At 34.8% G+C, this 141,643-nt stretch overlaps 16 protein-coding genes and 1 pseudogene across 23 annotated transcripts in view; 9 read left to right on the top strand and 8 right to left on the bottom strand.

Annotated features, from left to right (window-relative positions):
* The window catches only part of LOC130723319 (ABC transporter C family member 2-like), a 14,483-nt gene extending 3,232 nt beyond the window's left edge, over positions 1-11,251 (bottom strand). Inside the window, exons 1-24 of one of the 2 annotated variants that reach the window (XM_057574317.1) lie at positions 10,988-11,251; positions 10,362-10,774; positions 10,012-10,190; positions 9,706-9,745; positions 8,340-8,496; positions 7,848-7,962; positions 7,682-7,762; positions 7,377-7,401; positions 6,763-6,819; positions 6,516-6,581; positions 6,335-6,409; positions 5,759-5,866; positions 5,311-5,445; positions 4,812-4,918; positions 4,607-4,700; positions 4,259-4,426; positions 3,836-3,976; positions 3,287-3,487; positions 2,649-2,747; positions 2,385-2,537; positions 1,257-1,636; positions 746-926; positions 272-595; positions 1-169 (exon numbers count right to left, since the gene is read on the bottom strand). The exon at positions 1-169 is cut by the window's left edge and continues 588 nt beyond it. In XM_057574317.1, the coding sequence (XP_057430300.1) occupies positions 1-169; positions 272-595; positions 746-926; positions 1,257-1,636; positions 2,385-2,537; positions 2,649-2,747; positions 3,287-3,487; positions 3,836-3,976; positions 4,259-4,426; positions 4,607-4,700; positions 4,812-4,918; positions 5,311-5,445; positions 5,759-5,866; positions 6,335-6,409; positions 6,516-6,581; positions 6,763-6,819; positions 7,377-7,401; positions 7,682-7,762; positions 7,848-7,962; positions 8,340-8,496; positions 9,706-9,745; positions 10,012-10,190; positions 10,362-10,694 (3,388 nt within the window). In that variant the 5' untranslated portion in view covers positions 10,695-10,774; positions 10,988-11,251. The remainder of the gene's footprint in view (positions 170-271; positions 596-745; positions 927-1,256; positions 1,637-2,384; positions 2,538-2,648; positions 2,748-3,286; positions 3,488-3,835; positions 3,977-4,258; positions 4,427-4,606; positions 4,701-4,811; positions 4,919-5,310; positions 5,446-5,758; positions 5,867-6,334; positions 6,410-6,515; positions 6,582-6,762; positions 6,820-7,376; positions 7,402-7,681; positions 7,763-7,847; positions 7,963-8,339; positions 8,497-9,705; positions 9,746-10,011; positions 10,191-10,361; positions 10,775-10,987) is intronic. The other variant, XM_057574316.1, reaches the window with a different exon arrangement.
* A 6,643-nt stretch (positions 11,252-17,894) lies between these two features.
* Positions 17,895-25,235, top strand: LOC130722327 (transcription factor TCP2). 3 transcript variants are annotated; one of them, XR_009013896.1, is made up of 6 exons: positions 17,895-18,037; positions 18,393-18,461; positions 18,580-18,691; positions 18,927-20,545; positions 23,165-23,197; positions 24,988-25,235. XR_009013896.1 is itself a non-coding variant. In XM_057573020.1 (5 exons), exon 4 carries the CDS (start codon positions 19,254-19,256, stop codon positions 20,499-20,501), a length of 1,248 nt encoding a protein of 415 aa, XP_057429003.1. In that variant the 5' UTR covers positions 17,896-18,037; positions 18,393-18,461; positions 18,580-18,691; positions 18,927-19,253; the 3' UTR covers positions 20,502-20,545; positions 24,988-25,235. The 3 variants fall into 3 exon arrangements, 2 of the variants coding, with proteins under 2 accessions (XP_057429003.1, XP_057429004.1); XM_057573020.1 differs by lacking the exon at positions 23,165-23,197 and having other exon boundaries at positions 17,896-18,037; XM_057573021.1 differs by lacking the exons at positions 17,895-18,037; positions 23,165-23,197 and adding an exon at positions 18,051-18,304.
* Positions 25,236-30,755: 5,520 nt separating this feature from the next.
* Positions 30,756-33,338, bottom strand: LOC130723034 (F-box protein At5g46170-like). The gene is made up of 2 exons (XM_057573954.1): positions 31,907-33,338; positions 30,756-31,237 (listed from the first exon to the last, which is right to left on the bottom strand). Exon 1 carries the CDS (start codon positions 33,089-33,091, stop codon positions 31,937-31,939), a length of 1,155 nt encoding a protein of 384 aa, XP_057429937.1. The 5' UTR covers positions 33,092-33,338; the 3' UTR covers positions 30,756-31,237; positions 31,907-31,936.
* A 7,883-nt stretch (positions 33,339-41,221) lies between these two features.
* LOC130723032 (KH domain-containing protein At4g18375-like) lies at positions 41,222-46,627 on the bottom strand. 3 transcript variants are annotated; one of them, XM_057573953.1, is made up of 8 exons: positions 46,484-46,627; positions 45,580-46,190; positions 44,494-44,937; positions 43,398-43,637; positions 43,044-43,313; positions 42,873-42,928; positions 42,645-42,741; positions 41,222-41,718 (listed from the first exon to the last, which is right to left on the bottom strand). In XM_057573953.1, exons 2-8 carry the CDS (start codon positions 46,165-46,167, stop codon positions 41,587-41,589), a joined length of 1,827 nt encoding a protein of 608 aa, XP_057429936.1. In that variant the 5' UTR covers positions 46,168-46,190; positions 46,484-46,627; the 3' UTR covers positions 41,222-41,586. The 3 variants fall into 3 exon arrangements, with proteins under 3 accessions (XP_057429936.1, XP_057429934.1, XP_057429935.1); XM_057573951.1 differs by lacking the exon at positions 41,222-41,718 and having other exon boundaries at positions 42,152-42,741; XM_057573952.1 differs by lacking the exon at positions 41,222-41,718 and having other exon boundaries at positions 42,152-42,741; positions 45,580-46,184; positions 46,484-46,604.
* Positions 46,628-49,418: 2,791 nt separating this feature from the next.
* LOC130726067 (uncharacterized) lies at positions 49,419-51,010 on the top strand. Of its 2 annotated transcripts, none has more exons than XM_057577288.1 (2): positions 49,419-49,588; positions 50,445-51,010. In XM_057577288.1, exon 2 carries the CDS (start codon positions 50,464-50,466, stop codon positions 50,797-50,799), a length of 336 nt encoding a protein of 111 aa, XP_057433271.1. In that variant the 5' UTR covers positions 49,419-49,588; positions 50,445-50,463; the 3' UTR covers positions 50,800-51,010. The 2 variants fall into 2 exon arrangements, with proteins under 2 accessions (XP_057433271.1, XP_057433270.1); XM_057577287.1 differs by having other exon boundaries at positions 49,421-49,650.
* Positions 51,011-51,835: 825 nt separating this feature from the next.
* Positions 51,836-55,580, bottom strand: LOC130726392 (protease Do-like 5, chloroplastic). Its single transcript, XM_057577652.1, has 8 exons — positions 55,289-55,580; positions 54,696-54,845; positions 54,421-54,483; positions 54,208-54,297; positions 52,858-52,980; positions 52,595-52,682; positions 52,329-52,403; positions 51,836-52,092 (listed from the first exon to the last, which is right to left on the bottom strand). Exons 1-8 carry the CDS (start codon positions 55,538-55,540, stop codon positions 51,986-51,988), a joined length of 948 nt encoding a protein of 315 aa, XP_057433635.1. The 5' UTR covers positions 55,541-55,580; the 3' UTR covers positions 51,836-51,985.
* A 477-nt stretch (positions 55,581-56,057) lies between these two features.
* On the bottom strand, positions 56,058-57,051 carry LOC130725963 (uncharacterized). The gene has a single exon (XM_057577160.1). The coding sequence runs from the start codon at positions 56,950-56,952 to the stop codon at positions 56,170-56,172; it is 783 nt and encodes a 260-aa protein (XP_057433143.1). The 5' UTR covers positions 56,953-57,051; the 3' UTR covers positions 56,058-56,169.
* A 4,366-nt stretch (positions 57,052-61,417) lies between these two features.
* LOC130725962 (receptor like protein 29-like) lies at positions 61,418-63,459 on the top strand. Its single transcript, XM_057577159.1, has one exon. It carries the CDS (start codon positions 61,547-61,549, stop codon positions 63,242-63,244), a length of 1,698 nt encoding a protein of 565 aa, XP_057433142.1. The 5' UTR covers positions 61,418-61,546; the 3' UTR covers positions 63,245-63,459.
* Positions 63,460-72,976: 9,517 nt separating this feature from the next.
* On the bottom strand, positions 72,977-75,273 carry LOC130725964 (protein TIFY 5A). The gene is made up of 3 exons (XM_057577161.1): positions 75,115-75,273; positions 74,881-74,998; positions 72,977-73,383 (listed from the first exon to the last, which is right to left on the bottom strand). Exons 1-3 carry the CDS (start codon positions 75,192-75,194, stop codon positions 73,171-73,173), a joined length of 411 nt encoding a protein of 136 aa, XP_057433144.1. The 5' UTR covers positions 75,195-75,273; the 3' UTR covers positions 72,977-73,170.
* A 5,197-nt stretch (positions 75,274-80,470) lies between these two features.
* On the bottom strand, positions 80,471-83,686 carry LOC130725847 (uncharacterized). The gene is made up of 5 exons (XM_057577037.1): positions 83,256-83,686; positions 83,005-83,116; positions 82,503-82,595; positions 81,315-81,515; positions 80,471-80,833 (listed from the first exon to the last, which is right to left on the bottom strand). Exons 1-5 carry the CDS (start codon positions 83,570-83,572, stop codon positions 80,606-80,608), a joined length of 951 nt encoding a protein of 316 aa, XP_057433020.1. The 5' UTR covers positions 83,573-83,686; the 3' UTR covers positions 80,471-80,605.
* Positions 83,687-85,055: 1,369 nt separating this feature from the next.
* Positions 85,056-88,658, top strand: LOC130724396 (pyruvate dehydrogenase E1 component subunit beta-3, chloroplastic-like). The gene is made up of 4 exons (XM_057575610.1): positions 85,056-85,364; positions 85,907-86,010; positions 86,093-86,127; positions 87,454-88,658. The coding sequence occupies exons 1-4, from the start codon at positions 85,277-85,279 to the stop codon at positions 88,424-88,426; spliced, it is 1,200 nt and encodes a 399-aa protein (XP_057431593.1). The 5' UTR covers positions 85,056-85,276; the 3' UTR covers positions 88,427-88,658.
* A 10,199-nt stretch (positions 88,659-98,857) lies between these two features.
* On the top strand, positions 98,858-101,272 carry LOC130723181 (F-box/kelch-repeat protein At1g30090). Of its 2 annotated transcripts, none has more exons than XM_057574138.1 (2): positions 98,858-99,143; positions 99,826-101,272. In XM_057574138.1, exon 2 carries the CDS (start codon positions 99,851-99,853, stop codon positions 101,066-101,068), a length of 1,218 nt encoding a protein of 405 aa, XP_057430121.1. In that variant the 5' UTR covers positions 98,858-99,143; positions 99,826-99,850; the 3' UTR covers positions 101,069-101,272. The 2 variants fall into 2 exon arrangements, with proteins under 2 accessions (XP_057430121.1, XP_057430120.1); XM_057574137.1 differs by having other exon boundaries at positions 99,277-101,272.
* Positions 101,273-104,675: 3,403 nt separating this feature from the next.
* LOC130726805 (outer envelope membrane protein 7) lies at positions 104,676-105,207 on the top strand. Its single transcript, XM_057578109.1, has one exon. It carries the CDS (start codon positions 104,764-104,766, stop codon positions 104,995-104,997), a length of 234 nt encoding a protein of 77 aa, XP_057434092.1. The 5' UTR covers positions 104,676-104,763; the 3' UTR covers positions 104,998-105,207.
* A 2,726-nt stretch (positions 105,208-107,933) lies between these two features.
* On the bottom strand, positions 107,934-115,513 carry LOC130722494 (cullin-4). The gene is made up of 17 exons (XM_057573239.1): positions 115,108-115,513; positions 114,640-114,755; positions 114,156-114,502; positions 111,985-112,165; positions 111,656-111,778; positions 111,278-111,565; positions 111,008-111,133; positions 110,757-110,858; positions 110,617-110,670; positions 110,240-110,346; positions 110,080-110,140; positions 109,854-109,985; positions 109,600-109,737; positions 109,423-109,503; positions 109,165-109,245; positions 108,540-108,620; positions 107,934-108,314 (listed from the first exon to the last, which is right to left on the bottom strand). The coding sequence occupies exons 1-17, from the start codon at positions 115,352-115,354 to the stop codon at positions 108,201-108,203; spliced, it is 2,379 nt and encodes a 792-aa protein (XP_057429222.1). The 5' UTR covers positions 115,355-115,513; the 3' UTR covers positions 107,934-108,200.
* Positions 115,514-119,866: 4,353 nt separating this feature from the next.
* LOC130726875 (uncharacterized) lies at positions 119,867-120,433 on the top strand. The gene has a single exon (XM_057578196.1). It carries the CDS (start codon positions 119,904-119,906, stop codon positions 120,282-120,284), a length of 381 nt encoding a protein of 126 aa, XP_057434179.1. The 5' UTR covers positions 119,867-119,903; the 3' UTR covers positions 120,285-120,433.
* Positions 120,434-127,533: 7,100 nt separating this feature from the next.
* On the top strand, positions 127,534-129,951 carry LOC130726491 (glucan endo-1,3-beta-glucosidase 14-like). The gene is made up of 3 exons (XM_057577768.1): positions 127,534-127,829; positions 128,055-129,121; positions 129,433-129,951. Exons 1-3 carry the CDS (start codon positions 127,766-127,768, stop codon positions 129,505-129,507), a joined length of 1,206 nt encoding a protein of 401 aa, XP_057433751.1. The 5' UTR covers positions 127,534-127,765; the 3' UTR covers positions 129,508-129,951.
* A 3,428-nt stretch (positions 129,952-133,379) lies between these two features.
* LOC130723766 (pentatricopeptide repeat-containing protein At1g26900, mitochondrial-like) lies at positions 133,380-137,218 on the top strand (annotated as a pseudogene).
* The last annotated feature ends 4,425 nt before the right edge of the window (positions 137,219-141,643 follow it).

Genomic DNA, 141,643 nt, shown 5'->3' with positions numbered 1-141,643 from the left:
CCAACGTGAATCGGATGTTGTTGTCCATGGATCTCCCATTTATCTCCGCCATTCGATCGTATGCTTTGTAAGCGCGAATTGTTGACAAACCGTTCAGAGCTTCTCCAAATTGTGCATAAACAGGAGATCTGCTAATTGAATCTAATCGCTTCACTTCACGAGCTGTGCTCTACATTGACAACAGCAAAATAATTGGATACAAAACGTTTAATTTCACTGTATATAGGGTTTCAAGAAAATGAATGCAAGAACATGATGTTGTTTATTGTACCTGATAGTATAGATATGCTCCATAAAACAGTACCAGCAATGGCATTATCGCCCACAAGGACATTGTGCTGACAATACCTATGAGGATGAATGTTGAGAGAAGCATGAAAACTTGACCTAGAAACATGTTCATGAACGGGGCAACATTACGATCGATATCGCCTAGATCCTTGGCAAACCTGTTGATGATCCTTCCGAGTGGATTTGTATGGAAGAAGACCATCGGAGCTCGTAATATAGAGTTAAGCATGGCTTCATGCAACCTTCTGGCAGCATAAAGACTTGATAGGATTAGCCAGAAAGAATTTGTTAGAGTCACCAAAACCTGAAAGGGAATGCAATAAAGGGCACTTCCAAGTAAGTTAATAGCCTCCATGCACAGAATTCAACAAAATGCAGGGAAAATGATTTATTATTTTATTACATTACAACACAAGAAGACTCTATTCAGTATTTTATGAAGGAATTATTATACCTGACAAAATGATAGAGACGCATATATCAGATTGTAAAAGGCAGGATTATAACCCTCAGTAGTACTCTGATCAGTCCAATGGCTTAACCACGTGCTACTTGATACTCGTAGCCCCTCTGTTAAGACATAGCATCCAAAGAGTATAAGAACCACCCAAGAGCCTCCTAATGCATTTTTGTACCTAAAAGGAACCCAAGACAATAGGATTGATTGGAGACTCTGAACAGAAAGTGGAAAAAGTGGAAAAAAAGAAAGGCCAAGAGAAATAAGATCCCCACAAAATTCACACCATATTCCATATTTTATTGTTGTTCTTCATCAGGATTTTAAATAAGAATAGCATTCCGCAAGGAGAATGAGACATTCCACAATATGAATGCGTGTGGAGGTGCTTATGTAAGCACATTTTTTTATCGAGTTTGGAGTCATCATTTTGTATGAGATTCACAGCAAATGGTCACAAACCATATATTCCAAATGATCTATCCTCATCCATTTAATACTTACTTACCTCATTAGAACGTTCCAATTGACAACACCTGTTTCCCGTTCTTCCTGTTTGATAAGGACAGATTTTCCTCCTTTTTGTTTACTCCCACCCTTTGTAGAATCATTAACTTCGCCATTGACCACTGGTTTTGAAGGGGACTTCTGATCAGTGGTTTCAATATCTCCCTTTTCTTCTTCATACTCCTCCATCTTACCCGCATTTTCCATAAGTTTTTGGAACAATGGTCCCTGGTTTGAGAGTTCCTCAAAAGTTCCCTCCTCCTTCACCATACCATCATGGACCAAAACGATTCTGTCAACCTGAGAAAGGAAATGTAGCTGGTTTGTAACAAGAACTCGGGTCTTCCCTCTCAATTCTCCCTTGATGCACTTATCAAAAACCTGAGATGATATGTAATACATGTTAGACAAGTTTAAGATAATGTTAAGATTGGAAATCAAATTTCCACATCTAACAACATACAACAAGATATTTCAACATTCACCAGTCACCAAAACCTAGGGGACTAATTACATGCTGTATTCAGTGTCTCTCAGAACGTCATTATGAAAATTCTACCAGTAGAACAGACCCCATTGCATATTTTCCATCTTTTGCATTAAACTGATACATGCCAGCTATTGGCAGGTACCATGTAACACACACATACATGTACGTGTAAGAAAAAAAGTAACAAACTGCAGGAATCATTTATTAAGTAATTCAAATAATTAAAAAAGAGAATCATCTTGTATAGAACAAAAGAAATGAAAATAGAAGGGAAGCCGCACATTAGAGCCAAAGAAAGAGAATGTGGTTTTCAGGAATGGATTAATAAAAAAGGAACCATCATCACTATAAACTCCTTGAGACAAATTACTATGAATCACAAATTTAATCATGCATTACTATGAATGTACTATGTACATGAACACATTTAAATTAAGTGTCAGATGCTGTGTAGACATATACAGCACTCAAGCATCTGAATCAATTTGATCTGATAAGTAGTGGAATATTTAATGGTCCCTGAGTTACATACATAAGATTACCAAAACAATACCATAGACAGCATAAATTTACTTCTCAGTCAGAAAACTGAACCAATAGACATCAGGTAAAAGTGGAATTGCTTAGCATGAAAGTAACCTGTCTAGCCACATGGGCATCGAGAGCACTCAAGGGGTCATCAAATATGAACACATCAGAATTGGAGTAGACAGCTCTAGCCATGGATACTCTTTGCTTCTGGCCACCACTGATGTTTACCCCTCTTTCGCCAATTTCAGTAAGATCACCACCCTAGTTATTAAACATGTGAGTCAGACGGAGCAAAAGCCACCCAATTATAAATGTAAGAATTCAATTGAACACCGCATTTTCCCACTTAATTGCTATATATAATATACTCACAGGCAGTAACTCAAGGTCATGAAGCAGTTCAGTCACATCTATTGCCTTTTCATATCTTCTTGGGTCAAAGCCAGAACCAAATAAAACATTATCCCGTACCTATAGAAATAAAGCCACCTCCTCATATTAAACAAGCATTATAGAGATCAAATGGAAAATATGATAAACTCACAAGTCACAATTTTATGCTTCGTAGAACTGTATTATTTAATTTTATAATGTTAAAAATATGATAGTGATCAAGTAACAAACAGGATAAAACTCACATTTTTATGGATTAACAGCACCCTGTTATTAATATAACGTAACTAATATTTATGGTGGAGACTTTCAAAGACACAATTATACAAGCTTAAGCTATTAGTTAAAGCAAGAGACCTATTTTATATCTCTAGTATGCACCCTCACATCACATGCTTACTTGAAATGCATCCAAGAAAGAGGTTATTTGAGTAATTTGCTGGTTGAATATTAATACAAATAGAGATATATAGTCAGCATTTGGTATTCATCGCTTTTAGAGCCTGTTTAGTGAGTTCCTGTAAAATGTCAACTTATTTTCTCTTTCAACATCTTCCAATGTTTTCTGATGTAAAAAAGTTATTAACTATTCTAAGTAGAATATATTATTAGCTTACAGTTGCATTAAAAATCCACGAAATTTGGGGTACATAAGCAACTGTTCCTCTCATTACAACAGTTGAGTCTGCAATTGGAGGAAGTTCTCCAAGCATCGCAGATATGAGTGATGTCTTCCCTTCTCCAGTGCTACCAACAACTGCAACTAGGCTACCAACAGGTATATCCAAATTTATGTTTGACAATGTAGGTCGCACTTCCTGAAGAAAGAAAGTAAAGTTATTAGAGATTCTTTTTCCAGAGATTTCAAAAGAAAGAACCTTCATAATTCCTAATCAAATGCAATATAGTTCCATATCACCCTACAGTACAATGCTTCTCAGAAGATATACCTTTAATACAAAGTACATGCAATTAATTTCAATTCTGCCTCAATAAGCGGAAAAAGGACAGAAAGCAAACAGGTAAAATAGGGCACAAAGGGGGAAAAATAGTTTTTCTGCATGAGGGTTCTAATGAACACGTGTCTTTTATACAAGTACATCTAAATATGTATCTGTGCATAATGCTGAAATATGCAACCATAGAATGACAAAAGGACCATGGACCTTTGCATCCCAAGAAAAGTATCCATTCTTGATCGAGATAGCTGGTAAGCTTGGCTCAAGAGGTGGATTTGGTAGAAGTATTCTCTCTTCTGCTAAAAGCAAATCCTCCAGACGCTTCAAGGACACATTCGCATTAACCACCTTTAAAACAAAAGAAGAATTAGGCCATCATCATCATCTAAGTTGGAGCAGCATTAATTCCTCATTTGCTCAACTAAGAAGGCAATAAAAGTAAATTTTACTTTTCTATCTTTTCGGCCATTATAAAGTATAAACTAAAAAAGTAACAGTGGTTCTGTTATTTACAAAAGAAGAAGTTTTATTTAAAAAAAAAAATAGAGGGTAAAAGAGAGAGACAATAATATAGGATAAGACATCCTGCTCTAAATCAAAGAAACAAAAAAAAAAGAGCAAAGCAAACACCTGAGTTATGGTATTAGGAAGCATGAAGAGAGGGAATCGAAGCACGGCAAACAGAGAAAGTGATGTGAAAGCTCTTGCAGGTGTCAAATCCCCTCCAAGCAACGTGAAAACTCCAAATGAAACCACAGTTACAAGAACTGGAATGCTATTTAGTATAAATCCATTTAACTGCCAAAAGGAATTCAATAAATAGTTAAGTACAGGGACGAAAAAGAATTCTAAGCACATGCATGCAATACAGAAATTGGTTTCTTTAGGCAAACCAAATCCGATATATTCAAGACAGCCCAGATAAACAAATTGTAAAAAAATAATGATTGGCACAAATATGTTAAATTGGTTTCATACCGCTCCAAGTAGTGATGCTTTTCGAAACCATGATAATTCATCACTTCGGACATTCAGTACTTTAGATTGGAAACTACTCTCCCATGCATAACATCTAAACCATGTCCAGATAATCAACAACAAAAACGGTTAGAACTTCACATTTTATACAAGTAAAAATATATTACTAGATAATGCACAAATTTGTTCTTGGCAAAAAGCATACTTTACGGTGTCCATGGCAGCCAAAATTTCATTCATGAGACCAATTCTCTTGTCTGTACGTTGTAATCCTTCCTTAGACAACTTCTGCATTCTGCTGATAACAAAAGTCTGCTTCCACAAAACACATAATTTAAGTCACAAAATCACATTAATTCATGTTTTCAGTAAGCTTACATGATTAGGGAAAAAAAAAGTCAGACTAAGGATATAATGCCACAAATATGGTTACTCATCTAGATCATTAGCTCGAGACAGATACTTACTGTTGCGTTGAAAAGTAAATTTATATCAGATCACCTCACTATCTTGATGGGATGGGACTGAGGAACGGAATCAAATGAATGGTGGGGAGAAAGAAAGAAAAGTATACTATCATAGTATAATACGATAAACTAGCTTAATCTAGTTAAGCTTCTGCAAGAGTATCTAACCATCTATATTAATAATTCTGGTAAAATGCAAGGGTGGTACAAACGAAGTAAGCAGTAGAATTATTGTACCTGTAGTGGAAACATAAGAACTAGCATCAAAGCACCAATAAGGGAAGCAGGACCTAGTTCTTGGTAAAGAAGAAACATAGCAACAACGATTCGAACTGGAGCTGACCATAAAGTGTGAAGTGATTGGCATATTTGCTGTTGAAGAGAAAAAAGGTAACCCAGAAGTTAATTGCAAGAAGGCAGTATAACAACATCAAACATATCATTCAGAAAATTTATAACACGAGAATTTCAGGAAGTCGTTTACAAGACAAAGCATATTTATATCTGTAAGATTTTGGGCCACACGACTATTATCTCATTCCCACGTATACACAAACTTTACAGAGTAATGACATATCCATCTCTATTGTCACTAAATTCATACCAAAATAACTAAAAGCGGTTAATATACACCAGTTAGCAGCTACAGTTAGAATAGACATCACACAATAGAGTAGAAGCATACCTGAAGTGCCTCAGAATCTGTAGTCATTAAGTTGGTTATTTTTCCAGATGCAAATTGCTTTCGTGATTCATGAGTAAGCCTTAGAGACTTGCGAAATACAGCAGCTACCTGGAAAGAAGGAAAAGAACGAAGAAACGAATTAAACAGAACACCATATCAAGCTTTTAGGATATTGGTTAGCAACATGTAACACCAAAATAAATGGTATAGCTATATTTTCAATCAAAACATTGAACAAATGCTCAACAATCTGTTTCAAGAAGTAACTCTTGGACCCATTTTGAGAAATAAATGGCATAGCTATATTTTCAATCAAAACATTGACTCTTTTATTTTAGAAAAAAGGGAAGTTTATTCAGAGAAGAGGAAAAGTACAACAGGAGCATGAAAAAGATGGGAAAAAGACAGAAAGTTTCAAATGCAAAAATTGTTCGAAGTCTCTGGGAATTTCAGCACAAAAGGATTTCTATTACAAACCTAATCGCCCTTCATTTACAAAACCATTGTTGGCCATTTCATGACTTAAATTCAAGATGTGAATAAATGTATTTCAAAAGAAGAAGAAAAGAGAATCACCAGCGTTGATCTTAGCCTGTAACCAACACGCATGACATTCTGAAAATATTGAGCTTCACATAAAACCCCAAAGACCTAACAAACAGCAATTCAAAGAGGATCTCAATTAGTCAAAATCTCCAAAAGGTATAGGTTACTTGTCGGTAATTACAACAAGTCACAATGGAGATTGGTATCATACCACTCCAAGAAATATTGAGAAGGCATATATATAACCAATCCCAGCCGGACCACCTTCTTGCATAGACTGCAGATATTTCATAGGATAAGCGACATTAAGAAAATTAATAAAACAAGTTAGTAACAATAAGGTTTTTAGAAAATAATAGTCTGTCTGTGTAGTACGTTTTGGTATAGCTTTCTATCAGTGTACTAAACTTGTATTGTGGTGCTTTAACCAGTGACAACTCAGTGAAGGAGCAACGCACCTGTAGCAGCTGATTCAATATAAGTGGGCCCGAAAATTGGGAAACATCATTGCCAATCTACATGTTGTGAACAGAACAAATAAATCATATGTGAAGTATTCAATTTAACAGTTTAATCATGCAAAAGTATAGTTTCAAAATCTTCAGAGGCACAGCTCTTCCCAGATTTCACACTGGAAGTATAACATAAGACTGCCTGTGTAACTGTGAGCAATTACACAGCTTAGCAACCAGCAAGTCACTAGAAGTCACTGAGTTCTAATGTAAACTTAAGATGGCCAGACCATCAGGACGTCATATAGTTTGATATGCAGCAAACTCCAATAGGTCAAAATATTGTAGAGTCCGAGTCAAACATCCGGTGGTAGTGGCCATTATGCAAACTTTTAACAAAGATGCAGACCACAAATCTAGTCTTAACTCTTAACATATATGACAATTCTAAAAAACAAGTTATTTGAATTTATCGATAAACCATATCAGATGTTGAATACCAAAAATACAGAATCATGGAATTCCCGCAAAATAACCAGTATATCCTATCAACTTCAATGTTAAATATGTTGTTCATCCATGATATGATGATATCTTATAAACAGAAAGAAGTGCATTACCTTCCAAAGGCCTCCAAACCAAAACCTGAAGATTCAAAATGAAATATAAATAAAACTCGATGCATATAAAATTATAAACACAAACTATTCATAAACACAAGGTAATATTTCTCTAGAATCTTGTATAAGTTCAGGTGTGGATAAGGGGAAATTAACACAGTGTGCTTCAACCTATAGTTTTGGTAAATTATCTCCATCTACCTCTCACTTCCCCAAACTCTTATTTCTCAGTATAGTTTTTCAGTAGGGAGAAAAATGTAAGAGTAAAAAGGACCTTGAGATCTGAAAATCATAATTTACTATACCTTCTTCCAAGGCTTGCATTTAATGCTCTTAAGAGCCAAGGTTTCGACTTCTGAGACTCCTCAGCCCAACATTTCTGGAACCTACAGATTCAAGAGGTATAAAGCAAAACTGAAACACAACAGCTTATGTAGAAAGAACATTTGGAGGAAAAACAAAAATGAATACCCATTGTTCAGTGTCTCCGTCGTATCCCACGTATCTAATTTCCATATATCTCTTTCAGTAAGCGGTCTTTTGTATCCAAGTTGCATGAGGGGATTCATCCAAGAAAAAAGTGTTTCTGCCAAAGGAAGAAGGAATAGAAATGAGTTACCAATGCATACAGGAATACTGATCCAAATAAGTGCATGCTAGATATACAGTATGAATGGACTTTGCACTACACTACTTACAAGAATTCTAGACTAGAGAAAAAAAAAGGCCAGAATCAGTCTAACCACATACAAAATATCTTCACAAATTTCGCTGAAGATAGTGTGACATTTAATGGAAGCAGCAAAATTAAAATAATAATAATAATAATAACAGTTCATTCAGATCAGAGTTTGATTATTCTAAACCTTTTCACAACAACTCTTGATGCATTTTTCAAAAGTATACCATCCACAACATTCTTAATTACTGGAGTAAATGTTTTACTAATGTGCAAATACATACTTGAAAATATGTTGGCCTGCCTCTCAGGAAATATCAGCTCTCCTTCAGGGAGTTCATCATACTCAGCATCAGTATCCACTTCACTCTCAATGGATGTGTAACCTGGATAAGGATCCAAAGTAGGAACATACACAAGCAAAAGTATTCCAAACAAAACCTGGACCCAAAAAGAGATAATTTATTACTTTCTTTTATATTGACAAAGTTTGAATAGAGCTCTAATTGAGGGAGAAAATACAAATGGGGGGAGGATACACCCTCCAAAGGAGAGGGGGAAAACCTTCAAGGAGGAAGAACTCACTAATTCAGCAAAACTGCCCAATAAAAACTGTATGCGAAATAACAACTCCCTTGAAACAAACTCAAGCATAAAAGTATAGAGAAGCCATATAAACAACCTTATACCCTAAGAGCTTTAGGCAAGACACCCTTAATAATGCTAGTGTTTCACCAAACAAAATGCAAAGAAGAATTTAAAAAATTGTAGCACTGCCACCAAATGTCTGTCTCCAAGTTGATACCTATTAAAATTTGGGCTAGGCCTACGCCAAAAGCTAGCTTAGAGAATAGAGATGAGGATAGTCCTACTCCTACCATTTATCAGGACTTATTTATTCATATCTCTAGTAAATGTGAGCTCTAAACAATACCAAAACCTCTATTATAGCTGCGAAGTAGAAAGACAAGATTCCAAATAATTTGGAGTCAAATTGTCATCAAGTCTATGGAGATTTCAGGAAGGACCATATCTACTAGTCAAGTGCAAACAGCGAAGCAAGAAGCAGATATTTTTATTCAGGCAATTTGTCAAAACAGGGTAGATTAAATACGTAACAAGCTAGGCATGGTTATTAACTAGCATCTATGATACAGCTTGAAGAGAGCCATGAAGAGTAAAGGAAGGATAATAATGTGTAGTACTGTAGTATGAGTTTTAGGATGGGCTTGCACAAATTGTACCACACTCAGTTACTACTATTACTATACATATATCACATATGGAGCCTAACTCTATCAAGTTGGTACTTCCCATACAGATATTTACAGTCTCTCTATTCTTGCTATATACATTCCTTTCTATAGCATGTCACAAGTTTATGTAGCAAAACAATTCAAAAAAAAGCCCAAGGTTCCAAGATGGTCTTCTCTGAACCAATTAAGAAAGTCATTGCCACCTTTAAACACACAACATTCCTTTTAAAAAACTTTGTAAGGGCCTCATGGGTCATCAGTATCCAGCTAGCCTCAAAGTGTATTTCAGTTTCAGATAAGCAAAGCCAATGTTAAGTAACAAGCACCCAGTTAGTTTTAAGCGAAAACACAATCATTGATCATAACGCATGCTAAATTGAGCTGTGCAGAATACCTGGCAGACCACCTCGCTGATGTACAAATACAGCACAGATCTGTAAAGGAAACCAAAATGTTCAGTTCAGAAAAAAAATTACGGGCAAAACATAAGAAAAATGTGGAAACTTTTACTGCATTGATCAACTTGCTTGTTTTCATATTTCAGCATTTCTAAAAGATATACTTTCTTCCTCCATTTTTGTATGCAAGATTTTATCTCTCTAATGAAGTTTAACCTTTACTGGAAAAAAAACAGATTTTTGAAAGTCTCAAACAATGCATGGATAGTATCATTAACATAACAAAGATGATATGGTCAAACCTGCTATAGAACTCTTGCACCAAAATGACGAGATTGACCATAACAGCATCCCCTACAATAGCATAAATCAATCCAAATCTGACGAACCATCGGAATTTACTGATGTAGACTTTAGTTTCAATCCAAAGCATAATCAACATAGAGCACCAAGTAAGGGCCTCAACAATCAGAGCAACTATCTGCCAGTAGAAGACACTACAGCTTTAATAATCATAGTAAAGAATCAACCAGAAAAAATGGAAGGTATTGTATGCAAAATTGATATCGCGAACAAGTTGAACAAATAAAAAACCTCCTATTCAATTATATACAAACTAAATATACAGTAATCAGAGCTATAGATAGCTGACCTCAAATGGAGCAAGACTAGTCTGGCCATCAATATTCAGAACTGATATCCCCATGATCAATCTGTATAATGGCTCAGCCACACAGTATGCAGCCAATAATCCCAGAAAATAATTGTAGAGGTTTGACCTCAAACATAACCTCTTAGCTTTGAAATCCGTCTTAATCAACCATATACGGTAGACGCATAGGCCAAGAAGAATCAAATGAGAAACAGAGATCACCAGAGAGTCAACTGCACAAGGAGTGTAAGCACCAAAGGCATTCTGAACTGTCCTTGTCCACAGTCCATTCGCAACAGGGCGACAATACCAATCCAATGGCCCGAAAGCCATGTTTACGCTCAGTGAACAAGCCTAAGCAGAACAACACATGAGCATAAAACACTCCCCTCTCTCGCCTTCAACTGATGAACCTATAAAAGAACCATAATCATCATCAGATCGGATATTGGGAACCGAAAACCAAGTGTTTGAATCAACAAAGTAGGTATATATGAATCTAGTGTGTTTTGTTTGAACTTTGAAGTGAGTAGAAGATTAAGATAAACAAATAAACATAGTGAAAAATTATTTAAAAAAATGATAAAAACAATGATATTAAACACGGAAGTAGTAGTAGCACGAACCGATGAGAAGGAAGACGAGGAAGAGATAGAAAGAAAGTGGTTGAAAACAAATTGAGGGAAAGGAGACAAGAAGATAAGAAATGGAGAAAGGGGAATCTAAGTCTTACCTTGTTGAGGCTTGTGTTGTGCGGTGAGAGAGAGAAAAAGGAGAGAGTGGAAAATGGAATAATCTTGTAAGATTCACACACAGACAGACAGTCACGGTTGTTGTTGGTTTGTGTTTTGTGACGTAAACGATGAAACGAACAAAAACAAAAACAAAAACAAAAACAAAATGAGAAAAGTGAGTGCGGAAGGAAAAATGGAATTCAAAGGCGTGCGTTGCGTGATGAATATAAAAACACACCCTCGTCCTCGTCGACGGAATGGATGGTTGCCGCTGCGGACTACCTGCTAACCTGTCTCTTTCTTTGTAAGTACTTTCAAACCACTATCTATAGTATAGGCTGCCTGTACTATAACTGTATACATGTATTTTTTCGGTTCAACTCAATATGGATTTACATTAAAACAAATGTGTTAAAATTGTGTTTCTCTAATAGATGTTAAACTTAATATAGTAAATTTATATTTGTTCATTTATATTTTGAGATACGAGAAATCACATTTTTATCGAATTTGCTATTACCAAATCAGACATGGAGTCATGGAGATACATGTTCATGTTGCTACTTGCTAGCTATCATACGTCAGAGCTTACGGCTTCTTTTGCTTTTTAGGTTTAGAATGCAGATTTGATTTTGACTTCTTATTCATAATTAATTAATTATGCATTTTTTAAGAAAATTACTAACGATTATAAATTAGAGTTTATGTGGATGGAAGATTTAGTCCGTTATAATGTGAATGTCCTCAACTTCAATATGAATATAGGATTGCTCTCGATATAGGATATAATGTAAGGACAAAAAAAATTGTTATTCGTCTGTTAAAAGTTATTTTTATAATTTGTATATATTCATACTCATTTTTTTCATTTATTATTTTTATCTCTTCTATTCTTTTCTCTAGCAGGACAAATGTTTTGATCTTGAGTATCATATGATTAAAATCAGCTACAGTGTCATATTTATTTAATATCTTAAAAATAATTCTACAATCTTAAAAAAATAATATTATTTAGTGTTCAAGAATCAACTTTGAGGATCGAGCCGATTAAGAACATAGAAGAAGGTGAGTCCCCAAAATCCTAGTTATGGATACATTAAGCCTGAACAACTTACTAAGTTGACTAAGTTATATGAATGATGAAGGAAATCAAGGGGAACAATAATTAATTCATTTTACTAGTCATGGGAATGAATTTGGACACCACTTCGTCTTCATTCTGAGCCGACTTACTTATTCTTGGATTGCTCATCCAAATTGGAGAGACGTTCGACCCAATCCAAATTCATGACAGTACAATTAGCATTATAAATTTAATATATTAAAAGAGTTATGCTGCTTCTAGTATATTGAAAGAGTTTGTTGTTATGGACTATTTTTATTTTTAGAAAGGTCACGGACCACTTTAATTTGGTGTTCGGGATCTAATAAATTGTTTGACGAAGCTCCATTTAACTACTACGAGTCAGAAAAGCTAGCTCAAATATAAAAGAGTCCAATATTGGTTATTTAAGACCAACCATTTTGGCTAAAAAAAAAAGAGTTTAATGGATATGCACTGACAGTGTAAAATAGTTTTACACAGACATCTAATTGAATTCCGCCAAATCAGAAAATATCTTATTCTTTTAATTAAAATTAAAGTCAAATATAATTATCTCTCCTATGTGGCATGCTTTGATTGGATGACTGTGTAAAACTATTTTACACTGTCAGTGCATATCCATTAAACTAAAAAAAAAGGGCCAACCAAAAATAAATAACATCAAAAGACAAACATAATAATACTCCTGCATTAGCTTGACCATTATTTATGCAAACAGTGGTTACATTTTCTCATTGACAAAGTTAATGACAATGATGATGTGTTGAAAAATTGACCTCAATATCAATTCAATTTCAATTTTCTATCTCACACATGAGCGATATCTCTCTCACATTTTTTTTAATGTTTTCTCCAAAATTGACTGCAATAGTGCAATATAAATTTAAATTCATTTTTCTATGACACGATAGGTGATATTAATTCTCTCTATTGTTTTAAAAAACTCTACGACATATTACCGTTCTTTTTTTTGATTAGAAAGGAGTTATATTAATCATCTTTCAAAATCTCTCAAAATCTCAGCAAAAATAATGCTCTTTCAAAATCTCTTAATTTAGTCGCATTAATATCATCATCAAATTATCAGCTCCATCTCTCATCAACGTAGTCGCATTCAATGAAAGAGACATTCCTGGAGCTGGTAATTTGATAATAATATCACCGCCACAAACTTGAATGTCCATTGTATGTTCCACATTTTGGGGTCCAAAGGTAGGGCGTTCATAACCGATAAAAACTGATATAAAAAATTGAAATCCAATCAAACAAAAAATCGAACGAATTCAAAATAAAAGACCGAAAATTTTTATTGGATTGGATCAAGTTTTAGATTTGATTATTAAAACCGAACCAATCCAATCCAAACTGAATGTTTGAAAATATATATAATTTTATTTATGTATACATAATATCATTCAACTCACGTGTTTGTGTACTTATATGTTTGTATAACTATTATATGACATGTATTTATTTGTGAATATATATTTTGGTAAATATAGTTTCAAGTTGTAATTTGAAAAATATGAAATAATGTGAACATATATTTGACAAAAATGTTATATACTATGTAGGATTAAACATTTTTTTCTTCTTATTTTAGAGATATTGAGCCAAAAATAGTTAATGTGGTAATTTGTTGGAGACATTGGTGATTGTCTTTACCTTTTTATTTCATACTCTCATTGTCAATGTTTAGGCTTACAATATGATATTATATAATTCAAATGAATTTTTATTTCTTCATTGATTCAATTTTCATACCAGACCACGAACACCCCTATCCAAAGGGAACAATTTCAGACTCACTAGTGTTTCTTTTTTTTCCTTAAACTTTTTTCTTATTTGGATCTACCTATATATCTTCCACACAAAAAGTATTGTTATCTCTCTCTATTTTTTTTTTCTTTTTTGTTGTTATTATTTTTGTCTAACCCCTTTATCTTTTTTTTTTTGTGTGGTCAGGGCTAACCCCTTTCAGCTAATCTTTTGGGACAGTCAATTATTGTTAGGGCTGAACGATCGACAGTCCCTATATTGGAAATTAAGCCCAAGTTAATTGGTTTTCAAGCTATATATGCATATATGTTGGACTCATAAGATGCGATGCTTTTGAAGATCCAATACTTTTGGGCCGAAAAAAGGCCATCTATTTAAGAGGAATATTAACTTGATTTTTCATGTGAATAGCATGCTTATACTATGATTTTGTTTAAATAGTATGAAATTTTTAGTGGCTTTAAGAGGAATACAAGCTTAACACTGTTCACAAAAAGAAGCTTAATATTCCATTTGAATGGTATGAACCTTTAATATATATATTTGAGCTAAAAAAACCTTTATTATGTATTTTAAGATTATGTTTTGAAATTTCTATATATTTTTACATATAACAAACCTTTTATATGTCAAATTGATAGTCAATGATTTATGAAATTTATCAAATAAGCTGATTTTAATAACACGAAAGCTTTTGTTTTTAAAGCAACCTAACTGAACAATATTTAAAAAAAAATTATTCTTGATTAAAAAAAAAGCCCATAAGTCATTACATCATTTTGAATAAAAACATTCAAACCCATAAAACTTCTTCAACTTAAGCCTTGTGATTCAAGTTAAGAGTGTTCACGGACTAGATTGGTTCGGTTTTGAGGGGAAAATTCATCTAATCAAATCACTTCATCATCCAATCGGTTTTTTTTTTAAATCCGAACCAATTCGATCAAAATTTGTATCGATATTGAATTTTGGTTTTTCAAAGACATTGTAACTATCAAAATCAATAAAGAAATAAAAATTAATTTGAATCATATAAAGCACATTACAAACCTAAACAATGAGAGTTTAAAGTAAAAAAAAGTAAAAACAATCCCCAAAAGTCTCCAATACATTACCATATTCACTATTATTGGCTCAACCTTTAAAATAAGAAGAAGAAAAAAGTTTAATTCTACACAGTAGATTACATATTTTTCAAATATATGTTCACTTTGATGCATATTTTTCAAATTATTACTTGAAACTTTATTTATCCAAATATATCTTCATAAATAAGTACATGTCATGTAATAATTATATAAACATACAAAGACATAAACACGTAAGTATGAATGATATTATACATGTACAAATAAAGTTATATATATTGACAAATATTTGGTTTGAATTGGATTGGTTCGTTTTGATAATCAAATCCAAAATTTTATCCAATCCAGTAAAAAAAATTGGTTTTTCTAATTTTGAATCCGTTCGATTTTCGGGTTATTAAATTTCAGTTTTTTTAGATTGGTTTTTCAATTTTTATTGGATTAGATCGATTGCGAACACCCTTAATTCAAGTAAAAACAGCTCTTAGTAAGAAACTCAATCAATTTATTATTACAACGGTGACACACAAAAAACAACTGCATAAACGGGAAAGAAGAGATAATCATTTTTTTTGAAATTAGAAGTCATTAAAATCACTAAATCAGTACTAACCTCACTGAAAAAAAAAAAAAAACCTTACTGAGCAACATGAAACTTTTGGCAAGTTAACTAGGCTCACAATCTTCAAGTGTCATGCATTTTCTTACAAGTCTAATCAGAGTAAAAATATATATGTTATAATGTGTGGGTGGGGCTAATAAAATAGATCCATGATCAAACCCACATGCATTTGTTGTTTCATAAATATTCAAATACACACTTTTTGGCTGCTTGCTAGCAGCACATCATGTAAATGTAATGTGCCTAAACCTCAAGGACTCATCCACTCTTATTTAGACATTTGAAGTAAGATAAAAGTGAAAGATCATATCGACGGTTGTGATCATGGCCACGTTTGTCCACCAAATTGTGCCTTAATTAACTATTTAATTGTAATTTGTTTGGCTTGTGATGTGGCCGTGTAAGTGTACCTAAAATATCCTTGTGTACATAACTTGTTTAATTTGAATAAAGGAACAAATTGGAAGTTTTGGGGGAACGCATTATATGAATATAGGAAATTTCAAAATAAAATAATAATTGGATTGTTTGATCTTAGAAAGATTAAGGGCAAGCGAAGAGTACATTTTTTGATAAGATAAACATGAAGTATTCTTTAGCATGGAGTTCTTCTCTTCACTATCGCAAATATCATTTACTCTAATGAAAGATAACTCAATATCATGCTATATTGTCTTACTCAAGTAATAATAAATATATAATTTAATTAAAAACTAAAAAATATAGAATTTCATTAATACCTTCTCAAATAATTTTTATACTATTTTAAAATGGTAATAATTATTTTAAGTATTTAAAGTTTAAATTTCAAGTAATTTATATCATAGAAATAAAAAATTGTGAAACCCTTATATACTATAAACTAGAATAAGTATTTCAAATTAACTTCATAGAAAAATATTCAATTTAACTTTTAAAAAATGACAATTGTGAATTAATATTTATATATAGTCTTATTTTATTTTTTATAATATTTCTTTAAGTTATTTTAAATAATTAAATTAGTGGATCAAATTTTTTTAGTGTATTAAATTGTTCTCACAATTCCTACCCGAAAATGGTAAAAGATAAATATCTCATCAAAAGTAAGTAATGATAGTTAAAACGGTCATTAAATAATTATTATGTCAAGTTATTTCAATATTAGCATTATCATAAGAGAAAAAGTTTGATGCACCGACGGTGTAAAGTTTTTTTACACCGTCAACTAATCAGATTTTAAGGATGTGCCACGTCAATTAATGAAATTAAATAAAATGAGAGTTTTTCTCACATTCTTGAAATCTGATTGGTTGACGGTGTAAAAAAACTTTACACCGTCGGTGCATAGAAATTAAACTCTTATCATAATATAACCTAATTTCCAGTGTCCTATAATTTATATTATAAAATTATAAAATAAATTCAACATTATTAATTCCGATCAGGATTAACTTTGACGTTAACATTTCCTGAAGTCAGTTTTATTATTATATATATACATATAATTATTTAAAGGAGGACTCAAATTTAATATTTAGGAGTTAATTAATATATAGATCCTACAAAATCTTGTCGGAAAGTTTAGTCAAATTAGTTGTATAGTAAGTTCTATTATACGCCCAACCTTAATTAGGAGTGAACATTTTCGTGCAAATTCTTCTTGTTGACAAGTTTATTGAAATTAATTCTATAACGAGTTATTTCATACACCCAACCTTAGAGTTATTGTCTTTGCCGTAGTTGATCATTTGATTTTGAAATAAAGTGACCTTGTAATGAAGATTGAAGACCAATGATGTTGTAGTTGTACAAAACGTAAACGGAACAGTTCATTACACTACTAGTAATTCAAATTAAAATATAATCTCATTCTATGTTTTGCTAATATGATTTTGATGAATAATTAATACGGAAGCTTTTGACAAGGAACAGAACATCCATTTTAAATGTGTACACAAACAACACGCTTTATATATTAAATTCATATCTCTCAGAACAAAGAAAGGCCACCCACTTTTAAAAGAAGGCCAGTGTCACATGCCATGAGGTCGTACAATAATGTGTGAAAATATCCTATATCAACCAAACCAAATTCTGGTGAAGAGAAAAGTTGGACTAGAAAGTCCTATCATAACAACAAAAAGCATTATAAAATTAATCAAACTTTAAGATTGAGTTAATAACAACAAAAGCATATGTTAAAATAATTAATGAGGGGTAAGGCAAATGAGTAAATTGGAGAGAAAGCAAGGGACAAAGATGTAATGAAATGAAGATCACATAAAATGTGGGCCGATAAGCTCGGTGTTTGATTGTTGGAACGAGGAACTACAATCTCTTCTTCCTTAGTTCATGTTGCACCTGAGGTAGCCACTTTCACTTGACCCTTGTACTTGCTTTGAATCTCAAAATTCATCAAACAATCACACACCTGAATTTTTACTAACTTTTTCTCTTAGCCTCAAACAATCCTTAAGTACATTTTTCTGTCTCTCTTTTGTCTCTTCTCACTCACTCTATGACCATAGCTTCATGATTACTCACATGTGTATATAGAGAGAGTGAGAGGTGTGTGAATCAAACACCAAATTCAGCTCAGTAACATGCTTTTATGGTTTAGTGGTGGATTTGAGGTCTTTTGCTTTGAACAACAAGATTGTTTGCTTTAGATAGATAGAGGGAGAGTAGAAAAATCTGAACTTTTTTCTTTTGCATTTCAAGGTGCACTTGAGAAGCAAGCAAAGAATGTCCATTTGGGGAATTCAACAGCTCCTGAAATAACAAAGCAAAGTAGGCATATCCATGCTATGGAGGAAGCTACTTTTATCTCTACTTGGTTTAGTTTTTTTGATTAAGCTGAATTTTGAAGGTTCTGAATTTTGGTTTTGCTTCATGAATGGAACTCCAGGTACACAGATCTATGAGAAACAATTCTCTTTTCCCTCTCCAGCCTTGAGAGCTTGACACAGTCTAGTCTCCAACAATGTTCAAAGCAACAAACTCAGGCTCAGATCGAAGAGGTACATACATATAGTCTTCAAGCATTTCTATGAAGTTCTCAATAAAACAATTAGATGTTTACTTTTTTTAAGGTTTAGCTTCAGATCTTATCTTCTGTGTTGTAATAAGTGAGCCTGAGAATGTTTTGGTAGCTTTATTTTATGTTTTATTTTTTAATCTATCTGATTATATTGATGATAATAAATAAAAAATAAAATAATTTTTTTGGGGTGTTCTTTGTCCCTGTGGTTGCAGGAAGCTGAGGCTCTGAGACCTACTCATCAGTGTTTTGCTTTTGAAAGCTTTCTGCAAACTGAGAAAAAGCTTTAACAAGAGGCTCCTCCTGACTTGGACTGTGATATATCACTGCTTTAAAAAAAATAAAATTAGACCTTTCAATCACTACACAGAGCCAAGTTACTGAGTTATCATCATCAATGCATAGCACATAGCAGCCCCACTTTTTACACTCTCTCATCACTCACTCACTTCCTTCTTTCTTCTCTCTCTATATACTTTATGTGAGGATAAGAGAGGGAGAAGGCAAAGATTTGAGTTGAAAAAAGGCATGATAATTGTGATATGGAGGAGGATGAGATTCAAGAACAGGTTTCTAAGTTCCCAAGAATTGAAAATGGCACCACTTTCCAAAGTAGCAGCTGGCACAACAACTCTTCAAGAATAGTGAGGGTGTCTAGAGCCTCTGGTGGCAAAGACAGGCACAGCAAGGTGATGACTTCTAAGGGGTTAAGGGATAGAAGAGTTAGGCTCTCAGTGTCCACAGCTATTCAGTTCTATGACCTTCAAGATCGCTTGGGTGTTGACCAGCCAAGCAAAGCTGTGGACTGGTTAATCAAAGCTGCTGAAGATGCTATCTCAGAGCTCCCTTCTCTCAACAACCTTTTCCCTGAAACCCCACAGCAACAAAGTGATCATGAGAATCAGAACCTGAACCAGAATCTTAACTCCTTGTCCAAATCTGCTTGCAGCAGCAATTCTGAGACAAGCAAAGGCTCTGGTGGCTTGTCCCTCTCGCGGTGTGAGAATCGCGTCAAGGCGAGGGAGAGGGCAAGGGAAAGAGCAGCAAAGGAGAAAGAGAATGAGTCAAGCATTGCACACAATGTAAACAACAACCACCACCACATGTCTCAAACTGCTTCTTTCACTGAGCTACTCACTGGTGGAATTGGAAGCACAGTGACAGTTCCCACCACCACAGCTAGTCCCACTGGGTCAGTTCATCAAACACATGGTGGCCATCATCAATGGTCTTCAACTGTAACTCCAATGGACTACTTCAGCTCTGGCCTTCTGATGGGACATTCATCTTCAAGAACTCATCAATCTTCTTCCTCTTCTTCTTCATCTCCTGGATTCTCAGGGCAAATCCAATTAGGACATTCACTTCCGGTTTCACCGTTCAGCGGCGAAAACCACTCAGATCAGATGCAGCGTTTCTCCTTCATGCCTGAACATCTGATGGTTACTTCATCTTCTTGTTCTACTCAGCCTAGCGGGATCAGTGACTACAATCTCAACTTCACCATATCTCCTGGCCTTGCTGCTGGTTACAATAGGGGGACCCTTCAGTCCAATTCACCGTCTCTTTTGCCTCATCATCACCATCTGCAGAGGTTTTCTTCTTCACAAGTAGACGGTTCATCATCCAATAACAATCTACCTTTCTTCATGGGAGGAGCTGCTGCTGCTCCTTCAACCATGGAAAACCATCACCACCTTCAATTCTCACCTCTCTTCGATGGCCGCTTGCAACTTTGCTACGGCGACGGAAGCAGAAACTCAGACCAGAAGGGGAAAGGCAAGAACTGATGTTCCTGGATGATCACATTTCTCTTCTTCCTATCTTCTTCCTGGTAAGAAAAAAACAAATATTTTTCATGTTTTCCATGTTTTTCCTTATTGTTTAAGCTTCATAGATGTGAATGGTTAAGTGTGTTTGGATACAAGTTAAACCTAAATTGAAAATGCTTTTTTTCAATCCATAGAGTTCTCACTATATCTCGAGGTCAGTACTAACGCAACATACATCTGTTTGCACCAGTGCCAAAGAGAGTATCCAAAAATTTGCAGAAATGTTTTATGTAATGAATGATATATCATGAAAGATAATAGTAATAAATTTTAAATTAACATTTTAGTGATTTATAAAGATAGATTAGCACAAGCCTGAGAGAGCTAGCATGTGAGAGCTAAGCTAATTTGCTATTTGTTTCCCTTTTACCCCTTTTCCATTACATGCTTTGCCCTTGGTAAACCTAGGAGGACGCAAGATAAACAACTTTTATAGTAATTTGGTTGAGTGTGTGAGACAGTGAGAGAGAGTGTGTGTGGTTTATTCATTTATTTAGGTTTTTGAAAGATGGTGGTCTTGGATTTATGTGATGTGTGCAATACCATGAGCCGTTGGGTTTCTTGGGAAGCATAAAGCAAAATGGCCACTGAGCATTGTTTTAGGGGATGCTATGTATGATCTGTTTATTTAATTTTTGTCTTTTTGTTTAGTCATGCATTGCATGGATTGGCGTGAATAGGGTTTTCCATTGGTTGTGTCCATTTTTGTTCTATCCTTGTCCCTGGTTCCCCTTCTCTGTGGCACAGGCCAGGTGTAAGATATTTTGTGGTAATTACATTGTGTGATTCAGGTAAATAAATGTCTTAATGACTCTGCCAAAACGAAACTCTAGAATAGCTTTTATACAATCTCTGTTCATTTCACTCCCCCGAGCTGCAACAAACACATAATGACATGATTCTAAGCGGCGTATTGTCAGTTTTTTCGAGGGAAAATATAAGCATATAGTAGTATAGAGTAAATGTAAAGTTTTGTTGGGTAGGTTGACCACACTTGGCATCAAGGCTATTTCATATGCTGAAAGGTCCATGCACATAGCCAGAACGACTCTTCAAGCACACAAAAAGCAGTTTTAATTGAAGAAAAAAATCATACTTTTAGGATTTACTAGCTTATGTGTGTGTGTATATATATATATATATTATTTGTTTATGAATCTAATACTGATGTTGCCGCTCACATGTGAATAGAAACAACATATCATGTACATTAGTTCAACTTTGTGTGTATGTATATATCTTAATTTATGGTTCAACTTTAAAAAAAAGAAAAAGAATGAAATGTTTCACTTAAAAATTGTACATAAGTTCTTTCTAAAAGAATATACATTAGTTTATTCTTAACTAGTTTTTGGACCTACTTAAAAAATCTTGATTTAGGTGTGAGAGACAAATAAGTAGTGGAAAATTATGCTAGCTAGTGACTATAGTTTATCTTTTCGGTGGTATGAAAGTGGGTAATGCCCCACGCCTTGTAACCTCAAGCATGCTCTAGTCTAAACTCTAAACCTTTCTTTCATAATCCTTTCCCTAAATTTCAAAGATACTCCTATCATATCTATCCTTAGCCCCTAGGAAAGCCACACTGTAGAAATAAAGTAAGGATACCTTGTGAGATCATCAGTATATATATATATACTGAAGTAAGTAATCTTTGATCAATAATACTTTGTACACATACCATTTTCATCTCACCCTCATGAAATATGAACAAATGAGAGAGAAAAAAATGTGATATGTTAGGTGATGAGATAGGAAATGCAGAGAGAGATAGAAAGAAAAGAGTGAAAATGAAATAAAAGAAAAAGTAATGTGTAAATGAATCATTACTCAATCTTTGATGCTAGTTTCATAGCCAAGAAAGAGGCATTTGTGAGCTCTCGGGTATAATTTGGTTCTATGTTGAGCAGCCATTAGCCAAGTATGTCTTGTGAAACCATAAGCAGTTGCTCTGAAGTATTTTTTGAAAGGCCAAACAATTCATTAAAAAAAAGGTGCTAAACACAGATACAATATAGTTCAGAACAAGTCCAATGGCCCAATGTACATAACCTACCAAGCTACAATGGCCAAATACTACTTATATACCTTGCTTTTGCCTCACCTAAACAAGACATTCACCTATGACAATTTTACTAAATTTATAGCAGCAATTAGAAAAGATTATATTAAAACCTCAACCACTAGTATAATGATCACTAGCATAATGGTCACAGGAGAACTCACTATGCACCTAGCTACTTCCACCCCACCCCAGTTTCTTCTTTTAATAATCATTAATTGCAGTTCATCCACTATAAATGCAACTTTCAAAATCACGACAACTCTTTAAGAATCTATCAAGTTCAGGTTCTGAAACTAGTTGAGATGCAAGCTGCTTAATCAGTTCTAGGACGTGAACCTGATTGTTTTGAAAGAGCTGTTGCGGTTTTGGAGGTGACATGTGGTGATTTGACTGCAATCATTGTTTAAAGACGAGACCGAGGTGATTCCTACTTAGTGGTGTGGAAGTAGTTGGTTGCAACATGGGTTTGATGCTTGTGATTATTATGCTAGTGATCATTATAATAGTCTAAGATTTTTAATATGGTATTTTCTAATTGCTACAGTATATGTCATAGGTGAATGGCCCTGTGCAGATGGAGCAAAAACAGGTACATAAGTAGTATTTGCCCATTGTATGATGATAGCCTCATGTTGGGTTTTTAGTGGCTAGGAAGTAATGATGACCATAAATTGAGGATATGGATACAGCCATATAGGAGATGAAGGGGGCGGGCGAGATGTAGAAGAAACGCAAGATTGATGGTGTGGGAGAGAGGAAAAAGTCTGGAGTAGGCGGGGTATTAGGGTGGATGAGGGTTTGTGATATGTGTATATTAGTGAATGAGTGTGGTGTATATTATATTTGCTCGTGGCTGTATTTTTCAACTAAATGTGGAGGACATGATACGAGTTGATCTTGTTAGGCTGCAACATGAGAAGAGATGGGCGTTCTATTTCCTTAGCTGATACTTGCTGGTTTTTCATCTTAGGTGGTTTGGTATCTACTCTTTTGGTGGTTTTGTTGCTGAATATTTTATGGGTTTGTGGTGGTGGACTATATATTCAGTTGCAGATCATTATTGCTGAACAACATATCTTGGTGTGGTTTATGTTTTCTCTGGTTAGATTTGTTATTCCTTTTTGGAATTTGGTTACTTACCCTATATGAGAAAGGGTTGTTCTCATGTATCCATAAAATTAGTACAGTAAAGTTTGCTTCGCCATTAATTTCCACTTACACTTTTACTTAAAAAGAGAAAAAAGAGAATTGAAAGATATGATAGATGATGTGATAAAAAAGAAAAGAGAGATAAAATGTGAAAGTAAGTGAAAATGAGATAAAAAAAAATGAAGTATGAATAAATGTAAACTTTATTAATATTACTTATCATGATGTTTCTTTGTTTTTAAATGGAGGATATGACTTTCAAAAAAAATGGAGGATATGGATACAGGCCCTTAAGTGTGTTGAGTTAAATCACTTTTAAGATGTGTATGTGAGTAAGTTTTGGAGGGAAAAGAAGGAAAAAAGGGTGACTTATGCCTTTGTTTTTGAAGTTTTTAAGAAGGGAGAAAGTGTTTGGGGTATTTCCAAAAACACTCAAAGACCCTCCAAAGTTTTGGGGTATTTGGATCTGCCAAACAAGAGAATGACTTACGGAGGACCCCATCTCCCTCCCTCTCTTTTGAGAAGTAAGGGTTTGAGGAATTTTTTAAAATCCTCCTAGACCCTAATTTAGTTGTTTAATGAAGTTCCCCCAAATTGGAGGGTTTATAATTTGAAGATAAGGGAAGGGCTTACCCCATGCCCTCTCCTCCCATTCCCTCAAAGCATTCCCCTTCTCTCCCCTAAGTACTCACAAACACACACCATTTATTTTTTGAAATGCACAAGCACACACCATAAATGAACTAACTAATTAATCTAACCAAGCCATAGATTAGTTGATTTTATGTTGATAGATAGATGAGAGGTAAAACCAGAAATTAGACTTTATGTTGGTTGGTTTGAGGTCCTTAGGATGTCTGTGTTGAGAGAATAAGATGCTGCCATGTTTCTACATATTTTTCAAATGTGTATTTATTTGTTGCCTGGGTGCATATATACCATTTTTCCTGCTAGGTTAAGATATGGTGCAATGATGTTTTATTTGGTGGTTGTGAACTGTTAAAACACTTGAACAATATCCTTCATGATCTTTAGGTGCCTTGATCCAATATGAGAAAGGATGTTGTTTGTCATGATTTTCATTACTTACAATAAAGTTTTTTATAAAGATAAGATAGAAAAGGGGTAGAAACTAGATAATGATCACATTTTTTGTTTCAGTCTTTGTTTATACTACTTCTCTCCTTGCTATAAGCATCTACTAATGTTTGTCTTTTTTTCTTTAAATAGGAATTGTCTTCTGCCTCTATAATGTTGGAGCAGCAAGCTGTGTCCCAAGCTTGCCTTCTGCAAAATGGAGGGTATGTTGTTGTCAATCATCAAGTGTAATATCTTGGATCATTTTGAGGCAGCATTAAATTTCTTTGAGTATTTGGATATTTTTTTCTTATGCATGGAGATTGATTACTGTATTTTGGAGAAATGTAGAGAATCTTGAATGAATTTATTCTTTTGATTTCTACCATTATTTTGAAGTATTCTGTACTGTTGGTTGAGAAAAGAGGTGTAATTTCAACTTCTTTAGTGCCATTTCTAGCCCAAAAAGAACCAAAATTTATAATGAATCAGGTGGCCCAAAAAGAAAGTGAGCCAGTCACTACTTGAAACTTTGCTGCATATCATGGACCTAGTCATTTGGACCAAAAAGAGAAACCCAATTGTCAAAAAATGCCAAAACTTTAATTGATTAAAGATTGAACAACAACTTGCTTGTCCTTTTATGTGGTTTTATTTTGTTAAAAATTGATATTTTGCACACATAATGGATAAGGAGAAATCTGAAAAAACAAAGAAACTATGCATGCTTTTGCAAAATTACTGTGCATTATTTTATATGGGGTAAAAAGATGGGAGTAAAAAATTATGGGACTTTTATTGATAATATTCCCATTGAATCTTTCATATATAAATTATACACTAATTACCATACCTCAACTTATTTTCTACTTTTCTAGTCCAACTCAGAATAGTCACATACTCACATTAGAACATTGGAGAGGTGTGTTAGGACAAGTTAAGTAAGCAAGCTTTTCTTCAGGTTTACACATCCTTTTGCCCCTAACACTCCTTTTACACATTTAATATTCTTATTCATATTTTTCCCTTTCTTTTTTCATCTTCTCTACCAAACAAAACCTTGAACTCTGCTCATTTATTGGTTTCCTTTATTTCGTGTGCAACTTCACTTTTATCAGTTTCGACCAACAACAACAAAAATTTGTACCAGCATTCTTTATGCATGTGCTTACAAAGTTACTACAATTTCTTTGGGTGGAGAAAGAGGAGAACAGGACATGAAACTGTACAATCCTTAAAGGAGGCAAAAAAGAATCACCAATTCACCATGCATTAACTTCAGCTGGAATCTTTGAACCTTTAATTTACTCTCAGACCTTTTGTTGCTATGCAAAAGTATAGTCAATGCAATTTTAAAATGACACAACAGAGAGACTTTAGCTTAGAAAGAAAAAAAAAAAGCAAAAGCTTAGAGAGACACATGTTAGCACGTTTGGATCAACTTCTTTTTTCTCCGAATCAGGTGTGACACTCAAAACTATTCACAAAAACTTCTCATAATTAATTTTAATTTTAGAATCAATTGTAGAAAGATCTTCAAATATACATTTTTCTTTGCAGAGGGTGGTGTCATTTTTAAAAGATGAGAAGGCAGATGCATTAAGAAATCTTAGCAGATGCTAATAAAGTCAGTCAGTTCCAGGATCTTCTAGCATAGACATCAAAAGAAGCTGATGCTTGAAATTAAGAAATGAATGAGTCCTTAGCCCCTCTTGTAATGGACTAACTAATTAAATCAGCAATGATTCAGGCTTTAACTTTAAAATAATATGTTAGAAATCTACATTTAATTTCTTCTTCTCACACAATATCACCTAATAATTTAAGCTTTAACTTTAATTGATTACTCCACATCCTAATTAAAGGTCATAGGGAAAACTCTTGCAAACAGCCAACCAGATCATAAACCAGAACCACAAAAGTTAACAATAAGTTCCATCTTCAGTCATTTTAGTAATGTTGTTTTGTTCAAATCACATGTATCTTCTATTGAGGCAATTTTGTTCGAGTCGGGTAGAATCATTGTGGACGACAAAATTTTCCCTACCAAGTACTTAATATGGCTGCATTCACAAAGGCTCAAACCTGAGACTTCTACTTAACCTAGAACAACCTCAAATAAGTTAACCAACCAACTTTGGTGGTAGTCATTTTACTAAGGTTGGGAAAAAGAAAGTGACACCTGAAAAATACTATAAAATGTCAGTGTAATGATGCAAAGTATATTCAATTATTAGATAATTCCAATGGCTCATGTACCTCTTAACATAATTTTTCCATTTTATAAGCAATGGTGTATTAATTAATTTTTGTCCAGTGGTTCAATTACCTTTCTGTCACAAACTCTGCCGGCATAAAAATGAGCATGTGGGGGCTTGTTCACCATTTGCTGTGTCCTTCAATATTATTCCCCACTTGGATTCTTCTACTCTTACAGGGATTTTTTAGAAAAATGATAGACTAAGGTATACATAGATTAAATTAATAGAAGGCAACATCTTCAATTATAATATGGGATATGGCTACTAATTGTATATAAAATCAACAATGCATGTGTGATGAGAAAACAAAGTGGAACATTATAGAAATTATTACAGAGACTGAGCAAGAAACCTCTGTTTCTTGTTGTGTGCAAGCTTGTGTTTGTGTACCTCATTCACGTGGACTGTAATTGTAAGTGTACAAAGCTAAGGTACCTGATCATGTGACAAACAGATAAAGCTAGAAGCAGAAACAGCTAATTAACGAATAAAATAATTATTGATGTGAATTATTGAAAAAACACAGAAAATTAGAGGTCGGTTCTAGGAACCACCCATGTCTTGTCATCAACAACTGTAATGCCTGAAATTTCTGTTAGCCAGGAAACTTTAGCAGCAGGGAAATAAATAATTGATCAAATAAAACTGATAAAACTTCAGATTTCAGAATGTTTACTTTAAAATAAGTATGACTTCTCTTCTAAGTTAACCATACATGTTAGAATCAGGTTGATTTATGAACACTTAACTGAGAAAATGCCTTTCCTTCAACACAAGATAAAAGTCATAAATCAGAAGTTGAAATACAATATTTTCCAATCTTTCTGCTGTATAACATACAAAGACATAGACAGCAAAGTTTTCATTCAAACCAAAATTATCCTTGAAGTTATGATTAATTTTTATATTATTTTGAATTTTAAAAACATCTTTTATTGAAGACTTTGTCTACCATGGACCAATAAAATCTGGTTCACAAATTAAAATAATTTTTTTAATCACGCATAAAAAACATATTATTAATAATATATATTATATCATCTTTCATAACAGAGTAAAAATATGATTCGTGGGTGAGCCAATTTTTGATCATATGGTATGGTGACTTTGTCTCTCTTAAGACTCACAGTTGGATGCCATGACTGCTTCCAGAAGTTCCTAATTTCTGGATAGATGGTTGAAAGAATTAAAGAGAAGGCGCATTCAGGTAAAATATATGTCTAATTGACCAGGCATAACTATGACCCACCCCTTCCTGTTCTGTTGTGTCCATAATGGAATCAATGGAAATTTGTCTGTAGACAATGACTAATTCAATTTTCAAAATATAAGACTCATCTTCTGGAACAATTAAGGCCTCAAAAATAAGCTCACCCTCCTTGAATGATGTTCTCTTACTTGTTCAATCTGTGTGTCCATCATTGGCTGTCTTATCCGATCTGGACCATGACATCTCCTCATTCTCCTGCCTTCAAATGCATTTTCTATCAACCAACTTTTATCAATTAATACCTTAAGAAACAACTTTTTATTTATGGCTTGACCCATCTACATGTGTAAGTTGAAAATATGTTTCTTTTTCATCAAGAAAAATGTTAGGGTGAAGAGATGCTGCAATGAAATTTTCAAGCTAAAAAAATACTTACAAAATTACAATAGGTTTACATTTACATCATCCTAAAGGGACGAGCGGAGCTTGAACCTATAACCTGTTAAATAAATACGAAATTCCTCTACAAACCATTTGGGTTTGAAAATATGGTATTTTATTTATGCGCAGTATACTCATTAATGACATCAATTTATTCTAATAACAATAATAATAATGATTAGGAGCACAAGAGGAAATTTTCTTAGTTGAAGTTCATTTACTCCAATCTGTAAATATCATGTAACAAAAAAAAATCAGTAAATATCAATAGAAAAGGTAAACCTAAACGTTATCTATATGCAAGAAGCATCAAGCCTTAACAACAAATATTACAGTAAAACTATGTTTGAGGGTAAAATAGAGCTAGGCCATGGAGCTTGTATGAAGGGGTGGAGGCTGTTGAGTTCTCGTTGTGATCATAAACAAAGGATATATGTGCTTTAGTACTTTAGGCTGTTACATTACATATTATAAGGGTGATTTCTCTAATCATATAAGAACAACATCATTACAAATATAATTAAATATATAAAACCTGAACTTAGGTTACCAGACAGGTACCTGAATTTACTAAAAGATGTCCTTGTCATTTATAGCGAAGTGCACTCAGTAAGATGTATTACAATTTTACAATCATTTCTCTCCAAATAAGTTAATATTAGTGTATGCTTGAAAATCATTCTATAAAATCAATTTCGACATAATATTTAAATAAGTAGTTTCAGAGTGTTAAAATTAATTATGAAAAAATAGAATCTTATTCAAGCATGCAATTGGTAGCTTCTTCCACTACAAGAAATATACATTTTATAATAAAATATTAGGATTTTCTTTACACTACTTTTCGCTCTTTAACGTCGGCTACATCGACGTAAAACGTTAAAAAAAGTCACGGGTGAGTTGTGTCAACCTAGAGTTGGTTAAACTGACACTAAATCAACATTGGGATCGGCTTTTGTCTACTTAACGTCGGTCCAAAGCGCAAAGCCGGCACAAAATAGGGAGTTTCTTGTAGTTTCCTAGCCTATACTGTAATTGTTTCTTAGTTGCCTTTTTTTTGTTAGCAGCCTAGACTATAACTCTTAGATTTGTTTTCCCTAAGTTCCCTCGTAGACAGATCCACTAATATAAATTTGCAGCTATAATGGTAGGAGTTATATAACATGCTTAAGTAGTTTTGGAGTACAAATGCTTAGCCTGTTATTAATTCTGCTACCTGCCCCTGGGGGACCATCCACCTCAAAATAAAAGCATGGAGTTTTGACACGATGTGGCAACTGTGTACATGATACCATGTGAACTTTAAAGAAACCAATTTGATGGACCTGCAACATTGCATATAGTAGCAGTTACCAACCAGCAACGTCCACTAACTGTGCCTGGCTAATTTTCTGCTTACACTGGACTCCATTTGCTTTATAAGTTGCGTTACAGCCACTGCTTTAAATACCCTAAAACAGCTATTCTCAATTAATAATTCAATACAGCTTGCCATGCTTTTTAAATAGCTTAACAACTAAGCTAAATTAGGCTTAACATAGGTTTGGCTAGAACTCTGTTATCTAAGGAAATAAGGTCTGTTTGTTCAATATTTTATTAAAATCATTTGAAGTTCACATTACTCAAATTTATAAGCTTTTTTTTCCATTCACACAACTCAAACTCAAGATCATTAAGCTGAAGAATCAATAATGTATCACTTAATCCAGTATTCCATCAGTAGGCCTAATGTAACAAAAATAGAAAATATGTATCTATTAATTACTTTTAATGATAACATTCATAAATATAACTTTCACAAATTTTTAGTATAAAATTTGATCGTAATAATTTAATAAACATACACTTTTATTAACATCTATGATTTTGATCTATTAAGAATGGGTTTTGAATTTCAAAAAACAAAGGGTTTTGTACTGGTGTGAAATCAAAATCAGCTTACAAAGTCGCATATTAAGAAAGTCAAGACTTTCAGCTCCTTAATTGTTTAACAAATTCTCATGAGTAACTTGGGAAATACTAATATGATTCACTTTAGCTACAACAAAACTTCAAACAGGAACAAGTATGCATGGTATGATTGACTCTCATCCACAAGTTATTTAAAATTACAAAAGCAAAAGTACATTGCTCGTTTAACTTGAGAAATATATATCACAAAGGCAAACCAAACTGATACCTAGAATATTCACAGAGGGAGACCTTTAGAAGGCAGATGACTACAAACTCAAAGCTCTTACAATATCAGCATTGCCTCATATTAAAAAACCAGCAGATGCATTCAGTTTTCGGTCCACGCAAGATAGGTGAATGATTTTCAGCTCTTTTAATAACTACTCAAATGCGGGCCACAGTTTCAGAAGCTGGAAAGAGCAAGATTTAGTTGGCCCAACTGCTTCCACTTGATGTATATGCCCAAAGAAAATTTGTGTTTCTGATTCCTTCTATGAGGAACTTAGCGTTCCCCGATTATCAAATGATTCGGCATTCCCTGAAATTTTCATTATCAGCAAATAAGAGTTTAGAACTTTGAAAGAAGGAACAATGGTTAGTAGTGCTAAATTCAAAGAATCTAATAACATGAATCAGGGAACAATCATAACATAGAAACCAAATAACAGTGAGGGAAATTCAAGGTAAATCTAGACAAGTCCCCAGAAACCCTGGATAAGCAAGCCTCAAAGCACAAGGAAATAGGCATTCCACACAATATCCCAATCGAACGACATAACATGGCACACACTGCATTCTATAACAGATACATCATATAGAAGCTATTACTACAACAGAATTTAACATAAAGTTGAAGTGTAGCAATGAAGAGCTCTTAGAATTAAGAACTTGCAACGCACGGGAAAGAAAATTAGTCCCAAACCTAACCTGAGAAAATCGTACCAAAGGAACATATTTGGACAACAGGACAAAAGCAGATTCAGTTAGCAGGCAGACACACACTCAGGTTAGACTTACAGTTATTTCAAGCATGGCAATTCAACAATCTATCATGCAATGATCCTTAGCAACATGAAAGTTAACATTCAACAGTAACTTGTTTAGCACAAAAACAAGATCACAACTCCATTTCTATATCAAGTTGAACAGTTGAAGGACTAAGCAGTAAAATACAAGATTGTAGCAACAATTGTAAGGAAATCTATACCTTTCGATCCAACCAGCCAACCACAAAGCATCAGAAGGAGTTCATCTCAAGGCAATAAGTCCTCCTCTTCACTAGCATTGTGGCTGCTGTCCTATAAGGCTCCTCAAATGCTGTTGACACCCAAGACAAATCCGAAGCTTCCTTCTTCGCTGAGGTAGCAGGGGACTGCTCACTGGGTCTAATTGCAACAAGAGTAGCACCTTTCAACACAACCCCATCAGGCAACTCCAAGTGGGGTGCATACCAAAGCCTCATATTAAGAGCAGGGACAAGAGTCCTCTTCGACGCAGACGAAGCCGAAAGCGGCTTCACCCTCAGCTCCTCAAGCTGGTCCCTATTCATATACAACACTCCCTGACCATCAGCATCTGTCAACACCAAATGATCCAAAGTCCTGTGCTCTGAAATGATGGGTTGCAGCAAGTAATGCCTAGCAGATGCAGCAATCAACGAGCTAATCGTCCAAACAACCCGCAATTTGAGACCCCCATTTGTGTAAAACGAATCAGGTATGCTTCCATTGTCATCACTACCACACGAAGCAGCAGCAGCATCAACTCTATTACCATCTTGCGACTTAGGGTGAGACACTGAAGACGCACCTAGAATCACACAATTGTCCAAAGTTGAACCATAATCAGCTCTCCACTTCAACAAAACCCCATCCTCTATCCCTAACTCCCCACTAGGAAGCTCGATCCGGAGCAACCGAATCTCGTTGAAATTCTTCAAAACCTGCGTCGGGGAGTGGTGGGTGACGCCGCCGTCGCCGTCGTCTTCACTCCCAACTGCAAGCGGCGAGGAGGAGGAAGACGAGGAAGCTCTCTTTGGACCCAGGAACTGACCCAGAGTCTGGATGGGTTTGGCGATGCCGCCGAAGACGAGGCGGAGGAGGTTCCAGAAGGGGCCGCGGGATTTGTCGGAGGCGGCGGAGGAGGAAGATGAGTCGTCGTCGGAGATGACGCAGTCGACGCGAACGACGACGTTTTCGACTTGAGGGACGAGGGTGTGGAAGCGGCGGGAAACGACGCAGCAGCGACCTAGGGCTTTGACGTCGGCGATCTTGTTGAAGACGAGGAGGAGGAGAGAGTCAGGGAGGCGATCGAAGTGGTCGATTCCGATTCCGATTCCGAATCCGAAGGCATCTGGGTCTGGGTAGATCTGATCTGCACGGAGAGAACACATATTTGGTATGAGAATAGGGATAGGGTTTGGTTGTTCAGATCTGTGATTGTGAAGAAGGTTCAAGCATAAGAACCATGCCGAAATAGGAGAGAGAAGGAGAGAGATGTTGAAAGGTGAATGAATCAGTGGTAGAGGTAGAGGTAGAGGTAGAGGTAGAGGGTGTGATTGTGATTGTGTTTGTGTTTGTGTTTGTGTTTGTGTTTGTGTGTGTCATTGGTGCTACCTTCTTCCCCTACTAGCTACTATTACTATAGTAAATTTCTTTGTCTCTATTCTTATTGTATATTTGTATTGTCACTATTGTGTGTTTTAATTTTTAATTTAAGTAGCCATTAGTTTCAACATGTACATGCTTTAATTCTATGTAACTACTAGTGGTGGTTTTCTATAATATGCTGCAATGAAAATTAGGTACTAGTATATTAGATTTTGTATTAAATACATGTTTGATTGTGATCTAAGATTGTCAATTACTAGTTAATTACTACTATAAATTATCTTTCACTTTATTTATTTACTTTTCTTAGTTATTTTCTATTGTCGATTTCAGTATCATTTGTTTGTTGTTCTTCCACAATTAATGGATCCTTGCTAGTGACTTGTACTTTAAAAGAGCTTGCCAGGGATCAATTGGATGAATGAGTTAAGAAAGAGTGAAGTGTGGCAATGAGATACTTGTAAAAATACATTATATGACACTCAAGTTAGGCGAACGTAGTTATACTGTTGATAGTCTTCTTTCAATGATTGATTGTTGGCAGAAGGTGAAATTCTTCACCATAAATGCTTATTGGAGTGGGTGAAAGATAAGGAAAATTCACTAGCGGTGTGATTTATTGTCGGGTTTACTCTAAAAGTTAACACATTTACATGTAAGTATTGTGCACTCAAAACTTAGACATGGTGAAATCTTCGCAACAATACTTGCATCACAAAATGGTGAAATCTCCGCAACAATACTTGCATCACAAAATACAAGAAGAAATTTGTTTTTATTTAATCTCTATCAACCTTATTTTGCACTTTAGCGTTTCCAGATCCAATTGATATATAATATACACATCTCTATTTGTGATCATATATAAACCACTAACTTCTCAATTATTTTTGGTGCATTTTCCTCAACCAATACATATGTTATGATCAAATAGCATTAAAAGTGGTATTTTAAATCCATTAAAAACAAACTAAAACATATAGATAATTTAAACACCATTATATCTATTTTATTTTGATAGAGTAACTGGGTAGGGAATGTCAAAGAATCGATTCCTAGCGGATGCAATTTATCTTTCCGATGTACAAAAAATAAATAAATTAAGAAATTAAGATTGGAATAATATCATTTATATGCCATTGATCCTTCAATCTTGATATTTAGCTCCACTATACCTCTCTTCTTTATATCAAGTAATGAGGCTTGAAGTTGTAGGTGGTTGTCTCAATTTAATCCATTCCATTGTATGAAATGATCATGCAATATGTTTTAATTTGCCGTTTTTGGACTTGTAATTATTGATGAGCTGGTTTTGAATTTAATCAAAATTAGTCTTAGGGACGTGGTTCCAAATACAACCTGTTATTATCTTACGAATCTGATCCATTGATTTTTATTTTATTCTATTAGTCTGTCCCACCAACGATTATTAAGAAGAAAAAAAAATACAAAGTTTGAACTATAACCGGATTAATGTATAGGAATCAATAAGTGTGAGTTGTTATTATATTATTCAAATCCATGGTTAATGCATCCCCTTTGGTGATTTATAAAATAACTAAATAAATTAATTAATAAAAAATCAACATATTAAATTAAGAGTGTGTGCTAATAGCTAGCTAGCAAAAGGAATTTATTCAGCTCTAGTATAATCAATTATCTGATGTTATGGATGTTGAGTTTTGACTCAAGTGGAGAATTAATTGAAAAAAAAAATTATTCTTTTAATTTTATGATATCCGTTCACTGAGGCAATCCAAGTCCAATAGTTGAATGAATAAACCTTAAACCTCAAATGTTTCTAAGATACATAATGAGTTCAAATATTTTTCTCCTTTACCTTTTATTTTTCGTTCTCTCACAAGGATACATAATGAGTACAGGGAAACCAAATCTGGAATTGCACTCAGCATAAATCTTACTTTCTTAACTTTAATTTGGCTTATCATAAAGTTCACGGGCTTTTTTATTTCAAAGAGTCAATCAAGTGATCAACCTTTTATTAATGGGGTCTTTGATTAGATTCAGAGTAAGGCTCAAATTTATAGCTTTGCGTTTTTTTATTGCAATTATTAGTTACAAATACACCTAGTCAAGCCAAAAATCAATTAAATTAAATGTTAAAATGTGCTAAAGTCAAATTTAGTGATTACTCTTAAGAATATATATTACATAGATGAATTTATGGATTAGTGGCGGTTCACCAGTTTACAAGCTATGTGAAAAATTCAAGCCTAAATTATTCAACAAGGAGTAAAAAACTTCACTCAATTCAGTAGTCAATGAATCAAACTGCGAGTCTGCTAGCAAACTTTTTTTTAGAAAGCACAAATTGTATTAATAAAAATGAGAGGAGATAAATACGACGATATACACCCTCCTCAAAGGGGATCAAAAAACCAACGAATCACCTAAAAATCCTCAAAAAACCCCTAGAAAAAACCTTAGCCAGGACACAATTTATCCGGTATCATTACCAGACGATTATTGTTAATCCTAACCAAGAGGTTGAGATCTGAAACCCAACTTTTGTGAATGAAACATTTCATTAGCAAAGACTACCGCTTAGTGCGCTAACTGTGGAGTGAGTGATTGGTCTCACAGTTACCGACTATGGAGATACCTTATAAAAAATAATTATGAGGTGATTGATTTCAAATAAATGAGAAATTCGTCATATGTAATAGTATATGCATGTTGAGCTGCAGTAATGACCTAAAACTTCCTATGAATCATATTGAAAATGCATATTTTGCATCCCATCTAGGAATCACAAAGCATGTGCACTTCATTAGATTTGGATCCACGAAATTACTGGCTAATTAAGAACACACACGCACGTTGTGGCATGTGTGCATTTATGGCAACACTTAAGCTTCACGATGGTTGAGATTACAGTTTCCGTACTGGTATGAAATTAAGTACAGACACAGGGCACGCAATTAACCTATTCTTCTGATACCACCATCAACTTTGGAACTGCTTAAATAATGGTTAATCCTTTGAGTGCATTTGGAGAATCCCACAATTTTTTTTCTTTGTTTTGTCAATGGTTCAAAAGCAATTTGGCTGTCACAAGTTGTAAGTTTTAATTCCTTTCATTAGATTATTTCGTCTCTTTATAAAAGAACTTTAACTTTATAAAGGTGTTATAGTGCAGACAAAAAATAAAATATAAATGTGCACACCTTTAAAAATTAAAGGTTTTATAGTGCAGAAAAAAAATTAAATATAAAAATTAAATACAACTACTTAGATGTCTTGGCTTGTTCCTTTCGGAGAAAGAAGCTGGTGAAATCAGTAGCCATTCATTTACCAGAAACAATTACTTAATTTCAAAAACTGCAGATTTTTTTAATATTTAAACTCCTACTATCACAAAGTGCAAATGTCGCCTAAATTCCAATGAACATAAATCATTTTTATCCTTGGTTGGGTCTTATAAGAGGCTCCCAAGTTTCACCAGTTCTTTTAGTGTGTGTGACATAAAAATATTTTGTCCACAAATTTTATATCGTTATTATAATTTTTTTTTTGAAACTTATATCGTTATTATAATTACTTTAATAAAGTCATAATTTTCAATTAATTGTATCTAGAGCTCTACATTAATGTCCAAGCAAGAATTGCTTGTTGCGTCATAGGCTGTACTAGCTACTTTGTTTTTCCCACATCCACAAACCTTGGGTGATTTTTACAGGTAGTTAGCTGAGTTATTGACCAGAAAAAAATGTATTAGCTGAGTGGTCTATTTAAATTAGCTGATGATGTATATGCTTTTAGGCCGGATTAAGCGTTCTGCTTTGAGTCTCAAGCAAGTTTAAGCTTGAATTTGTATAATAGCATCACCAGTTTCACAACTCACAAGTCTACATCATTTGAACTATAATATAAAAATATTACAGACATGTTTGTTAGCAAAGTTGTCATGACTCACATGATACGTTAACAAAGTAGTCATATGCATGGATATAGGAAATCTTAGCTAAATCAGAAGCTAGGAAGTAGATAACTTAAATGGTTATTTGATTAAGACAAAAAAAAAAGTAAAGGTTATTTGATTTATTCTTTCATTGAATCCATTTCTTCGTAAGCAATTTCTCTTGTACTCGTCTAAAAATGAGGAGGTTATACTTTTTGCCTTAATTTATCGTGTTTTCTACTATAATTTCTTTTATAATTTACAATCCAGTCCTTTATATTCTAAAATTTAATTAAAGTAAAAGGTATATATCTAACTCTCATATTTTAAATGGGTACCGGAGCAACGCCCCATTTGTTATACTTAAAAAATAACCTCAAAACAAGCTCGTGGGTAATAGACTGAAAGAAAAAAAGTATCTCTATCATCAAATATAACAAGAGACTGTTAGCATCTTTGGTCGACATGGTTGTTGTATCGACAATACCATAAAGGACTAGGTTCAAATGCTGACAAGAGATATCGAGAAAGATTGCATGACAATACCTCTCTTTTCATATATCACAGATTTTCAAGTTTTGTCTTCTAAGTGTTATCCTTGCATCTGCATGTCCTTCAACTTTTACCAATTGAATTATCCTTAGAGAACTTATTTTTTCAAGTGTCAAAAAAATAAAGTTAACAAGAGATTACGACTAACTTAGGACATTATATATACTTTTTTAGGTTTTACCACCCCTTTGCTCTCTTGAACTTTGTCACTATTGTTGATCGATGTTCTCTATATACATTATCATGAATTCATGATTACACTATTTTGAAATTCATAATATTGAAAGAAGTAGAATACAACTGTATATGGTGGGCGATAAATTCTAAAGCCAGCTAAACTTAATTCAGATAGCTTGTTATTTTTAAGGGGAAAAACGATTTTTAAATTAAAACATTGATAATTAGACACACTTAGTGAGAAAAGAAAAATCTTCAAGACTGAAATTTTAGTTTTCTTTCTAAAAAATGAAAAACTTCTGAAATATATTATAGGAACGTTTCTCCTCACCAAATTCAAACTATTTCAAAAATGAAAAGCAATTTTGGACTTTAAAATATCGTACATCCACTATCAAACGGGACCACACCAAATTGGTGGCACCAACAGTTTTCCATGGGTAGTCTTGTGAGTAACGATTAAAGAGAGTTTAATACATGTAAACAAGTGGAATCATGGTGATACAAACAATAGTGGAGGAGAAATTTATGTTTCAATCGAAGGGCAAGTGCCTATAGCTAGATATTAATTTCTGTGATTACAATGTTTGAGCAATCATAAAAAATTGCACTCAATACACTTTTATGATAACAAGCTGCTACCTTATGATTGCTGGTCGGACCGTGGTCCAGGTCCTTTATGGATTGCAAATTGACATTAAAAAAAGGCATTCTTATATTATGTGTGCCCCAATTATGCTCAAAAAAGCAAAGAAATATATGTATTCCAATTTAGACTGATAATACAGGATAAACCTTGTTGACCAGGATAACGGATAAACATTATCTCTATTTTAATGTTCCAATTTTAATATTTATTTGATCCGTCAAATATGTGGTCTTCCTTTGCTTGAGAAAAACATCTCTAATACTCAAGTCAAGTCTACACTATTTGCATTCTACGCTGGAATTCCACTTCTCTAGACTCTACATATCCTTATATTCCGTCTTTAGTTAAAAAAATATTGGAAGGGAATATGTATCGAAAATAATAATACCTCTCCATCTATTGAAAAAGAAATGTTTCAAAATTAATATTTGTTATCCAAAACAACCCTAAGCAAAATGGAACCCAGTTATTCAAAGGGGATGTAAAATAGAGACATATAATAGACATGCAAGCAGTATTGCAATTTTCTCGTATAAATTAAAAGAATGAAGAACTACTGTACGTACAATAGGAATCTCCTTCCACTACATTAATTATGTGCCACAGAAAAGCTAATTCATATGCAAATAAGTAATAGCTAACAAGACTTCTGATAACTTCACATTGAAACAGTGGACAGAATCATCTCCAAGGCAATGGCTGCCTAAGGATCCTACGACCAAACTAAAACTAGACATCCTTACTCAGAATGATGGGAAAATAATCAAAGAATGGTTTCTAATGCGGAACAAAAAATGAGACATTGTGTTGAGCAGTTAGAAAATCTATAATAACCAAGATCATAGGAAGGGTTTATCCTCGTATATTATAGATCCTTTAAAAGATTAAAAACACTAAACCAAGCATGGTTATGCTGAGATGAAACTCTAGGGAGACTTGCAAACTCAAAACAGCGTCTTAGAGACTAGATGACTAGCACATTAGCAAGGAAACGCAAAACTTCAACATTATACCTGAAATTATCTATTTGATAGCTCATAAAAGAAAGAAAGTTGAAGAGTTCAGTGTCACATATTGTAAGGTAAAGGAAGCTTCGAGCAAATTCGTGCTGTCATGTTGGTGTTAAAAACATGACAACGGGCAAACTGGATGATTTTTCTAAAAACGATAGGAGTACATATATGATGCAAAATGTTGATAAAATAGGATGAATTAGCTTATAGCAACCAGTGATTAGTCACATTCGTAAAAAAATCTCAAAAGTAGCTGCCTTGTGGATAGGAAACAGGTAATTACCAACAAATTTGTTATTGACTAACTATCTCAATTCCCAAAGGCTTAAGTTGTTGGGTCAAAACACATGAATGGTTTTATATATCTAACATGACCCCTTACCCCCATTGTTCTTGAAACGTGGACAATGCACAGACCACCATCAAACTCTAGACCACTTGGTCAGAGACTCTAAAACTATGTTATAAACCAACTATCCAAAAAACTTAAGCTGTTAATTGAAGACACAAATGATTTTATATGTTTCACCTGGACTCACATACCTACGTTTTATGTTACAGTTATAACAATATAGTGGGATTTTTTAAGAATATTGAAAAGGGTTTGTTCTGTTGAGAGATACAAAACAGTGTTAAGGTCACATATTGATGAGATATGACTAAAGAAGTCCTTAGAAATAGTAAGGTAATCTTCACTTAGACATAACCCAAACTCTAATATATTTTCAGAGTCTATACTAAATTTGGTATCGGGTCACTCATAAATGGACCACCAGCAAATACATGCAAACTTCACGCTCTGGCACCTTTGGGCGTAAGAAGGGTGTACTCCAACATCGACTAGAGATATGACCAAAGAAGTCCTTATAAATAGTAGGGCAATGCCCACCCTAACACTAACTTTTGGGATAGAGTTAGGTCAGACCTAAATTCTAGGAAAATTTAATTTTCATTTGAGGAAAACCCACCAACATTAGAGCAGTGTTATATCTTGGTAACCAAAATTCAATTAATTATAACCAAACTTCAGTTGAAATACTAAATGTTAAATTGCGAATAGAACAACAGAGTAGATATGCGACAGGTAGCAGAGATAGAGACCCTAAAATTGATGGAATTTGGGAGGTCCAAATGAAATAATTTCAAACCACATGGAAGAGGGGAAGGCTTGCTACAATAAAATGCAGAAGATAACATTTCCTTGTGAATGGCATCCATTGCAAGACAATTGAAGTGAAAAGCAAGAACACGAGTTCTACAAATTATACGATTAATGAGATTATAGGTATATAATGAAGTACACTTCAGGAGATAACAAGCAACCAGAAGCGTTGAAATCAAACAGTAAATAATGGTCATGTTTTGCTTTAAATACCCCCAGTTGCAACTGGATTTCAAGACATGGTAAATAGCTAGAGGGAGGGAACTGATCCAGTGTTTTCTGGAACTTCTCAATTTCATGAGGCAACTTCACTTTTGACCAAAACGTTGTTGCAAATCAAGGATATTAGAAAGATGAGATCACTAGAGAATTTGAATTTTATTTGCATCATTAGGGAAGATATTTTCAGCAAGACATGAGAATAAAAGGTTGAACCAGTAGAAACAAAAAAAAACAGCACCACTTTATGGTCTTCTGATAATAATTTACCAAGATAAAGATGATTTAACACCAGTCAATGAAAAAACAGTATGAATGGACAGAAAGATCCTAAATTTCTAAGAGAAAATGCAGATGAAGAGTAGATTAGGAACTATAGCTCCTACAAACAAGACCAGTAACGGATGCTAAGGCATAATCTTGGTAGTCACTGTTACAGAGAGGAGGCAGGAGTCCAGACAAAGAGCTCTAGAGTATCACTCCACGACCAACAAAGAGGGAGTAAGAAGCGGAACATGACATGCATTGAGAATTAGATTTTCACCTTCAAAACCCCCTCCCACCCAAGAAATAACTACAAAAACTTATGTAGCCATTATGAATGCCTGGATCAAGTTTTCAGCTGCACGCTTTTGTTCAGGTGTGCCAGAAATAAGAGCAATACGATCACCCCGACCAGATTTGGAGTCAGAAATCTCTACTGTTGCTCCTGAAATCTGGATTGAAACAAATAGACATAAAATAGACATTCCAATAAAGCAAATCTTAAGTATAAGTGTAACGGGTATGGAAAAACTGGTATTTCACGCTAAGACACAGAGGTATAAACTTGAGTATGGCTGATACATATTCATTGACATCCATTACACACACAGGCACATAGGATATTATGGCATCATTTAATCCATACAGCGGACTTCACCAATTGGGAAAAGGTTTTGGTTGTTGTAAGTCGGTGTGTGCATGTGTGTGTGTTTTAGAAAATAGTTTGCATGGATAGATGTCATTAGATGACATCTGAAAGAAACCACAATGGTCTGTCAAAACGTGGAAAACTGAAAAAATCACTGATCGAAAATGAGAAAACCGTAACTGGACTATGCATCATATCACACAGTAACTAACTGAGCAATAAAAAAATATCAACGCTAAGGATTAAACTTGACCAAATCTGGCATTGATTTAAGGTAAACAATAGAAATATGCCTTGAGTAACGAAGAATTGTTTTGATTGGGATGTTCAATTGGTAAACCAAGGTAATGGGCCTAAAATTTGGGAGGTTTACAAGAGAAGGAAGAAAGGGATATGTGAGTGAGAATGTGGAGGTGGAGAGAGGATTCAGTAACAGACCTGGAGGAGAGGAGTTAGTTACAGAAATGGTGAAAGAAGAGAATCGGTCATAGAGGGGTGAAGGGGAAGAGAGGGCAGAAAAGTCATTGTTAATGTATTTAACTGCTTTAGCTTGGGCCCAGTCCTGCTAATTGAGAGAATTCTTATACAGCTTATTGGTTTTTTTTTTTCATACTTGTATTTCTTTCCAGATATCACTGTCAGCTGTTTTTGAAAGTTCACTCCTGTAAATAACAGTAGCATTTGCAGAAAATTGTGTATGTTTGTCAAAATTAGAACGTGGGTACCAACCTTCCTTATATTGGCTATATTTGTCCCTCCTTTACCCAACACTTTACTAACTGCATTAGCAGGAACCAACATCTCCAATGTTGACAGGGGAGGCAGACTGTATACAATAAAAGCACAGGAAATTTAGTTGAAAATAACTGACCAGTCTAACATAAAGTCAAGGAAAAAGAGATCAGGTTAGTTATAAAGTTCAGAAGGCATATGACTTTGATGACAATACATACTAACCCTTCATACAACTTGGAGGCATATGATTGCATTGATCCATAGCCACTTTCTCCCATCTATTTACAGAGAGCAAACAATAAAAAAAATCAGTGACGTGCGATTAAAAAAAAGTTCCATATCCATATCCATAAAGGTTGTTGGAAGAAAAAAAAAAAAAGCAGGGAGACATACCGAATAAGATCCATATCCATAAAGGCTGTTGGAAGAAAGCATGCCCAGACCAGTTCTACTATCAGGCCTCTGATCATAAGCTAGAGGAGCAGTAACAGAAGGAACTGAAGGCAGCAAAGATGGCACCGAAAGAACAGAACTTTCTGAATAATAGGATTCAGCACCTCTAGGGGGATAGTGTCCAATGTCCCGTTCTTTCAATACATCCTCTCTCAGTCTTAAGACAATCTGGATGAGTGCATCTCTCACAGAATCAACTTCTCCAACTACCTAAATTGTGAATGCAAGATAGCATTGAATAAAATTAATGTCACAAATAAAACAAGAAACAGTTAAAGCAAAAATAATTCAAACCTCAATCAATTCATCATTCACGTCTCCACATTTAGGTTTATCATTTCTTGAGATTTGAACATCAGCCCTAGTTCTCTTCCGAATTTCATTTATGATTGAACCACCTTTCCCTATAATACAGCCTATCACTTTGGATGGTACCAGGAGTCGGATTGAAACTGTGGTATCATCTTCATCATTTATCTTCTCTTGCAACAGTAGAACAGCTTCAACAGCTATGGATTTCAGATCACTTGATGACTACAAAAATAACACAATGATTAAAAAAATTATGAAAAAATAACAGCACATGGTCAATAGTAATACACAAACTAGGATAAGGCTACATGCACAGTATGGAGTATGGACAACATGGGAGTCAACAAAATCCACTGACTAGAAAACCAGGCATAAAACTGTTCATGAAATACAAAGATTTGAAGAAGCATTCAAGTTAACCAAGCATAAGGCACCAGTGACCATGCTTATCTCCTTGTACACCGTTAGATCAACCATTATTATAAATGAAGCCACGAAATTACCTGCTGCCTAGCATGAAAATATAAACCATTTCACCACAATTCACCAAAATATTGAGTTAGTATTAACTATAAAAAGATTTCCTCCAATATGGACTTGACCTACTTTAAATTTTAATGGAACTTGGAAGATATGCCTGAAAATGCATCACTCAAAAAAACGAGGCCTTGTTTTTGAAAATAGAACAAGAGAGTGTATAGCAAACTAGTAAATAGTAATCCAGGCATCCAGCCAAGAAATACATAAGATAAATCAATATCTAAACGCAACAAAAAATGAAACATATCTACCATAGTTTGTCTAGAAAATACTTGATTAGTTATAGGAAGAAGAAAATGCAGAAATTAGCCATCAAACTAAAAGTCAAACTTCAATGCAAATACATATAATTAAAGCTTAACAATTAAGTATGCTAATTCCCGCCCCTAAAAAAAAATTCTTGACATATCAGCTATTCTACATCAATTGATATATCCAAGACTCCAGTACTCCACAGTTAACCTAGTCCCACAACCAGAATGATTAGGAATGTAATTATATCCTACAGAAACAAATGGAAGAAGCATAGATAGTGCACCTCTGTTGAAGTTATAGTGATTAAGCACTCATCATAAGCCTTGGAATCGTCAACCTCAATACGAGCACCGCTTGCCTGCCTCACACTTTTAATGGTACCTCCTCCCTTCCCAATGACACGTCCAATCTTGTAAGAGGGACATACCATTCTTACAATTAATTCTTCAGATTGAGAAGCACCAAGACTGGAAACTATTGGAAAACTGGATGAATAAAGAGACGGTGTATTTCCTCCTGCATCTGAATAACCTTGCAGATCATGTACATTTGTAGCTGGATATAGTCCACCAGATGGATACATTGGAACTTCAGAAGGAAAGATAATACTGGGAGGGATTTCTGGTACAGTTGTGTCAAGAGGAATGTCCTCCTTGGGGGAGAACTTGTACATAATAGTTGAAACTGCAAATAATGCTCTTTTTACCGCTTCTGATTCACCGGTAATCTACTCACAGAAACAAGCATATAGTAAGCAAGAAGTTCACTGCAAAAGAAATGGTTGAGTAACTGGAAAAAAAAGAGTAAAAATAAATTACCAAAAACTAGAAAATTTAAAATTTAAAATTTTCTATCTAGATGCTTAGCTAATGAGTTTCACATTCAAATTAATATAGCTAACAAAAATTATATGCAATTATTTTTATATAAAAGGATAGCTACAGCATCCAAATGCACAATTGATTCACCCACAACATTGGTGGCTACTAAGGATTGCCCACATAATTGTGCATGCAGCTATTCATGCCATCGTGCCATGTATATGCACAACAGTGTATCAACAACATCAACTGCAGCGACTAAATGAGTAACATCAATATCAATTTTATCATAAAATCTCCTCTGATAATAGTGAATAGAGCACAAACTTTATGATAAACAAAAACAAAATCCGTTTCCCACATTATGCATTATATACGTTAAACATGGGTGACAATAGATCGTATATGTGCATAATCTTAGGAGGCTTAAGTTCACTTACTGTCTTAACAACCACATAGTTTTTAAAATGTTGTGATTATGTTGTGAACCTAAGCAATAAGTAGTTAAATGGCCAGTTAATAAATTTGATAAAGTTGAACATACTAACCAACACAAAATTGTCAAACTCCATAGCGCATGAGTGTGCTGGGTCAGCTGCATCCTTCGGAATGACCTTGATATTGGTCCTAGTCTTAACTCTCAGTCTTTTAATGGTAGCCCCAGCCTTGCCAATGATATTTGCAGACTGGCTTGATGGAACAAGGATTTGACATTCTTCCTTTTCTTTTTGTTTCTTTTCAGAATCCCTTACAGTTTCCTTGGCATTTGAAATTGCAGAATGAACCTTGAGAAGAGCATCTTGGGCGGCACAAAGAGTCCTCTTGTTGTTAAGCTCATCATCAACCTCAATTTCTTCCTTCTCTTTAACATAGCAATAAATAGTTATAACTCGATACGTGGCACCAGGAAATGGATCCACAACCTGGACTTTTGCCCTGGTCTCTTGCCTTATTGAATTTATCACTTTTCCCTTCTTACCAATAACACCCCCAATCGCTTCATCCGGACAGAGTATCCTATACACAATCAATTCATCATCACCCCTTTCATCTTTGTTATTCACACGCCTCTTCTGATTTTTGCTTCCCCCGTCATGGTCTCTCCGCGGTCGATATCTTTTGCCAGTCTCACCCATTCTACAAATTCAAGTCACTGCTCCTGGAAACAACACATATTTTTAGATAAACACAGTTATTGATGCTTAGTAAACATTGTGGGAATATAAACACAGCCCAATTAAACTGCGTCATAGAACATTGTTAAATTGAAAAGACAATCCGCATTGCAACAAATCATCAGTTAACAAAGGCACAGATAAAATAAATGACGATTCCCAAAATATAAATTAAAATCTGAAACCCTACGAACAAGTGTGTTCATGCAGAATGAGAAGAAAAGGAATGAATATAAGTGCGAATTGTTAAGAATCTGGATCTCAGTTACATACATACCGGGTTATTAGATGGAAGAAGAAGAAGAAGAAGAAGCGAGGTAAACCCCTAATATGAGAGAGGGAGAGATTCACCGATGAAGCCAACCCAATCCAAGTTTCTGGTTTTGTTCTTCCTCCTCAATGGGTTTATACTTTATATTTTCTAAATCCCTCGAAACACTATGTTTTTTTTTTTTACTTCTTTTAGTTAATAATTTTTTTAAAATGTAAACTGTGAATTAGTATTTTTCGGTTAATTGTCAAATTAGTACATGAATTTATAAGCGAGCTTGATTTTAGTCTTTCTAAGAAAAAATAACATTTAGCGGTCATATTTACAATTATTGGCGGTTTTTTACCGCAGCTAAGCGTAATTTTTTCTCAGATGAACTAAAATCAAATCCGCTTACAAATTCGAAGACTAATTTGATCATTAACTTTTTTTATAAATAAGATCGGAGGAAGATCTTTACCAACAACCCATCAGTTTGGCCTAACTCTTCCTCAAAGTTGATTATTATCTTTATGGGCTACATTTAGCTCTTTTGACTTCCTCACATGTGTCTTGACGAGCATGTTTTTCAGGATACTTATCCACTTAATGCATGTAAGTCAAAATTTGTGAGACATAGATAAGTTTTCCAACTTGTTCATCATTTTTTCAATCGTTGTACAAAATTGTCAAGTTTTAGAATTTGATTGCACTGTTTTCTACTTGCAAAATTCAAGGGGAATGTTCTTTCATTAACAACTCATCCTCACACGTATGTTGTCTTCGTGTTTGGACAATTGTGTGTGGGAGATCGACTTCGGTTCCAGTAACGACGCCAAATGTTCATCTAGAATTGAAATTTATCACATCTCTTTGTCTCCGGTGGTGAACAACCTTAGAAGACTTTTACGGAATGACAGAGATGCGCTGACACAAGGGGTAGTGTACCTCTAAATGGTACTCCGATGCTAAAATGAGCAAGATGGCAAAGAGAAAATCTCAAAGTCCAATAAGAAATTAAAATTTGAATAATGAGTAATACTTAAGATAATGAACAACTAAACACATATATATAGGCTAAGTGACTGTTGCATTAGTAACTTGAAGTCTTTAGGAAGTCCTGAGAAAATCAAGATAAATTTTTTAACTAGAAATTGTTTTTTTTCTTTTTGATAAGTCAAAATATTGCATTCAATTTAGCACAAGGGGTGCTAACCCAAATACAATGAGAAATGGACTAGAATAGACTAGAACCATGAAAGAGAACAAGAAATACATGACACAACAGAAGCAGAATATAAAAACAATGTCAGACCAGAATGGGAATGACATGCTAATCCTCGCGCTGTTGGCAACTATACTGTGAGCAATCCTTAAATAGGCTTAAAGTGCAATCCCTATTACCGCCCATCCCCTCATAGTGCTTGAATACAGGAGCTTGGATTCCTCAACCATTCAAACCAAGAGTAGGTGAATCAATCCGTTTTTGTGCGTAGCCACTGCCAAGCTTTTAATTGTGCCAGCTCTAGTGCTTGATTCCTGTCAAATTCTTCCCATTAAAGATAACTTTGTTCCGGAGTAACCATACAGTCCACACAATTGCCATCCAAATAACACACTCTCCCACTCTTTGTGCTTTAGTGATGCCAATGGAGGGGAACTGAATCAGATGTTCCCGTGGTGTATGCACCAATGATGATAGAACTCCCATCCAATGAAAGCAGTCATACCAAATCGGGTTTGTAACATGGCAGAGGTAGAAAAGATGAGTTGTAGACTCCTCTACCAGCTCGCACAAAGGACATAAAGCACCCTCCTCATTTGTTTTATTTAATATTACCAATTTTATAAGAGATTTTTTAGTTTTTTTTTTTTATTTGAAACAAGTTTTAATTTCTCAACATTACCACCATTTTAATTAGTTTTTTTTAATCATGACACCTTAAAATAAAATAAGCAGTGTTGAAGAGTTTTTAGTTTTTATAGTTAGGTCAGCAAAAGAGTTGTGGTTGGGTCCTAGGAAGCGAAGCTCGGAGTCTGAGGATTCAGTTGATGCCGGTGATTCTGGAAAGAAACGTTTCGACGAAGGTAACATTCTATTTGGTTCTTCGTCAATCATCAAGCTTTATATCTTCCTGTCATCTCAGTCTCACACTGCACCCTCTTCCACTGAATGTGTTGGATTATGCAATGCTTTTAACTCACATGAAGGAACTTCTGTTGTTTTTTTCCTACCTTACAAATTAATCTAGAGATTGAAAAAAAATCCACATGTATTTAATTTTTATAATTGAAGTGGGGTTTCTGAATCTGAATCAGTTGTGATCTTAATGTTTATCTGTTGCAGTTTCTGGGATCAATGGTTAAACTTAGAACAATTGTTTTGCTCAGCTGAATAGTAACTCGTCCAGGTTTTGTTATGATTTTTAGGTAGGTTATGTTCAATCAATATGCTATCTTCAGCTGTATCTAGGACTATTTTATAGCTTGGAGATTTGTCAGCTTTGTATTGTAACTAGGTTTAGATAGGCCGCGCCACAGGAAGCGTTTGGGGCATAACTTCCTTTTAAGTTTTTTATGATTGGAATGACCACTGGCTACCCTGTATTAAATATGGTATCCTCTTGTTTAGATGGTGTGTGTTGTCTTGGGAAGCACGGACACTTCAAAACAGAGGCGTGTCCGCGTGTCCGACACGCGGACGACACGGACACGCCACCGACACGTGACCGACACGTGTCGGACACGTCTGAGGCGTGTTTGAATAAAAAAACATTATTTCTTGGCTCGGACACAGCTTGGACACGGCGTGGACACGGCTTGTATATTGAGCCGACACACCTTTGTGGCTCGACACACATATGAGACACTTTGTACTATTTTTTTATTATTTTCTGACTTAAAAAAAAGATAAATTAAAAATAAACAACCTTATCTAATTAAACATCAAACAAACGTAATAAAAAACAATGATTCAGTGGGCTCATAACGCACAAACACGACGCTTCTCCTCTCCTCTCCTCTTGCGTGTTTCATCTCCTTCCTCCGCCAGCGGCGGCGCTCCTCCTTCTCCACCAGCGGCGGCGCTCCTCCTTCTCCACCAGCGGCGGCGCTCCTCCTTCTCCACCAGCGGTGACGTTTCCTCCTACCTCTTGCTCTTCTCTCTTGCTTCCCTTCTCTGTTACTTGAAATAGGTAAGACCTTTATTTTGTTTTCACTCTGATTTTGCAGTTTTTACTTGATAGAGAGAGTGAGCATGGTTAGATTATTTGTGTTTATGAGTATTGGATATTGATATTCTGGTTTTTGCCTCCTTCTTTGATGTATTGTGAAGGCTTTCTTCCCTTGCTTTTATTGGTTCTTTGTTTTTCCTGTTTGTAATAGGGTTTGCACCCCTTAAGTGCAATTCATTTATTCAATCTCATTTTACTGCACATCATTGTACTTCAGAATTGTAAGATCAATCTGATTAGGTACCAATAGTGTTAATTACAAATATACAGATATACTATCCTAAATTAGTTTCTTAAGGTTTCTCCTAATCGATTATATTATATGTACATATACACTACCATAAATATGTAAGACTTTCTGAAATTTCTGATTACCATACAGTCAGACTAATGGTTGAATGATGTTTTAGTTCAAACTCTCCTAATCTTTGGTAAAATGTAGCCTGATATTGATAAATAGTACAATTTTCAAGCTTCTTTTGCTTCTATTAAGAAGCATTGCTACTGACTTAATTGTGTGTGTTATTGTATTGAATTGATCAACATATTATAGTACAATGTTCTCTTAATTTTGTGAACATATTATCATGTTTTTTTAAATATATATATATATATATATATATATATATATATATATATATAAGCCGTGTCCCCGTATCCTATTTTTTAGAGTTTAGCCGTGTCGGCGTTCCCGCCCGTGTCCGTGTCCCGTGTCCGTGTCCGAGTCCGTGCTTCATAGGTGTTGTCTTTTGCAGGTGATGTTCAAGTGCTAAGATGGAACAAGAAGCAGAACAACCGATTCCCGTTCAAGTAGGGACCTCAGATAGTTCAAGTCGTGTGAGTCGGGTAAGGAAGCTGCTGTTTCGCCGGATGCTGGTGGGGATTAAAGATGGAAGATTCTTCTTGGGTGGCTTCTACTGCATTGACAAGCAGGGGAACATTATTCTCCAGGATGCTGTGGAGTATCGTAGCACTCGACGATCATCACCTTCTCCAATGGAGCAGCGGTGCCTTGGTCTCATTCTGATTCCTTCTTCTTGTCGGGCGACGTGTCATGTGGATTGCTCTATCGATGAACAGTTGTCCCTGCTATCACTTCGTGAAACATGAGTACCTTAGGGTTTCATTTGTTCTGTTGGTGAACTGTGAATGGAATTCAATATTTTAGTGTGTTGTGTTGGAATATAGGATTGTGGCACAGAAGGAACATGGTTTAACATTGTGTAACCTGTTTTGTTGTGATTTATTTGATTGGTCAAGCTGCTTTTGTAATTGGGATTCTGAATTTGATTCATCAACTATTATTTGGGTGTGAGCGAAACTTGTATCTTGGAAATGAGGGAAAGCTGCATTTCCTTTGTTAAAAATAAGAAAAGAAAGAAAATTAGAAAAAGGTGAACAATTTCTGGTTTGCTTGATAACAAGTAGGCATCCTTTTATGCAGGAATCTGTACAAGTAATAGAAGAAGGTCTGCTTAAGACTCCATAAACTTGATAAAGTTTCTTCTGAAGTGATCTGTTCAGTTTGGAAATGAAAAGCTGACAAACCATTTGTTGAATGTGAGCAATTTGATGTTAATTCTTACACTCAAAGCTCGGAGTTTTTAAAATTTGCTTAATCTGTGAATCCAAGTTTCACTTATTGTATGTTTGTATGCATGTGTATGGAGCGTAATGCTGTTTTGCTGTTAACAGTGCTTCGTCTACAATACTGTGACCATAACTGTAATGCTGTTTTGCTGTTAACAGTGCTTCCAAATAGTGTTTGAAAATTGAAAAAAAAATCAAACTTTGAAGGAGATATTTTGCAGCTGCTCAAGTCAAATACTTGTTTAAGCTGCTCAAGTCAAATACTTGTTTAACCTCATTCATTTTACTGTGACCTCTCCTTATATTTTTGACTTCGTAAAGCTGTGAATCAGCAACAGCTCTTATCTGTAATTTTGTATTTCATCTTCATCTGTTAGCTTCTGTTACAGCTCTTTCAGCTTGTCTATTCAATATAACGTTGAATCATCATGAGACATGAATAGTGAATACACGTATTTCATCCATTCATCAAAACATCTTCTGTCTCATGTTATAACTATTCCCTTTGGTATAGACATGTTTTTTCATGTACAACTTACCTTCAGCTTACAGCATATTTGAGCAGACATGGTATTTCATATACAAATTTTCAGCTTTGGAATAGACATGTTCTTTCATGTACAACTTAACTTGACTGTAAAATTAAAATCCGAGGTTTTCATTTTCAGTTTTACACAAAAAGCTGAAGCTTATAAAACACGCATAGTCAAAACCTATTACTATAAGGTGTTCCATAAACAATAAGGTATGGCACATTTCTGATGACTGTGTCGATGGGAATCGCAAAGTTAACACCCGATGACACTCCAGTCCCTGAAATGCATAAAAAAGCAACAACAAAAAAATTCTTCAAAGTTAATCAAGGTATCATGTTTTGTTTGATAATGTGGTAAAAGGAATAATCGAGTTTCTTGGGGTGTAGAAGTAGGGTGCAAGAAACATGGATGTAATACTAACATTCTAAGAGAAGGTACAGGTTGGGATTAAAAGCATTAGTCTCTTATTCCCTCTCTAATCGGATAAAAATAGATGAGGAGGCATCTTGTTACCTTTCCTAGTGAAGGTAGATGTGTTTACTCCAATAACATGGCCACGAGAGTCAATAAGCGGTCCACCTGAATTTCCTGTTCATACACCTACTCATATGAGAATACAATTATGGAAAGTACTGAAATCCAACATAACATGGATAATTCTTGCTGGGAAATGTCAAATCAATTTCTCTCCTCTCTATAATTTAAATTGGACAATAATGAAAAATGATTAGAGAAGAGAAGAATGACAATTTTTTTTAACCCAACTTCATAAGGGTAACCTGCATTAATAGCTGCATCAGTTTGAATAGCTCCTCTAATGGCCCCTCCATTTGGTGAAGGTATCTCGCGGCCTAAACCACTGACCACCTGCATAATTTACATCAGACAATACACCGAGATCACACCATTTTTTATTTTCATACACAAGTTTTCATCCTTGGTCTACAACTGTTTTGCATGACCAGATAGAGTTCATAGATAGCAGATTCAGGGTCTTTCGTTAGAATCTACCAAGTTTGATTCAAATTATTAAAGAAATTACCCCTGTTGTAAGAGTGTTCTCATATCCATAAGGATTCCCAATGGCAAAGCAGCTCTGGCCAACATTCAAATTATTAGATTGACCCAGAGCAACAGGCTTTATCTCATATCCATCAACATCAACCTGCAAATGGAACAAGTGTGATGCATCTCTGAAGTAGTGTTTGTATTGAGAAAATGAAAAATGCAGTTCAATTTAACTGAGATTATCTTGTATTGGTTTCATAAGTAGAAAAAAGAAGAGAAATGAAAAATCTCTTTACAACTAGGGAACTTCCCTCAAATAAATTAATAGACACCACGTTTTAACTGACATAAAATGGGGCTCCATTCACTAGAAAATCTTATTGTTTTTTTTCAGACGAATGAAAGGCACATGTAGAAGGCAGGCTATGTGATGGTAGACACTCTAGTATCACAAGCACTGAACTACATGTAGGATGTAGAATCTAACAGCATACTCATGTGGTCAAGACACTAATTATTTCATTCACTTTATGAATTTGTAACCATGAAGTGTATGCCTTTCCAATTGTGTGATTTTTCAAAGTCATTTATGACTACCATGAAAGAAATCAAATTCAATAGATTGATAAAGGATTATAGATTAGCCTCTTGCCACATTATGCAGTGCCCTGGCTTGATTTATGAGTCCCAAAGGACCAAATAAGTGCATCACTATCTTGTAACACAACTTGTCATTGGCAAGGTAATCGATCTTCAGTGTCTTTAACTTGTACTAGCTTCTAGCGGAGCATAGTCTTGTTGTCACAAACTCATAATCTTAGAGTGAGTGAAATTTTGAGAATTCTCCTACAAGGGGGTTCCCTTCACAGAGGGTTATCCCATTCTCATCAACTGTCTAATTCTCAGAATTAACCCATCCCTTCTTATTCCCTCGATTTATCTAACTGATATCCTCTCTAACTGTTCCTAATTGATATAGCCTAATGAACTAACGGCTCTAACGGTACCACTCCCTTCTATCTTAACAAATGTAATAGTGCTCAAGAGAAACTTTGGACAAGCAAATTAGGATTGGATTTTATTTCTTGATTAAATGATCGTATAATCAAGACAATCATGGGCTTACGCAAAATATATTTTTGAATTCGACTAAAATGCCTTCATAGTGGACAATTGCTTAACACAATAATGCTGTTATTTAAGTATCACATAAGAGGACACGTTATGGTAATGAATTGGACAAAGAAAGAGGGGCGAACTTATTTTGATTTGGAGTGTAGAGAATAGAGAAGAGCTACAGGTGTAACAGCGAAAACAAATGCTCAGAAAAGGGGAAGAACACAGAAGAAGAAAAAGAAGAGGATTGGAATGTTTATCACTTTACCTTGAGGACAGCTAGATCATATGCTGGATCAAACCCAATTATTTTCCCTTCCCTGTAAAAGCTATTTCCTTTGGTATCAACTAGGAACACCTGTAGACAGAAATACGAGCATAGATGCAAGTAAACTAAATGATGGAAAATACAGGAAAACAGACTTATGTTTCTTCCATCTAAAATATGAAGTATGAAGGAATTAACAGCATAAGGGAAAACCTTACAACGTTGTAAACCACTTGTATCAGTAGCCAGTTTAGCAACAACATGGTAATTGGTGACCTGTCCACCAAAAAAGCCAATGTAATTGTACAATCAAAGACAATGCCCAAAGGAATTTGAAACTCATTGAGCCGTTTTGCATAATAAAATCGTCTATGAATTAAAAGCATCACTATAACATCTAGCAAGCAATAATTTATCCAATAAGATACATAGTCTCATAAAATTAAAATAAAGAAAAAGTGATTCCTTTTTTGATTTTTTTCCCTTACTATATGACCAAATTTATCCCAAATGAAGCCTGAACCAGTGCCTTCCACTTTTGCATCTTCATCCTCATTCAGCATGACTTCATCAGAAGAAGTCTTTGGGACTTTAGTCAACTCAAGATCTTTAATGAAAACAACCGACGGTGAAGTTTCCTGAGATAATCCCAATTAGAGAACAAGAACAAAAACCATCATTTGGCAATTTGATAAAAAAACATATATAACATGAGCATTAAGCTAATAACAGTGTTGAAAGTGTGTCATAACTCATAACTCATAAGTAATTTTTTTTCTTCTTCATATTACCTAGTTTCTAAGCCAGATAAATGAAAATATGGAGAAGCAATTCTAAGAAAGAATGGCCAGTGAGAGCAACTTCTAAACCATATAATGTATAAGAATAATGATCAAAATGTACAAAAAAGAGGTGAGAAAAATGAATATAAGCAATCTGGGCATGAATCATTCAAAACCCATACACCCAATTTCCAAAATTAAGCATACATGAAGAAAAGCAAGCAACTTAATTTTTTTTTTCCAGTTTCACTTCAACCCATCACAACTTGAAGCTAAAGGGGTTTCACAAAAAAATCAACCTGAAACAGTTGCACAAGGTTATCTTCTTCTTGCTGAAGCTCATCCTGTAGCAACTCTGCAAGTGCAAGTGGTGGTGAATTGAGATTGGCCAAATTGAACCAGGAGGCTATTACAAGACCAGAACCAAAGACCATAGCTCGTCTGCTAGTAATAGCGGCAGTGGCAGAGGGAAGGCACTTTGTTGAAGAGGGAGTGGTTAGCATTGGCGACGGAAAGTGCTTACTGTGGAGAGAAATAGAAAACATTGCCATGGTGGTTGTTCCACAGTGGCTAGCACTTTTATCTAAGTGCTCACAGGATAACCATTCCTTTTGATTCAGAAGAATTTTGTGGCGGATAAAATATCCGTCGCTAATTCCTTTTAAATTGATTATACACTGGGATTTTGTGACGGATGAAGTTTCTGTCACAAAGTTAAAAAGTGATAACTTATACAATTCTGGTAATAATTGTTTTTTTTTTTCATAGTGAAAATAATAATTGGAATTCGTCCAAAGTTAGGATGATTTATTTATTACAAACAATATATGTGCAAACATTGTCATGAACTATTAGTTTTTTTACAATTTTACGGTGAACCATGTTAAAAACTGATGCACTTATAAATTATGTTTTTTTATTATAAAAAAGTAACATTTAGTTTAGTATCTATTATTTATTAAACTTAAACGCTCCTTATATCTTGAAATTAATTTGCAAATTTTTTTATTTTTTTTTGAACTTGTAAACCATATGTAAACAAGCCTGAGAAAATATAAGACAGCAAAATGCAACTAACATGTGATTATTTAGACAAGTACAAAAGGTACAAGACTGCAAAACTTTTGGAATACTAGCTATGTGATTGTAATTAACACCTAGAAGCCCTTCTAATTAAATTTCATGCACATTGATTTATTGTTGCCTGGAGTCTAATCTGCCGATTGAATTTCTGAATAAACTCCTCTACCCTCCTATTAAGATCCTCATTTGTCATCCTAGAAAACTCATTTTCTTCTTCTTCAACTTTTGGCTCCACCTTCTTCATACTCTCCAACCTTCTCACTGGGTTCATTCTCTCCATCTCATGCTTGGCTCTATTGTGTCTATCAGATTTAGTGCGCCTATAAATTCTTGCAGGAACTATTGCTTTCTCCTCATGAAGTTCTTTATAATAATCATCATCATCTAATTGCAAATGAAGCTCTGGTGATTTTTTCTCATTGGCACGTTCTCTAGGCTTCTTTGGTTGATTTTGCACTACAATTTCCAACACACGTTCAGGAACAATCTGATCAGAAATAGTTTCTTTCTTCTCCTGCAAAATCTCACCATGTAGCTCCTTTTTGGGATTAATGCATTGTTTATCAACTTGTTCATCATATTCTGGAACAAGTTGGGAGACATGGTGATTTCTTGCTTGAGAACTATGCTTCACATACTCTTCATAGAGGTCTTGTTTCTTTTTGTTGGATGAAGAGAATGCTCCATAGTCAGCCACTATGATGAGGATGAGAGTGTTTGACATGAAAAACCAAAAGATGTTGTTGTTGAGAAGAGTATAGGGAGAGAGATTGAAGACGTAGAAGACACAAAGATAGAAGAAAAGAGAGAAGATAGAGGCAAAGAAGGACAAATTCTTTGCTCTATTTAGAGTATGATCTTTTGGTTTGTACTCTTTCATTGTACAATCTTCTTCTGAAAGTAGGAAGTGACAGGAGAGTGAAGCTTATTGTACTGAATTTTTATAAAATTGAGATTTGGTGAGAGACTCAAATGTATTGTAGAGCTTTTATATGTGTGCTTGATTGATGATTACTTGATTAAGTATCAAATGATTGATCCCCTGCAATTACAAATACACCCTCCTCTGTTTCTATCCCTTGTGGCAAGTTCTCATTCCCCTGATTTGAACAATGATTCAGAAAAAATAATGAATAAAAATGTGCCAGCTAATTTCGTGAGTAATTATTAAATTGTGATGCGTTTGAGTTGAATGTGTTTTCATCAGTGTTTGTTAGAATTTTGTTTTACAAGCCACATGATATGCATGATATGCTGCCACATACAAGTAATATAGTAAATGATTAATAGTTCAATGATGCAGACAATTTAAATAGGTGCAGTGCTTAATTGACTGAGATGAATATAAATATGTATAATATACTCAATTAATGTTAACATTATGCACAGGAAAAGATAAATTATGGGCATGATTACGTATAAATTAGATATGAGGATCTGAGGTTAACAATCAAAATGGCCAGCATACCTTTTGGTCTCTACTTTTAGCCTTTTAGTTTTAGGTTACCTTTAATTTCGGCTCAGTTTTCTCTCAATCATTTTACATGATAGCTATGCAAGTTAAAAATTATTATGCATGAAAATGAAACAAAGGGAGGTCAAAATATCATCTACGCAATAATAAGGTTGCATCTGTTTCAACAACAAAAATAAGTCTATTACGTTCATAAAATGAAAAATGACATTTTTTTACTTTCTACTTTCTACTTTCTGACCGTTAAGAACTATTACAAGTGGGTCTAAGTGTTCACAAAGTCTTTATTCGAAATGTATCTACTAGTTGATTTGGTAGTTTCTTGGGGATTTTTTCTAGTTAGTGTGCCCTCTATGTGGAGCTTTTGGCTGTATGATCTTCTCCTAGCTTGGACTTCGATTACCATCACGTTGTGTGCGAGAGTGACTAGCTTGATGCTATTAGAATGTTCAAGTCCCTCTTTTGTTGCCACATTTGGAAGTTGTGCCGTTGGATATTGTGGAAATTTCTACTCATATACCTCATTAGCGTGTCTCGTGTCCACCATATATGAAGAGAAGCTAAATAATGCATGTGTTGATAAGGTAACTTTGTTGGGTTTGCGTTACCATGTTGATCTTCATATATAAATGGTGTTTGACGTATGTTGAGTTGAATCTGCTACTTATTTCGGACTAATTTTTTTGGGCTAGTGTAGCGTACGTTTTATTTTTTATTTCATGATTCAAGAAAAAAAAGTCTTTTGACCAAAAAACAAAAAGAAAAAAAAAGTCTTCATTCAGCTTTAGTTTAATAAACAAATTAAATTAACAATTCCTCAAAACATTCACATGGCAACAAAATATCAAACCTAAATTTCATATGGTAAGCCGAAAAGTTGATTTTTAGAGTTATTAATTAAGTTGAGATTATTTAAAAGAAAAATTCGAGAGCGAGTTGCTTGTTCCATTAAAATTGCACGGGAACTCTACGGTAGATAGATACAAGTCTTCATTCATGATTACCTATACCTTATACAGAATTATATGAGGAACTCTCTAGAATATATACTTGGAGAACATTGATGGGGTTATTGATATTATTTTATTTTATTTCATATAGAGATCCTTCCATCTCAAATCTATAATTGTCTAATATTATTGATTAATTAGTCGATCTCCGAATGTCTATGATATTTGTGGCTGCTATATTCTGACTTCAATTTATTTAAACATTTTCTGCTCAGCATTTTGATTTCGATGTTATCATGTTACTTAACTAATCATTGTTATTGTTTGTTCTAAGCTTGTAGTTGCAGCTGTGGTGAGAGTGAAACTAAAATATGATTGAACCAAATGTATGAAGGGGTGTGAATTTGAGACTCCTACATGGCTACATAGTCCCTACATAAAGACACATGTGCGATGAAAGGAAATTTTCACAAATGCTGTCTACCTAGGTGTATATGTATCCGAGGGACTGTTAATCATTGCAAATAGAAGCCAAATTAAAATCATAGAACCAAGCAAATCATTTACTACAATAATCTACAAAGTGAATAGATTGATTGAATGACTCATGACCGGCATATATACATATTTGGACTCAACTCATTTTTTTAAGGTGTGGTAAATACAAGTTCTTAAATTCATTGAGTCTGTCCGTTTTCATCTTAAACTTAAACTGAGTGTCATCCCTTCATTATAATTTGGTTTTTCCTTTTTACAAAATCCACAAAACTCATGTTCATGGAGATCTTGTTGGGTAATATAATGGTGTTTTGTGGGTCCTTGTGTCCAACAGCTATCTTAGATCGATCTAAAAAAACTCAATGAAGTGCAGAGAACAAATTAACTTAAGCCATGACGGATCAATAGATATGGCCGAGTCCTATAGTGCAAGCAAATCATTTACAATAATTTGCGGAACTCATGGTAATCTTGTTGGGTAATACTAATATAATGGTGTTTTGTGGGTCATTGTGTTTAACAACTCTCTTTGTTTGAGCAAGACTCAAAAGTTGAACACGTGTAACATGAAGTCTTAACATGATCCAGGTGTCAGATCCAAGTGGCTTGTGCCGCCTTCAGGTTTAGTAAACTACAGCATCAGTGCCAAACATGGCTACTTTGATTGAGTTTAAAAATACTAATAGCCTATTCCAAGATGGTGATATTAGATTGTGTGGCGGACAAATTTTAAAATTTTATTTCAAAAGTCATCGTAAATCGTAATTATATGATTTCGATGAATTCTTAAATAAAATAAGGAGATAATAACTAGATGTTATAAACATATTGCGTCAAGTTATAAGACTAATCTTTAAAATATTTAGTTTTTCTTTTAAGCTTAACATATAAGCTAAGTCTTACTTATTTACTTGGCAGTTTTGTAACATGAAATATATTTTTTTTATAAGATTGACTGACTTAATTTTACAGACATATACTTTGCAGCAGTAAAGTTTCTAAATTGATAATCATATCTATCTCTAAATATTGGTCAACAAGTTGTCCTGCAAGTTGTTTGTACTTTATATATTGAAACTTCACAGATTTTCATAGATTTGGATTGGGTAGAGTGTGTCTTCGAGTCGGATGAGCGACCTAAAAATCAAGTAAGCATGTATATAAGGAAAACAACCAAGCATGCGCAGGAGGTGTAGTTGAGATTCATCTCCCGTTATCCTCATGATTTGTCAAAGGAATTAAGTATTATTTTCATTGATTTCCTCCCTCATTCATGCAGCCTAATCAACTTATTAATATATTTATTACTAGAGTTTTGACTCACCAACTATATAATGGAGATCCTATGATGTAAATAGTTTATGCTTTCTCACTCAGCCAACTTAGTTCCAGGTTAATATTCAAGAACATATGTAGATAGTGTTCGGCTGTATGAATGGGCTGAGCAAATATGTAGCTGGACGGATTGATGAAGCACCTATAAAATGCACTCTGATACTTTGAGCTTTGGTGCTGGTTTTGAAAACCTTAATATATTGTATTTTGTTTATAATTAGTGTAGGGCCTTGATATGGAGTCGATGAACTTGGTCATATAATTAATTTAAAAGAAATGGTAGAATTCATAGGACACAACATTGGAAAAATTTAGGGGTGTTATTGATAAGAGCAGTGCTATTGAATACGAGAGAATGGTGCACGAGAGTGCACGAGCATCATTTAGTTTTCGGTGCCAGGAAAAAAACACAAATTGTAACATTTTTGGCGGTTTAAAACCGCCACTAACATTGGGTACCAGAAAAAACGGCAAGTTTTACAAGTTTCTGGCGGTTTAAAACCGCCAGAAACTGTCTCGTGCACATTTCACGAAAAACTTGTCGTGCCCTTCAACATTTTCCTATTGATAATTGGATATTTATATCTTTCTTGTGGGATAGAATCATCTAAAGATCGTGATTTAATTATAAACAACGTTTAATAGAATTTTGTGGGGTAAACAAAGGATAACACATAGATGTAAAAATTGAGTGGGTTAGGTTAAGCTTAGTCTGATGAATGTTATAAAACTTGAACCGATTATTGACTCATTAGCTACTGAATGAGTCAACAGATCAACCAGGTTCAATCGGGTCAAGAAAGTTTATATTAAATTATAATATTTATAAAAGTAAAAATCAAAGATTTTTAGTTCACATAAATAAAGTATATATATTTTTGTGTGAAACTATTCTAAAGAATAGCCTTGGCTTAGTGGTAACCATATACTACCTGGTAGCTATGAGTGCCTAGGCTCATCTCCCCTTGGGTCCACTTTTTAATGAATTGTTGAGCAGTGCATTTTAATTTCTACCCCAACTGAAATATTTTTCTGGTAGAACAAGCAGGGTAATAGTTCATTTCAAACTCTATACTTTGGTTGGGATTTGAAGTGAGAAAGAATGTATGTCTGTGTTATCACACACCCCTGCATGTGTCCATTACATTGTCCCAGGCACACAGTCATGTCTTATCAATACCACATTTATCTGAAACAACCATTAAACTGTTCTGGAAATGTACATTGCCTCTTTTAGTAACCCATTTGTCTTTCTCCAACTCACTACCCTTTTCCATGCAAACTACCACAGTCCTACTCACATTTGCAGCTCAAAGGCGACAGTTTTGTATTTTTCTTTGTTGCAGCAGCCTTCACTGCTGACACAAAAAGATGAGACTATTGCAATTTACCTTTCAATTCTTCTCATTTGCCATCAACTCAATTCAAGAAAAAACCTTATATTCAGAAACTGGATCTTGCCCTTTTCAATTGCCTTTCAAACCAACCATTATTGTTGCTGTTTTATTTTTTCAGTTCACTCAGGCATTTGTCAAATGGCTAGTGTACCTTTTCTCCTTGTTGTGTTCCTCTTGTTTGCAGGTGAAATGGTGGCAGTAATGGAAGAGAAGGAGTTGTTGGGATTGTTTGAAGTGATGGATGCTCTTGTGGATGACCCTGACTGGGCCCAATCACACCCTCAGCCTTGTACTGATACTCCATGGCCTGGAGTTGAGTGTGAAGTTAGCAGTGACTACCCACCAATCTTTCATGTCACAAAGATCCACATTGGTCCTGAAATACTCTCCCCACCTTGCAAATCCTCTGCTCACCTATCACAATCCTTGCTGAAACTCAGTTACTTGAAAACCTTTTCAATTTTCAACTGTTTTGTTGCTTCACCAGTCACTCTACCTACAACTCTCTTTGGTCCTTTCTCTTCCTTAGAGCACCTTGCTCTGCAGTCTAACCCATCACTCCATGGAACAATACCTCCAAGTTTGGGCCATGTGACTAATCTCAGAGTCTTGAGCCTGTCCCAGAACAGCTTACAAGGAAACATCCCAAAACAGATTGGAAATTTGGCTAGTCTAGAGCAACTTGACCTGAGTTATAACAATCTCAGTGGTGAAATCCCCAAGGAAATCGGAGGTTTGAAAAGCATGACCATTTTGGACCTAAGCTGGAATCAAATTGAAGGGAATCTTCCTTATTCTGTTGGAGAACTCCAACTTCTCCAGAAGATGGATTTGAGCTCAAACAGGATTTCAGGTAAAATACCTCCAGAACTTGGAAAACTCAAGAGGTTAGTCTTACTTGATCTGAGTCACAACTTTATTGGTGGTCCTGTTCCTGAAACATTTTCAAGTTTGGAGAATCTAGAATATTTTCTCATTGATGACAACCCCATCAAAGCAGGGGTACCCCCCTTCATAGGGAACCTTTGGAAGCTCAAATCAGTGAGCTTATCAGGTTGTGGATTGGTTGGTTCCATTCCCAATTCTTTATCTTCCTTGGAGAACCTCACAGCTCTCTCCCTAGATAACAATAGCCTCAATGGGTCAGTTCCTCCAAATCTTGGTTTTCTTCCGAACTTAGATCAACTGAACATCAGCCACAACAAGCTGAATGGGATTCTTGAGCTCCCTGATGAGTTCATTGGAAAGCTTGGTAAAAGGCTGGATGTAAGAGGAAACAGTGACCTTTGCATCAGTGATGTGACAAACAAGAAGAACCTCTCTTCATACTTGGAAATCCCCTCCTGTAGAAATGACAAATCTTTAACTGAAGGTCCACCTGAAGATCCAGCAGGAATATTAAAGCCATCTTGGATTAAAAGCAACATGAGTTCAAGTTCATCAAGAATGGATCTAATACTTATCCTGTTCAACTTGGTTTTTAGTTTCATCCTCATTTTCCTTAATTTGATTTTGTGAATCTGGGAACTTTTATTTTCATAAAATGCTTAAGTTAAATCTCATTGAAATGAAGTGCATTCATAGGCAATGTTGTTGACTTGTTGTTGGTGATGATGCCAATGGAAATTATTATTCATATAAAATTCCATGCACTAGTCAAATGTTTGGTGCAGATGATTAGTGACTTCAATTAATAGGTTCTGCATTTTGCATGGCACGGTGAAAGAAAATAATTCATGTTTGGAGTTTTGTATTTGATTTTTGTATGTTTTAGGAAAAGCTGGGTCACTACTCCCAAGTCATATCCCCGAGTGTTGTTGTCTGTAGCAGCCTTTTGATTAATAGTACTGTCTGTTCTGATACGAGAGAGCATGCTGCTGCAACTACCCTTGTTGCTGCTAACTTAAAAAAGATGAACTCCCCAGTGCTTATTTTGGTAGAGTGTTAGACACACAGAATCTTATAAAAAAAAGGCTTAATTGCAACTTTGGTCCCCGACGTTTACCAATGTCACGATTTTGGTCCCTCACCTAATTTAATTACATGGATGGTCCCCGACGTTGTAGGCCGTGTGCAACGTTAGTCCTACCGTTTATTTCTTAATGGAGGAGGCTTACGTGGACGTCTAGTTGGAGAGAGAAATGAGGTATGAGGAGAGAGGGAAGCACGTGAGTATCACGTGACCCTTATCTGAACCCATTATACCCAAACCCCTGACCTCCCTGGAACGAAGAAGGTAACGCAATTTAGATCCCTAGGGTTTCAGATTTGGGTATAATGGGTTCATATAAGGTTCACGTGAGTTCACGTGATACTCACGTGCTCCCCTCTCTCCTCAGATCTCATTTTTCTCTCCAACTAGACGTCCACGTAAGCCTCCTCCATTAAGAAATAAACGGTAGGACTAACGTTGCACGCAGCCTACAACGTCGGGGACCATCCATGTAATTAAATTAGGTGAGGGACCAAAATCGTGACATTGGTAAACGTCGGGGACCAAAGTTATAATTAAGCCTAAAAAAAATTCAATATTTACCTGCAACTTGCAAAGTTTTAACATAATGAGTGTAGAATAAAGGGAGAAAAAAGAAGAAAAAATGCATGAACCTTTAGGTGTTCTAGAGCTCTGTTTTATACAATAATAATTTTGTAACTAAATTTCTACTATGTTTGTGTATTCATTGGATATCTCTTAACACCGATGCAAACTATGTTAGCATTCACTTCAGGTTAAAAATTCAATTCAGGTTAAAAAGTGAATGAAACTCTTTTTAGACCATATTTGAATAGTTGGTGACCCTAATATAAACGAACATTGAACTATATCCAACAATTGAATGTGTTTGTTTTTTCTATTTCAATCACTTTTGCACATGTTGCAACCAGGGGCGGACCCACAGCCAAGTCAGGGGTTCAGATGAACCCCTGAAAAAACATAAAACTCTACTTACCCCCTTGTAATGTTTTTTTTTGAACCCCCTGAGATTTTATATTTGCACCCAGACCCCACTTACTCATCTCTCTCACACACTCACAGACACGCAGTCACGCTCTCACCCTCTCACTCACGATTCACGCTCGCTCACCAGTCACCACGCCCTCACCCTCTCGCACGGCGCACCACCACCACCGGCCACCACCACGCCACGCCACCACCGTCCACCAGTCCAGCCGCCCGTCTGCTGCGGCTCTACCCTAGGTATGGCTGATTTCCCTAACCCTAAATTGATTTCCTTTATCTTCTCAAGCTTGATTTTGATGACATGTTTGGTGATTTGGTCATAATCGTAGCCTTAAACTACTCAAATCCCTTCTACCCATCACCTTAGCTTGATTCTCACTTTGTATTTTGTAGTATATATTTGTGTATTTTTGCTATAATCATAGGTTTTAGATGTTCTCAGTTTATGAGGCAAGAGGGGTTTTAGTAAGGTTATGTTCTTTGCAAAGAAATTTTGAAATTCTACTCTAGGAAACCAAAATTTGGGCTTGGGAGTGTAAGCTGTAAGGTACCAGACCAAGTTTAGGGAGAGAGAGTTTGCACAGGTCCTTGACAGAACATAATTTTCTGAAGTCCCTTCCTAGATGCATTTACACGTGTTGATTTGATAAATAGAGTACGAACCAATAGAAAAAAGGTGTTGTGATGAAAATAACAATACTTTCATTCAATACTCATAGACATAATGGTCCAATTGAGTAGATTTGGTAAATTTGTCAATTGAGTTTGTAATACTTTGAACTGATTGAGTTGTATAATTTTTGTTTTTCTTACTCATATAAAAGATCCCACAAACCCAAGAATCTGCCTGGAGAGCCTATGATTGTGGTTGGAAGTATCCCTAAGTTTTGTTTTTTTTTTTCTGATGGTGAAGAGGTTTTTCTGGGTACAGATCGTTGTTGCTGTCATGAAGTTACAAATAGGAGTTGTTTGTAGGCCTGAACTCTGTAGCTTCATGGTTTTTGCAAGAGACAAGGGTCTGGTAATTGTTTTGCTGTCAATTGGAGGCTGAATTGCTTTTCAAGGCATGTAGCCAAGTAAAGGAGATTGCAGAGGCTGAGTTTTTGCAATAGGAGACTAGGAGTGGTGGGATGTTTTTATTAATTCTGGTGGAGTTGTTTAGCTCTGTTCTGAGCCTTTTGGCTATTGATGTTTTTCGTTTCTATGCTTTGTGTTAAGTGCTCAACTTCGGTTTTCTTATTCTTGTACATTGTATAGACTTTTGTCTTTTTGGGTTAGAGTACCCCTAGTACTCTCATTCAATACATTTAGCTTATCCAAAAAAAAAAAACAGTAGTTTTTAATTATATTTTTATCGATGTACTGATTTGAAAATTTTGAACCCCCTGACCCCGGGGTCCTGGATCCACCACTGGTTGCAACACAAAATCGCACATTTCTAAGTAGCACACGTGAAAGAAGAGAGAGTTTGTTTCGTGAACCAACGTTCACGCTAGGTTTGCAAACTCATAATGAGCTCTATCCACTTTCTTGCCTTGAAATTCGTGAAGACGACATGCATTAAGAGTGAAGTTATAAATGAACACATCCTTAAGCTATGTTTGGGTTAAGCTTCAATCCCGTTTCAAAATGCTTTAGAAAGTGGGGTAACATCTCCAAAACTCTAAACTATAAAAGGTTTTTCTATCAGTTGACGTTCACCTTATAAATTGGGGTAATGTATATATCCCAATGCTTTGGAAAGTAAGGTAACACTCCTGAAGCTTCCGAAAGTACCATAAAACCAGATAGTCTAGACACAACTTTTATAAATTGAGATAAAAATCTGTTGAAGTTGCACTAAACTGATATTCTAAAACACTAATTTGTGTTAGATTATTATTATATTATTAGAGTGTTTGATTATCCGCTTGAAGAAAAGCTTCAAAGTGTAGTTTCAAGTTATCATCCAAACATGCTATATGTATCACTAGTGTTTTTTACCCGCGCGTTGCACGGGGAATACATCTATTATATTTGATAGGTCAATTAATACCTTGATCATTAAAAATATAATAAACAACTGATGAAATAGAAGAGTATGAAATGATGAGCAAAGTGGACAAAAAGTCTTAAATTAAAACCCTTGTTGCATAGATTGAACTTCGTACAATTGAATAACTAATAAAAAAATTGGTTAACCAAATCTCAAATTATGCAAAACATATTAGGGGATGTGGTTTAATGATGACTAATAAACAATAGCTGATTTAATCTACAATGAAAAAAAGAGAAAAGATTCTTTATGTACGTGATTATGCGAGTTCATTTTTTACACAATAAAATAAGCTAAGTTTGACCCATATCAACATGAAGTCGTTTCACATTCTTCATGAGCCTAAAGACAATAACACAAATTATAGATATGAAGAATCACCAATAAAGCATTCAGAACACATTTTAATCTTAGAAAAAAAAGAATGTACCGCGAAATTTGTTATTGTATTTGATACATTAATTAATACTTAATAAAGGTACTTTCTTGTTAAAATATATTTCTTCCCGTAGGAGAATTTAACTCCTATAATAATTTGTACAAAAAAATTAAAGTGGACTATATTATTATGTAGTAAAAAATTAACATCAAACTATATTATATTATGTTTTTCTTGTAACAAAAAAAAATCCGATGAAATCTTATTAACATTTATTTTTATGTAGAAGTATTTTAATGTAAAATATTCTTCCTATATATAAAAGCTTTTATGCTCTTTCTAATACATTTAGATCCAGCTTCTCCTTACTCTCAGGATGCCTGAAAGTCTTTTCTCAAGTCTATCTGGTGGGTAATATCGATGAAGATGATGACACCCACCATACCTTGCTTGCTTCAAGGTCGATCTCTTGTATCCTCCTCCTGCCGAAGACTTTAAGAGTAAACCTTGCCATTCCAACTTTCATCGATCGAGTTTCAGTTGCTTTTTCTGTTGATCCAGGTGAGAAAGCTTACTAAGGCAACCTCTGCTTTTGTCTATCTCCCAATATAAGAAGCATGTTGCTTTGCTCTTATAGTAGTACTAATGGGCTTACTTTAGAACAAATTTCTAGCGAAGGTCTTGACAGTTTGGAACTGAAAGGTTTGGTTCATTAATAATATCTAGTAGTTTCATCATGCTATTCTGCTTTTGAGCTTGTTGTACTTACCGGAGCATTTCTGCGATAAAAAAATTCAGAATAGTAAAGCAGTCGTAGTATGCTCCCTTTACTTGCTCTAGTGCTCAAGTGATAGCTGAGTGCATACTGTTTGCATCTGAATTATATATAAAAGACTCTTAAAAACAACTACTTAATTCTCCATTACAAAGAATATACATTACATCAGAACCTAATTATTATTTGTCAGTGACATAAGTGTCGAAAATAATAGTAATGGAAATTTCGAATGGTGTGAATAAGGGTTAAAAGTCCAATCTCATAAGAAAGAAAAATCTCCATTTACATCAAAATCTCTCTCAGATTTCTCTACCTCACTATCACCACCGTTTTTCTTATAAATTATCCACAAACACACTCACAAATTCCACACAGTACCTAACATCATATGCAAATTTTATTTTCACTGCAACCAGAGTCTGTTCTCTGGCATAAAAAAGCACTTCATAAAGTAAAAAGGTATCACATTTTGAATTTAAATCATTAAAATATTTATTTCTAATTAAAAAATCAAATGAAACTTGCTTCCAAATCAGCAGCAATTCTAGGTGTTATTCCTGATTGTTGTCCAACTTTAACATGAATTAATATGAACTCATGCTAATTCAAATAAAACTTGCTTCCAAATCAGCAGCTTCCAGCCGTATCTGCATTCTAAGTAACAGAAAATCAAGAACTCATGAAGTGAGATTGATAGACATGTTAGAGTATGATAGACTAAAGACCACCAAACATAATAGCAATATGTGCAACATCAATCTAGCTATGATAGTGCAAAGATAGCAATCAAATTTGCAGACAGATATGAAAGCCAAAGAATGAATTGAAGCCAATTTTTGGCTATGGTCTTCCAGTGGTTTCCATAACCAATCAAATCTATTTGTAAGGGGAAACTAATCACATGCTACTAAAGAAGATGAATGGAAGAAAACCCCTCTAGAAATTTTAGACCCATTATATTTGTTGAACGACTAAAACAACTCTTTGCTTTATGTAGCACTGTTGTTGAAAGTACAATAACCAAATCAAAAACATATGCTGATACTAAATCGTAATGTGATAATTACACAATCATGCAAGCAAGACTTCCAATCACACTAAAGTTTGATTAATTGAACCATAGTAGAACAATGATTAATTATAAAATCTAATATTGTCTTCGAAAAGTTACTTTTAATATATGTAATGATGATAGATAGATGTAGAATTGATGAACTAAGTCAGTAAAACTATATATGCATCACAGTAGTGCAACACCAAACACACATCTCTATCTCTTATCTGGTGAATATATACATATGCATCACAGTAGTGCAACACCAAACACACGTCTCTATCTCTTATCTGGTGAATATATACATATAATGGACTGAGAAAAACCTCCATGAGTACTGGTCTCACATGTTTCGTGGCTTACTTGAAATGAGAGCAAGATAAGATCTTGAGTCATCAATCATGTTTCATCTTTAGCTAGCTGAGAATCAGAGAATGTAGTCAGAAAGAGGTATGCACCTCATTGTCGTTCTGTACCTACGGATAAATTCATGTCAAATGTTTCCAGGGAAGCCAAGGAAATCAATTTATTGTTAGAACATTGGTTTAGGCGTTTAGCATATTAGAAAGGATAGCACCAGTTTTAAAAGTCTAACCTCAATAGTATAGCTTGAGCGAACAAAGATAAGCAGTAAAATCTCATCCATGATATGTAGTTCTGTAGTTGTAACTGCAAGCACCAACAATAATAATTAATTTCCTCGGTGCAAGAAGCAGGCAAAAAGAAAAAATTACCAAATAAAAGAGTTGCAAGGAAAAAAATCTACAACTTCTCCTTTCTCTCCCCTCAATTCTTTCACTCCCTCAATCCACTTCACTGACAATGATTAGGTTAATCAAAACATACACAGATCAATGTTTCACCTCCTATAACATAGGACACAAATTTTAGATGCAAATTAAGAAAAACGAATAAAATAGAATCACATACAAAGGAGAATCAGAAAACATAAAAAACAAATCAAAATATTGTAAAATTCCATATAGAATATAAAATGGACTCACCATTCATGGCTTCCAAATAATCTCTTTTGGTGGAATATCTATAAAAAAAAAACCTGAAGAAAAGAATTTGAAATTAGCATGGCAAGTGATGAATGAAATTGACCTTGAAGTCAAACATGAGTGAATGAAAGTTAAAGGTAAAGTAAAATAAAATTGAAAAAAACCATAACATATTATGCAAGCAAAGGAAGAAAATAATTTGAAACCTCCATCTGCAACCTTCCCAATCAGTCCAAGGCAGCAAATCGGAGGGATGCGATTGCAAGTCGATGGCAAAGTGGTTCCGTTTAGAGATGAGACGATTTTGTGGGGGTGGTTCCGTTCAGTGGAGAGATGAGATGAAAATTGCATGGAGGAGATGAATTCCATGGAGGAGATAGTGGAGGTAGGCAGGGTTTTAAGAGGGTTTTTGCTGATGGGATGTATTATTGATTTAAATCACTTATCACAGATTTTATATTAAGATAAAATCATGTAATAAACAACATAAATCCTAATCAAATCTAAAATTTAAAAATGTACTAAATAAATATAGATAAAAACTATCAAAATCTAGCAAATCACAATAAAAACTCATAAAATCCGGAATTAATTAAAAATCCGAAAATTCAATAAAAATACCATAAAAAATAATTAATACTCTAAAAATAAATAATAATATAAATTATGATAAAATACAAAAATAAACAACATAAATCCTAATCAAATCTAAAATTTAATAATGTACTAAATAAAAATAGATAAAAACTATCAAAATCTAGCAAATCACAATAAAAACTCATAAAATCCGGAATTAATTAAAAATCCGAAAATTTAATAAAAATACCATAAAAATTAATTAATACTCTTAAAATAAATCAAAAATAAATTAAGATAAAATCAAGAAATAAAAAACCTAAATCCTAATCAAATCTAAAATTTAAAAATGTATTTTTTATTAAGGAGAAATAAGGTAAGGAAAAATCAGGGCACATGTGGCAAGTGGGGCTAAGGAGAAAGAGCTTACATGTAAAATATCAGGTGAGAATTAATCTGGGAGCGACACGTCACTAACTTGGCCTGTGAGAGCGACACGTCATGCTAGAAGTTGTTCTTTTCTAATATATATTGATATTGATATTGATACTACTTCAAACAATACGAAACGATAATCTTGAATTCAATATATGTTGCAACAAAATTGTAGGGTTTGTTTGTTTTTCAGTTGGGACATTCAAAAGTACTTTCGAGTCGTATGTAACTTTGTGCCATTATGTTTGGAAAATTAAAAATCACATTCACCCAACCCACTTTTTGCCCTAAACCAACTTTCATATCAACTCTGGTCACTTCTACATTCATTCAACATACTTTCAACCCCAAACTTTATTTTGGGGTTATAAATCACATTACAACCAACTCACTTTGACCCAAACTCTGTTTTGCAAACTGAAATTCAAACACACACGTATTCATAAATTCAATCTAACAAAACATATCTATCTATAATCAATATGCTTTTACAAATTGTTCTGTTCCCTCTCTATCCATAGTACTCAACTTGTTTGATGAGCCCGCAAGATGATTTCTTGCATATTAATCAAGACCTGCAAAACAAGAGCTGAATGAATGCTTCCCAGTACTATGAGAGGAATGGTGCATTGGTGTTGTCAATGTCATTCTTGGAAGCGTGCAAGTATGGTCTGAACCTAGTGTGTACACCTTTGGATTTTATGAGCAGCAGAATACGATGTATGTTACCCCATCTTTTAAAAAATTAACTCTGAATTGGTTAATATCCAGATTATTGGCCTGTTTCTTCCTTTGGAGCCTTAAAAACTGTAAGTTGAATGAAAGGACATTTGACAGAAATTGAAACAATCTTGAACAATTGATTTGTTTTGCTTAAAATAGGTTCTGACCACGTACTCTTAATGATGTAAGCAAGATACACATGACAACAAATGCTTTGGTATCAATGGCTATCATGATTTCTCTCACAGCCAGACACAAGATGGCTCAGCCTAAAGCTATATGCCTATGTATGATCCTCAAACTCATTTGTACCTGTTATATTGGGATATGATGATGGTATGCCGCACTTTACTTGATGTTATACTTAATGTTTAACTAATTATGGAATTCCTAGCTATATATACCTTATGTGGAATCATCTTATTGAGATATATGCCTATTGAGATAAGGTATCTATTGCATCTTAGTAGAGAGCTTAAGATGCACTTATGTCCTGCAACTAGTAAAAGATACACATAAATTTTCAAAAATGATTGCAAATGAGCACATGAGATCAGCTTTAATGGAATGGTTATAGGTTATTGCCTTGTATTAGTGACCTAGTAGTCTTTGGTTCTATTATTGCATCAATCTGACCCTCTATAGACCCTATAATGGTGAAAGTTTGGTCACTATACTGCTTAAAAAAAACCATGTATTAATAAATAATTGTACATAGCATAATCGGAGTGGTGATGACCCAAATTTCTACCCACAAAAATCATTCTGATTGTCATAATTTTTCAACCGGGTTACATACACCCATCAATGACAAAAAAAGTCATTGGTTAGAAAAAAAAAATCCTTTCAATTTAAAGAATAACTACGAATTTTGTACAATGTCAAAACATGATTGGATATTCGTTGACACTATAGAATAACTAATGAATTCAAAGTTAATGATCAAGACCTTTCATAAGGCTTAAAAGAAGTTGAAGGTGTGATAGATCAATACTTTCAAAGTATAGAGAAAGAAGAAAAAGCATGTGTTCTAGTTGATAACCAGCAAACACAAAGTTAGGAAGATTCGAGTTATATCCTCATGATATCTAAATTAGGTATCAAAGACCTAATTTTTGACTAAAATAAAAATCTGAGTTATAAAGATGAGAAGAAAGACATTTGAATTCAAACCCGAATTTCAAAGATTGAGCTTGAAACTAATCAAATACTTAGTGTAAAGACTCTCATATGAATCGTGTTTGTTCCAAAGCTATTCACACTAGCTTAATTAGAAGTTTACCTGATTTTTCAGCCAAAATCAATTTTAATGTAAGTTTCCAATTATGTATTTCAAACAAGAACTGGAAAAAAAAGATTACAAGTGTGAGGAAATTAACCTAGAAAGAACAAAAGAGAAGAAGATCATGAAACAATGGATTCTACATAGGCTAGCTCTCTCATAAAACAAAGAAAAAAAAGAAAAAAAAAGCATTTGCTCTGTCCTTTTCACATTTAGCTAGCGATGGTATGGTGAAGCTTCTTGGACTCTAGTTTTTCTCTTCTGGAGGAACTGCTGCAATGATCTTTTCATGGAAAGACCAGTGCCAGGGCTATGCACATGATGAGGAGATTGCACTATTGTTGGTGTAGATGGTTCTGCCCCCGTTGGTGTTCTCATTCTAATTTCCTCCTCCACTTTTTTATGTGCTAGCATCAAGATGGATTTGGCCTGCATATGCATTACACCAACCCACTCGTTATTCTTTGATTCCATTAATTAAAATTAATATCATTCTAATTAAATATAAATAAACAATTGACCTCATTTAAAAATGACAAGCATGTACCAAAGATATATACAATCATGATGATATGAGAAATTTCTTATGATCTGCGTGTTATCTTTGAAGTCAAACAATATGTGTAATGTATGGGTTCCAACTTGTTCACATCACATCAAGCTCCAAGATATTCACAAACACTATCAACTTGCAGACACTAAACTCGATCCTATCTTAGATACTAACACCACCTACCGCTCCATGTCTATTTCTTACGCCCTTTTACTTTTATTCTATCGGTTTACCACCAACTTGACGGCAACAAACGTTTCATATTTTCCACGCGGTTTCATGTGACAAAATGCCTAATTACATTTCATAATTAATTTTGAAGATATTTGAAAACCAAAATGATAATTAGTTGGTGATAATCTTTCAAAGAACAACGTGATAAAACTTAACCTAAAAATAGAAATTCACTCAAATTAGTTCTCTCCCTATCTTTAATTCAAAATCCAGAATTAAAATAATCTGTGAATCCATATCTTATTATAACGTTTTTCAATCAACTTCTTTTTCTTTATAATTGGATTGATACGGGCAATTTGGATATAGATGTGCGACTGTGCCAAAGTTATTTGTTTGAGCCCGGATATATTTGGGCAAAAAGAGTTGGCTTATTTTTCAGAAGTGAACAACATGCTTAGGTTTGAGCAGACTTAGGTCGTCTATGTCAAAGAGGATGGGTAATCACATGATCTATTGTGTCCTTAGATATATATATTTTATTGATTAGGTCAAACACACAACCCCAAGTTTGGCACCTATAGCCATGTGGTTTTGGGCAGTTGTGTATCAAGCTAGGATTTACATGTATAAAGAAGGGATTGCATGCGATCTCATGTTCACTTTTGAATAAGATAAATTTTGAATTGAGTTATTTGTTTTTTTTTAGGAATTGAGTTCTTTGTATCTTATCTTAGTTTCCAAAATTCACTTCATGAACAATAACCAATAAACTAGCTAGTCACTGAAATTTCCCATGCCTATTACGTTGTACACACCAAAACCAAATTGTAGTGATACCGGAATCTGTTGATCTATTGGGTTTAACTAACTAGCTAGCAATAAATTCATCCTCCATCTGTTTTACATGGAGGTCTAAAACTAAATTGTATGGTGTTGCATAGTCAAATCAGCCACATATTTAAAACTAGCTAATGAGAACGATCGATGGCGTATTAATTGTCTAATTAATTAAGAAGAATCAAATTATAATACATAATAGCTTTCAGATGATTACCCTAATGTATTATGTGCTTAAAAGTTGAGTTCCTACATAACTACTGCTCTAGTACTAGTATAACACCCAAAAACAGAGGCAATTGAATTGTGAAGGGGAAAAGAATACTATAATGTGAACATAAATATGTATGTATATATACCTGATGCTCTGTGACATCTGCAACACAAATCTTCCCTTCATAGAAAATGGTCAGCGGCCGTTGGTTTTCCTGCTGCTGGAAGTAATTTTGCATTGGACTCTTACTACTTTCTTCTACCCTGAAGAAACAAAAATGACCACAATTAGAAAATCAAATTAAGAATTCATATAGAGGGGTATATAATCAGTCACAAAGATAAGGAAAATGAAAACCAAGCTACTACTTAGTACTTACATGGGGTGGTTATCGTGGTGGTGGCTGGAATCGTAGGAAGAAGGAAAAAGGCGAAGTTCCAAGTTGCAATTCCTCCTCATCTTTGCTTCAAGTTTGAACAAGAGAGAAGAGAAAATAAAGATAAAGCTATTGAGATAAAGAAGAGTGGAATGGCGAAATATATATATATATGATTTGATTTGATTTGTATGTGAGAAAAACGCAGTTGGAAAAGAACACGTAAAGCACAAGAACAGCACACCAATATTAAAGTTCGGCGGGGAAGAAAAAGACAACAACAAAGGGTTGTGTTGTTAGTGTTTAAGGCACGTGTTCCACGGTTTTTAAGGTTTTGCGGCACATGTTACTGTGTAAGTGTACCACTACCTCCTCATACGAAACCGTTTAACAAATTGTGAGACGTGTCGCTACCAGGGTGTCACTGCTTTTAAGAATCAATTAACTCGTGCGTGAAATCAAATCAAAACAACCACTAATTTAACTTTTAAATTAATTAACGAGGACCACGTCTTTAGTGGCATTTTAACTTTAATATTAGTTCGTGTTTTCATGTGGGAATTGGGATGAATGAATGATGATGATCAACTGGTAAATTAATTCAATTCTTTTTAGGGTATGGACCATAAATTATCGTGGTATGTTTTGAATTTGCAATTAATAAATTAAATTAAACTAGCTAGTTCTTAAAGGGATGGCAATGCGGGTCAACTTGCCTCGCTCACAACCTACCTAGTGAGCTGGAGCGAGTTGGCCCGCCAGAGAAAACAAGTTAGAAAAATCAATTAGTCTGCTTAATGAAGAGTTGGCTCGCAAGTAAAAATTAAAGAAATGATTTTTAACAAATTGACAGGTCGGTCTACCAAACCCACTCAAAATACATTTCATAATACATTTTCTAAAAAGATAAGGTAATTAAGTTGGTCGTGTGGGTTGGCCAGCTTGGATTGTCAATTTGAGCAGGGCAGGTTATGCGGGTTTGCAAGCTGGATTATCTTACTCACCTCCATTAAGCCTTGCCAGATCAAACCCACATTATCACTCCTCCTAGTTCTTAAGCTTTCGTCTACCATGGATTGAGAAAAAATAAGCTCCACAAGTTAAAATGACTTATATCAACAAAAAAGTTTAATATTTTATTATTTTATGTGAAAAAATAGTATATCATGGTTCAATATCTATATATTTTTTTCTACATATTTTTTTTCTACGCTCAGTATATAATTATTAAACTTCATTTGTAATAGAAAACGCCTTCATGAAATAGTAGGCAGTGAGATGGTCAGTAGGTGACTTCATATTTTTTATTTTATATAACATGAGGCATGTTTTTCATTTGGCGTGCACCCAAAAAAAATGTGATCTATTTGAACTTTAGTCGGTACAAACATAAGAAGTTGATTTTCAAATAATATCCTGAACCTTTCGTTTGTTTGGGTGAGTATCATTCCATTTATATAATTTAATTTCATAAATAGTACCTAATGGACACAACATATCATATCAAATCTTGAAACATGCCACAAGAGATTTTTTTATGGTATGAAGAAAATTGTAGGAAAGATCGAGGAGCACCTCCATACCATCCGGAGAAGGCACAAATGACATATTGGGGAGGTTAACAAAGACCTATATACTCTAAGAATTATCGGCAGGAGGGTTCGCCGTTACACAATTAGCCCTAGAGTGCCATGAGATATCCTTGATGGTTGTCCAACAAACTTGGGATTTTAAAGGCCGCTAGGAGAATTGAACACATACCTTTGAAAATTAAAATGAGGCTTACTCCGGTTGCTACAACCAATTGTGCCAACCTGTGTTGCCCTCTTTTCTTCTTTTAGTAGATTAATCTCGGGACCCGTAGAGCTGGGTATATGGGCCCATACCTGCAAGTTGGCCCGCATAACCTGTAATCTACTTGGGTTAGGACTAGGTGAATTGTAGGGTTGTTATGAGCTGGATTTTTCTAGCTTGGTACATGATGTAGGAGCTTTTTAGGATATTTTTAGTATTTTAGTAATTTTATTTATTTGTGGTTGGATCTTTTAATTTGTATATTTTATTAACTTTTGATTAGGATCTTTTATTTTCATATTAGAATCTTTTTATTTTCAGAATATGATCTTTTAATTTTAGAATAGAATATTTTTAGTTTCATTAGGGTTTTCCTATTTCTCTATTTAAGCAGTTGTAAGGTATGAGCCATAATAAGTTTTTGATAATAAAATTCAAGAGGTTTCTCTCAAACTCTAGTGGATTCCACTTTATTAACTCTGGTGGATTCCACTTTATTTTCTAGGGTTTTAGCACTGGCTATCTCCCTTTCTGGTGGATTCCAGAAACCTTTTCTTTTAGGATTTGCGCTTGCAATCCTAGTACGACTTCTTTTAGGATCGGCGTAGTATCGCGTGCCAAAATGGATTGGTACTAAATGGTCCGGTTGGATGTTACCATGATTTAACCAAGTGAATGTTGGTATATGGGTCTAGGCGCACTGGTTGGCCCGCATAACTTGCGATCATAAGTGAGTTATGGCGAGATAAAATGTAGGCTTGTTCATGAAGTGAGCTTTTGTGAGCCTAAACAAGTCAGACGGACCATTACTTGACTCTACCCCAAAGTCATGTAATAAATCTAAATTTTTTTTTCCCTGCCAGGAATCGATCTCTGGACCTCCCCCAACCCCAACCTATATCTAAATTCTAATACTAGTATATATTTTCTCATCACCGGGTCAAATTATTATTTTTTCTTTCGTCTAGACAATTTAAAACCCATTAATTGCACTGTGACTGTGAGGAATTCAATGCCATCGCTTATAACTTTGTTGGGGAGGGGGTAGGGATGGGAGTCATGTCCGCAACAACGTTTTATTTTATTTGTTTAACAATAATGTGGTTGTGTTACAGCGAAGCTCAAAAGCAAGAACCCCCTCTATCAAAAGATATTTTTGAAAGAAGAAAAGAAAACAGACAAGGTGTTGTAGCTACCACCATTAGTATGAGTGTGTTTACCAACGATGTGATTGTGAAAATTTTATTTTAGTCGTTCTGAGTGACCAACTTAATGTTCATTTAATTGTCAGTATTTTGCACCGTTTAAAGACAATAATGAACGGAATAATTGTTTGGACCGATCAGAACATAATTGAACGTGCCACTTGGCTTGGTGGCCATGCCCATGCCGACTTCCAATATATCAGTAATTAGTAACACAAGAGGTGGCGCATGTTCCATGTTAAGATAGTAAATATTGGGCAGTGGGCACACCTTTGGAATAGTACCACATGATTACAAAATGTTGAAATTAGATCACATGAGCCTTGGAATGGACTATGGAGGCTTTGCTGCTTTCTTTTGATTTGTAGTAACAGCATCTACCCTCCCACCCACGCACCGGTTTGGCATGAATATTTTTGGCTAAATGAATGATTAACTTAAGTTAAAGTGAAACATATATCCATGCTGCACAGCAATATAAGAGCATCTTCAATGCTAATTCTTACTCCCTCCGTTCCCGATCTTTTGTTGTTTAAGGTTATGCACATTGTTTAAGAGTGTAATTATTGATATATTTGTTGACATAAACACCCTTATTTAATGTTAAGATAAAGTGAAGAAAGAGAATGATAGTTATTGGTTAAAAAACTTTTTATAATTTTGATTGGTGAAAATAAGAAGTGGTAGGTGAGAGATATAGTATTAAATAAGGGTATACATGGAATAAATTGAAAAAAAAATGCATTGGGTTCGTAAAACAACAAAAGTTTTGGAATTTAGACCAAAAGTTAAAACAACAAAAGATCAGGAACGGAGGGAGTAATTCTTAATTCTTAGCACTATTTATATGGGCTCGTATTACCCCATGTGCTTAAGCGACTCTCAAGCAATTTTGCTCCAACCATGAGTTCTTAGTTCTTATCACTATTCATTTGGTCTCACCAACTACATTATTTATACTTTTATTTTTACAAAGTAATAAAACAAAACTATAAAGTAATAAAGTAATTTGGATGAGAGAAAAAAATAATTTTTTATACAAAGAACTCAAAAAGTAAAACTCCTTATATAAGAATAGAGTTCTTATTTTTAAGAACTAAGAACTCCATGTCAGCATCTTTAATGGTTAAGAACTCAGTTCTTAACTCAAAAATAAGAACTAAGAACCTTGCATTGGAGATGCTCTAATGGACCTTCTTTTTCCTTCGTGCACTCTATTTTTATTATCTAAAACACATATACGCTCTACTCTACCAAGTATTTAACGTAGCTTCAATATTCATAGGGACTCAAATTAAATACTTTAGTTAATTGATCTACACACTTGATGTAACATGTTCTCAATGTTTAGTTTTTGTTAATTGTGTATGTTGGGAATTGACTCATTAGGAAAATTTGTCCTAATGAGCCAATTTCCAACAATCTCCACCTTGGCGAATTCCAAACTCCCTTGTGATGATCTGTTGCTTCAGTTTCTTGACTCTGATTTTCAGGATTGGTGGTGATTGACTTGGTCAACATGTCTGCTGCGCTCTGACACTCGAACTCCACCTTGATTCAGACAGTACGATAGAGCGAGAAAGCACGAATAAACCACACAGGAAACTTTGGTCACGCAGTTCGGCAAATTATGCCTACCTCTGCGGCTATAGAGTAGCTATAGCTCCCTTTATTGATTCTCAATAATCAATTGTGTTTACAATAACAGTTTCTCTCAACTGTGTATGTGATTAGGTCCCGAAGGGAGGATGAATGAAGTCAGGGTTCCTGCCTGGATGCTTCAAGGTAGCTTCAACCTAATTCGGTTTTTTTTTTTTAATTAATTTTGCCATTTTGGCCATATTGCACATGAGTTTCTTGAAGAATATACATGGGAACACAATTTTTCTTTTGGTTTCTTCCTTTTCCCCCCTTCCACGTTGTTGCCAGGAAATTATATTATGAGCTTGTATAGCATGTAACATGTGGTTCGGTCTTCACTAAGGAATTATTTTTGCTTATGCCACAAATCCAATCACGCTCAAAGCGAGTTAGGAATAAAATAAAGAGAAATGAATGATATGATGAGTGATGTGTTAGGAAAATAAGAGAAAACTAAGAAATTAAAAAAAGGTGAAAATGGAATGAAAACCGATGTAAGTGCCAAAGTCATTTACCATTTGACTGAAAAATGTATGTCAAAGCTCCTTCCTCTTTGAGATAACTTTCATGAGCACATCACTCCGGGTTTCTCGATGTTAACCACATTACTTAGAGTTCTCAAGTAAAAACTTCAAACCAGAAGCCTCACAAAACTCCTACTTAGTGGTAGTCACAAGGTAAATACTAGAATTCTTGGCCTAATTATGTAAGACATCAACTGCAAAAATATGAGATATATTGGCCACCCCTAGCCACAGAAACTGGCATACAACATTACCGTTCGGGACGGTTTCATATAAGTAAAAAGTGAAGACAAATGCTTCGTATCACCCAAAAACAATGTTTACTATGTTCTACGACCATGGCCACTCAGCATCGGTCCATTTAAACCGCCTGTTTCTAGGACTTACTTCTGCTAAACAAACCTGGTCACTTCCTCCTTCTTGTAGATGTCTGGTATCATCACTAAAGCCACAACATTGCAGTTTCTTATCCCGTATCAAAGCTTCCTCCTTGTACGTGGGTGTGGCATATCTCGGGTGTTGGACAAATCGTACATTTTTCCACCACAGTTTAATGGCCTGGAGAAAACAATATTCAGGAGGGTGAACACAACACATTCCGTAGATGCAAAAAATCAATTGAAAACATAAAGCAATTCCTAAACAGATCAAAGGTGTTCCAAAAACAGCATGCTGAGTTAAATAAAGCAAGAAAATGATTTATTTATCTATTGTCACAAAACTAAGGTTCTTGAGCACACAAAATAATGTGTTTCTGATCTACGGAATCATTTGGTTTTAAACACAGAAAATTAGGATGCATTTCTCAACTCAAATGCAAAAATCGATTGACTTACAGGCCCAAACTAGTCCTCTAGTATCCCAATCTCAAGTTTTGAAAAAAAATTCACATGTTCTTATACTGGAAGAAAACGATGGTGTCATGCCACCAAGGGCAAGGTGTGATTCTAAATTGCTAGCTAAGAAAAACTTATCAGTCTGATAGAATTTGCACTTTAAGAACACAGTAAGAGAGAGGTATAGCAAAATTGAAGCTTACATGCCAATATATCCATACTGCAACCTTATGAGGCATCAACCAAAAGAAAACTGCATGATCTGGCTCTGATGATGAGCACAGCTTCTTGGCTTTCAGGCTGGCAGTAAAATAGTTTCCATGCTCAGGATGATGAACTGAAATTGATATGGAAAGATTCTCTCCAGGGTCATTTGCTTTGATATTCCAACTCCCAAGCATATCCTACAATAGTTCAAGGAGATTCTTACCAATAAAATGCAGAAAATTATTTTAACTTATTGTGATTTTATATAAATTTAACCATGTAGGCTAAGCATCAAATAGCAAACCATGATATGTATAAGAATTGTGATGTCTTACGAATCCAAAGTCTATGTTACATCACTTCATTCCAGTTGCATTTGACTAACAAGTGATAGTAAATAATTCTGTATTTACTCTCTATTATGAGAATGACAAAAAATTTAACTTGCGTTCAAATAGAAACACATCATATAATGAAGTATTATAAGTGAAGATCATCCCATATAATATACAAAATTACATTTGTAAGTTCATACTTATAACCATAGCTTTATTCTTGTAATTTTTCAAAATGCATTCATCCCATAGCAGATCAAACAAGAGCGGTTACCCCTTAAAAGTATGACAAATACTCTGTAAACAAAACTCCAAACAATGGTATACAGCAGACTGTCATATAACTAATCCTTTTTCCAACAGCCGAAACCTGAATCAGAAGCATCACGCTAGCTAGTTTGGGCACATGAATGAATACAAGAACACAACGAGTAAAAAACAAAAAAGCTCCTCAACTGATCAAACATTGGTTAATTACTTGCAGACAGTGTTATGTGAATGTGAGAACATAACAGTTCATTTGGTGTCACAGAAAATATATATCCGTCAACCATGCTTCAATAAAAAAAAAAAATACAAAATTTATCTCTTGTTGTTTTTATCAGTGCAAATAGACTCAAAATCACCGGATAAACTGTTTTAGTTTAGAAAGATGAACACCAAAATCAGTTGCAGGACAATGTGAAACAAGACACAAAAATCAAAAGAAGAAGAAGCAAACATTATAAGGAAAGAGTGGAGGTAAGGAAACCACTGTTGTTGTTTCCATCTAATAATAGTCACAGAACAAGTAACAATTTGAACCAAAATGTCCTATATGCAGCAAAGAAAATGGCATAGTTTACATACCATAAAAGGGCTGACATGCAAAGCTTTGGCTACTAAATCAGAGTGCGGATTGAAAATAAAAGATACTCTTTCACCCCATGGTGTATTTGTTACCTGAAACAAAACAAAAAATCAGCAGTTTAGTAATATTCTAACTAGTGACATTGCTAACAAAATTGGAAAAGAACAATCCTGACTTCTCAAATATTAGATCCAAATTACATATCCCACAAAAAGACACCATAAACTGCTTCTCATTAAACAAAGAGAATCTTAAAAAAGAAAGCTTCTAAAATGCAGTCGATTGCTTAATGCCAAAAAAATATATATTAAAAGAAAGTAAGAAACCCCATCAAAGTTATAGGCCTAATTTTATTGTATTTTCATCATTCTAATTGGTTTGGGAAAGTAAAATGGAGTTGATGGTGAAAAAAAAAACATTAGCCATTCATGATTTCAGCTAGGAACATACATAATATGAAGCCTTAGAAACTAAGAACAGAGAGCATATTTTACCACACACCTCAGCAATGCACTTCTTCAAACGTGTAGATGAGCCTTCAACATCATAGCAATAATACACACTCAAAGGATTCTGTTCATACCCCACACTAGGAGGGATTGTCAAGAGCAAGCTGCAAAATTGGATTCAACTTCAACATTAAGCAATTTCAAATCAAAGCTAAAAAGTCAAATGAAACAACAAGGTGAAATTTTGCATGGCTCTGAGAGAACCCAATGGTTCAAAAATAGAGAATATTGAAGATTCATTACATGGGTCCATCGGTGTCAGTTAACTGGCGAGCCTCGTCGGAGGAAATGTGACCCGGCGGCGCGTGAGACTCACGGTCGAGATCGATAAGCGCGTAGCGGACCTGGTATTTGAAGGAATGGATAACGGGGTGCCGGCGTTGGTGCCAGACTGTACCTTCGTAGAGAGATATCGGTTCAGCTCCGCCATTAGTGGAGGAAGATGCGGCGCGTGAGGTTCCTAGCCGCCGTAGTAGTGCTTGAAATGGAAGGAGAAGGGAGAGTATGAGTGAAGTGAAGGAGCTGGAGATGATAGAGCATAGAAGATAAAGAATTTCCATTATCGTGTTCTGTGTTAACAAGCTTTTGACCACTCAAATCAAGTCAAGTCTCTTCCTTCCTTTATTAGTTTGGCTGCCTTTGTTATGGTTGCAATGCAACCACAAGAGCAATTTTGGTTGCCTAATTTGTTTTGTTTTAATATTTTAGAAGAATAGAAGATACAATACAAGAGTGGAAGAAAACTAAAATGGAGGGAAATGAAAAAATACAATAAATAGTGTGGTTGAAAAAAGTGAGAAAGGGAATGAAAAAAATTAATGGAAATGAAATGACGAGGAAAATAACGTGTGAATTAATAAAAATCCTATGACACTGTTGTGGAAATGAAATAAAAGAGACAGTATACGTTTAAAATAGAAAACAAAATGGTGATAATAGTAAAAAAAAATAGCAAAATGATTATCGTATTTTTTATTTTCTAAATAGAAGAAAATCTTCTTAAACCATATGTTAATCGAATTTTATGTCACATCATATCTCTTTTAATTTTAAGGGCATTTTAATCTTTCATGAAAATATTATTTCTCTCTTTTACAATTTTCTATTTAATCACCATAGATGAAAAAGGAAGCATTGCGTCTCTCTCCCATTATCCCAATGTAGAGGGTTTCATTCTCTTTGGGGTTTTATACTCTTATCAAGAGGGTTTCTCTTCTTTCCCATGTGAGTTTTTTATCCTCTAACTTGGATTGACTTTCTTTTTGTTGTTTCTCTCTTCTCTTGTTCTCATCTCCTTATTACCATCTCATTCTTACCTTTATTAGTATCTCACCATCCGGTGGATGTTACCATCATTGACCTCTAGTGTCACTCTGATCACTCGTGCAGTACTTAGTGTCTTTTTTTATGAACCTTGTTTAGGTTGAGACAGTTGAAAATAAATGTCTCAAAGAAGAAGACTAGTCGTGAGAGAAATAACAAAACTACCACAACACTAGATTATGTAAATCAATTTCAAATGTTAGAGGTAAAAATATATTAGATCTTACTAAGCTATCATGGCTATCATGGCCGTTTGAAGTAATTTTTTCCTTAATTTTTCTTTCAATATTTATATGCTTATGTGTGTCTAACTTTAACTTTAGACCCAAGTGAACTTGTTTAGTATTGCTTTTTAAAATGTTTTGTTGGATCGCTCTCGTTAGAGTTTGATTACCCTTATTTTGTAAATCTCGTTTGGCTGACATCAAGAGCTCTTAATTTGTTTTTGTTTAAGATATGTATTCTCCACTGAGACAATCATGTCCGAATCCAAAACATTATGTCTAAATGAAGATTTTTCATCCCCGAAACTCGAATTCGAAACATTACTTAAGAAAAAACAATCATGTATCACTTAAATCAACCATATAAAAAAAAAACCTTTTGAGTCTAAATAATACAAAAACCTTTTTTTCCTCATCATTTCTCTACACACAAAGAAGCCTTTATTATGCGGAACAAGTTGTTGCATTGCATTGATCATAGCTACGATAGTAGCAACGTTAAAACCTGTTACACATACACACAACACAAAGCTGTGAACTAAACAACATTCCTCAATTTCTCCGCCCAATCTGTGTTTTTTTCCAATCCCATTGCATTGTATTTGCCTCTTCTTCCTCTTCTATATAGTTTCTCGCAACTCTTTCTTTCCTCTGTTCATTGCATTTCCACCCTTGTTGCTTGCCAAACTTCGATCTCCTCGGTGACTGTTTCAATCAATGGCGACCCTTTTCCAGGGAGTAGGAGCTGCCACTGCATTCTCCGCCTCCAACAAATTGCACCTCCCATCTCGTGGATCCCTCTCAGGTTCGCTTCAATTTTCTACAAAAATGATGCAATTTTTAATAAAATTCAATAAATATTGATCTCATGGAGGAAGCATAGGAATTGGAGAGAACCACTAGTTAATAGGATTATAATGTTCATTGTGATTGTAGAATCCATATATGTTCAGCTTTGTTGGGTGGTCTCTATATTTTATGTTCATGGACTCTGATTTCAATTTTTGTTCTCTTGCTTTACCTGTTAAAAACAGTCACTTTTGTAGGATTTGTATTCCTCTAAATGCTGTTTGTTTCATTTTGATGCTATTTATTCTTCAACTTGTCACTCTCCTGTCAGTGTTGTTAATCTCGGTCTTCAATCGGTTGTTGATCATCGATGTTGTTGTGTTGCTGGCATTCTGTCTCTCAGCTTAATTTGCACATTCTAGAAGAAACTGGATAATTAGGATTTGGATTTCAATTTTTTTCAATATCTGTTCTTTTCCTTTGATTAAGTACTGTACTTGATGAGTATTTACTGAAATGTTGTTTCTTTCATTTTGTGTACACCTTTTGATGATTTAGAAAGCAAAGGTAGCATATTTGTTGTCAGATCTGATGCATGGATGAACAACCTCCTCAACCTAGAAGCTCGACAGCCTCAGCGATTGATTACTAGTGCAGTTGCAGTGAGTTATCTGATTCCCATACATTCTATCTCCTATTACATGGTTTTATCTTGTTTCTAATTAGTATGCGGGTTATTTGCAGACGAAAGCAGACAGTTCCGCATCAACGAAAACTGGGTATGTTTTTTTCCTGCAATTAGTTGTTGATTTTATCTTACCAACATTTTATATGTTAAACATTTATCATGTCTTACAACAACATATATAATGTAAGAAATGTATTAAGTTGATATTTTTACACTTTTTTGCCTGTAATTTGACCTCTTTGTTCAATGCAATTTAACTGAAACATGTTCTCTGTTCCAGTTTTCCTATAAATGCCCTTACAAGTCATCTTAAATGTTTATGGCTATGAACACTTATATCATGCTTAGCCTCCCACTAAAAGTTTTAGCTTTTATGAGAAATAGAATTTGACAATAGTAAAAAAACTATGAGGCACCTAAAGTTAATGTATCTCCCTTGAGTTGAGAAGCTCCTCTGGCCGCCTCTTGTCATGTCCAGTCACATTCAGAAACACAACCAGAGTATCATTGTTAGGATCAAAGCTCACTATTTGCTGAATGTTTATTGGGATTTTCACATCGTTTACCCTTTCACAATAAAGGAATAAAAAGACTCTCTTCAGGCCCTAGACTCAGTCCCTTTCACACCTCAATGGCCCTTGCCTAGGCACCAAATCAGTGCTTGAGAAAAAGGCCCTTGCTTGAATGACCAAGAGGGAAGCCTTGAGGCCTTTTGGCTCTGGCATAGCCTTAGGAAGAGCTTTAATGTGGTGCTAGTGTTATCACAAGTAGGAGAATTAACATGCCATTGTGGAAGTGATACGTGGTGCAGAAGAGACTGTAAAAATTATAACTCTGAATTGACTCACTTGCTTTCAAAATGAGTTTGTTTTTATTTACCGACCAGTATAAATACAGAGTATCATATTCCAGGCTTATTGATCTAAAATTATAGGTGTTCTCTACTTTTCTTATTAAAGCTTATTTTATCTTTACACCTGAAATGGGCTCTGGATACACGTTTTACTTAGAGAATGCTAGTGTATTCGAAATTCGCCCAGAATGCATCACAAATGATGAGCCAACCTCATGAGACACAATTTTTAGATTTCATAGTTGATCTTCGAGCACTTAAAAGGGTGGTTTGGAAGTCACAAGGAATAGCTGTTTCAGGTGGTTGATTTTAATGCTGGAAACTACCCCTTTTTTTGGTGTTTTTTGTTTCCTTTCGGGCTGACGAAACACAGGAACAGAAAGAAAATATAAGGGTAGAACTTAGATAAAGGTTGAAAAGGGACATTTATATGACTCTTAATTTAGATCCCCCGTCAATACAAGATGTTTGATTGGACTTGCTAAAAGCATGCTTTGGCATTTGTTTTGAGTTCTGATATAACACCATTTAATGATGGAATTGATATTTGCATTTGACTCTCAGGCATGAACTTCTTCTTTTTGAAGCCTTACGTGAAGGTTTGGAAGAAGAAATGGAAAGGGATCCCCGAGTATGCGTCATGGGTGAAGATGTAGGTGATTATGGTGGGTCTTACAAGGTGACTAAAGGCCTAGCCCCTAAGTTTGGAGACCTCAGGGTTTTGGACACCCCTATTGCTGAAAATGCCTTCACAGGCATGGGCATTGGGGCTGCCATGACTGGTCTGAGGCCAATTATTGAGGGCATGAACATGGGATTTCTGCTTCTTGCATTTAACCAGATCTCTAACAACTGTGGCATGCTCCACTACACATCTGGAGGCCAGTTTAAGATACCGGTTGTTATTCGTGGACCTGGTGGAGTCGGGCGGCAACTTGGGGCTGAGCACTCGCAGCGACTGGAGTCATATTTTCAGTCAATCCCTGGAATCCAGATGGTGGCTTGCTCAACCCCTTACAATGCTAAGGGCCTGATGAAAGCTGCAATCCGAAGTGAGAACCCTGTGATACTTTTTGAGCATGTATTGCTTTATAACCTCAAGGAGAGAATCCCAGATGAAGAGTATGTATTGTCACTTGAAGAAGCTGAGATGGTTAGGCCTGGGGAACATATCACAATTTTAACCTATTCCAGAATGAGGTATCATGTAATGCAAGCTGCAAAGACACTGGTGAACAAAGGGTATGATCCTGAGGTGATTGACATCAGGTCTTTGAAACCATTTGACCTTCACACAATAGGGAATTCAGTGAAGAAAACTCATCGTGTGCTGATTGTGGAAGAGTGCATGCGTACTGGTGGAATTGGTGCTAGCCTTACAGCTGCTATCACTGAAAATTTCAATGACTATTTGGATGCTCCTGTTGTGTGTTTATCCTCTCAGGATGTGCCAACCCCATACACAGGGCCATTGGAGGAATGGACAGTGGTGCAACCTGCTCAGATTGTGACAGCAGTTGAGCAGCTATGCCAGTAATTGTTCAAAATATCACCTCCAATAAGGACATGGTTCTGTTCAACCTACTATAGCTAGAACTTCCTTTACAATTTTCTCTCTTCTTCCTTCTCTTTCACTTCTTGGTCCCCTCACTATAAATGTTTTGGATATCCTTTGTAATGTTTTTACAAAATATTTACAATTTGTCAACACAATGTGGGATCGTAGTCTCAATCCATTTGTCTTTATGAATCAGTTTGTTTCATTTTCATGGTTGTGAATTTAGTCAAAAGTTTGTTAGGGATATGGAAAAACATGTAGTTCTGACACCTCTTGAATAATTGATAAAAAAATATTTATTGGTTAATTACATTGTTTAATTTAGGGTTAAATATATTTCTAGTCCTGGTAAATTAGGCATGAATAGATTTTGGTCATTCCAAAAACCAAATCACAGGTTTTGGTCTCTCACGTTAATAAAATAGATAAAATTAGTCCTTGTCGTTAGTCTTCTTTTGTTAAGTGATGAGTTGACTTATGAAGGCTTACGCCACTAAGTGGCATGACACATAACCCTAAATAAATTTGGTTTTAAATATTTATAGAATACATATTATTGATATTTACAATTGGATAGCATATCATTGAATAAAAAAAATATTAAGTGCTCTATTTATTAAATAATTTTTTTAATAATAGCATTGAATGTTACGTATTAATATTTTAATAGAAGTTTATTAAAGTATTTATTGCAATTCATTATACTCGTAGTTATGACAATTAGTAAATATTTTAATTATTAAATAAATATCACATATTAATATTTCGACAAATATTTATTACCTTCATTAAATTTATATGTGAAATTTTTAATAGTAGTATATATTTACATTGGAAAGGATCAATTTACATATTTACATTGGGAATTAAGGATCAATTTACATTGTTGAAAACCATCAAATAATATTTTTCTGGACAACTGTATCTTTTTAAATCAAAGTACGTACTTCATTAATTAACAAAAGTTGATTCAAAAAAAAATTTAACAAAAGTTGAGTATACAAAATTGCATGAGCAACATTTGGGAATTGGGGGACATATCTCACCATACATTAGACGGGAAGTTAATACCTAAAGAAGCTAAGTTCATTTTGCTATAAAAAAAAGAAGCTAATGTGATATTCTGAAATCCATGGTTGGATTGAAATTTACTAGATCATATCCATCAAATTTAACATCAATATAAAATTATTTTGTAGTATCTCATTAAGATTTTTTTTTTTTGAAAGGAAAGGAGTATCTCATTAAGATACACCAGTGTCAACATCATATAAAAAGATATGAATATAAAAACCTTTTATTATATTTTTTTTAATGAATCTTATAAATTTACAACTATTTAAAATTTAGTAAAACTCATCACTTGAGTTAAAGTATTAACGGGTATTATTGGTAGAGATTAATTTATATGCACTGACAGTGTAAATAAGTCTTACACAATCATTCAGTCATATCCCTCTATTTTACTAGCTCATAATTAATTTCAAATTTAATAAATATTTAAAATAGAAACTGAAAGTTTATTTGAATGGTTGTGTAAAAAAATTTACACTGTTAGTGCATAGAAATTAATATCTTATTTGTAATAATATGTTATTATAAAGTATTTGATGATATTAAAAAATTATTACTTTATTTGAAATATGTTTAATTCAGTTAATGATTGTTCAAATTATTAAATAAATAAATAATTAAAATTACTTCACTGCTAATGGTTAAACGTAAACTATTAAATTTAAGTAATATTATTTATTATTTACATGAAGAGATCATTATAATATTTTTAAAGAAAATACCTGAACACATCTTTTTCTTTAATTTCCTAATTAAAAAATCTTTTCAATATTTATTTACCTAAACTATAATAAATTTTACATATTATCAAAAAATATTAGAAATAAACTCCTGCTTTCGTATATTTAATCTAGTAGTTAAATATAGTACTATATAATAATCTATGAAAATATTTATTGCAATTAATTCATTATAAATTTTGACAACTAAAGAATTTATCGTTTTAAAATAAAACTGAAAAAATTTAATGCAACTAATTCATCATAAATATTTTAATAAATTATTTGCTACCCTCATGAAATGTAGATTTCAAGTACTTATGGATATTAAGATATATACAACTGAAAAAAACATCATAGAATAAAAAAAATATTAAATGCTATATTTATTAATAAAGAACAAAATTTAATAATAGCATTCATTGTTACATTAATTTAATAATAATACTACTATTTATTACAATTCATTTTTCTGTGCTATTTGTTACTATTCATTAAATAGTCAGAGTTATTACAATTAATAATTTAATTTTTTTTTTGAAATTAATAATTTATTTCTTAAATATCATATATTAATATTTTGAAAATTATTTACTACCCTCATTAAATTTACATGTGAAACGTTTTTAAAAGTTTTTTTTAGAAAACAAAATGAATACTTTATTGATGAAAGAGCACCCATAGGAAGTGCGAGAACCCAAACACCTGCTCTTGAACCCCATTAAAATCTCACTATGAAAACTCATTTAAGATAAAAATCTAGAGAAGGAAAAATAGTACACCATATTGTATTGTAGAGAGCTAAATATGTTTACATCGGAAGTGATTGACTTAAATTTTTATAAGACCCTAGTTATATGACACCAACAATAATTTTATTACTGATAATTGTATCTCCACATTAACTGTTGGAATTATATTTTTTATTTTATATTAGAAAGATAAATTACACCCGGTAGAAATTGATTAATGGACCTCCCCTACTCCAACCCATATGTCTTCTAGCTATTACCATTTGAGCTATCATTAGAGACGGTTGGAATTAGATTGAAAGTTATCATCACATAGATTATATTTATAAAAGTTTACGTCAATTTAAAATTATATATTATTATGTTATTGAGATAACTCAACATTATGAAACTTCAAATGATATGAAAATAAGAACCTTTTAATTATAATTTTAGTATTTTACAGTTACTTTAAATAAATTTTAATTTTAATGCACTAACAGTGTAAACTTTGTTTACACAAACATTCAATTGTTTTTTTTTTACGGTAGATATTCAATAGTTGTTTACCAAGTAAAAAGTACATTCTAAATTTAATTATATTAAGGGAAAAAGGTATGAAATCACCTCAAACTTTAGTGGTTTTGCAAATTAACACCATGAACTATAATTTCATCACAATTGATCCTTAAATTTTGAATATCAATATAATAGGTCCTTTTATTAATTAAATGATTCATAATTCTGAATATTAATCTTTTTAAATTTCAAATTATTATTGTAATCTAAATAAAAAAATAACTTAATCACATCATTTAATAAAATTGTGTTTTCTTCCGATGTAGCAAAAAAAAGTGATGTAGTTATTTACATTAATGTGATATGAATGGGTGTCTATGTAAAAAAAATTAAACTATCGGTGCATCAAATTAAAATTTACAATATTCGGCCCACAATTAAGATGATTAATTGTTATAATATATATATATATGTTAAGGTTAAATATGTTTTGGTCCTCTAAATAGTTAAATATTATTTTTAGTCCCCTTTGATTTTTCATTGATTTTAGTCTCCATTTATGAAAATGACTAGATTTTGGTTTCTCTGTTCATTTTAGTATGCATTTTGTGGCGGTTTTTTATTTGTGGGGTTTAACCCACCCCTAACACATTTGTGGCAGTTTTTGTGCATTAGTGGTCATTTAACTGCCACAAAATGCACCACATCATCACTAAAATGTACAGAGGTACCAAAACCTTATCATAAATTGGGTAATGGGTAGTAAATTCAATGAAAAAAATTAAAGGGGGTTAAAATCAATGATTCACTATTTTATGAGGACAAAAACATATTTAACCCTATATCTTACCTCTTGACTTAGTGGTGAGACATTTATTTTGTAAAAAAAAAAAATGTAAGTTGAGAATTATCTAATTAATACTATGAAGAGATATTCAAAGTTTGACATAGGATAACAAAGTAAGCTAATACGCCTTATCCCACTTTCAACCTGTCTAAAGCGGTGAGACTTGACCAACCAACAAGAATGAATTGAGATACCCAACCCACCCCCGCTTAAGAATGTGTTGGAAAGTTAGTTTACCATACAATACAAAAATAGTAATATGACATAAAGCATTATAAAACTACTTTTCAGCTGGTTGATTCAGACAAATCTGCCTAGAACACTAAAAAAATAATGAAAAATACATTAGTGAAAACATAGATGGATCGACAGGTCGACCTATCTCATCCCGCCAAGTTGTTGTGTTGAGCGAGGCGAGCGGTTGGTGAGGTGCACTACCCAACTTAGCTTGTCTCACTTGACAGGTTAAGTTGGTTAACTCGATTGGTTGAACCCACTTTATCATTCCTAGACATTGTTAATGAAACTTGCACCACGACTTCTTGCCAAACAAAATATTGCATTAGCAAGCGTTATAGAAACATAATATAAATATTTTTGCAGTAATTTTTCACCTAATAACTTAAGTCTTTCTAATAGTCTATTTAATAGTCTATTTACGGCCGTTACACTTACATTTATATTACTAAAGGTAAGTCAAAATCCAACTCCGAATATGAATTCAAATTCATACTGTTAATTGCGACATTTATTTATTTTTCAAATTCAATTTTTTATCATAAAATAATTTATTAAATACGCCAAATTCATTAATTAAATTTATTGCATTCTCAGATACATTCAAAATCCGCTCCCTCATTGTAGATATAAATGGAGGTAAGCACATGTATATTTTCACTTGTGATTATCCATTCTAAACTTTCTCCAAAGTGTTGCTTTTCATTACAAAGATGAATCACATTCTAACTTTTGCTAAAGAAAATGTTGAAAAGAGAGGAGATCACAATCTCTCTGGAGAAAGAGCACTAAGCAATCATCCTGCTCATGGTGAAAATCAAAAGGAAAATCAAGGTAATATTAGTCAGCCGCTTTTCTCTTCAAAGATGAATCGCTTTCTAGCTTTGGTTAGAGAAAATGTTGAAAAGAGAGATCACGGTCCCTTTGGAGAAAGAGTACTAAGCAGTCATCCCGCTCATGGTGAAAATCAAGGTAAGATTAGTCAGCCGATTTTCATTTCAAAGATGAATCGCCTTCTAGCTTTGGCTGAAGAAAATGTTGAAAAGAGAGGAGATCAGAGTCTCTATGGAGAAAGAGCACTAAGAAATCATCCTGCTCATGGTGAAAATCAAAGGGAAAATCAAGGTGAGTTTAATCATCTAACCAATCAAACTGATATGATTCATTTTCACAATCAAACTCATATCATTAAATCTGATCCTGGACATGTGCATGCACCAGAGAAAACTTTGGCTGGAGGCACTTCAAGTAACCTTGATTCAATGAAAGGTAAAGCAATGGTCTTTTATGAGTTTCCTAATTATTTTAATTCAAATAACTAATCATGTTAATTGCAGAGAACTATTTTCAAAACAATGGCCAAGAAGTAACTTTATTGGTGATGTCTCATGGAGAAAGAGTACTAAGCAATCATCCTGCTCACGGTGAAAATCAAGGTAAGATTAGTCAGCCGATTTTCATTTCAAAGATGAATCGCCTTCTAGCTTTGGCTGAAAAAAATGTTGAAAAGAGAGGAGATCACAGTCTCTCTGGAGAAAGAGCAATAAGAAATCATCCTGCTCATGGTGAAAATCAAAGGGAAAATCAAGGTGAGATCAATCATCTAACCAATCAAACTGATATGACTCAGTTTCACAATCAAAATGATATCATTAAATCTGATCCTGGACATGCGAATGCACCAGAGAAAACTTTGGCTGGAGGCACTTCAAGTAACCCTGATTCAATGAAAGGTAAAGCGATGGTCTTTTATGAGTTTCCCAATTATTTTAATTCAAATAACTAATCATGTTAATTGCAGAAAACTATTTTCACAACAATGGCCAAGAAGTAACTTCATTGGTGATGTCTCATGGAGAAAGAGTACTAAGCAATCAACCTGCTCACGGTGAAAATCAAGGTAAGATTAGTCAGCCGGTTTTCATTTCAAAGATGAATCGTCTTCTAGATTTGGCTGAAGAAAATGTTAAAAAGAGAGGAGATCACAGTCTCTCTGGAGAAAGAGCACTAAGAAATCATCCTGCTCATGGTGAAAATCAAAGGGAAAATCAAGGTGAGATCAATCATCTAACCAATCAAACTGATATGATTCATTTTCATAATCGTACCGATATCATTAAATCTGATCCTGGACATGAGAATGCCCCAGAGAAAACTTTGGCTGGAGGCACTTCAAGTAACCCTGATTCAATGAAAGGTAAAGTGACTGTCTTTTATGAGTTTCCTAATTATTTTAATTCAAATAACTAATCATGTTAACTGCAGAGAATTATTTTCACAACAAAGGGAAAAGAGTACTAAGCAATCATCCTACTCATGGTGAAAATCAAGGTGAGATTAATCAGTTGCTTTTCGGTCCAAAGATGAATCGCCTTCTAGCTTTGGCTAAAGAAAATGTTGAAAAAAGAGGAGATCATGGTTTCTCTAGGGAAAGAGTACAAAGCAATCATCCTGCTCATGATGAAAATCAAGGTGAGATTAATCATCTAACCAATGAAACTAATATGATTCATTTTCAGAATCGTACCGTATCACTAAATCTGATCCTGGACATGGGAATGCCGCAGAGAAAACTTTGGCTGGAGACGCTTCAAGTAACCATGATTCAATAAAAGGTAAAGCGACTGTCTTTTATGAGTTTCCTAATTATTTTAATTCAAATAACTAATCATGCTAATTGCAGAGAATAATTTTAACAACAATGGCCAAGAAGTAACTCCATTGATGATGTCTCCAAATCATTCTGCTCCAAGAAACAACAATGTGTCACAGGCACCATTAGTTCAACCTACAAGAACTATGTCCTCTGTTGCACAGAAAGACATTCCTTTTTATTATCTGGTTCACCCAGATAATCTTAGAAGTCGTGCTCCGAGAGCATGCAGAACTGCAAATCAACAATTTGGAACTGGCAACTCTGAGTCTTTTATGGGGGTGACATCAACAGGTGCTTATAACCCCTCATATCCATTCTCTGTCACTGCCACTGGTGCTTCTGTTGCAGGTTATCACTCGAATGAAGTTGCTCCAATAAATGGCTCAAGTCCATCTTATGGGGGTGACATCAACAGGTTTAATGGCTTGAATAAGCCTAATGCTGTTGACCTTTCACCCTCAACCCCAATAGATCATGTGGGCTCATTTGGTTATAGTGTTCCTAATATATCCAACAACAATATTAGGGACAAAGCGAATAAGCAGAAAGTAGGTGAAGTTGAAGAAAACTCAATGTTGTTGCGTCCACTAAAAAGGCGTAACATCAACATTTTTCCACCTACCCATGGCGAAAGAGAGCTGCTGCCAAATACTGACTTGCTTCTTTTTGCAAAAGATGTAAATGTTGGAGATATAGGTGCCATTCCCTCCCAGAATGAAGCAATTCCCTCCCAGAATATTGAAGCAAGATATGTTCCTAGTACTTCAGATGGTACAAATTATGGAAAAGAGAAAGATGAAGATGATCTGGATCTTTCCCTTCATCTGTAGAGTTATATTTCCTTCTTGAAAAATTATATGCTTGTTTGCAGAGTTTTTCTTTTAGTGGACTTTAGTTTTTCTCATTTTAATATCATGAATAAACTGAGATTGAAATAATCTTCAAGAAATGTGTTAGTCTTTTGTTCCACCTTGTGATGCATGGTTCATTTTTACAATAACATAAAATAAAAAAATGCGTGCGATCTTCTTATGCGAGAATGGTAGGAATAAATCTTGATCGTTGGATAAAATTGTGAATGGTTAAAATTAAAACATTAAGTCAATTGCATGAACCAACCCACATTTTGTTTGTTTGGGGTCAAATTGAATTAGCAGTCGAGTTTGCAAGTTTACTCAAACAGCAAACCCATGAACAACCTTATCCTAACCCATTCTGAAACAAAAACGCATTGACTTTTCCAATGGATTTGTAAAACGTGACATCTATCTCGCCCTGATTCTTGTTTTACCCAATTTACCATCTCTACCACACACACAACCTTGGTTTTCTCCCTATTCTTCATATTCTTCTCATCATCCTCTAACATTCATTTATAAAATTTCATAGTTAATTGATGCATATTATCATTTGGGATTTTGAATTCAGATAGGGAGAAAACAAATTATGATTTGCTGCAGTTATTTTGGAAATCCCAGCTCTCCTGAGGGGTTTCTATTGTCAAATTTGGTTGAAAAATGTCAGTTGGTCATATAATGATGACCTTTTAGTTACAAGCTACTCATGTCTAAAACAAATTCATGCCTGAGTCTCAGTGATTGATTACTAATGCAGTTGCATTAAGTTAAAATTTACACCAGGCAGTGCTCTCTCCTTAATTTCCTCAGTTAAAATTTGCATTAGTCTCGAGGATTAGATCACTCTCATATGACACATTGCTTTCCATCTTTCCTGGTGATTCAAAACTATCATACAAGAATAATATGCACAAGATAATAAAAAAGGTGACACAAGACTCTGAATCCTCTAATTAATTATAGGATAATTGTTATTGGTTTTTCCAGCAATGAAAACAAGTAAAATATGCAAAACAATGTTAAGTTAGAGCAGAGGTTGATTTAGAAAAGTGCAGAATTTTTAGAAAGTGACTTCCATACAATCTTTCAATCATTAAAGTCTGAAAATGTGACATGCAAAGTAAAATTCTGAGAAGAAAAAGAGAGAATATCTCACTGAAGAATACTCTATATATCTTGTTAACTATGATGAGTGCAGATATATACAATCCTATATAAATAGTGATGGCAACAAGAGGAGAAGAATCGAAGAACTTACAAGCAACCAGAGGAGAGAAGCAACTGCGACAGCGAATCATTGAGGAGGCGAATTGAGGATCGTGGCAACGAGAACGTCGTTGGTTTGCGGAGGCAATGTGAACGGGAGCAAAGTGAATGATGGTTAGCGGTGGTTCGGATTCGGAGGCAAAGATGAACGGCGGCACGAGAAAGAGGAAGTGTTTTCCAAATTTGACCCTTAAAAGTGTTTTTAGGAGACACTAGAAAATAAGGATATTTTTTTTGAGAATTAGAAACTAAGGAATTAACTTGCCACACGAGCTACATAAAAATGATTTTTTTACTAAGCAGAAATGATATGCATAGGGTCATTACTCCTTAATTCACACAAAATTGTCAAATAAGAGTGTTTTTCATAAGTTTTCTCTCAGCCTTAAATAGAGGCATGCAATCTATCTCAAAACAGACACGATGGAAACATATATCAACGGTTAGAAAACGGGCTGAAATGAAAGCACATATCCATTGCAAGAACAAGAGATAAGATTGCTAAAGAAGCTGAGGTTGCCGCGACAAGGGTATCACCATTAGAATCTCGCGCAATAAAACCAAAACTAGTCATATCATAAATGGAAATAAAGCATCAAAATTGACCTTCACAACTCTCGGAAGAGACGTTCCTAGACATAAGGAAGCTCCTTGGATGCAGGCCTAATCGGTGGGTTTGTAGCCACCAAGGATGGACACGAAGCAACAAGTCGGTGCAATAAGGAATCCATCACAACAACAGGTCGGTGACAGATTAACATGTTATTTCGGTCATCCCATGTAGAATAAAACAAAAATATAAGCGTACATGCTCTACGAACATCAACCAAAGTCAAGGAATCACACAAAATCACGCATAAATGTAACACAATTCACTCTGATACTAAGACAACAAACAAACAAAGGTTGTAAAACAGGACGCTGCAGAAGCATATAATGTGTGGTCGAATGAGCGCAAAAGCACCTTGGGCACACCTAGTCCATCTCCATCACGCGACCAACTCACCAATCAGATTAGATCGAACCATGAGAAGATTCATACAAGAACGTGACATTGTCTCCTTGCATCTAGCAAAGAATCTACTCCCTACAAAAAAATTCCAGCAACGAGCATGCAAGGAAGGCGATCTCAGAGACAAAACCAAGGCCGAACCTCCCTACTATCTATCAAGTGATAAAATGTATATATTATCTAACTCTTTAGCAACATCCTCACGATAAATTAAGAGAGTTTCCTCTAGTACCTTTATAATTAAAAAAATATATGATTTGAAATTTAATCTATCAGAAAACTTCTAAAAATTCACATTTGGATTAAAAAAAATCATTATACAAAATCAATATATTTAACTAGATGTACTTAAAAAGTAAAAACATTAATCTCAACTTTCAATTAAGATATCACCAAAAACTTCCAATTAACATATATAAACTTTACCAAACTAATCCATATTGTGATTGAATCGTGGAGTGGGGTGAAACAAACATGACGCATGAATCATGATCAACTAAACTGGATTACGCGTGATGAAGCAGCATGGTTAACTTTAGATATATCTTGGACCCTTGGTTTGGTTGGTTCACATTCCTTTTACTACTTTTCCGTCCCAAACCAGTAACCCATGAATAAAGCGCGTGCGTTTCTTTCTTTCTTTCTTTCTTTCTTTGCATGAACCTGCTCTCAGTTCTGTTCTGTTCTGCTCTGCTGGCACAATTTCCTGTCTTTAACTCCCTGACTTCAACTTCAATCTTAATCTCTGTTGCCACCACTTCCTTGCTTGCTTCTTCTTGTAAGTTTTGTGTTTTTCACTCTTCAATATTTTTTGCTACCGACATAGATTCATTCCCTGTTGTTTTTCTTATAATCCAGAATTTTTATGTGGGAATCTTTAGTCTTATGATTTTTTCTTACTTATATTTCAGATAAAGCTAGGATTTTTATTTATTTCCTGCTTCAGAGTTGTTGTTGGGTACTTGGGTTTAAGGGACCTGTGAATTATTGGGTTATTTGAGGTTGGTTGGTATATTTGTTGGAGAAAGTTACGGCTTTTTGGATTCCCAAGTTGAAATATTGATGATGAGTCTTGCTTTGTTTGTGGTTAAGTAACTGCTAGCTTTTGATGAAGAAAGTAGGAAGGTCCCAATTTCTGTTATGAGTAAAGTTGGATACTTTAACAAGGGGGAATCAGAAATTCTATTTATGTTGTATTCTATCAGCTTTTAGATCATTGTGGAGGAGGAATTGGTGCTTCTTCTCTTTATTCTGGATTGGGATTTAGGGATTCCTTTTATCTTCAGTAAAAATTTGTGGGGTGGAATCATTTCAAGCTAATTAGGAATAGGTTCTCTCAGTGCCTTAATTGAAAATTGAGTGTTACTATCTGATATGATGTTATTCAAACCCATTTGAGAACATAGGAGGAACTAGGAATTTCATATTAGAGAAAGTGACAAGTTTTTGTGTTTCTGAAGGGTTTAGGTGTATTTAAAGATAAAGATGCAGCGTGTTAGATTTTCATCTCAACAAGCACCGGTACATAAGCTAGGAGATCCTCAAATGACTCTATCTCCTAAGTTTAGGTTAGCTGTGATGCAATCTTCATTGGCAAATCCACCGCCGGAGTTGGAGCTTTCTCTCAGAGAAGAGCCGTTAATACCGGGGCTTCCTGATGATGTTGCTCTTAACTGTCTTCTTCGTCTTCCGGTACAGAGTCATTCATCATGTAGAGCTGTCTGCAAGAGGTGGCATCTGCTACTTGGTAATAAGGAGAGGTTTTTTACCAACAGGAAGCAATTGGGTTTCAAAGACCCTTGGCTTTTTGTATTTGCCTACCATAAGTGCACTGGGAAGATCCAGTGGCAGGTTCTTGATCTTACTCACTTTTCTTGGCACACTATCCCTGCGATGCCTTGTAAGGACAAGGTTTGTCCTCATGGTTTTAGGTGTGTTTCGATTCCACACGACGGCACTCTCTTTGTGTGCGGTGGTATGGTCTCTGATGTGGATTGCCCTCTTGACTTGGTGTTGAAATATGAGATGCAGAAAAACCGTTGGACTGTGATGAATAGGATGATTACTGCTAGGTCATTTTTCGCCAGTGGATTGATTGATGGGATGATTTATGTAGCTGGGGGTAATAGTACTGATCTTTATGAGCTAGATTCTGCAGAGATGTTGGATCCTCTCAACGGGAATTGGCGCTCTATTGCGAGCATGGGGACGAATATGGCATCCTATGACGCTGCGGTTCTCAATGGTAAACTTCTAGTGACAGAAGGCTGGTTATGGCCATTTTATGTCTCTCCGAGAGGCCAGGTGTATGATCCAAGGACTAATAACTGGGAAAGTATGGCTGTTGGGCTGAGAGAAGGGTGGACTGGTTCAAGTGTGGTTGTTTATGGGCACTTATTTGTTGTTTCTGAGCTCGAAAGGATGAAGCTTAAGGTTTACGACCCGGAAACGGATTCATGGGAAGCCATAGAGGGTCCCCCTTTGCCTGAGCAAATATGTAAGCCTTTTGCTGTGAATGCTTGCGATTGTCAAATTTATGTTGTGGGTCGAAATCTTCTGGTTGCTGTTGGTCATATTTCTAGATTGAATCTGAAAGAAAGTTGTGAGGGAAAACGGAAATTCAGCGTCCAATGGCATGTAATTGACGCGCCAGAAAGTTTATCTGATCTGACTCCTTCAAGCTCCCAGGTGTTGTTTGCATAGTTTTTCATTATTATGTAATATTATGCTATGAATCTTGTCTGAATAAAATGTAATTAAGTATAATTATTAGAGGTCTAAAAGTTGTAATAGCAGTGTGAAGGAGTGCTTTAAGCGGTTTTTGAATTGTATTAATTGTAGCTGTGTAGCATCTTCTTGTGGTTCTTGGGCTATGTTAATATGTTGATATTTTATCCTTGAAGAACATCTTATGGGCATGATTTTATCATCACAAGTTGTAGCGATGTTTTTTTGCCAATCCATATTACATTCAATTTTTAAGGACTAGAGTAAGATCTAACTTGTTTGTGTAGGCTTTTTCTTTGTCAATCCTTAATTGCTCTACTTGACTGCAAACTTAGATATCAAAGTGCTAGGTCCTGGAATCTGTATATCTAAGGCTGGTAGATTGTGGGGTTACATTTGAGTGCAGCACAATTATAAACGTGCAGACATCACTTTGCAAACGTATTGTTTTTCATACTTATTGCATAGTTGAATATGTGTGCTGGAATTTTGCATTTTATTTCATTTGAAATATGAGTTGTCTCCATGTCGACCCTTTATCCTAAAAAGGCATAAAATCTATCTTCATCACACCCTGTTTCCCTTGATGGTGGTCACTCTCAATGAGAAATAAGTTCATGTTTGGATACACGGTGAAAAACCACGATGAACCAAAATCACGTTGAACTGAAGCAACGTCCCTTAGCTTTTGTGATTATTTATCCATTGTGATTTTGTCTTTACCGTGATTACGTGTATCCAAACGTGTGCTAAGACTCTTGTGGTCGGATTTGGTCAAAGAAATCAAAGTTGATGCAGCCGGCGGGAGTGTAATATAGAAGAGGAGTGGAGCACCTCTAATTGCATACAGCAAGTGAAGGGAAGTTGACCAAGTGTTAATATTGGTGGATGCACACAATATTCAAGGCGGGTGAGGTCATTAAATTCTACAAAGAAAGTTCTTGCAATGCATTTAGCTTTAAGGTATGTACCTAGGATTCAAGTCTTTTGTCCCCAAACTGTGTCTCATTTTTGTGCTCAACCAATAAATTTTGACATGTCAATTAAAAATCACCATGCAAGTTTGTAATGGTCCAACTCATATCTTTTTAATTGACATGTTGAGATTTCATTGGTGGGACAAACAATTTGGGCATGATTCCATGATAGAAGATTTTGATCCATGTAATCAGAGGTGAAGATGTTCTTACTTGTCACAAGAAAATTGTGCTGGAGGGTATATTTGGCTCCTCTAAAGGAAGTATTGCATTGTAGTATGTAAAATACAGTTATGTTTAGTGAAAAAAGTAAGGTATAGATTTTAAGAATGTTATAATTTATGTTGTACATTCATGCAATTTATCACAACTTTGATTACTAATTTTTAGTATTTAATGGGTGTAGTCCCATAACTTATGGAATGAGCCTAATTCAATAAAGCCTAATGGGGAAGGCCCTTGGTGAATTGAATGCCTTAGTCTTGTTTAGGTTTGGGGTGAATGATTAAAGCAAAGGGTTTTGAGATTTCTTTGGATGATGCATGATGAGATTCTTGTAATGTATATAAGACATAAGAATGATGAGTTCCTCGTGCTAAAATATTCATTTCTTGAGTCTGAAACAGTTTGGTCTATTAGGCCCACTCATTGGCTTTGGTGGGTGAACACAAATTATGAGGTGGTTCGGTTGTTGAAATCGATCTTTGCTTTCGTGTGAGACAGGATAGGGTTGGGTTGGTTGAATATAATTTTCGATTATTTTTGCAGAATGGCTGTTTATGGTAGTTGGAATCAATCTCAATTTTGGATATTCGTTTAATGGCCAATGTCAATGATATACACGATATTGGATATTATTTGCCTGTGATACTCCTGCAAATAGAGATATTGCTTTTAATGCGAGAATCGATTAATTTAATTTGATAATGTTATAAACTAATCAAGTTCTAACAATACAAGGCCAAATCCAAGATTGGTCCAATACCAGCCATGTATGTATTACGCTGGGCAATGCGGCTTGCTCTTGACCTTGGATTTTCACCGTTTGTTTTGGGACAGATTCGTTGCAGCTCTATCAGTGGTGGCGACGTCGTTCCAGAGGCTCATCATATCTTGATTTGATTATTTCAGACTGTCGTACTTTAGCTTTATCTTTTGCAAACTTTAATGTTTTATCTGTTTGTCGTTCAGGCAATCGCGTCGCTGACTTCTTAGCCCGGGGGCATCCTCTTTTTTGGTTTGGATAGAGGAAGGTCCCCCCCCGGCCTTGATGCTTTTGTTACTGCTGACGCTTTGCTTCTATGTCGGCTTGATTTAATGGATTTATGTTACTTTCAAAAAAAAAACACTTTGGTGTATTAGACTATTAGTCGAGTCAATGGAAAGTGAGTTAGAAGGAGGAATGAAGAATCAAGAGTGCAAATGAAAATAACTTTGATACTACCTTTGTTTCAACTAGGTGCTCGTGTAATGATATGCAAGCTAGATACATGTAAGAATGAAGACACAAGTTCAAACTCCAGAAAAGTTATATGTCATCAGAGACTACTATTGTTTTCCAAACGGATTTACACTCGTCAAAATATAAATAAAAATTCATTCTTTACCTCACTTTGTTGGTGCTATGGACTAACTGCAATATCCGAAAAAATAATATTATAGAATGTTTAGTCTTAAAAAACACATCGCGGCAGGCTTGTTTGGAACATTAGAGTACCAACGCGGTGATTTTTTCAACGTATAATACTTTATCATGAAAATTACTGAAGTTAAGATATGACTCATTTGTAAAATATGTGTTCAGTTATCGTGCACTATTAAGAACATCTCCAATGCTGGGTTCTTAGTTCTTAGCACTATTTATGTGGGTCCGTACTGCCACACGTGCTTAAGTAACTCTCAAGCAATTTTGCTCCAACCTTTCTTAGTACTATTCATTTGGTTTCACAAACCACGTTATTTATACTTTTTATTTATATGAAGCAATAAAATAAAACTCACAAAGTAATAAAGAAATTTGGATGAGAGAAAAAATATATTTTTTTACGCTAAAAACTAAAAAAGTAAAACTCCTTATATAAGAATTGAGTTCTTATTTTTAAGAACTAAGAGCTCCACGCCATCCCGTCCAATGGTTAAGAACTCAGTTCTTAATTCAGAAATAAAAACTAATAACCTTCCATTTGAGATGCTCTAATGTAAAACTTCTTAACACAGACATTCAATTGTTTCATACCACAACAACCTAATCAGTTACATGTTATTATTTTAATTATATTTAAATTAACTTTCTTGGTGTGTCAAACCTTTTGGTTGAATGAAACAAATCTTAATTGAATTTTTTAAATTAAATGAACATATATTTTTTGATACTAAGAAGTCTAACACAACTGCTTCTTAAGTATCTAGTTGAAGATTCGATCATTACACGGTGCATATGGAAAACAAACCTTTAATCTTCGGATTTGGAGGAAATTATTCCCATAAGTACAGAATGTATGTATGAATACCTAGAAAGAAAAAAAAGGGTATCAATTGATGGAGCCCAACTAGGCAATAAACATAAATATTCCACTAAAGCCCGTCCCCAAATTAGACCCAAGGCCCATACAAACCCAGGACTCAGCTTTCATTAGATTCAAGCAATCGGAGTTCGGGAAAAACAACAAACGTCGTCGGAGTGTGGAGGTAACGATGGCAGCGATAACGAGCGCAGCGATTGCAGTGGTGGCGGTGATTCTGGGTTGGATCACCATTGAGATCGCGTGTAAGCCATGCCTTGAACAGGGTCGTCAAGCCATTGACCGAAACCTCAATCCTGATTACGATCCCGACGACGACGACATTCGCGCTCCACTCAACAACCCCACTCCCGCCTCCGCCCCAGCCGCAGCCTCCGATCCTTCCTCCGCCGTCAAACCCGTTTGAATTCGTATGTGTATGTATGCTCTTTTTTACTCTGGTTGTTTCTCTGAGATCGAAGTAGTATATATGGGATCTTCCTAACTTGAGTGTGGAGAGAAAGATGTCAATTCTGTAAGAAATTGAAACTACCCATATGCTATGGGTTACTTTGTTTATATATCTACAGTTGATTTGATTTTCATCATTCAAAAAATTGAATTGAAGTTCCCAGTATGTTTTTTTTTTTCCTCTCGCAAATGTTAGTTGTTAGTAATGTTAGTAAATTAGTTTATTCTTGGGGTTTGAACCCCTATGTTCCCTAGCACTTACCACTTGAGCTAACCCTCGGGACGTTCCCAGTATGTGTTGATTGATGGGAGGCATGGTGGAGTGGAGTGTTGTTGATGTGTGTTGTTTGTTTCTTGTTTGAATTCAATTTACTCTCTTCTTGCTATGCTACTCAAAATGTTGAATCTACCAAATGAAATTAAATCTCTAGAAATTAGTGTTTCAGGAAGCAAATGTGTGCTAGTTGTTGGTCTCAGGTTTAGTGTGATCTTATTTTTACAAACATTGATTGAGATGTGTTTGGAGACCCCAAATTCCTTTACATTTCTATTGCTTGTTGAATCATACATGAAAGCTCAAATTTTTGTGTGCTCTAATTCTGGGATTTGCCAACAAGGGGAGGAGATGTTTGTGAAAGGTAGCTGCCTAATTTGCAAACTCATAACCGGGAACTAAGGTTTCACTCACTGTGAAATCAATGTCGGGCGTGAAGGTGTTGTAGGGGTGCAGAGACAGCCAGGAGGTTTGCCTAGAAGCAGCCACCCTTGAAAGAGTGAGTAGTAGCTCACTGATCGAACGCTATTCATTCCCAGCCGTTTACTGTTCGCATATAACGATTTGATGCAATCAAAACATCATTTATAAGCAAAATCTGAATTTCTACATGTATTCTGGTGGTCTGCATCATTTAATCTGTTGGTGTCTGGTTCATTATCAGGATTATAACATCCATCCCTTCCCTTCCAAGGTTTGTTAACTGATATACAAGCTAAATATACCAACGTATTGTTAGACCAATCAAAACTAGCAGTCTCACCAGATTTGAGGTTAAACTATTTAAAATCAAGTTAATAGTAGTCTGACTCTGATGTGGAGGGGTTTGAAGGAATTTTTCCGTGAATGTGTTTACCTCAAGATCAAATGCTATACATCTTAAATGAACATTGGCTCTTATCCAACTATTTGCAATGTCAAGTGGAAAAAAGAAAGAAACAACAAACTCTTTGATTTGCATTGCCTCTTTTCGAAGGTTTTTTTTTTGTTGCGTCAGCTAGCATGGAACCGGTCCAGCATAGATCTGGATCACTTGTTTTACCATGGCGTTATCATGGTCCTGAAATAATGTTCTTAATTTTTTTTTCAACCTTTAGATATATTAATAAAATATTTTAACGGTTCAAATTGCATACCATATAAAAAGATTAAATAATAATAATAAACAACTAAGAAGTAAAAGTATAAAATAACTCTTTGCTCTTCCACGTCCTCGAAGAATACTCAAGTGATAAGAGCTGTGGGGCATATGGCTTGGGGAGGGGAAGGTCCATTGTTCAATCCCTAGAGAAATTTGGCCGATCAACAAAAAAAAAAACCTTTGCTCTCCCACACACTCATCACCTTCAAAGATGATGTTGTCGTCGGAAAACTTCATGACTGTCGCACCATCACTAATCAATTAAATCATATATGTTGCTCGACATCTGACGGTACAACATATGGCGGTACAATTAAATCAAATCAACCTGATCTCCTAGGTCATCAAATCGGTTGCTTCCTCTCCACCTGTTGTGATGGAGGTTAGCAAATCTGCTGCGATGAGGTTGCTTTCTCTTCAATCTGGACGAAGAAGATGAAGAAGAAAACATATTTGGGTTGGCAAGATCGGGTTGGCAAGAAGAACGAAGAGACGAAGATATGGTTGGCATAATTATTCTCCTGGGCTGTAATAAGCAAAATTTGATTTTTCACGTTTGGGTCAGATTTGGAAGAAAACGAGCGATTTGGCAAGAAAATCTTGATTATTGCGGTTTAGGTATTTGGAAAGAAGATTTGGAAGAAAACATATCAATCATTTTCACATTTTTTTGTTTATTGTGGTATGGTTTTTCGCCATGAAGATGAAGAGACGAAGGTGTAAAAGAAAATCTGAATTTTTATGAAGAAGATGGAGATGAAGAGTTCATGGCGGCTGGGCCTAGGCCCTCCATATTATCAAAAAAAAAAGTTCATGGCGGCGGTGGTCCAAACTCAGTGAGGGTCAGATTGTTATTATTGGGATGGAAAAGGTAAGTTTAGTACTTTTGTAAGTTTTACAAAGTGGTTAATATATGGTCTACCGTTTTTATTGGATAGATTGTTATTATTGGTTAATACATGCTAGATTCCACCTACACCGTTTTTTTCTCATGGAAGAGAAGAAAGTAGTGTATATATGGTCTTCCATTAGCCATATCAACGCTTAACAAATGTCCTTTTAGCTTTAGGGACTAGACTAGCTTACTTTTAGTAAATAAGTCAACTCACAAACAAAAAAAGAAAGATTGAGAGTAAAAACTAACATACATGGATAAAAACATATTTAAACATTATATTTTGTAAATTTCATCAAAAAAAGGTTAAAACAGAGTTTCAAAACTTCAAGAACATAGAAAAGACTGCACAGGTTCCCTCCAAAGAGAGGGTGGGGAGTAACTATCATCTCACTCTTTCAGAAGAAAAAGATTCCTGCAAGAATAAACTCTCAAATATGTATGATCATCAGTTGAGTGCAACATGAACAAATTTCCATCTTAATCCATTAGAGGAGTTCTGGTCACTTTATGTCTTGAAGTACATGATAACAACCATAAAGGATATCCAAACTAAGCCAATTCGTCTAACAGAAATAAAAAAGCTGCCAATTCTTCTGAATTTCTTAATCATTTTGGGAATAATTTTGAATTGTAAAAAAATGAAAATAACTTCAAAGGGGAAAAATATACTTTACAAGTAAAGTGCAGTTGTCGATAAATGAAAATGGCAAAAATAAAAAGAGGTTTGGGGGGGGGGGGGAGGTCCGTTGTTACTGTACATACATGACAAGGGATTAAACATCAAGCTTTTCCCATGCCATTTAAGAGAAAAAGAGAGACTAACAATTGTAAAATGAGGTAAATATGCTATGCCAGGTAATTGTATATTTGAGGGTTGTTCTTGTCCCTCTCCAGGTACTCTCTGTCAATCAGGCTTTCAATCCTTTTTTTCAAATCAGCTGGTTTTATTGGGAACTTGAGCTGTTCAGGAAAAAAAAAAAGACAAATCACTATTTATCCTAATGATCAGATATAGAACAGTCTAAATAAGCTTTCACTTGTCCACAACCAAGTCAAGCATAAGTTACGTTAGAATTTATCAGCAGTAACACTGGAAAAATAGCTTTGCCTACAATACTAACATTGAACAATTTCGGGATTCAGTTTCCATTTGAATTAAAGAAAGGGAAGATGTAAATATGTCACCTGTTGGAAGAGTTCAGTAATAAGAAGTGTGTGACTAAGCACTTTCCTAGTCTTCATTATCCTCACAATAGCAGCATCAACCTGCAATAAACCACGCCAACAAGGATAATAGGTTATGAACATGAACAAACTATCACAAAATCATAAGTTGTTAGTGGAAGATATTTGAATGGTTTTATATTCAGTATTGACATCTCTAACATGCCCCCATCACATGAGCCACTTGGACTTCAAAGTGTGGACAATGTATAGTCCCACCTATCTTGTGGTGAAATTTAATTTTTTTATTAGAAGAATAGGGAAACAAGGATCAATCAACCAATAAACAACCTAGTATAGAGAATTTGACACCAAATCATGAACCAATTATCCCCCTAGTTTAAGTTGTTAGATGACGACACATGAAAATGGTTTCATATTGAAAATTTAAGGACATCGATACAATTTATTACTTGTCATATTTTGTAAAATAAAACTAACGAGTGTAAAATGGTAAAACTAATAGCCAGTATAATGCACGAGCATATTAGGTTCTTCTGTATTGAAGGTGCATTACATTCCCCTGGACATTTAGTCCCTCTAAAGTCTGAACTAAAAGGAAGGTTTTAGAGAAAAGAAATTTTACCTGATATTGACGGTCTTGGAAAACTCTCTCAGTGGTGCTTGTATTTTCCTCCACGGTCTCCTTCAACTGAATTGCATTCACCTACACCATGTACACCAAAATTAGTTTAAACTTGTGGTCATAAATTTAGAGGACTAACCCACCACAAGCATTTATCACTGCTAAAGGGCTGGCTATGGTATTCGGAATTAAAACACAAATCAAAGATTGAGATCAGTTAATCTGATCTCTAATGTCCAAAGCGATGGATATTGCTACCTTTATCCGGTAAAGAGGAGCAGTAAACCCGTCATTAAAATCAAATGAATCATCATCCTCCACATCTCTACCCTTTGGCGTCTGTTACATATTCAACAAAGAGAATCAACATTAGAAACTACATAGTTGCAAACAAATTTTATAAACTGATAATTCTGCAAATGATTACAAACACACCTTTTGAAGAACACGAACTTTTCCACAGGCAAGTGATTGCAGAGTTCTTCTCAGTTCCTTGTCCTCAATACTAGTAGAGTCCTTGATATCTTGAAAGCTAAGTTTCTCGGCATCATTGAATAGCATCAGAACAACAGTCTGGAGCACAGCCAGTCATGCAGAATTAATCCCAGAATAATGTGTTCAATTCAAACAAGATAGACAGTGACAGGAAATGAAGATACAAAAGGATTAATGGTTTTCGAAAGGCCAACCTGAAACAGGGAGACAGCCAACTCCTTTTTCCCTTTGGGAAAATCTGCCTTCAGGACACAGTGACCTAACGAATTTTGCCACATTAGACGCCTTCCACTGTATTTGCTTAGATAGAACTCTTTAAAAATATCCTTAAGGAATAAAGGAAAGGACCATGTCAGAGAAGTTATAAGTATCAAGGAAACCAACAGTAAAAAGAGCATTTATTCATGGCTTGTGCTGAACCTGGTAAACGTTCAATTCATGAGGAAGTCTAACATCCATGGGTGGATATGTTGGCCAGTACCTGCAATCATCCGACTATTCCAATTAGATTCTCTGGAAAAAAGAAGCACATAAACATTATTGATGAAAACAGATAAGAAAGGGGAAACACGTAGCTTACCCAGTTGTCAAGACATGAACACTCATTTCAATCCCTGATGGAAGTTTTGTTCTCGCCTGGGAGGACTGTTTGAAGGACTCATTTATTTCTTTTGATAATTCAATGTCCTGAATCAGAACAATTTTTGACGAAGTTGTAAGAAGCTATAGTAATTCATGAAGTTGGTCAAAACATTGTTAAAACAGAACTGGATTCAAAGATAATTCATCATCAAATCATAAAAGATAATTCCTCACCAGGTTCAAATTCATAGTCACCTTTCTAAGCCAAGGAAAAATACATAGGAAAAAACTGAGGTTGGAATAGATGATTTCAACCCAGTCAATCAAAGAGTCCTTAAAACTTCCAAGTTATAAATTGATTCAAAGATGTATTACCTTAAACATTCCTTCCAGTTTGTTTGTGAACTGGCTGCCACACTCGGTCTTCAACTGTAATCAAAGAAATCTGTTAATAAAATTCTGCTGAGGAACCATCTAATTGTTTCAAAAGTTAAATGTAAAAGATAAGCCCTAACCTTGGAGATCATAGATTTCTCCGCGTCAATAGAAGCACTCTTTCCTAGCAGCAGTCTTTTAGCAAGATCTTTCTTATAAAATGCCTCAAACACATCCTTGCCCTTAACAATAAAACATCAAGTAGTCTTGACAATATCAGTATGGAAGAGAAATATATCTAGAAAAGTGAAATATCACCATGAGCACGAATGAAAAATACAGGAAACATGGTGTGATGTTAGTTACTCCACCAATGAAATATTGAGCTTACCTGAATGAACCTGAATAACACCAGAACTTTATCAAGTGTGCCCTCTAATTCCTCTTCTGAAGTTCCCTTATTACCCGCACGAAGCTTCTCATCCAAAAACTTGGCAATCAACTCCGCAGGTCGGTTCTACCATGCAGAAAAAAATAAGATAACAGTCAGTTGACCCAAAATTTATTGGCTGGAGCTTTCTATCTTGAGATATTTCAAAAATTTCAGTATGGAAACTAGCCAACAAAAATATGGAAATGACAACAGCAAAATGGGAAGTACCTGCCGGAGATTGATAAGATGCTCAAATGCATCTTTAATGGTGTTACAGAAAGCTTCATTCTTGAAAAAGCTTTCTTCCCATATCGTGTCAAGAGAAGCCTTAAATTCCAGAAGGGAAGAAACCATATCTTTATCTTTCTCATCATCCATAACAACGCCCTGCCCAGTTTTCCTGATGTATGAACTAATGGCCTGCCTCAGTGACTCAAGGGCATTGACCCTTGAAAAGAGTGAGTAAATTCTCTGAAGGTCTTCAATGCGATTCCCATCCATAAGCATAGAGAAACCCTGTAACACGAAGTAAATTTGAAGCAATGTGAAACAAAATGAAAAAAGAAATCATGACAGAAAAATCAAGAAGTGGGTGGTGATCGGAACCTTATCAAGAATGGCAGGTATATGACGTTCAAGAAGTTGTTTTTCTGCTGTTGCTATCAATGGCTTCCTAGTACTTGCATCCAAGTAGATCAAACATCTATCATGTTCCTCTTGCAACCTAGTCTGCACAAATGAGTACCCAAAAATATCCCTACAGTAAGCATACAATGCTGGACATGGGAAGGATTGAATATACCAAAAAAGACAAATTAAAGTCAGAATGTCCGATAAAATCCTGAAATGGCATGACAAGATCCATTGATTTAAGAAATACTTAAATTAATGAAAGCTAACAAGATAATACAGGGAGGATAATGAAAAGTAAGCACCTCCACATGCTTCAAGTAATCTGGAACATCTGATTGCTGCATGTATTTCATACCTTCCGCAGCATAAAATTCAGATGTGCATTCAAGGAATGGCTTCTCAAAGCTTTCTGCATAAATTCCTAGAGCAGTAAACATCTTCAAAAGATGGTTTAGAAGAGTTCTATCCACAGCTTCACCTAATCTGAAAAACAAGACGAGTGAAAATTGTAATGTACAACACTAGATGAAGAATTTGATGGCCTTGTATAAATAGGAATAGGTGGATCAACCAGCTACGTTTTCTGTATTAAGAGAGAAAATGTAATGCCCAAAATCACAAATGATGATCAAGAGAGAAAAAGAAGTATCTAAGTTCCTGACTTGAAGGTGTCAACATTGAAATAGACTTTTATTGGGTCAAATTCATTTAAATATAATGGAAATACTAACCTAGCCCCTTACTTAGCATACATCCTTATAATGAGACTACTCAAGCCAGTAAAGTTTGCTGAATTATCTTTTGTACCTCAACTACTAACAATGGCTTCAATATCATTATATTTTACAACAGCAAAACTACAAGCATCTTGTAGAAGATTGTAAGGAAAGTTGGAAAGATTAGATTGAAAAAGAATAAGATTGGAATCCGATTTAAATCAGAATTATGTTCCAGTTTTTTTTATCCCTTGTTTTCTCCTTTGTATTTACCTAAGTTGTAGGCTTGTAGCAGATCAGATGGTATTTCCTAACGAACTCTTCCTTAATATTCTAGCATTGTATGACTTCTCTGAAAATTAAACATCTACCAGTCCTTGACATTCACCAGCTTTATATTCAATCAGATCAGGCTAGGTTTAATTACTATGAAATAAACTAACCTCGCGAAGTTTGATAAAGTACAGCAATTTTTTGCAAGTACCACTTCTCCTAACACTTGTATTCCACAACTAATTGAACAAATATTAAAATCGCAATAAGAAAATAATGCCTTAGATTATGCAATGGATGCCAGATGTCAATAAAACACAGTGTTTGTATATTCCACATCCGAAATAACAGTTGACTTTCCCAGCACATTCTGATCAGATGTTCAGCTGAAGTGATCACATAGATCAGTAGAAAATTGTTGGTCAGCAATAAATCTTCTCATGTGATAAACCAATATCGGCAGACAAACTTACACAATATTTCTAATACCAAAAATAAAATGATCTGGTAAAATCTGGAGCTACAAACCAAGAAAATAATAGTAAAAAAGATACATAATAAATAATTGCAAGGAGTAAGTTGCAATGATATTTTTTAGTTACAAAATGATAAAGATAACCTTACAGCTTATTCATAATGTCATCAACCTGAAAAGCTTGAACTATAATGGGTTTTATATCTAACACATCCCCTCATTTGAGAGCCTTTGGGCCTGAAGCGCTAAGCATGAACAATGCACACGTGTTCACCCAACCTTATGCGGAAATTTAAATTTTAATGTAGAAGAATGGGTGCAACAAGGACTGAACGCTGGACTCAGAGAGGCTTGGATACTATGCCATGAACCCATATCCAAAAAGCTTAAATTATTAGGTCAAAACACATGAATGGTTTTTATATCAAATTTAGGATTTACAGGAGAGTTGCGACAGTGAGGGTAAGACGGGTAGCAACAGAAGTAGGTAACTGGCAACCGATAATTTAGTGGACAATCTAAAGACTATATTGTTGAGGAGCAGGGAAATCATATAAAAAAGAAGGAGAGCAGAACTATGAACAAACTCATTCATAACAATAAGAAATAAGAATCTTCCAATCCTACCTTACATGTGCAAGAGATTATCCCTTGCTTTAGAGAATAAGAAGCAGAAAGAGTGATCACCCTAGGTCATTTTTCTAACCTAAAAATTAAATGGCCACTACCCTGGAACTGTATGCAGATTTGAATAGCCATCCCAAAAACAAAGCTTGACTGATTAATATTTTTACTCATTAACAAAGGCAAAAGTCTCAAAATTTATCATTCGATCTTAGTTCAACATATCTTACAGTCTAACCAAAAAGGTATATAACTATATACAGGAAAGGCGAATGTGTTTAGTTCTGAAACGTGTATGGCAGCATTTAACATCTGATATGATTCGCATATATGCAAAGGTCTATCAGTCATTTATAGAACTGAGATTGCAAGGAAATGGATTTACCTTTCACTTTCAATCATTCTTAGAAGACCAGTAACAGTTTTGTGCTGCACTTCAGGAGACAACGAAAGATGTTTACGGAAAAGTTGTAAGCCCATGTCCCATAATGACCGAACATTTGCTGTTTGCTTCACGTACGTCCTGTCCAGATACAAGGCTATACCACGAATCATCAACATTTGATCACAAAGGTCCTGCCAACATCTCTCAACTAGAGATAGAAAAACAACCAAATCGGGGCTTTGTCCGACCAAAGACTGCAGCGCTGCAGATATGTGCACTTCACACTCCTTTTCAATCCGTTGATAAAGATTTCCACCCATTTTATAAAGGCAGAGATCACTCACAGCCTATGAATATCACGAGCTCACCATTAAAAGCTAATAATAAGCCAATGCCATAAATATTCACAGCGTTTAATGAACGAACACCTTAAAATAATAATAATAATAATAACAATAACTAGAAAACTTTCATTCATGATCACCTGATAAAGCTTCTCCAAGTCACAAGAGTCCGGCTGCTTCAAAAATATTGCACAAATAGCTGACTTCAGCTTTGCCCATGTATCCTCCTCGAAATTCGTCGGCAATGTTGGTTTAGCTTCCAAACAAAAACAGGAAAGTATGAGCAAATAAGAGAAACTACAAGCTCACACAACAGCACATGTTAATTTATATAGGCAAATTAAACATAATCACAAGACCCAGAATCTAGATTGAAAATTAAATCACATAGTATAACTATAGCTGAACCTACAATTACTAATTTGGATGAGCTAGTACAGAATGAGTGAGCTAATGGGTTAGGCAGTGTTAGTTTCCAGCTCATGAAAGCTTAAAGCGATGACGAAATTAGCGATGGATAAACACAATTGGAGTGGTGAGGAATGAGAAGAGCGTTGAAAAGAGGAAAAGGAACTCGAAATGAGGGAGAATTGAAAAACCCTTATTACCTTTGTGGAGCTTGATGAGGAGTTTTTTGGGGGGTTGAGGAGGGGTAGCTTTCTTGCGGGCGAGATTGGCGGCCATGAGACCAACGGCGTTGGAGGGTTTGAGATCGTCGTCGAGGGGCATGAGTGCGGCGGCGGCGGAGTCGGAGTCGGAGTGGGAGGAAAGGGGCTTTTGCTTTTTCATAGGAGCGGCGGCGGCGGTGGTGGGTGAAGAAGAAGCAGAAGCAGAACGTTTGGTGGGGAGAGACATGAAATGAGTAAGAAACTCATCAAAATGAATCAACACACCATCGTGCTTGTCTTGTGTTTGCAGCTTGGACTTGCAGAAGCCTCTCTCTCTCTCTAACTAGAGATTAATCTATCAGATCGGGGCCAGGGTGAGGTGAACCTTCTCATGGACATTTCTTTTTTGGTAATAAATTTCTTCTTTTTTTGCATTTTAGTATTTTTGTAAAAATGTTTGATATAGGGGTGTTCGAGGTTCAGTTTGAATTGGTTTCAGGTGAATCAGAAACCGATCTAACCAAAATTTTTAAATTTGGTTTGGTTCAGTTGTTAGTAAAAAGATTCTGAAACCAAACCAAACCAATCCGAAGATGAATGATGAATGGTTTGAATCAGTCTGGTTCATCGGTTTCATAATTTTTTTTATAAATATAAGGTCAAATATATAACAATAAGAAGGAGGTATAGATGGAGGTGCAATCACATATGATTCAAACTTAACAATGCAAAAAAAAAAAGTTGCAAATCAATAACTCACTTAATAATAGCTTAAGTGCTTAACCGCAAATTCATAATCCGATCAACAACTTAACAATGCAAAAATACTTAAAGTAGTGTTAAATAGGGGTTGTCTAAATGACTCAAGAGAAAGTTTGGGTTAAATAACTCATCATCCAATCACATTAAAGATAAATGAGCTGGAATTTCTATATTTTATTTATTAATTTATTTCCAACTCACTTATCTCCAATGTGATTGGATGATGAGTTATTTAACCCAAACTTTCTCATTGGTCATTTAGACAATATAATGTTTTAAATATTAGTACCATTACAAATTAATAATAGAAAAAAGAAGAGTAAAATACACTCACCCCCTCAAGATTTGCAAGAATGACACTCCACCCCATTCTTTTTAAAAATCTACACTCCACCCCATTTTTTATAAAGGCAAAATTTAGTGACGAAAACAAATTCGTCAGTACTAAAAACTAATTACTAATTAGTAAAAATTTAAATAAATTTAATGCATATACACTCTCATACATTAATTTATGAAAATAATTTTACTGAATTAAATTTAAAAAAACCATCAACTCTGTCTGTTAAGTCCACGTCAAATCTATCTTCAAATCATATTTCTCACCACAAACGGCCACCACCAAGCCTTTACTCTCTTTAACACGGCTCCACTGTCCCACAATGTGAAACCCCATGGCACCACCATGCCTCAAAGTTTTATTGCGACCTGAACCCCAGAACGTGAATCGCACATCCCTAAAGCCACTTGTTCAACTACTTCTTGTGAATTTCACCCCTTTAAGTTGTGAGCGAACGCTCTGTTGGTCTAAGATATTGTTGGATTTTGTTAAAAACGATGCTCCACCGCCTCGTTGGGCTCTAATAACCTCAGATCCACTTCATATTTTCATAATTTTGTTTCTCTATTTTCTTCACCCATTTGTGTTGCTTTTTTGGCCTACAACCCAATTTTGAAAATTGGAGGTATAAAGAGATTATTTTGATTAAAATTGAATTATTACCAAATATGAAAACACAAGCATGTTTCACTATGCTCGAGATATGGTTTGTAAATCGGGCAGGTGTGCTATTGCATAATTTGCATTGTGAATTTACGGAGGAAAAACACGATTGAGAGAATGAGGAGGATTGTGATGTTTTCATTTTTAAATTTATTGGATTATATTGATTTTTTTTTGAAATTATTGATTAACAATTTAAATAATAACTAATTATTAATGAAGAATATTTTTCGTCACTAAATTTTTCTCTATATAAAATGGGGTGGGATGTAGATTTTAGATAAGAATGGGGTGGAGTGTAATTCTAACAAACCTCAAGGGGGTGAGTGTACTTTACTCAAAAAAACAAACATAATAGATCTAACAAACATAGTATGTCAAACATAATTATCTTCCATTTGTAACAAAAAAAAATGTCAAACATAAGTATTTTCACCTATCCTATTTTTATTTTTTTAACAAAATATATATATCATCGGTTTGATTCTTTGCTTTTTAATTCTTCAACTGTGAACCGAACCAATCTTCATTGATATCTATCTATTTGGATCGGTTTTGAACCAAAATAAAAAAAAAACGATCCAATTTAATTGGTACGGTTTGGTTGATCAGTTTCATCGAATCGATTAAATAACACAACTAGCATCGTTGGTGTTGATTAGTCAAACATGGGTTTAAAAAAAACCATTGTGTAATAAAAAAATCATCGAAAAAATGTAGTGAAAAAAAAGCTGTGAATTGGTATTGATCTAATATGACCTTTTAGACTAACTGATTAAAGGTGAGTTTTGATAAACAACATAATTAATTTTAATGGTTTAGGCTAGAGGAACTAATTATTTAAAGAAACTCAAATTGTGAGGTGGGCATAAACACATATCCATAAGTTAAATTTGATACCTTATGGCAATGAATACAAGATAGTATTAAAGTAGGACATAAGCTATTTACATAAGTTTTTTCTCATATCCTCACGTAAGCATTTATGCTTAAGAAAAGTTCAGGTTAGCGATCCCAAACAAAGCCAAATTCTTCATAGTTAATTCCATTCAAAATAGTTTTGATTGTATGGGTAAGGGTATACCCCTCATCATAAAAAATAAAAAATAAAAACTCTTGTAAAATTGCATAAGATGTTGGATATTTTATACTCCCTCCGTTCCTAATTATAAGACCTAATACAAAAAATTGCGCTTATTAATAAAACATTAAATGTGTCTAATTAGTGTGTTGAATTTTTAAAAATACATACATTATTCCATATTTACCCTTTGTTATTTTCTCTCACTAATAAATGGTAGGTGGTAATTAAAACTTTGGAATTGAAAACACACAATTAATGTAAGAGTTATATATGGAAGAGTATAATACTTTTTGCTAGATTATTGTTAAAGGATCTTATATTTAGGAACTAGAAAATTTTAAAACTATGTCTTATAATTAGGAACGGAGGGAGTAGCTTTTTGATTATATATGTCTTAAGGGTTTCATGAAGAAAGAGAGAATGAGAGACAATTTGAAGGTAGGAAACTACTTGTTGATCTAGTTCGTTTTTAGTGTTTCAGTTTTTCAATGTTTTACTCGTTATAGCCACTCCAGATCTCTGTTTCTTCTCTTTGCTTTCTTGCTGGTTTTGATTGTTGGGAGAAAATGGTTTCTGGTGGTGTTTTAGGGACTGATAGTGATAGGGAATGATTCAGTTGCGGTTCATGTTCTGAAATTCGGGTAGTCAGAAACAAGAAAATGAGGTTGAAAAATGAAATTTGTGTTTAATTGGGAATGAAGAAGTTTAAGTTATGGGATTGTGAAGATGAAGTGGGAAGAAGAAGAGATGAAAAATGAAATTGAAGTTTCTGGTTCACTTGTGAAAAAGAAGTCATTCTCGAAAAAGGATGTTCGGAAACATGGGCTTAGGCTTGGAGCAAATTTTTCTTGAGTTGATGATGCAATTTAACTCTTTGTTAACCCCACCAAGATAGCTCTATATCCTTGTGACTAAGGATGGTTAACAATGAAAACCAAACTTTTACCTTTCTTCTTTTCTCTAGTCTATTATCTTTAGTTATTGTTTTTGAGTTTGGGGGTTGATTTTCTGGATTATTTAAAAATATGGTGAAGATGAAGATGAAGATGATGAAAAATTAATTTTATTTTATTTTATTTTGGTGTGGCAATTTAAGAAAAAACAATTTAAAAAATCTACATAAGTAAAAACCTACATGCATGACATTGTGTCACATAATCACTAGTTCGAGGGGTCAAAACCTCACATGCTAAATGATTCAGATCAGTGAAAATTTAATACAGGAACAAATATCAATAATTCGCTATGTATAAGTATTTATGCGAGTCGATTTCATTGTCATCAATCACCATCGAGAGAAGAATATTGGTTCTGGTGTGCTTCTTGATGAGGTTCTCATCCGCAATTGTCTGGTTTTAGAAATTGTCAGCCACGATATCTTCCTCCTCAAGCTAGAATAATTGATTTATAGGAATGTTGGGGTTATATATGCTGATTGAGTGAGTGTTTAATTTCACTTCTGAAACCCATACTAGCCAGAAAATCATGTAAAATAACTGGCTACAATATTAATTGAGCAGTGTTTGACTTAACGACACGTGCTTTAGAATATTAACAAAAGAAACCAAATTTTCATGCCACGTGAGAGAAACTAAGCTACGCATGGACCCATATGTATTGTATGTATGTATATGTTCCAGAATGGGTGCTATTCAATTTGACCTTGGACCCTGAAATTTCAACTTATAAGGAGTCTCCGTTGACTGCAATTTCAGTCTCTGCTGTTTCGTCTCTCTTGCATAAATTAATAAATGTCAACTTGTTGTGTCTGCTTTTTCCACTGTCAAATCGATCCTCGCTAGCTTGTACGGTAGATCGATGTTGCTACGTACAACATTGAATATTCATGCACCTATTTAGTATTTAAGGCCCACATGCAATGCAAGCATTTCTAACACCCACACAATTAACACATCACATATACATCCACTAGACTGCAGATTTGATATGATGCGTGGTGAAGCTGGTCCGAAAATAGTGCAAATCGAAACCCGGTACGTTCAGACCGATGCAGACAACTTCAAGGATGTTGTTCAGAGTTTCACTGGAAAGAATTCTTCCACCGATTGGATTATGGAGGGACGATTTGCTAATATTGCTGCTGCTGCTGCTGCTGCAGGAGGTGAAGCCAGAGGAAGTACTACTGCAGTAAAGCCTGAGGAATTAGAAGCTTCTAAAACTAATCATGTTGCAAATGAAACTAGTCTTGTATTACCTTCCATGCAAATTATCAACAACAACATGTTCGTCGGTGACCTTGATCGATTGCTGTTGGAGTTGCCTGACTTGCCTCCCATTGAGATGGAGGAGACCATACCCTGGTTATAATAGTCTATATTATATATTTTTAATTTCAATATTAATTATTTGTAATGACATGTAAGACAAATGATGCCTTTTTCAAATATATCTTCCACTCTTTTCTCACCATCCAATGATTTCTTGCATTTCTTATCCATAATAGATTTCATCACTGTTTGCTTTGATTAATTAATTCACTTCACTTAATATAAACCTAAATTGAACTAGCTGCAATTCCAATACCGTCAATTTATTATATCTCACATTTTTCTCTTATATATTTCTATCTTTTTCAATGTGAGTGTGCCTTTGAAATGAGTGTGGACACATTTTTTTTTTCGTTCTTAACTTCAATATTTTGAGTTGAAAAAGTTTAGTGAATTTGCCTGTAGTCACCACCACGGATCATGAAAAACCTATGCAACTATAAATCATTTGCAGAAGTACTTACAAATCATTTACCAGCAAGACCCTCACGTCAGCAACGAATATCAAATACACAACTTTTCAAGAAAAATTAGTTCGTCTATGTCAACTGAGTCAACATGTGTTAATTTTTTTAATAAGTTAAATTGGGGAGGGTTGTCATGAATAGGTATAGGGATGGTGAGAAAAGAAACCCCCGAGCTTTTTGCCTCATGAGCCCAAGGGCTGAGCAAGTTGTTTCTGTTTTCCAGTCTAGTCAATGAGCCCATTTCTATTTTTTTGTTCAAGAATGAACCCAATTAATTTGTCAAAGAACCCAAAAGTGTAGGCCCAACAACCATATTTATTTTGGCCCAAGGCATTTGTGACTTTAAAACTCCACAAAACACGTCACTCTCCCATTTTGTGAGCACTTCGGCGGTCTCTGCAAAAGGTGCCGATTGAAACATCTTTTGACCAAAGAAAGTGCAGAACATCCTTAACTACGTCTACAATGTCTGTTTTCAAGCCTTAAAGGAAATTTCAAGTTAAAGAGAGAATAAATTTGCCACACTTTCAACCTTTTTTCTCCATTCAAAATAGATAAGGTGAAAAATACAAACACAAAGGGAAAACACAAGCATGTGATATGCGTTAAACATATGTTGTGTGTTAAATGCCTTTTGAGCAACATAAACATGTGATGAACGTTAAATTTCTCTTTTAGTGACCATGGCTCACCTCCCATACCCTCCACCGATGTATCCATTTGGGAAATATTGTCTTTTAAGAAAATTACGCTTTTAAAATAAATAAAAAACCTCTTTATCAAGCAAATTAAACAAAGAAATTTGTATTTCAGTATTGAGAATCTCCACCATACTTTCTTTCTAACCGTCTATTTTTCATTTGGTAATTAAAATTTATATAGAGTTCACTATTTATATGAGTCCTGTTCTCAATTTGATGGATTTCATTAATTTTAACCAATCAAAGAAAGAGAGTTGAAAAGAGAATGTCAAATAAAGTGTTGCTAGCACTTATCTTTCTATCTTTCATAATAATATACCTAATTTGATCTCACGACAATCAACTATGGGAATATTTTAGTTAACACTAAAGTCATAGCTTTTTTAATATAATATTAACTTTTTATCTTAAAGAAAAAGGAAGGAGAGATTGAATGTTAATTAAAATTCATATTTTTATATATTCTGTATATATAATAATTTATAGCATTTTTTTAATAAATAGTATTTTTTTTCTTTTTCTTGAAAGAATGATATTTAAAATGATAAGAAAGAACCACAACGGGTGACACAAGTGATGAATGTGCATTTTCTTATGAGATTTTATCTAGGTTTATGGCCCGGGTTCGATCCCATCTGAGGTAAAAAATAATGCATTTGTCCGAGTCAGATTAGTCACATGAGATCTCTTTCCCCGTGGAGACCGGTGGTCAAAGAAAAAAAAATTAAAGAAATTCAGCAGCAAATTAAATAAAATAATGAAGGGCCCAACTAGAAAACACTATTTTACATAAAATATGGATATATATAGATTTGTTTGTGGATAATGACAATATAGCCGCTTTTTTTTCTTCAAGAGTAGTGACCGCCTTTAGAACATAAGCATTTCTTTTTAGCTCTTTAGGTTGTGGGATCACATGCAAGGCTCGGGGTGATGCCATTCATGTGTAAAGTAACCAAAGTGAAAACTGAAAACTTCAACTGCATGCAACTTTTCCATCTCTTTTCGGATCAAAAGTGAACTCCAAACTAAAGTATGTCTGGAACAACATACAGGGGTTTAAGCATAATCTAGTTAGTACATTCCACCAACCCAACTCTCTTGCTCCAAGTTGTTTGTTTGTTTTTGTCCTTGTCAAAGATTCAACTTGTTTGGATCAGGTCTAATTAGCGTTGGGAAAACGGGTTAATCCAGTCAGTTTAAGCGCGACTTGTTTGGCCGACCCACACATTGGTGAGTCAGGGCGGGTTAGACTATGAATTAAATGGATTAACATTTTGGCTAATCCGTGTTCGGCATGCTCATCTCTTGAGTAAGAGGGTTGGCCCGCAGGCCTTTAATAAAGTGTTGAGTGTAATTAACATTTTTTCCCCAAGACTCTCTATTTTATTAGTTGAAACTCATGTGTGCTCTATCAAATATATCAATTACATAATTGATAAATAATTGTTAAGTTACTTATATTTTAAGATTTTTGGCATATTTTTTATAAATTATTTGAATAAAAAATGTGTATAAAAATGTGTTTTCTACATGATTTAATTAAAAATATATATAAGTGAATAAGATTAATTAAATAAAAAATTTAAAAATAAAGAGAACTTGGGCCTAGGAAACTACTTCTGAGCGACATATGTCAGAATGATATTGGTTTCTTTGTACCCACGGTAACGGTAAAAGGCTCAATCGTAATTAGATAGGATGTGGATGGATGCCGAGGGGTTGATCAAGTAATTTTTCGTCTCAAGATAGTTCATGCACAGTCTTAACATCCGGATCCGAGAACCTCTCCCTAACTAAACTGTTTGATCTGTAGTTTCTTAGGCCTATGGGATTTACATTTGGCCTTTGTGTGTTTGGGGGTATTCGAGTAGCAGACACTCGAGTGGCGGTAACAACTTTCTGATTATCAAAACAATAGTCTCCTAACTCTAAACATTTATGTAATTTGTAAATGGATGCATAAAGGTTTAAAGAATGTATGATTATTGGCTAATCCATAACTGATTTAGGGCGTTGCAAACGGTGGCTGAGACATAATCATAAAATAAAATGTACACAAACCGCAAAAATGAGAATATATTGCGCAACATTTCAGCACGGTCGTACAAAAGAGAATTATTTAGCACTGTGGAAATTACCCTCACATGTCTCTATTAGGTTACTGTATCCTTTCATTCACTTGCATAGAATAGGAAACGGATTGAGATCAACCACATCCACAAGAACCATACTGTGAATCTCAAGAAGGAGAAGGCAAGAAACTTTTTGTTAGGGTGAGTGTCTGATGATCCAAACAATTTTTGTGTGGAAGAGGGCATGGACACTTGGTTAGTTTCATACTCCATTCATATTTGTGTTGGCCAACCTTAATTATTTCAAGAAAAACCAGGTGGAGTCTCTCGAAAGCATTAATGGATATACTACAAAAATTAACCTATGGACATGATTTTATGTTCACAAATGCAATGCAGTCTCAATTTCCGTCTCACAATTGAAATCATGTCAAAAAGATTGTTTAAATAACCATGTCCACAACTCAATAGATCAATATAATTTTTTATAAATAAATTAATAAATAAAATATAGAAATTTTAACCCACTTATCTTCAATTTAATTGAACGATGAATTATTTAATCCAAACTGCCTCATGGATCATTTAACCCCAATTAAAAACAAGTATGAGTGAGATAGGTACAAGCATAGATGAAGGCTTTTAATTTACGTGTCAAAATTTTATCAAAGAATGAGAGACAATTTGGAGGCAAGGGATTTCAACAACATGAATTTTTGCAGCTATTTTACTGGTGCAAATTCTTAACTCTTAATTCTTACATTAAATGGTTCAGATTGAATTAGGCAAAAAAATTTAAACACTTAGTCAGCATAGAATCGGAATTGAGTTCAATCCATCCATGCATATCAACCCAGAAAAGTTTGAAGAACCTGCCCACCAGACAAGGTTTCTGTGCAATGACACGCACATATCCCACTACTTTCTATTGATTCAGAGATCGATCTAACAAATTAAGACATTTCAACCAGAAAAATTAAAATAAAATGTACCTTCCAACGCATATACAGGTAGACCCTTCTCATTCTGTCCCCTGCTTTTCAGCTCATAGTCTTTTGGAACTTATTTATCATTCATTCATAAATAATCCATTTCAGTTCAGTGAATCTAATGTTAAATAATTATCATTGTCCACATATAAAGTCCAAATTTTCTGCATGTGACGTAGAAATTAAGGATCTGATCTCTTTCTAAATAACATATTGACTTAATTAATGATCCTCTGATTCAGAGATCCGAGGATGTTTGTCTGACTTGAATATTCTCTTTTGAGTCAATTATGAAGACTAGTTAATTAAAGTATTAATTCTCTCTAGTTCTTTATAAATGGTCAGTTGATGATATTATTGATTATTAGGTTTGCATTAGACATCCAATTAGACTTTTCAACTTTTTACTTTTCATGTAAGTTATGTGTCAAACTAAAACACTGATGATGTAGATTAGTGTTTTAAGCATTAATCTTACTTTCAATTAACACGATTTAGGTGTAATTTTCCAATCTGAACAGATATACAGGGAAAGGTTAGGATGATAGGCTGAGATTAAGAATTTTCTTCTAATTTTTCAATCTGAATTATACACACCAAAGGGAGGAAGGGGAAAGTTCATACAACTTTTACCTAAAGGCAGCCTAAAAATTTAAGTACATGTTTGAATACAGAGTGAAACTAAAATCACAATAGACAACCTCAAAACTTAAATGAAATTACTTCTATCCACATTGTATCCAAACATGCACCGAAAAAAGACACGGCACCAAAAACAGTTCCTTATCAACTATCAAAGACTAATTTTAGCTGTGGTTTTTTTTCTTGAAACTTAACCAAAGGCTGCTTTTTGTGTGCTTTTATAGCCAATTACGCCATGAGTGATCTCTAACCCTTTCTTCATAAAAAAAAGTTAATATTAAAGGCTTTTTTTCCAGCCAATCGCCATTTAAGCACATTCAGGTTGTCCTTCTCAGGATTGTTTTAAATACTTTATTATACATGAACTTAGTAGCTAACCCCTTTTTATAATCAATATTTATTTCTATTTTAATATTTTAATTGTGTTTGCTTCAAACATCACTTATCTTTTTTATGATATCATCACCAATTTATAAGGTTAACTATGTTTTTAGCCCCTATAAAAGATGTTAAAATTTGAAATTGTCCCTGCAAGATCTTAAATGCTAGTGTTTGAACTTTCCAAACTGGCATCCAATGCGGATGTATCCTAAAATTTGCGATCCTTGGAGATTGATGAATGATTACATGGTAAATGAGAATAAATGATGCATGCATGAATATTCTGTTTGCAGTATGTTCCCATTAATTTGTTAATGTCGGTGATGATTCTGCATTCATTTTCTTTTTGTTTCTGCAATTATCGTGATCTGGCACTATATATGTTGGAGTTGGACCTGTAAATTGTTGCCTTTTGTTAGATTTTCTTTGATATACACTAAGTAAAATAGACAAGCTAGCTACAGTATGATTCTCAATTGAAAAATTATTATATATATGGTTGTTCCACAGCCGATTGTGCAGAATCCAGGCTAATTAATAAAGAAGGTATCATATTACTCAGCAAAAAGTTCATTTGCATATTTAGCATTTCTTCATGGTTCTAACTTCTTTCCATTCTACCTATGCACTTGAAAGTTGAAATAGTGAAAGTATTCCCTTATAATTAGAAATACCTTTATTACTAGGGTGTTAATGTAAATATGCCAAAAAAGTTTGTGACTTCAATATTAGAAGAGAAAAAGTTTGATGCACCGACAGTGTAAAGTTTTTTTACACCGTCAACCAATCAGATTTTAAAAATATGAGAAAATATCTCTTTTCATTTAATTTCATTAATTGACATGTCACATCCTTGAAATCTGATTGGTTGACGGTGTAAAAAACATTTACACCGTTGGTGCATCAAAATTAAACTCATATTAGAAATACCCTTTTCACCAATATACTTGTTTGAGAATATAAATATAAAATAAACAATATCAATGTAATTAGTTGGAGCATATACTTAATTAGCATAGATTTTAATTTGTCATCGCACATGTGTATCTTTCACAGAAAACAATCCTACTTGGGATCAAAACATATATTAAAAATGCTCCATAACGCAACGAAAATGACGAGTAGTCATTTGCTTTTCATCGACATACAATTTAACGGTGTTTTTAACCGCCACTAACATTTGTATCAGTTAAAAACAAAAGCTAAAATGTATTATGTTGGAACTATATATGTTAATGAAAAATGAACGTTGGCATATTATTACTAATAAGTATATGCTATCTCTCAAAGCACCAATGAAACTTTCTTCACCCACATTAACATTAAAAAGTTCAGCACTATCTGCATCTCATCTTATCTCTGTTAAAAGGACCTGAAGTAAGATATGCTTTTCTTTGAAAATGCATGATACAGTTTACATGAATATGTGACTGTTTACGGTAAAGATCAGGACCCAGTTGCATAAAATTGCTCAAAATTTTCATTATGGAAAGCATCTCCAAGTCAAAAAGTGTCACTTCCAACAAACCTATTTGCCTTTTCAACCAAAAGCACCATATCTACACGGCTCCTACCCTCAGGTGGCTTAATACTCAAGTGTGGGAGTTTTTCTGGAATTTTCTGTAAAAAAATAATTTTTTTCCAGAAAATTTTAATAAATAAGAGAGAATTTTAAATAATAATACATTGAAGAGATACATAATACATGAAAAAAATTCTTATTTAACAAAATACAAATTACATCTCTTAGTCTATATATGAATTACCTTGATCATTAAAAAAGATAGGATAATGTATGTAATATGGAATCTCTCATGATTAAGGTGGGACTAATATCACCTTACCTCAATTTTTGGGATCCTGCAATAACTTGCCTCTAATATTTAACCAACTAGTGGGATTTCTATTTGCTTTTGTTTGAAGAAAGTGGCTTAAGGGTGTTCAGGTCAAAAGGAAAATTGGAAGTTGACGAGGGTTGGAAAGAGACAACCTAGTCCAAAAGAATACACTGTTGAGAATCTATATATATGAGGAAACTGAGACAATTGAAAAAGCCCTGAACTCTTGAAGGGTTAACTGCAAATGCAATATTGCTAAGGCAAGCTAACACCTTCTAACAAAACCAAAAACACAAAACCTCTCATTTACCTTGTCCTTCTCTGCCTCCAAAATATTCAAACAAGAAAAGAAAGGAATTCCAGAACATATAGAAATAGCTCTATATCTATTCTATCATTTTGGAATTCTAGAATCTCATATTCTCACAATGGCAACATTCATCAGAACAGTGGTTATCAGCTATATTCTTCTCTCATTTTCTCTCTTTGCAGGTACCCTGCTTGTTCTGTTTCTTTCTATTTAATGCGCTTGTTTATGTTTTAGCAATACCATTTGGTATATTTTACTATTTTTCATTCTTAAAGCATGTATGGATCAACTTCTCTTTCACCCGAATCAATTCTGAAACCATATAGGCCACTCACAAAAGTTTTAGCTCTAATAACTTGCACAAAATTGGCTAGTACTAACAAATTTCATTGATTGTAAAATCACAGATTTTGGATTCTTTAAAGGTGCAGACTCTTTTGGAATCAACTATGGCCAAGTGGCTAACAATTTGCCACCACCAGACAAAGTCCTTGAACTTTTGAGCACCCTCAACCTCACCAAAACAAGAATCTACGACACAAATCCTCAGATTCTGAGCACTTTCGCCAATTCGAATATTGAAATCATTGTGACCGTTGAAAATGAGATACTAAGCCAGCTAGATGATCCACAACAAGCACTTCTATGGGTAAACAGCAGAGTCATACCTCACCTACCCTCAACAAAGATCACAGGTGTTCAAGTTGGGAATGAGGTTTTCACTGATGATGACATAACTCTCCTTCAGCATCTTGTTCCAGCAGTGGTGAACATTCACAATGCTCTAGCTCAATTAGGCTACTCCAACATTCAAGTCTCAACACCTCATTCCTTAGCAGTTCTTGACCAATCTTACCCTCCTTCAGCTGGTAGCTTCAAGAGTGAAATATCAAGCATCATGTACCAGTTTTTGAACTTCTTATCAAGTTCTAAGACCCCTTTTTGGATCAATGCTTATCCTTACTTTGCTTACAAGGATGATCCAAATAGCATTCCTTTGGAGTATGTGTTGTTTAATCCTAACACAGGAATGGTTGACCCTAACACCAATCTTCACTATGATAACATGCTCTATGCTATGGTAGATGCTGTTTCATTTGCCATTGCCAAAATGGGGTTTAGAGGGATTGAGGTTCGGGTTTCGGAGACTGGTTGGCCTTCAAAAGGAGACACCGGTGAGGCAGGCGCCACGCCGCAGAATGCTGCAACTTATAACAGGAACTTGCTGAGAAGGCAAATGGGGAATGAAGGGACACCTTTGAATCCTAGAATGAGGTTGGAAGTGTATCTTTTTGCATTGTTTAATGAAGATTTGAAGCCTGGTCCAACCTCAGAGAGAAACTATGGTCTTTTTAGACCTGATGAATCCATGACTTACAATGTGGGGTTTTCAACTCTTGCAACAACCACAACCCCAACATCTTCAACTTCCTCTGCTTCATTTTCTCTTGACTCCTCTGGTGCTGAGATTAAGGTAAAACCATAGATTTAGTTCATGTTTGGAAACTTGTTCGAAAACCACAGTGAAGCTAAAACCAAGATGGGCAAAAGTGACACTAACATAATTTTGGCTTCACTGTGATTTTTGAAAGAATTTCCACTTAATGAGCAAATTTGTCTAATGCCTTGTCTATAAGGATTGACCCACTTGTAATTAACTAATGACAAAAGATACATTTCATTGAAATGTTTTCAAGTATTCTATCTTTTTTATTTTAACCAAATTCAATCTAGTTATCCTCTTTGATCCTTCTTCACTTCTAATTAAAATTTTCTATGAAACAGGTAGCAGCACTGGGATACCAAAACATGGAGTACTTGATGTTTCTTTACATGGTGATTTCAATCCTTTATTTGTGAAGGGAATTCCTATCATGTCAAAATTGAGATTTTACATCCTTCAAGTGGCTAAAAGGAGATCCACTTCCTAAACAAAAGCACTTCCAGAGTCTCAAATTTGAAGAACATTAAAGGTATCCTATTTTCTGCAAAATAGGACCAACACCCTTTCCAAGCATGCAACTGAGTAACCAAATCGGCAAAAAGCACAGAAGGAAAGGGGTTCAATAGGAAGAAAGGAAGATTACACAACGTGGCTATACTTTCATCCTCTTAGCTCACCATTAGTCACATTCTAGCATGAGCATGTGGTAGTGACGTGAATCTAAACTTAATTTAGGTAGATAAGGGACAAAAGCCACCTCATTATTCTTTTCATGCAAGATGTTGCAGGAGAATAAAAGCTATTGTTTCAGTTCCATTGCTTTAATTATCAAATACGAAATATATCTTGTAATTTGTAAATTATTGAGACTATGTAAAGCTAATTTCACTTTTTTTTCCTTTTTATCTTGAATCTAATACACTTAAAGGGCAAAAGCTACATATTATAGCTTCATGAAGAAGTGATTTTATACGGAAAAATGTTTAGTTTCACAGTTTACACAGAATCCGGTGCATATTTACTAAAAGACTAAGAGGGTTAACTTTCAACCATTAGTGATTCAAGAATATTTTACTGTAAACCAACCATGTTATCAATGGTATAAATGAAAAGTGAAGCTAAACATGGCATATGTTTCCAACCATAAGTGACACAAGGAAGTACAATCTTCCTAATTTCTTATTTCAATAAGACAAACTAGTTACTGCTTGAAGAGAAAGTACTGACGCCAGCCTTATGTGCCTTATGCATCATAAAGTATATTGAGGCTAGCCTTCTCTGCATGATCACCTTACTGGTTGTTAAGAAATGTTCTCCACCTTGGAAGGTGGAATCCATGATTACTGTTGCTATTATTATATCCTCAAGACTATTTGTTAAGGTATGTTTTTAAAAGAGGCACTTTTTAAGATTATAATATTCCTAACTCCTAAGATAGTAAGATGATTCTTAATAAGTTTGCTCTAGTATAAAGTTCAACAAGAAAAGAAAATGTAATTATAATACACAATGAAGCTTTCTTTGGTTCTTACTATATCCTCAGGAGGACAATGGGGCGGTCCTTTTTTATTCCATTGGCCTAATAACCATCAGCACAGGGTCATCACCGCCTTTTGCAAAGGTTTCTTTGTCAATGGTTTTTCTTTTAAAGATAGGTAGAATTCTATTGAAGCCGAGAATATTCACATTCCGGTGGGGATATTCTTACTTGTGGCCGTGGGTGTTCTTTCATTCATAAAACTCGGATTCGAGAACTTATTTAAAGAAAATCAACCATCTACCACTTGAACTAATCAAACATTCTTTACCTTTTATGTATGGTTTATTGATTTGCTTAATTATCTTTGTCCTCTCTTTAGATCTTCTATCTTCCTTCTGTCTTAAAATGGAAACAATCAAACAAACCTCAGCCATGTCAAAAAGTGATGGAGATTGGTCTGGCTCTTTGACATCAGCTAACGTGGTGCACATGAACCCCTCAAATTCTGATGCTGACCCAAAAAATAAGAATTATACTCTTCTTCTTTTTATGAGGTCATAAATAAAATACAAGAAATCACAAGTTGTGGAGTGATGGTTGTTCACATCAATTGTTTCTTAACCATGAGATCAGAGATTCAATCATGAGTCATGAGAATAAAACACATAAACGGCTTAATATTATCACCCGCGCGCTGAAGAATTAATCACAACTGTCGTCGACCCCAAATACTCCGTTCTCAATCAAAAATAATTAAAATACCACAAGGGCAATTTTGAAACGAATCACACCAAGAATATTTGTGGTGTTGAGCTTTCTGATTCGAAAACTGGTTCCTGCAGACAAGTGATGTGGATTGTGGCGGTATTTTGTCCTTTTGCTGATTTGATTAAAGTATAATGAGACGTATCCCAACTTGAGCATGTGAAGTGCTACTAGCTCTTTCTATCATACACACACCCTGAAAAAAATGCGAACCTTGTATTCTTAAGCCTATGCCATTTCAAGTCAATTTCTTTACAAAAGTTGCTAAGCCATCGATTCGATCGTAGCTGATCAATTATATTGATTTTGTCTATTTTCTTTGTTCATGATATGTTCTCTCTTGAACTGTACTCATACATAATGACGCTAGATCAATCACCATCATCATGTAGAACTTGAACATGGCCCTGCTCAAACTTTGGGAAGCAATAGTGATAAATTTGTCACAATTATTTATTAAAAACTTGAACCATGGCTGCTGTTGCTTTCACATTTTGGTTGTATATATGTTAGATACTATAGATAAACATATGCTACGTTGATCAATCATCTTTTGAAGAGAAGGAGCCACCTTAGTTGAATTCTCTCACTTTCTCTCCCTAGAACTTTCTCCCCCTTTTTTAACCCGTCTCTGATTAGTGAGATGTAGCTCAAGTTTATGCCTATCACTTCATACTTAATTTGTTTCAATTTATAACCTGATGACTAATTGTTATGAGTTACTTATGCGATATTTCTTTATCATTCTGAATCCTTATCCTTTAGTTTTCACCTTCATTCATCATAACTCATCTTAGCCTCGTACTAATTTTTTCCTCATCAAATTAAGTAGCATATCAATTCTAGAAATGACACCTGACTTGGTACCTACTTCTTTCATTTAAATATTAACACATCATATGTATGGTTACTTTTTCATTTTTACAAAAACTTAAAATTTAAAATAAAAGAAAATTGAATGTCTGTGAGAAAACGCGTATTGAGTCTTCAGTACCACCGCTACCATAATAATGAAATTTAACTCAATAGAGAAACCTTTTTGTTTGTAAATTGTAATGATTCTACCTAGTCGGAATAGAATTGCCTCAATTGGAAAATACATGTTGTGTAAGCCAAAAGTCAGTATGCAACAATATTAGAAAGAAAAAAAATTATATCAAATCTTTTTATATCCATTTTATCAAGTTTTCTACAATATACTTTTTGAAACTAACAAGGTGTTGGCCTAGTGGTAGATAAGCTAGATCCCAAAAGAGTGATATTACAAGATTGAACACTGAGAAAATTATTTGTTGGGATAGACTATCACCATATCTTAAATAGGTTAACACCCGGCAAGGACAAAAAATATACTTTTAAAATTCAAAAATAAATTTTAGCAAATTTTTTAAAACAAAATCTTCTTGTCATAGTTTGAATGAAAAACTTGATACCAACAAGGTGTTGGTCTAATAGTAGCCAAACTGATGTCACAAGACCAGACTTGGGAAAGACAGGTTAACACCTGCGAGGTCCAAGAATGAAAAACTTGATGAAAAAGATATCAAAAACTCGATCTAAGCTGGACTCCAAGAATGGAGTCATTTTTTTTGGTCAAAGGTTCATCGAATTAAGGCGTAAGTCAAGTCAAACGACACTTACAAGCAAAGAATAGCAAACCCTAGAAAGAGCACATAAAGCATAGCAAACAAATAAACATTTACAAAACAAGCTAGCATGCTCTAATACACTTGAATCAGTGAAATCCAAACTAAACAGAGACTAAGCAAACCACAACAAATACACTCCTAATCTCTATTCAAACTTGATCTGCTACTCTCAAAGCGAAAAATTAATCTTATAATTTTTATGTCACTTTTAGCCTAGCTGACTCTACCAAAACCGCAGATCAACTGCATCTCACCAACGTTCAATTATAATTTTTGGGCTGACCCAAGCAAAAAACATATGTAAAGCCCAATAGGATAACCATACAAAAAAATGAGTAAACTTGACAAAAAAAAAACGACATGCTCATGGATACGACTCTCCCTCTCTTTCTTATTCATGAGTTGTTGCTAATATCTCGTTTTACCTAAAGCACAAGCTTCAACCTACGCAGGAGCGGACTTGGTCCCTGAAATTTTCACCCGCCGCCGCGCAGCCTCTCTCTCAGACTCTCACGCCAGTGATTAGTGAACGCGGGTTTAGGGTTTCCGTTCTGCTGCTGTTGCTTCCATGGATTATAATTTTGTACCTACCTTCTTCATTGTCGTTTATGGATTCTAATTTTGTTTCAAGCACATAAATTCAATTTTCCCAGATGGAACAGTTTCAGTGGCTACTGCTTTTGCTGGTCACCAGGAAGGTAATGCTTCTGCACATAATATTCTGCTTGGTTCAGTTTAGTTATTTCAGAATCTTAATCTTATCATATCATTTCATTTGGTGGAAACCTGAGTTTATGATTTATATTGGTGAACATTAGGCTTCATAAGCAAACCATATATCAAATCCTTCATAGCCCCTATATTTATATCAGTAAATTATTCACATTAGGTGCACTGCAAGTGCAAATGTGAAATGTTTTGAATCAATGGATTATGGAATGGAACCATGCTGGCTTGCTGCAATGTTTTGATTGAATCAATGGTAAAATAATGAGTCTTTTTTTATTTCAGTTTATAGCTATTTATATATTGTGGCACATGTTGATTTGCGGCTCTAAAATTTTCCTAGGCTTCACAAAATTTCTGGTTCTGCCTCTAAACCTATGACAACATGCATTGCATCACAAACACCACTCTTGCATTGTTGAACTCATGCGAAAACACCTCTGATATTCGTCAAGTTCATGCCCGCATGGTCAGGACCGCTCTCACCAACGTTCCTTTCACTCTCAGCAAGCTTCTCTATGCTTCCATTCTCGACATGGACTATGCAGCTTCCATTTTCAGCGACATTCAAAACCCGAATCTATTCAGGTTCAACACAATGCTCAGAGGCTATTCAATCAGCAATTGCCCCAATAAAGCTTTGCCCATTTTCAATCAACTCAGGAATCAAAGGAGTGAGCTTGACCAGTTCTCTTTCGTCACGGTGCTCAAAGCGTGTGGTCGAGGTTCTCAGGTTAGTTTTGGCCAAGGGGTCCATGGGATTGCGGTGAGGTATGGGAATGAGATGTTTGTTGATGTTAAGAATACCCTTTTGTCGTTTCTATTGTGTTTGTAGAAGAATTGAAGATGCACATAAGCTGTTTGATGAGTTTCCTGAAGGAAATGACTTGGTCTCTTGGAACACTTTGATGGGTGGGTGTCTTGTTGTGTCTCAGCCTAATTCGGTTTTTGATTTGTTTACGAAGATGTGTTGGAGTGGGCTTAGAGCTAGTGCTGCCACCGCCTTGATCCTTTTGCCAGCAGCTGGTGATACATGGAACTTTGTTGTTGGGAAGTCCCTCCATGGTTACTGTATCCAAATTGGACTTAGTTCTCATTTAAATGTCCTTACTGCATTGATAGATATGTATGCGAAAACAGGACTTGTGCATTGGGGGCGTAAGATTTTTGATGGTCTTGTTGATAAGGATGTTGTCTTATGGAATTGTTTAATAGGAAATTATGCAAGGAATGGTCTGGTAGGAGAAGCGGTGTATTTATTACAGCAAATGAGAATTCAAGGAATGAAAACTAATTCTTCTACCTTTGTGGGGCTGCTTTCAGCTTGCCCTGCATCCGGATCTATACATCTAGTTCGTCACGTTACTAGTTTTATTGAAGAGGAGAAACTACAACTGGATGCAGTTCTGAGAACAGCTCTTGTTGATATGTGTGCTAAATGTGGCTTTCTAGATGAGTCTATGGGCATATTTGAGAGGATGGAAGATAAAGATGTGAAGTCTTGGACAGCCATGATTTCAGGTTATGGAGTTCATGGCCAGCCAACTAAGGCCATTAGGCTTTTCAATAGGATGGAGAATGAGGGGTTTAGACCAAATGGAGTCACCTTTTTGGCAATTTTGACTGCTTGTAGTCATGGAGGACTTGTAATTGAGGGGATGGATATTTTTAAGCGCATGGTTCAGGAATATGGCTTTTCACCACAGATTGAGCATTATGGATGCCTTATTGATCTCTTGGGTCGTGCAGGAATGCTACATGAAGCATATAAACTAATCAAGAACTTGCCAATTAAGGGTGATGCTACTGCATGGCGTACGCTGCTTTCTGCTTGCCGAGTCTATGGAGATGTTAAATTGGCGGAGTGTGTGAAAGATGTCTTAGACAACATTTATGCAGTGCGTCCAACAGATTCCCTCCTCATTTCAAGCACTTATGCAGTTGCTGGAAGAATCTCAGATCTTATACCAAAGCAAGAAATAAAACAAACAAATGTTATAGTAGAAAATTATGGGTTACATGAAAAAAAGGGAGGAAGTACAGTAAAGGAAGCTGGACTCAGGAGGGTTGTAATTGATAATTAGGGATAAGAATACTATAGGTTCACCAACAAGCAATATCTCTATTACACAAAATGGTGGCCTCTATTGTGCACGAAAACTGCAAATGCAAAGTCTGATTACGTTAGGTTGACTGTATTAGTTCTTTCTTCAATTGCTTTTGTTGGTTTTGACTTTTGACCATATATAAGATTTTAATCTTTATGTTGAAATTTATTCACTAGTTAGAAACTGAGAATGGGGACGGAGAGCGAAGCACTGGAATCATTTAAGGATTTGGGCTCATCCATTGGCAGAAGCATCTGAAATTCTGGATTCAAAAAATCCATTAAAGATACAGACAGAAGCAATTCCTCTTGTGAGGGCAGGTTAGTTTTATCTTTATTGTTTTGATTAGAAATTTTAGTCAGAGTTTTGTTGAATGTATGATTTCTCTTCTTTAGAGATATATTGCTTAATGATCATATTTATTGGACTGAATTCTAACCGTCAGTGTTTTATGAGATTGCTGACACAGAGTCTACTGTCAAAGGAAGTCGCAAGCTTGAACACACAAATGAGTTAAGGTAAACAAATATTTACAAATTTCTCCATGACCAATTTATGTTTTTTTATTGCTCAGAATCAGAAGCAATTTTGATGTCATATTTGAATCTTTAGAGATACCCATTATATACCTCTTCTAATTCATTATTCTTCATTCGATGTTATATCCCTCTATTTGTTGTCAGGAGATATTTTTACTAACTACCCTTGTCATTTTTCTGGTGTTCAGGAAAGAGGATGTGTCCATGTCAGTTTATCATGGTGATCATGCTAAGGCTCTGTTTATGTTGTAGCTGAGGCGTTTCTATGGAGTCATTCGGTTTAGGTAGCTTTTTGATTGACGAAGGAAGTAGGTGAAGGTGGTGTGAAGATTGAAGAAGGAAGATTCAATGGGAAGATGGTGATGGCAGGATGTGTTTTTTCAGTTTATGTATTAGAAGGAGGAGGACTAGTAATGAGATGAAGGTTGCTTGGATGGAGATGGTGTTGAGTTGACGGAATGAAAATGGGTGAGGATGGAAGATGATGTTGGAGATGGAGGTTTTTTGGGTGGTCAAAGGTTTCCCCCTTTCTTTATAGACTCGCAAGGATCATAAGAGTGTGGAGTGTGAGAGCTACAACATGAGTACATGACACAGGGATGAGTCCCTTTCTGTATCCGCTCTCTTTTCATTTACTACGTTTTATGATGAGGCCATAAAACATGTACTTAGTCTGGAAATTGCAAAGGGGTTCAACGGCATTTAAAGGACAATAATTAGATTCCAATGTTATGACGAGGCCATAGAAAATGTACTTAGTCTGTTGTTTGTTCAAAAAGTGAAACATACTTGTACAATAAGCATTGCAAATATGTACAAAATATAGGCAAAGGCTATGTTACAACAGTTATTAGGTCCAATGATATAATATTAAATGGCTGAGATCAAATGAATAAAATGAAAGAAATACCCTCTAATCGGGAATTGGGTTTGCCACCCCATCTATTGGGTTTGGCACCTCACTTTATTCAATACGGGAATTAAATTTCCGTATTCAATACGGAATTTAAAATTTCGTATTTTTTTGTATGCAATGAATGGTTGAAAATGTGTCACATATGCTCAAATACAGTACGATTTTTTAAGTTCCGTATTATTCGTATTAAATACAGAACTTTAAATACCGTATTAAATAAAGTGGGGTGCGAAACCCAATAGGTGGGGTACCAAACCTAATTCCTCCTCTAATCCTAATTTTGTTTGTCCTCTTCTTGTACTGCACTCTCTCTTTCTCACTCTAGCAAAAGTAGCCAATGTACGAATCCCAAGATCTATAAATATGGTTGTAGTCTACATTTTATACATTTAAATATTTAATCATGTTTGGGCATCTTGTCACATTATAAATAAATTAAATTTGAAAAGATGAAAAAAGGCCAAAGGAAGAATGTGATTTTTTGTTGCTTCGGAAAACTAAAGGAAGAATATGATTGAACGAATTTTTAATTTAGTTATATTTTTTATAAACAAATGTTTTTCTTCCAAAATGTTTGCAAGATAAATGTTGCTTCTTGTTAAGTAAAGCGCCCATATGCCTATGTAAAAAAGAAACTACTTTTTTTTTCATCAAAAGAACTTCACTTTTTTTTTTCGATAACTTTACTTCATTGATCACTAGAAAAAATCTTGTAAGCGCAATTAGGAGTCTAAAGACCCTTGCTCGGAGTATCTATCACTAGTAATAATAATGACTAATCTCCTCACTGCGTGTGCTCACACATAGACAATAAGTTGTGCCCAATTCTTATAACTCTCATGTGCAATGATCGAGCTTCGACTTCATAGTTAAAAGATGAAGGGAGCTAACAGCTCCGTGATTGAAATCCGAAATTTGTTTTTGCATATTTCATTATATTTTTAATTCTTGATATACCCTTTTCAACCTACACATACATAACCCTGCTCCATTGTAATTACTTGTCCCCAAATCGAAGACCGAAACCTAGGAAGACATGATGATGATGACGCGTATGTTCCTGAAACCCTCTCATACTCAACAAACCTCGTTAATGAATCCTTTGATTCGCAGCATCTCCATCATGTCCTAATCCTCTGCTGCGAAAACCCCGTTTCTTTACGCTATGTAACTAGCTGACCACCATCATGGGCCAAGTGGCCCATTTTAAAATTTCAATATTACAGCTTTTAATATATCTTTTTCTACCTCCATCCACACATTATATTTTGAGTTTATAGTTCGTGAAACCCTAGCCCCATTGTCGAAGACATGATGATGATCAAGCGTATGTTCCTGAAACCCTCTCATACTCAACAAACCTCCTCGTTACTGAATCCTTTGATTCGCAGCATCTCCGCCATGTCCTATTCCTCTGCTGTCAAACCCCTCCTCCATCCGAAAGCTGATACATCATCTTCTTCGGCTCCTGTGTCTCACATCGTCTTAGCTAAGGCTTCCGTGTACAAAAATTTCCCCATCCGAACCCTCTCCGCGGTCCTTGGCAGGTGAGTGCGTGCGTGCGTGATTCTATTTCTCTCCTATTCCCTTCCCGTTTGTTTAATTTCCTCAGAACAATCAACTCAAAATGTTATTGATTGCAGTGAGGAGGTTGCCAAGGAGGCTTTGGCGCACAATTATGAAGATGAAGAAAATAATGTCTTCTCTGTTGCACTCACTCCTGAGAATTTTGTTAAACTTTCAAGTAAGTTTGGTTTTTTTTGTATCGTTCCATTAACAACAATGAGTTAGAGCATCAAGATCTTACCCTTAGAGCTGTCATACATGTCATGAGGTATTAGTAAAAGCTAAGATCCGTGCCTTAGCTAGCCGCCACCCTTCAAAAGTGAGATCTTTAATAAAATAATTAATTTTTTTTCTCTCACTGAATACAAGAAATGGAAAATAGATAATATAAATATATTGATAAATGTGCATCTATACTTTATAAGAGGAACCGTAACCATGATATTCACTAAGGATTTACATTTTACTTTTTACAACTCTCAATAATATCGCATCATCTACATCATTTTATTAATTTTTACTCCAATCAAAACACTCTTAAAAGTTTATATAAAAAATTATTTTATTAATTGCAAGTTTTATTTAAATCTTTTCCATTAAGCAATAATAAATGCAAACACACTTTTCAGGACTAAATTGAGTATCTACCCTCACATACCCTCACTAGCCATGTTGAAATTAAAAATATGCTCCAATGGTAATAAATATTGGTGGGAGTATGTATTTGACATTACATACTTTCATTGGAGATGCTCTAAGTGTCTTTAATCCTATGTGTCAGGCAGTACGGGGCCCACAAAAATGAGTTAAGTTTTAAAATAGAGGAGGGATATATTGACTTCAGGAGTAAGTTAAAAAATTGACTCCAAATCTTAGCCCTTGATTTTATTTTAGAATAACGACTATGATCACAACACAGAAACCCTCTCCCCCTTTCCTCTTTCTACGTTTCCCCATTTCCTCACTTCTATTTGTTTTCGTTGAGGAATGGTAACGACACCTCTAGTAAATCAGAGTTTCACAATGGATAAACGTAGTCATTGGAATTAAAAGTTAAATGGCACAATGGTTCTACCGCAAGAGCCACAAAAATAATAGGATTGGATCTAAAGCAGCTTCAAATTTTGATTCTTCTAACAGGACAAAGATTCCATCCCAGGTTATTAAAGCATGTGCAAGGTTTAATAAAGATCAATTCTAAATTTTTCTTGCTTGAATCCTTGAAAATTAGAGTAGGAAACGGGGAAAGGGAAAATGTTGAAGATGGAGAAGGAGGAAACAGGGAGGGGGAGTGTTTACACTGATTTTTGGTAAACAAATATCCTCTTAGTTCGACTAAAGGAAGTTTAGATTTCAGGGTCCTTTTGAGAAAACGCTTTGCCAAAGTGTTGTGTGTGAATGAGTGTGTTTTCGACAACAACGAACAATTCAGGTGAAACTAACTTCATTAAACATGAGTCAAGTACAAAGAAGTCAAGTAAATTAAAATAACATGAAAACTACGTGAAACGTAGAATTCGACAAACAAACTACACAAAGGGACTGGAAATTGACAAGCTGAAATGCAAGAAAACTAAAATGCTGGTTCTGCAACGTACTCCTCCATCATCACGTCTTGCTCCTTGAGTCTCATTGATGCGGACATTAGAGCTTTCTGGTGAATTTTTCAGAGTTTGAGTTGGGAACCCTTTTCCCTGTTGCTGCTTCTTCTATTTATAGTGTTGTTTCTTCCTCTACGTTCTTGGCGGTTTTTCTTCAATGCGTGATGGCTTCGTGGGTTTGAATTTTGGCGCCTTACCCCACGTTTAGCCGGTGGCTTTGCGCACGTGACTTTAATTGGTTTGTTTGCGACGTGGGTAGCCTTGAGTCGTGGGTAACCACCGCCATTGGTGACATCGTGGGTATGCACACGTGCTGATAATTGCCCACTACTTGGTAACTGCCTCATTCGTCGAGTTTGCCGGTTTGTCGAATTTTCCTCGACTTCCTTGACTTTGGGGGAGCGTTGCCTAATGCGCCTCGAGCTTCATCATGGTCTTTCCTGTCGAGGAATCATCCTCCTAACACCGGTGTCGATATGTTTGGCGTTAGAAATTTCGGCTCAACAGTTGCCCCCCAAAAATGTTGGTTGTCGACTGCTTTAGCTTGAAGACACCAAGCATTTTTGATCGCACCCGTTCAATCTCAACGATTCAAATACTTTGTGCTCTTGACCGTTCGATCCTCAGGTCCAATCAGTAGCCATAACGTCTGATGTCTTTCCACTAGCTGACAGTTATAGCCTTTTTAGGGCCATGATTTCATCTATGTCAAAAAGCTGAGAAGTGACATGAGTTAGCTAATAAAATAATCACTTGGACCCCAAATTTTATAAATTACTGCACAATGCGGCCTGGGTTCCGTTTGCCCCTCTGCTTATAAATACCCTATTGACAGTTCTTGTTCAAACTTTACTTTTTCCCCAAATCTTCAGCTTCTTCCCCCAAAGTTCTCACTTCATCTTCTTCCGTTTTCTCCGGAATACCTATCGTTTCCTTCAATGGCTTCCGATCCTGAGCAAACCATTCCGTTGGCCACTGAGCTTAAGTTGGATGAATCCAAGCGCGTGGCAATCCCGGAACCTCCCAACGAAGCGGAGAAGAGAGCTATCTGGAAATCCCAGGTACTCATTCCTTTCTCTGTTAATGGTACTTTACGCGCCATTTTGGGTCCTTTGAAAGTAGTGAAACATGATAGGCCCAATAGTCTTCCTGAAGAACATGAGTCATTTCACCCTAGTGTTAGGGGAGATGAGCTTATTTTG

The sequence above is a fragment of the Lotus japonicus genome, chromosome 6 (genome assembly GCF_012489685.1).
Source record: "Lotus japonicus ecotype B-129 chromosome 6, LjGifu_v1.2".
NCBI classification, from domain to species: Eukaryota; Viridiplantae; Streptophyta; class Magnoliopsida; order Fabales; family Fabaceae; genus Lotus; species Lotus japonicus.
The sequence above is the reverse complement of the archived record's forward strand: the minus strand, read 5'-3'. Positions and strand labels throughout refer to the sequence as shown.

Coding starts and splice junctions, on each gene's coding strand:
- LOC130725963 (XM_057577160.1), bottom strand. CDS start 56,952: ATGAAAGAGTACAAACCAAAAGATCATACTCTAAATAGAGCAAAGAAT.
- LOC130726875 (XM_057578196.1), top strand. CDS start 119,904: ATGATGCGTGGTGAAGCTGGTCCGAAAATAGTGCAAATCGAAACCCGG.
- LOC130726805 (XM_057578109.1), top strand. CDS start 104,764: ATGGCAGCGATAACGAGCGCAGCGATTGCAGTGGTGGCGGTGATTCTG.
- LOC130725964 (XM_057577161.1), bottom strand. CDS start 75,194: ATGAGGAGGAATTGCAACTTGGAACTTCGCCTTTTTCCTTCTTCCTAC. Junction 74,999..75,114: donor CACCACGATAACCACCCCAT/GTAAGTACTAAG, acceptor TTGTTTCTTCAG/GGTAGAAGAAAGTAGTAAGA. Junction 73,384..74,880: donor CAGATGTCACAGAGCATCAG/GTATATATACAT, acceptor ATGCATATGCAG/GCCAAATCCATCTTGATGCT.
- LOC130725847 (XM_057577037.1), bottom strand. CDS start 83,572: ATGGAAATTCTTTATCTTCTATGCTCTATCATCTCCAGCTCCTTCACT. Junction 83,117..83,255: donor ACTGACACCGATGGACCCAT/GTAATGAATCTT, acceptor CCAATTTTGCAG/CTTGCTCTTGACAATCCCTC. Junction 80,834..81,314: donor CAGTATGGATATATTGGCAT/GTAAGCTTCAAT, acceptor TGTTTTCTCCAG/GCCATTAAACTGTGGTGGAA.
- LOC130724396 (XM_057575610.1), top strand. CDS start 85,277: ATGGCGACCCTTTTCCAGGGAGTAGGAGCTGCCACTGCATTCTCCGCC. Junction 86,011..86,092: donor TGATTACTAGTGCAGTTGCA/GTGAGTTATCTG, acceptor GGTTATTTGCAG/ACGAAAGCAGACAGTTCCGC. Junction 86,128..87,453: donor TCCGCATCAACGAAAACTGG/GTATGTTTTTTT, acceptor TTTGACTCTCAG/GCATGAACTTCTTCTTTTTG.
- LOC130725962 (XM_057577159.1), top strand. CDS start 61,547: ATGTACATTGCCTCTTTTAGTAACCCATTTGTCTTTCTCCAACTCACT.
- LOC130722494 (XM_057573239.1), bottom strand. CDS start 115,354: ATGTCTCTCCCCACCAAACGTTCTGCTTCTGCTTCTTCTTCACCCACC. Junction 110,859..111,007: donor TGTTATTCAGGTTCATTCAG/GTAAGCTCAATA, acceptor TTTATTGTTAAG/GGCAAGGATGTGTTTGAGGC. Junction 110,671..110,756: donor AGAAATCTATGATCTCCAAG/GTTAGGGCTTAT, acceptor CTTTGATTACAG/TTGAAGACCGAGTGTGGCAG.
- LOC130723034 (XM_057573954.1), bottom strand. CDS start 33,091: ATGTGTTCTCTCCGTGCAGATCAGATCTACCCAGACCCAGATGCCTTC.
- LOC130723181 (XM_057574138.1), top strand. CDS start 99,851: ATGCAGCGTGTTAGATTTTCATCTCAACAAGCACCGGTACATAAGCTA.
- LOC130722327 (XM_057573020.1), top strand. CDS start 19,254: ATGGAGGAGGATGAGATTCAAGAACAGGTTTCTAAGTTCCCAAGAATT.
- LOC130726392 (XM_057577652.1), bottom strand. CDS start 55,540: ATGGCAATGTTTTCTATTTCTCTCCACAGTAAGCACTTTCCGTCGCCA. Junction 52,981..54,207: donor ATGATCTAGCTGTCCTCAAG/GTAAAGTGATAA, acceptor TTCCATTTGCAG/GTTGATGTTGATGGATATGA. Junction 52,093..52,328: donor ATCTACCTTCACTAGGAAAG/GTAACAAGATGC, acceptor TATGCATTTCAG/GGACTGGAGTGTCATCGGGT.
- LOC130726491 (XM_057577768.1), top strand. CDS start 127,766: ATGGCAACATTCATCAGAACAGTGGTTATCAGCTATATTCTTCTCTCA. Junction 127,830..128,054: donor CTCATTTTCTCTCTTTGCAG/GTACCCTGCTTG, acceptor GTAAAATCACAG/ATTTTGGATTCTTTAAAGGT. Junction 129,122..129,432: donor CCTCTGGTGCTGAGATTAAG/GTAAAACCATAG, acceptor TCTATGAAACAG/GTAGCAGCACTGGGATACCA.
- LOC130726067 (XM_057577288.1), top strand. CDS start 50,464: ATGGAACAAGAAGCAGAACAACCGATTCCCGTTCAAGTAGGGACCTCA.
- LOC130723032 (XM_057573951.1), bottom strand. CDS start 46,167: ATGGGTGAGACTGGCAAAAGATATCGACCGCGGAGAGACCATGACGGG. Junction 43,314..43,397: donor TGAATGATGAATTGATTGAG/GTTTGAATTATT, acceptor TTCACAATTTAG/GTAGTTGGAGAAGTTGATTC. Junction 42,742..42,872: donor GCCTCCAAGTTGTATGAAGG/GTTAGTATGTAT, acceptor TATTGTATACAG/TCTGCCTCCCCTGTCAACAT.